This window comes from Lithobates pipiens, unplaced genomic scaffold, assembly GCF_037356315.1.
Source record: "Lithobates pipiens isolate NorthernLeopardFrog02 unplaced genomic scaffold, aLitPip1_a1.2 Scaffold_22, whole genome shotgun sequence".
In the NCBI taxonomy this organism is placed as follows: Eukaryota; Metazoa; Chordata; class Amphibia; order Anura; family Ranidae; genus Lithobates; species Lithobates pipiens.
In genome coordinates, this window is record NW_027507784.1 from 35,655,392 (window position 1) to 35,799,052 (window position 143,661).

Below are 143,661 nucleotides of genomic sequence, written 5' to 3' on the forward strand. Positions count from 1 at the left end.
GTATGGAATTTTTATGGAATTTCGTAATGATAACAAGAAAAATACTAAAATAGATCCCCTGCAGCCAGTAATAATAGAGCCCCCCTCCCCCGCCAGCAACAATAGATCCCTCCATCAACAATAGACCACCTGCAACAAAATTCCCCCCCAAGCAACAATAGGCTCTTGGCATCAACAACAGATCTCTCACAGCCAGAATCAATAGACTTTATGGCAGCCAACAGTAGATCCCTCCCCCTCAACAGTAGATCTCTCCCAGCAACAACCGACCCCCAGCAATATAAGACCCCCCCAAGCAACAACAGATCCCCCACCAGATACAGGAGACCTCCTCAGCAACAATAGACCCCTAGTACTGGAGGTGCCGGAACTACGTTCCCCCACATTCCCAGTGAAAAAAAACCCTGATATTTACTAAAATAATTGCATTACTGTGTTCTGTGTACTGTGGGAGGCCAGATATAGTGAATGCAGGGTCCTGGGTTTAGGAACACTTTAATGGGCTAAAAAACTGACATTTGCACTGGAGGATGTTGTCACCTTCTCCTTGGTGCTGTAGATGGCAATCCCACTTCACATAATAGTCTTTTCTTCATATCAGGAACACCCCTTCACATCTGAAGGCCCCCCCATCACATCAGAGGCCCCCCTTTTTTCACATCAGGAGTCCTCTTCATTACACACTCCGACTTAACCCCAGAAACCCACCTTGCTAGAAGGCAGTGTACCTGTTTGCTAGAATTCTCTGCAGCATTGTACTGTGAGTGCAGGGTTCCAGGATGCCACCTCCCGAGGGTGGGTGCTGGCCTAAAAGGCCTACAGGGGATGAGCATCATTCAACCTGAAAAGGACCAGAGATGAATCGTAGAGCGATAAGTCTACATTCACATTGGGCTTGAGTATAATTGGGGGATTTAGAGTAATTTTTTGCAAGTTTTTTTTTTTTTTTGCCTTTTTTTCTTTGCTCGTGCCTATTTCTATGAAGCCAGTCCTATTGGAGATGTCTTTGCATTGCAGGCAAAGCAGGTCAAAGGCAGCCCCTTGTGCTCAAATGCAGACAGCAGCGCGCAGGCGCACTGGGCAGGTCGCAGATCGCGGCGATATGCCGCTCGTGTCGGCTCCGGTGCGCATGAGCGGGAGTGACGTCATCGCGGCTCCTGCGAATCACAGCACCGGAGCAGCGAGACCCTGAAGTCACTCCGGGATACATAGCAGCGGCGAACATGAAGACGGAGGAGCGCTTCGGGGGCTTCGTTCTCAGGTAAGTTATTCATAATGAGCAAGTATGCTATGCATACTAGCTCATTATGCCTTTGCCTTGCAGGTTACATTTTTTTTATTTTTTTTTAACTGCCTTCACTTCCTCTTTAACCTAAGGTGACCAGATTTTTAATATGAAATCTAGGGATATATATATATATTTTTTTTATTGGCAAATGGTAAACTATTTTATATGCATATTTTTCTCAAATTATATATGCACTACTCACACCCCCCCCTACATGAACAGCGTAGATTGGTTGATTTTGCTCATCTCTCCATGGCCTCCGTGATAATCTATCAGAGCAGGGCTCTACCCAGCACCAGGTTTCACCCAGGGCGAGAGTAACAGATGCCACCCCTCCATACCACTGCAATCCGAGGGGTAAATCCAGGGACAGACTGGCTCCAGGGACAGTGTCCTCAATCCGGGGACTGTCCCCAGAAACCGGGGATGTCTGGTCACCCTATACTTTAACCTGGCCAATTGTTGTTCCCCCAGCAGCCGGCCAAGAGGGGAGCCCCCAGCACAAAGACAGACAGGTCACCTTATCTGGCTGAAAATCAACGGTCTTCACTCTTTAGTGGATCTCTTAAATGCATAAAATGAAGTACAGGCATACCCCACTTTTAAGTACACAATGGGGTTTATTTACTAAAGCTGGAAAGTGCAAAATCAGGCTCACTTCTGCATAAAAATGAATGAGCTTCTAACCCCAGCTTGTTCCATCAAGCTTTGGTAATAAAACCTGGAAACTCATTGGTTTCTATGCAGAAGTGAGTCTGATTTTGCACTTTCCAGCTTTAGTAAATAAACCCCATTATGTACTTAAAAGTGGGGTATGCCTGTAAACACTTTGATGACCGCATGTCTTAGTTGAACTGTTTAGCTCAGTCAGTGCAATCTCTGTACAATGAGAACTTCTCGCACACACCTGGAGAAATGGCTGCAGCATTATCATGTATGTACAGAGTGTGCTTGGCTCACAGAGGAAGAGGAACTGGTGAGTAATGAATGGTAAACCGCAAATACCAACATCTCTGTTCTTGGTAGAGAAGCAGGGATGTGGAGCGCTGGGTTCCCTGTTGTAGTTACAGTATGTTAACTGAGTGGGGTGATGTGGTAGGTGGCTCTAAGGCAATGGCTAGCTGCCTGCATTTGTATATCCAACATTATAAAAAGAAGCATGCCAAACTGATATCCAGATATATGTTATTGTTTGTAGCATTGCCATCTCCTTCTAGTGTAGGGTGACCAGACATCCCTGGTTTCCGGGGACAGTCCCCGGATTGAGGACACTGTCCCCGGACCAAGTCTGTCCCTGGTTTTGTCCCCGGATTGGATTTGAACAGGGACTGGGGCAATTTCAAAGACAGTCAGTGCAGAATAAAAAATAAAAAAAAAGAATTACACACCTCCACTCCACCACTCCTACTAACTTGGGGGGGGGGGTGTATTTTTTTTTCCATTATCTGTGCCCCTTTCTGATGATGATGTGCTGGTCGGAGCGGAGGGAATATTTCTTGAGTTTCGGGCGCATGCCCATTCAGCTCCGCTCACATGTTCTTCTGCCTTGGCTCAAGTCCCGGCCAGCCGCCTGCCTGATTATCTCCTTGCCTTCCCTGGCAGAGTAATCTTCTTCCGCTCCCCACCCAGTAGTAGCCGGGCCTGGAGAGTAAGACTTGACATGCTGTGAGCTGTGCGGCGGTCGCGATGGGCAGAGAGTCGCTGATTGGTGCCATTACCAGTAAAAAGAAAAAAAAAATGCCCCCGGATTTCATTTTAAAAATCTGGTCGCCTTATGCTAGTGGCACAGCTGTAGTAGTCACTTTGTTTTCACTAAATATCCACAGCATGAGTGAGACTTCTGTGGATATCAAAATCAACCACCACTACGACAAATGAATCCAAGGCTTACCAGAAGGTTGGACCTCAAAGCCAAAGGTCAATCTAAGCATGACTATTGTACAATCCCTATATAGGATTAATGAATGGATCACACTGCCTCATCTACTTCCGATGTCACATTTGCTAATCAACGTCCACAAAATGATAGAATGCTCCCATAGCGTGGACCTCCCAAGGCTTTCTTTATTATAGAAACTGCATATAAAACTGCATATATATAAATCCTTCATATACTATATGCCAGAAATGTGCAAAGTAAATTGCTACCTGTATACCAGCGGCATGTGCGATAATGTCAGTGTCAAAAAGCTTCTTCCTACACATTTCATTTGAATAGGATGTTCACCGGGGTTCTACTCCAGCTGATCCCAGTTTGATCCTTTATATACAGTAAGTGCTAGTGAGTGAATTAATACATTCATTCTACAAATGTACAACTTCCTTCAGTATGATTTATCCACAAATCTTATGTTAAGATAACCATCAATAGATATCATACCAGTGGTCTCCAAACTGCAGCCCTTTGCTTACGTTTTTCCGGCCCTTGGGGCATTATTCCTCCTACTCCTATGAGACCAATGATGGGGCACTATTCTTCCCAATGATGCCAACCATGGGGCACTATTCCTCCCCATTATACGAAACATGGTGATGTTTTCTCCCAACCATGCCAGGAAATTTCCCACTCCCGCTGGCCACAGTCCGGTCCGCCTAAAGTCTGAAGGACAATGAATTGGCCCTTTGTTTAGAAAGTTTGGAGAACACTGATATAGATAATACATAGCAGATATCAATAGATGACGAAAATGGTGCTTTGTATATAATATATGTGCTAGATTTACCCTAGTGGTCAAAACGAATATGTCAAACGACCTCATCATTGGAATGTGACCAGTGACCCAAGTAGCTCACTTAATCAAATTACAAAGAATGAAAAAGAACTCAAAATATCTATCTATCTATCTATCTATCTATCTATCTATCTATCTATCTATCCATCGTACAGTATCTGAAAAGGGTTGGGTCCTGAGGCGAGGTCTTGGATCACTGCATCTGAGGTCTTTGCACCTTGTCTGTTGAGGAGGTTTATCTGAAGTAATGGGCTTGGGCACAGTCTCTGGGAGGTTTTAATCTACATGTCTATCGAGTGTATCCTAATATCCATGTGGCTGGGTATGAGCAAATCTATTCCTAAACAGCTATTTGGATATATGGATTGTGATATCATTCTTGTCCACTAGAGGGCGATGAGTGTACTCGCAATGCCTGCCATATAATGCACTATAATTTTTCTTAGTTGATTTTATTTTATTTGTGTTGGTCATGGTAGTGGTGGCACCTCTTTTTCCCTCATGTTTATATATCATGAGGTTGTCTGTATAACGATCAGTAGGGAATATCTGCTTAGGCTGTATTCAGCTTGGAGCGGTTTTGTCATTATATTTTAATTGTGTGCTATAAGTATTTGTGATGTGCTTCTTTTAAGTGATTAAGGGTAAGCAGAATCCGTCTTTTAATTGGCTTTTTGCTGAGTCTAAAAATGTTTTACTTTTTTTATCTACGGAAAGCATTGTTAATGATCCTGACCAATCGCGGCCATTTTTGCTGCTATTTAGGCTCAGAGAAAATGGAGTCAGACCCAGCTCCTGATGATGTGCACTCTAGCGTGAAATGCATAGAGATGAGGCCTGATGCTTACAACTAGTAAGTCCTATACTATTGCATGCACAGCTGAGATGCACCACGCATATTGTGAGCTTTATACTGGCTTCGGACCGTTTTCTGCTCCCTCCTAAGCGGATTGTTTGTGATTTCATGCTGGACTATGTAAGTGATCTTTTTAACCACTTCCTGCCCGGTCAATAGCCAAACTGACGTCCGAGAAGTGGTTCTGTTATCCTGACTGGGCGTCATATGGCGTCCTTCAGGATAACATGCCGTGGCACACCTGTGGGGGCGCGCATCGCGGCGATCAGTGGAGCGGTGTGTCAGTTTGAAACACCGCTCCACTGATCTTGGTAAAGAGCCTCCGATGGAGGCTCTTTACCACGTGATCAGCCCTGTCTAATAACTGCTGATCACGATGTAAACAGGAAAAGCCGGTGATCGGCTTTTCTTCACTCACGTCTGAGAGATGCGAGTAGAGGAAAGCTGATCGGCGGCTCTCCTGACGGGGGGTTTGTGCTGTGTATTTATCAGCGCAGCCCCCCTCAGATGCCCACACTAGACCCCCAGGGAAGCCACCTGGACCACCAGGGAAGTGGGCAACATGTGGATGGCCAGGTACAGTATGTACCCCATGGCCATCCACATGTGCAAATGATGCACAAATGGGCACTGACTGGCACCATCATGCAGCAAAATAAAAACAGTGATGCCCAGCAATGCCACCCACCAGTGTCATCAGTGCCACCCATCAGTGTCCACAAGTGCCAACTATCAGTGCCCATCTGTGCCCATCAGTGCCCACCTATCAGTTCCCATCAGTGCCCATCCGTGCCATCTATCAGTGCACCAATAAGTACCCATCAGTGCCACCCATAAGTATCCATAAGTGTTGCCTATTAGTGCCCATCAGTGCCGCCTATGAGTGCCCATCAGTACCACCTATGAGTGCCCATCAGTGCTAAATATCAGTGCCCATCATCAGTGCCTGTCAGTGCGACCTCATCAGTACCACCTCATTGGTGCCACCTCATCGGTGCCCATCAGTGCCACCTTATCAGTGCCTGTCAGTGCAGCCATATCAGTGCCCATCATTGAAGAAGAAAACGTACTTATTTACAAAAAATTTTAACAGAAACAAAGAAAAACTCGTTTTTTTTTCAAAATTTTCGGTCTTTTTTTATTTGTTGTGCAAAACCGCAAAGGTGATCATAATACCACCAAAGGAAAGCTCTATTTGTGGGAACAAAATGATAAAAAATTTGTTTGGGTACAGTGTAGCATAACCATGCAATTGTCATTCAAATTACTACAGCGCTGAAAGATGAAAATTGGCCTGGGCAGGAAGGTGTACATGTGCCCTGTATTGAAGTGGTTAAGCAATAAAACATAAAGTGGTATTACACTATATCCGGCCTTCTGTGGCTCTTTGTTGGGGAGATATTTCACGGACCTGGATAAGGAATGGAAACACTCTGGACAGCCGCACTCCGGATTGGATAAAAAGTGAATCGTGCCTTTATTTTTTCAAGTTAAAACTTCACATCACACAAGTCACAGCAACAAAGGAGAAAAATAGAACAAAAATCGTTGACGCGTTTCACGCTAAAACTAGCGATTACTCATATTTTTCTCCTTTGTTGCCGTGACTTGTGTGATGTGAAGTTTTTACTTGAAAAAATAAAGGCACGATTCACTTTTTATTCAATCCGGAGTGCGGCTGTCCAGAGTGTTTCCATTCCTTATCCATTTGGTTTGTGCAGTCAGCCTGCACCTGGGACTTCTATTGCCTGGAGAATTAGCAGCTTTTTGGTGGACTGGGCTGGAGCGGTGGGTTCCTTCCTTCCTTGTCGATTTTCTGGATTTCTTTGCATATTTTACAGACCTACTTGATGCAGGCTTGATATATGCAGTGGAGAGATGTTATAAGGTGAAGACACCTACATTTGTATACCATGCAAAGTGGATTGGGATCCGGCTTCAACACATTGTTTTTTTGTATTGTGGCGCCAAGACCCAAAATTTCCACCCTTCACCCGAGACTTACCTCTAAGCCTGGGCCCAGGTGGGGGAGTGAGAGGCCTCATAAGAGGGGGTACTGTCATGGTTATGCAGTAATATTTGTCTGTCAGCTTACCTCTCCATGTATTCAGATTAAGAGGCCAGCCACTATCACCTGACTGCTTAAGTAATATCTACTCAAAGCATGGCTCCACCCTAGCCCCATAAGGGAACTCTATATTAACCTGTGCACTGCAAGCCAGCCTTGCTAAACAATATTATGTGTCCTAGCTCTGATCCTGTTTACCGACCTTGGCTTGTTCTTGACTGTCCTTGTCTACTTTATATCCCGACCTTTGGCATGTTCTTTGACTATCCCTATCTGCTTGTTGCCCTGAACTTTTGGCTTATCCCCTGACTATCCTTGTTGTTTCAGGCTGCTGCTTCCTTTCTATCCTGGGGGTCACAACCAGGAGCCAGACTGCAGCGAAGTCCATCCCCACCATCAGGGGCCCTGGTGAACCCCCGCTGGCTCTTAGATTCCGCCCTGGGAAATCTCATGCTCTAGCTCCCAGTGTGATCTGTGTTGGTGCTCCAGAGTACCTGCTTTTCTGAACCACCCAGAGCTCCATCCGCAGCAGTCAGCCGTAGGCTCCACTACCTTGTGGTGTACTCCAGACCCCAAACAGGGTGCATCTGTCACCTGGACTCAGGTGACCTGACAGATGACAACTATTGATTGAAATGAAACCATTTTGGTCAGTACTCTTAAGAAATGTTTTAGTCACTATACTGCCATTTTGAACCATGATGTAGAGATCCACAAAGTTTATACTAAATGAACTATATGAGTCCCCTTCTTCTATCATTATTATGGTTAATCACAAATCCATATGAGGATAACATCATCTATGTACCTTTTCCAAAGTACTGGGGTTAGCATAGATGACATCCTCCTCCCATAAATAAACAAATTAGGATATTTCTTTAAATAATACTATATGTGATATAATAATTTTAAGAAATATCCTAATTTGCCTGACATTCATAGAGATTTTATTTTACAAACTTTGAATTTTGCTATGTGACATTATTTTTGGTTTGGAGGCAAACATTACAAAAAGCTGGATGTGCGGACTATACAATTTTTGTCGGATGTGAACTTAACGTCTGATTTTTGTTTCATTAGTATGGTTTTCATACGAAAAAAAAAATGTAAGAGCAAGACTATGCATACTCAGAAACAAAAGAAGATTAAGAAATTAAAGCCAATTAATAATATAATGCCATAATAAAATAATACATATGATAACGTTGTGTCACACTCATCGACTATGCACCCTCACTGTGCCAATCTGCAGCCTCATCAGTGCCAACAATGCACCCTAATACAGGAAGTGCGTTACTGGCTAGATCACCAGAGGAGAAAAGAGGGGAATAGCCTAAAAAAAGAAAGTGAATGCAGCTGCCACATCTAAGGCTGCTTTCACACTGAAATTGCCGGCTAAAGCGCTTGCTCCCCCACATGCAAGTTTCCGACCAAAAATCATGCAGGTTAATAGATATTCATTAAGATCAAGTGGTTTTAATGTTAGAGCTCATGTAATTTCAGAGATATTTCACATAAAAATAGAGATATTAGGTGGTACATAAGGACGGGCTGCGCCCCCCCACATGCAATGTTATGGCCAAAAATCATTCAGGCTAATCCATATTCGTTAGATCCGATAAGATCAAGTAGTTTTAACATTAGATCTCACATAATTTCAGAGATCACTAGAGATCAGAGGCGTAACTAGAACCTTCGGGGCCCCCGGTGCAACAAATCTTAAAGGGCCCCCCTGACCCCCAGCTGGCCCCCCCCCCCACAATGGCGAAACACCAGGGCCTGATCACAAGTGCGACCTTTGTGACCCTGGTAGTTTCACCACTGGTGTCTGTAGTTTTATTTTTGTTATTTTATTTGTTTATTCGTTTTGACCATTTCATTTATTTATTTTTACAATGGTATTTTTTATTAATGCTTACATTTGTTTTAGGAGCCCTGTCGGGCTTTGGGGTGATATCAGGGGTCTATACAGACTTCTGATGTTGGCTGGGAAAGCTGAGACTTTTGGCACTCTGGCAGTGGTCTGTCCTCGCCCACCAGGGGCCAGTAGGGGTTCTCTCATCATAGGGACCAACATTAAAACCACTTGTTCTTCCTGACATATCCACTGAATCTACAATTAAGAGGTACAAGGCTCAGTTTGCATGTCATGGCCAACCAGCTACAAGTGATAATGGCCCTCAGTTTGCAAGCGTACAATTCAGAAAATTTGCCACTGAATGGGAGTTTGAGCATATTACTTCCTCACCACGTCATCCACAGGCTAATGGCAAAGCTAAATCAGCTGTAAAGATTGTTAAAATATTATGCATGAAAGCACAAAGTGATGGTAAAGACCCATGGAAGGCCATTTTACATTGGAGAAACACTCCGACCGAAGGCATGGATAGTAGTCCGGCACAAAGACTGATGTCAAGGAGATTAAAGACCTCCTTACCAGTAGCAAATAGACTTCTTGAACTCTCTGTCATACAAGGTGCTACAGAAAAAGTAAGGCGTAAAGAGGTTGTAATCCTCCATGCAGTATTTGTACCTATAAGCTTAGAATAAGGCTACAGGTACTGTAAATATCTCCTAAACTTGATATATGTAGATATTTACTGTATACTGGCCGACTGCGCTGTTTCTTCAGGAGCGAGTGCCATGACTGGCGGCTCCTGTGCCCATGTGCGGCAGTGTCGTTACACGGCTCTGGCCAGTCACAGTGTCAGAGTCCGCGGCCCTCGGAAAGAAGACCAGGAGAAGATGGATATGGGGGCAGTGGGGGGTGGTGCGGGCTTCGTTTGTAGGTAAGAGTCACCTAATGTGCTAATATGCCATGCATACTAGCACATTATGACTTTACTTTGCAGGGAAGGGGGGAATTTAATTTTTGGAAGAGTTTACTTCCTCTTTAAGAGACAAGTGTCAAAGGCACGCTATGACACATGAGCGAGAGATTTGCTGGAACTAAATATTGGGGAACGAATCCGTATAAAACCATTACCTGGAGATCAAACGTTGGAGTATGGGTACTTGTCTACAAAAAGGTTGCACCACGCTCCTATCTTGTGGAAATTGAAGGAACTCTCTACCGCCGCAATTGAGTGGATTTGAGAGTGGTAGAGCAGCCTGAATCACAATATCCCGTTGATAGATCAGACTCACCCAGTATCACAAGGACATACTCACCCACGGACAGCGAGGAATGTACTGAGGCAATGCCTCATACCAATGGTAATGACAGTTCTGAGCAAGCAAGTATACCTGAAAAATTTTGTATCACTAGCTTACACACACCAATTAAATTTCTCTTCACTTAACCATCACACATATTTTTCATCATTAGAATTGGATGTTCACGGCGGCATGTTTGCACATTCCCGAGCGATGGTACATTGTGGTGTTCCGGTGATCATATCTGCTTGTTTCCCCTGGTACGGGGGTTCCCCCATTTGGGGGATGTTCTCTACCTCAACCCCGGTTGAGACCAAATGTAATCCAGACCACCAACAAATTCCACCCTAGGAGTTCTGATTATTTTTGTTTTTTAGTGAGTATTATGGTAACGATAAATCTCTTTATATTTATCCTCTACTCACCTTGAGGATCCCTCAGATTAACAAATTTACGTTAAACTTTTTTTTTTATTCCAGTCTATATTTACATGCATCTGACGATTGGTATAAAACCATGAAACGCGTTGAGTTAACATCAAATGGATGCCCTAATCTTCTCATACAATTATCAAATTTTCTTTTTTGTTGAATTTTTATGTGTATATTGCTGTATTAATTATACTATATGCTTTTTGTATGATTTATTATTTTTATCAATTGTACCATTATGTCCAATGACCAATTATATTAAATATTTTATATGAATATTACTATGTAAATCTTGTGATTACGGTATTATTATATGTATTATTAATTTATTGATATAGTTGTGATATTTTGGAATATGTTACAATATGACCTTATTATTTAGGCATTAGAAACAGCCAAATACTTATGGACATGCCTCAACCCTGATGAGTTTACTTCCTCTTTCATTCCCTGCAAAGGTAAAGCATAATGGACTACTATGCATCGCATAGTAGTCCATTATGTGTCACTTACCTGACACAGGAGCCAGCGATGTCACCGCTGTCCCCTGTAGTCCGGCGCATCCATCTTCTTGGTGGGTCTCGCCGCTCCGCCGCTGTCATTCGGCGAAGCTGCAATAACGTCACTCCCGCGCATGCGCATGGGAGCCGCTACGCGCGGCATATCGCCGTTGACGGGTGCCGTGCTCAGTGCGCCTGTGCGCTGCCGTCTACAGCGCACGCGCCGTAGACAGCGGTGCATGTCTTGCGTCAAATATCTCCTAAACCGTGTAGGTTTAGGAGATATTTCTTGGACCTACAGGTAAGCCTTAATCTAGGCTTACCTGTAGGTCAAAGTGTGTTGTAAGGGTTTACAACCACTTTAAAGTCCCATTCCAACTTCTATTTTCTCCTTTATACCTGACAGCTGTCAAGGGCAGAGCATGCCAGTACATGATGAGAGGAAAAAATGACTGCACTCCTAATCTAAAAGATTAAAAAACAAAAACCCAGTTACAGCTGCAGCTACCAGGATGTGATACACATCCAAAATACAATGCATATAAAGACCAAAATTGGGGGTAGGTAGCACAGCTAATTTGAAGATGAGAAGAGCCCAGTACCTTCAGAGAGGGCTAAAGGAATCTTCGTACAAACAGCCAGTCTTCCCCCGTAGTGGTAGATGTTCAAACCTACCTATGAGACTTAACCTATATGCCCTGTACACACGGTCAGACACGGCCGGACTTTGCGATGGAAAATATGCGATCGGATCTTGGTGTCGGAAAATCCGATCGTGTGTGGGCTCAATTGGGCTTTTTCTGTCTGAATTTCCAACACACAAAGTTTGAGAGCAGGATCTAAAATTTTCCAACAACAAAATCCGATCGTTTAAATTCCGATCGTGTGTAGACAATTCCGACAGACAAATTCACACGCATGCTCAGAATAAATCACAAGACAAAAGCTACTGGCTACTGCCTACTTTATAGTCCCATCGTACGTGTTGTACGTCACCGCGTTCTGAACGATCAGATTTTCCGACAACTTTGTGCGCCCGTGTGTATGCAAGACAAGATTTTGGGCCAAAATCGGTCAGAATGTCCGATCGCGTGTACCGGGCAATAGAATGTGTTATAGCTGTTTCTCATCCAAATTCCACAATGTTAATTTATTAACACTAAAAGTGATGTTATGTTTTTTTATATGCAACTCTATGATGCATCTGTGTTGTACTGACTTCCTGTGTGGGGTTTCCTGTTCCTGCTGAGTATTATTCAATGAACATGGCTTTGTCCAGTAACGGCTTGCGCTGTCTTTACTTACATCACATGAAACAAATGATACCCGGATATTTATAAGAAAATTCTCTTTCAATCAATTTTTATTGAAAAGTTTAAGGAATACAATGTGTAACTTTGATCAGGTATACAAATAGAAGTGTAATAAGTGACTTGAAAGTCAGTAGCAATTGCACATCAAGTAGAGAAGTTATCCAGTTGAAGACCAGGCATTTTCTGGCACTTTTTGTTTACACGTAAAAATCTGTTATTTTTTTTGCTAGAAAATTAGTTAGAACCCCCAAACATTATATATTTGTTTAATGCAGAGGCCCTAGAGAATAAATTGGAGGGTTTTTCAATTTTTTATGCCACAGGGTATTTGCGCAGCGGTTTTTAAAATGCAGTTTTGGGGAAAAAAAATTAAAAAAATACACTTTTATAAATTTGAATGAAAAAATAAAACACAATACATAACCCAGTGTTTTTGTAAAAGTTAAAAGATGATGTCACGCCGAGTAAATAGATACCAAACATGTCACGCTTTAAAATTGTGCACGTAAATATTACTACCCATAGGTGACATTTTAAAAGCCTTTACAGGTTACCAATTTAGATGTACAGAGGGAGTCCAGTGCTAGAATTACTGCCCATGATCTGAAATTCGCAGTGATACCTCACATGTGTGGGTCGATCACGGTTTGCGTGCGTTCAGGGACTTTAAAAAAAAAAAATTTAATTATTCATTTATATATATATATATATATATATATATATATATATATTTTTTTTTTTTTTTTACACTGTTGCTTTAATTTATTTAAATGTTTTATCACTTTTATTGCTGTCACAAGAAATAAGTAAGTAAGGGGTAAATAAGCACTGATGGATTAGATGCATATGTACGGCGTTAATTATACAAAAAAATATATGTAAAGCAAAAGGATTGCACAAGCATCCCTATGGAGGAGCCTCCTGAAATAGGAAAGGGAGAAAAAAAATAGAAGGCGGAGGAAAAAGAGGAGCGTGGGAAAGAACAGGAGCACCTCAGCCGGAATCCCAGGGCCTCAGTGCTTATAGCAGTGTATAACTGACTATTGGTATAAAAGGGTGAGCGTATTGGATCCATGGATTCCATGTTTTTGGAAATTTCTCATGCGCATCTAGAAGAATAAAATAGCGCTGATTTCATAGGAGGTCTTCCCCCACTTTCTGCTTCTTCAGATGTTGGATGAGAGGAGCATTGTGCTTCTCCAGAGCATCATAGAGCTTGGCCTTATCAGACATACCCCAGCCCCTGCTGATCCTGTACAGCTCCCTCATCTTCTCCTGAGTGGTGGTCTTGCTACGGATGTTGTCATACGCTTCATCGGTCAGCAGCTCCTGGGCCACAAGACCATCCAGGATGGGATCCACGAGGGACACACATCTAATCAGAGCCTCCCGATTCTCATCCACAAATTGCTGCTTAGCACCACTGTGCCAAACCAATACATCTGCAAAAAAAAAAAAAAGAAATTCTCTATAATTATTAATATTATTATTAAATAGGCAAAAAGTTAACCTACCTTAAAGTAATATTTCAATTATAGGTGTAGCGTCCTCCGAATTAGGTGCTAGGATTAGGTGAATAGGTGTTAGGATTAGGTACATTTAGTTTTGGGCTGTATCCAGTGGAGCTGTAGTCCATTGTTAGGTAAATTTAGTTTGGCTCACTGTAATCAGTGTGGCTGTGTTTATTGCTCTGGTCTGTTCTATGTTTCAGTGGTTGCAGGATTGACTGCTTCTCACTGGTTGCCCAGAAAGCTCTGGACATTAGTGGGCAAGAAAAGTCTAATCAGCAGCTGACTATTCATACAGCCCTGGCCAATCCCTGGAAGTTGATGCCCAGATGGTGACTGGGAGTCTATATAAATACTCTGAGACTAAGGCTCTGTTTACACATATGCGTTTTGAATCGCTGGCGGATTGAATTCGAAACTTATTTTGAGCGACACGCGTCACGCAATTTGGTTTGTGTGATTGAGGCACAATTTGACGTGTGACTATGGTGGCAGAATCACACAGTTTTTTTTAGCTAGCATTGAAACAAATGTCACAAAAACACACTGATGTGCGATTTTACATTTTAAAAGCACGTTTTGAAATCGCAGGTAGAACCACAGCGATTCCACCATGATTTAAAATGCCTATGTGTGAATGGAGCCTGAGAGTAGTGGATTTTTTTTCCTGAGGAGGAGAACAAAGTCTAGGGGGGGCGTTTGCCCCCTAGGCCTTTCTGCCATGTGTGTGTGGGCAACCTGAAGGCCTGCTTTGATGAAAGTCGCTGAAAGCTGACTGAAGGGACCGTTGTGTGAGGATCTGGTCTGGTATCACATGGTGGAAGTGTCACGAAGATATTGGAAGGAGGAAACCATTATTTCCCATGGCATTTGTGAGTACAGACTGGAGAGAGAGAGATCCTAGAGGCTACATACTGAGGCCATCTCTTGCGTGCTAGAGTCAGCGGTTGTCCTGAAGAGCTTAGTCTATTAAAATTCCTAGTGAAAGGACTTTGCTTGGATTGTCCATAGGGAGATACATTTCCTCAAGTTGCTACTTCAAAGCCCAGTTCTCTCTTTATTTGTACAAGGCTCATAGCTCTGCAAGAGAAAGTTTAGCATCCTCAAATCGTTGCTAAGGGTTAATGGAGGAAGGTAGGTAGAGAGTTAGTCTCTGGATCTTTTTTTTATAACTTGGATATGTCAAAAGTAAAATCTAGTGGGAGCCCCTCTAAAGGGCACAGCAGATGTCCAGATCCAGAAACTTAGCACCGGGATGATTTGAACCCCTCAATGAGAACAGTAGGTCTGCAAGGCCAGGAACTCAGAAAAGGGAGGGTGGGAACCCCTCATAATGGGCACAGCAGTTGCACAGATTCATGAACTCAGCACAGGGATGGTGATATTTCCTCATAATGGGCACAGCAGGTGTAAAGACCTGGGAACTCAGCACAGGGATGGTGGGAACCCCTCATAATGGGCACAGCAGTTGCACAGATTCATGAACTCAGCACAGGGATGGTGATATTTCCTCATAATGGGCACAGCAGGTGTAAAGACCTGGGAACTCAGCACAGGGATGGTGGGAACCCCTCATAATGGGCACAGCAGGTGTACAGACCTGGGAACTCAGCATGGGGATGGTGGGAACCCCTCATAATGGGAACAGCAATTTACAGACTCAGGAACTCAGCCCAGGGATGGTAAGAACCCCTCAAAATGGGCAAAGCAGGTGTACAGACCCAGAAAATCAGCACAGGGATGGTGGTAGCCTCTCATATTGGGCACAAAAGGCATACAGATCCAGGAGCCCAGCACAGGAGTGGTGACTGAGACCACTCATAATGGGCACAGTAGATGTCCAGATCCAGAAACTCAGCACAGGGATGATTTGAACCCCTCAATGGGAACAGTAGGTCTGCAGGGCTGGGAACTCAGAACAGGGAGGGTGGGAACCCCTCATAATGGGCACAGTAGTTGCACAGATTCAAGATCTCTGCCCAGGGATGGTGATATTTCCTCATAATCGGCACAGCGGGTGTACAGACATGGGAACTCAACATAGGGATGGTGGGAGCCCCTCATAATGGGCACAGCAGGTGTACAGACCTGGGAACTCAGCATGGGGGTGGTGGGAACCCTCATAATGGGCACAGCAGGTGTACAGACCCAGGAACTCAGCACGGGGATGGTGGGAACCCCTCATAATGGGCACAGCAGGTGTACAGACATGGGGACTCAGCATAGGGATGCTGGAAACTCCCCATAATGGACACAGCAGGTGTACAGACCCAAGAACTCAGCACAGGGATGGTAAGAACCCTAATGGGCAAAGCAGGTGTACAGACCCAGCACAGGGATAGTGGGAGTCTCTCATATTGGGCACAAAATGCGTACAGACCCAGGAGCACAGCACAGGTGTGGTGAGACCACTCATAATGGGCACAGCATGTGTACAGACCCGGGAACTTATTGCAGGGATGGCGAAAGCCCCTCATAATAGGTGAAGCTGGGAACAGAACTATCAGGAGATTGCATCTCCCAGATGCTAAAATATTACTTTTTGATGGAACGACAGAGTCCCTGATCTCATCCTCAACTATCTTCTTGTAACAGATCTGGGAATTGATCCTGATTGCTTCTGGTCACTGCAGGAGGAGGTCAATAAATAGGCTCAGCTCACCATGAGAATGAGGTTTTTATGAATTTTGCTTGGCCCGGTAGACCTAACATAACATGCTGGCAGTCAGTTGTGTGTGGTGTGGTGTGGCATTGGTGACCTAAGACTCCTGTATAGAGCTTCAGCTATTGCAGTCAAGTTGCAGTCATGAGCTCTCCTTTGCTGCGATGTCGCTCATATGTCATTGGTCACCTAGTAGAGGAACAGCCATATACTATAGGATACATCATTTCAGTTACACAGTTAATGTTGTAGGGGTGGCCTGCCCAGCTGGCCCAAAAATCTTCATACAGGCCTTGATGTGAAAGGGATTCCAAGGTGTGCCTAGGCCACCCCTAGATAAATGCGCTTCTACAAATCCCGGTGAGAGCCTCCCAAGGGCCATCCATAAAGAATCCTTATCCACTTCAAATGACAGATTCAAAAGGATCCTGGATCTGCTCCAAGGTACCTACAGACCACCTCACTCCTCACCTTAGAAAAGGGAGTAGTCCCAGCAATCCTGCTGTCTAACCTCCTTGTAGCAACTAGCAGGACTGTATTCAGACATCCTGGTGCCTAGGTAACCTGACCAATGACATCCTTTTGTAAAAGCTCCTCCCCTTGCTCCATGCAATTATTTCTAGTAAAAACTACACAAAGGTTTTTTGTTTTTTTACAAAAGGCAAATCCACTTTGCACTACAAGTGCAAACTGCAAGTGCAAAGTGCACTTGGAAGTGCAGTTGCTGTAAATATGAGGGGTAGATCTGAAATGAGGGGAAGCTCTGCTGATTTTATCATGTACAAACTAAAATTCAGTTTTTTATTTTGCTTGCATGTCCCCCTCGGATCTACAGTGAGTGCACTTGTAGTGCAAAGAGTATTTGCCTTTAGTAAGTACCCCCCAGAATGTTCTATTGGAGTCAGAATTGGGTCTGTTTTACATATGTAGAACTACTTTTACACAACCCCCAACTTTCTGAGATGGGAATGAGGGACACCTATCAGTAAAAGTATGCAGGCATAAGACACACCCCTTGTCACGCCCCCTTAAAGGGGAACTGTAAAAAAAAAACAAGATTGGTGAAACCCACAACTGCTTTTTTTTTTACCACTACTATTCCTTTATATTGGCTTTTGGAATTTACAAATGCAGCAATTTCGAAATCAGATGAAAGGTTTAGTGCTGGAAAACACTTTTTTGATAGCTAAAAAGTGCATTTTATATACGTCTATATATATCAGACCAAAATGAGGGACACATGAGGAGGAATGAGGGACAGAGGGACATTGCTCCAAATCAGGGACAGTCCCTCAATATCAGGGACAGTTGGGACCTATGCTTTTACACTAAACAGGCCCCCAAACAAGAAAAGAGTATTATGAGTCCTCTGTATATACTCCTCAATACATTTCTCTTGCTGATTTATGCTACAGATGTCCAGAGGTGTATGGAAGATGGAAGCAAAATAAGAAAAAGGTTATCATTTTAATAATTTTGAGGTTTTGTGCATCCCCATCTCACCTTGCTGCCCAATGCACTGACCCTCAGATGTCATTCTGGTAAATAAAATACAGATCACTAATACTCCCGATGTCGTTCTGATCATTATTAATAACACACGGCCACAGATAATGGCAGGATGCAGGGTAAATGGCAAGTTTGTTCCAATATGTGAGAGCACAGTTCTGCGTCGCTAATCAGTAGAGACTACAAACTTCTCTCAATTATTTAGATACAATATATATATTACAATACATTCTATATGTAATACCTTTGGGCTTTGTACATTTTGGCACCTGTGCACTCAATTCTTCAACTTCTCCTACAAAAAAGAAACCTGTTACATTAGTGTTTGTTTTGCTTATCCATAAAAGTTTAATATTTAATATTTATAGAAACTTACAAGCAATGCCCAGCACTAGATACACAAAAATAGTACTGTATGTACTGGGACATGTACTGTACATCATACTGTATATCCTGTGCTATATACTGTATACAGTCGAACATCTATACTGGGACATATCTTGTATTATATATACTGGAACATATCTTGTACTATATATACTGGGACATATCTTGTATTATATATACTGGAACATATCTTGTACTATATATACTGGGACATATCTTGTACTATATATACTGGAACATATCTTGTAATATATATACTGGAACATATTTTGTACTATATATACTGGAACATATCTTGTACTATATATACTGGGACATATCTTGGAACATATCTTGTACTATATATACTGGAACATATCTTGTACTATATATACTAGGACATACCTTGTACTATATATATTGGGACATATCTTGTACTATATCTTGTATTATATATACTGTGGCATATCTTGTACTATATATACCGGGACATATCTTGTACTATATATACTGTCCCGCATGCGCGAGTCATGCAGTGCAATAGGAATGGTCCGCGCTGTCTGTGGGACCCCTGTGTGTCCCAGCAGACAGTGCGTAGGGACAGGAAGAGGCATAGACTCCCGTGGGAATCTATGCCCGGAAGTGGGTGCAAATACCTGTCTTAGACAGGTATCTGCACCCCCCTCCCCCCTGAAAGGTGGCAATTGTGACACCAGAGGGGGGAGGGTTCCGAGGAGCAGAAGTTCCACTTTAGGGTGGAACCCCAATTTAAGCCGTCCAGTCCAGATGATCTCTGCCTTCACCTTGGTCACATCTCTAGAGACGCTCTCCTGTTTACCCCGTTAAAGTCTTGCTTGGCTGACATTCCTTCTGGTTTAGGTTCCTGCTTGCTGTTCTACTATGATCATCTCTGGCTCCCTGACGTTTTGGCTTGTCTGACTATCCGTTCCAGTTCCTGAACTCTGTCTATGTTTTGACTACGTTTACTCTGTTTACCTTTTTTTTATTATTATTAACTAGATGCCGACCGCCGGCCGTCAAATGACGGCCAAGCGGCGCACCTATTGTGGCGGGAGGACGTCATATGACGTCCTCCCGTTTAAACAGGGAATGCGCGCACATCCCTGTTTCTTCGGTGGCGGCATGTCACGGAGACACCGCTCGCCACTGAAGGGGGTGAACAGCCATTCGTTATGGCTGTTTACCACGTGATTGGCCATGATGAAGTCACGGGCGATCACAGATGGTCACACCCCGAACGTGCACGGCGCATGCGCGCGATCGCGAGCGCGCTGCGCGTGCACGTCGGTGGCGGCGTGTTCCCCGGGAACACTGCTCGTCACCGACGCTGGTAAACAGCCATTGGCCGGCTGTTTACCCACGTGATTGGAGCCGATCACTAAAATGTAAACAAACCGCGGTAACGGGATGTTACTGGGCTCTCCTCCTCACACACCGATCGTGTGTGAGGAGGAGATTGCGGTAACATCTCCTTACCGCATACAGTGTACACCAATCATACTGATTGCCCCCCCCCAATAAAGAGGACCTGTCACCACCCCTCATAGTACCTGTCAATCACAGTCCATCAGAGTACCTGTCACAGTCCATCAGAGTATTTGAGTACCTGTCACAGTCCATCAGAGTATTTGAGTACCTGTCCCAGCCCATCAGAGTACCCGAGTACCTGTCCCAGCCCATCAGAGTACCCGAGTACCTGTCCCAGCCCATCAGAGTACCGGAGTACCTGTCCCAGCCCATCAGAGTACCCGAGTACCTGTCCCGGCCCATCAGAGTACCCGAGTACCTGTCCCGGCCGATCAGAGTCCCCGAGTACCTGTCCCGGCCGATCAGAGTACCCGAGTACCTGTCACGGCACATCAGAGTACCCGAGTACCTGTCACGGCACACCAGAGTACCCGAGTACCTGTCACGGCACACCAGAGTACCCGAGTACCTGTCACGGCACATCAGAGTACCCGAGTACCTTTCACAGCCCATCAGGATACCCGAGTACCTGTCACAGCCCATCAGGGTACCCGAGTACCTGTCACAGCCCATCAGGGTACCCGAATACCTGTCACGGCCCATCAGGGTACCCGAGTACCTGTTACAGCCCATCTGAGTACCCGAGTACCTGTCACAGTCCATCAGGGTACCCGAGTACCTGTCACAGTCCATTAGAGTACCGAGTACCTATCACAGTCCATTAGAGTACCGAGTACCTGTCACAGTCCATCAGGGTACCCGAGTACCTGTCACAGTCCATTAGAGTACCGAGTACCTGTCACAGTCCATTAGAGTACCGAGTACCTGTCACAGTCCATTAGAGTACCGAGTACCTGTCACAGTCCATTAGAGTACCGAGTACCTGTCACAGTCCATAAGGGTACCCGAGTACCTGTCACAGTTCATCTGAGTACCTGAGTACCTGTAACAGTCCATATGAGTACCTGTCACCGCCCTTCAGAGTACCCAAATACCAGTCACCAAACCATCAGAGTACCTGTCACCAGGCCATCAGAGTACCTGAGTACTTGTCACCAGGCCATCAGAGTACCCGAGTACCTGTCACCAGGCCATCAGAGTACCCGAGTACCTATCACCAGGCCATCAGAGTACCCGAGTACCTGTCACCAGGCCATCAGAGTACCCGAGTACCTGTCACCAGGCCATCAGAGTACCCGAGTACCTGTCACAGCCCATCAGGGTACCCGAGTACCTGTCACGGCCCATCAGGGTACCCGAGTACCTGTCACGGCCCATCAGGGTACCCGAGTACCTGTCACAGCCCATCTGAGTACCCGAGTACCTGTCACAGTCCATCAGGGTACCCGAGTACCTGTCCCGGCCCATCAGAGTACCCGAGTACCTGTCCCGGCCGATCAGAGTCCCCGAGTACCTGTCCCGGCCGATCAGAGTACCCGAGTACCTGTCACGGCACATCAGAGTACCCGAGTACCTGTCACGGCACACCAGAGTACCCGAGTACCTGTCACGGCACACCAGAGTACCCGAGTACCTGTCACGGCACATCAGAGTACCCGAGTACCTTTCACAGCCCATCAGGATACCCGAGTACCTGTCACAGCCCATCAAGGTACCCGAGTACCTGTCACAGCCCATCAGGGTACCCGAGTACCTGTCACGGCCCATCAGGGTACCCGAGTACCTGTTACAGCCCATCTGAGTACCCGAGTACCTGTCACAGTCCATCAGGGTACCCGAGTACCTGTCACAGTCCATTAGAGTACCGAGTACCTATCACAGTCCATTAGAGTACCGAGTACCTGTCACAGTCCATCAGGGTACCCGAGTACCTGTCACAGTCCATTAGAGTACCGAGTACCTGTCACAGTCCATTAGAGTACCGAGTACCTGTCACAGTCCATTAGAGTACCGAGTACCTGTCACAGTCCATAAGGGTACCCGAGTACCTGTCACAGTTCATCTGAGTACCTGAGTACCTGTAACAGTCCATATGAGTACCTGTCACCGCCCTTCAGAGTACCCAAATACCAGTCACCAAACCATCAGAGTACCTGTCACCAGGCCATCAGAGTACCTGAGTACTTGTCACCAGGCCATCAGAGTACCCGAGTACCTGTCACCAGGCCATCAGAGTACCCGAGTACCTATCACCAGGCCATCAGAGTACCCGAGTACCTGTCACCAGGCCATCAGAGTACCCGAGTACCTGTCACCAGGCCATCAGAGTACCCGAGTACCTGTCACAGCCCATCAGGGTACCCGAGTACCTGTCACAGCCCATCAGGGTACCCGAGTACCTGTCACGGCCCATCAGGGTACCCGAGTACCTGTCACAGCCCATCTGAGTACCCGAGTACCTGTCACAGTCCATCAGGGTACCCGAGTACCTGTCACAGTCCATTAGAGTACCGAGTACCTATCACAGTCCATTAGAGTACCGAGTACCTGTCACAGTCCATCAGGGTACCCGAGTACCTGTCACAGTCCATTAGAGTACCGAGTACCTGTCACAGTCCATTAGAGTACCGAGTACCTGTCACAGTCCATTAGAGTACCCGAGTACCTGTCACAGTCCATTAGATTACCGAGTACCTGTCACAGTCCATTAGAGTACCGAGTACCTGTCACAGTCCATCAGGGTACCCGAGTACCTGTCACAGTTCATCTGAGTACCTGAGTACCTGTAACAGTCCATATGAGTACCTGTCACTGCCCTTCAGAGTACCCAAATACCAGTCACCAAACCATCAGAGTACCTGTCACCAGGCCATCAGAGTACCTGAGTACTTGTCACCAGGCCATCAGAGTACCTGAGTACTTGTCACCAGGCCATCAGAGTACCCGAGTACCTATCACCAGGCCATCAGAGTACCCGAGTACCTGTCACCAGGCCATCAGAGTATCAGAGTACCTGTCACCAGGCCATCAGAGTACTCGAGTACCTGTCACCAGGCCATCAGAGTACCCGAGTACCTGTCACCAGGCCATCAGAGTACCCGAGTACCTGTCACCAGACCATCAGAGTACCCGAGTACCTGTCACCAGGCCATCAGAGTACCCGAGTACCTGTCACCAGGCCATCAGAGTACCCGAGTACCTGTCACCAGGCCATCAGAGTACCCGAGTACCTGTCACCAGGCCATCAGAGAACCCGAGTACCTGTCACCAGGCCATCAGAGTACCCGAGTACCTATCTCCAGCCCATCAGAGTACCCGAGTACCTATTTGCAGCCCATGTCTCATAGAATATACGTTGGGGTGTTTGCTTTCCAAAATGGGGTCATTTTGTGGGTAATTTCACTGTCCTGGTGGTCCAGGACCTTCAAAAGTGTGATGGGTAGGAATGAAATGAGATGTGTCATTTATGCTCCTAGAACGCCTGAACGTACTACTTCAATGTTTGGCCTCTCTATGTGGCCAGGCTGTGTAAAAGTCCTACACATGTGGTATCGCCATACTCGGGAGGAGTAGCAGAATGTATTTTGGGGTGTAATTTTTGCTATATACATGCTATGTGTTAGAAATATCTTATAAATTGACAATTTTGTGTAAAAAAAAAAAATGCGTTTTAATTTTTTCCACATATTCCAAAAACTTCTGGAAAAAAATTAACCATTCAAAAGACTTATTATGCCTCACAGATTATACGTTGGGGTGTTTGCTTTCCAAAATGGGGTCATTTTATGGGAAATTCCATTGTCCTGGTACTCCAGGGACTTCAAAAGTGTAATAGGTGGTTGAGAAATGAGATGCGTAATTTTTGCTCGTAGAACGTCTGAAGGTACTACATCAATGTTGGTGCTCTGTATGTGGCCAGGCTGTGTAAAAGTCTCACACATGTGGTATCGCCGTACTCGGGAAGAGTAGCAAAATGTATTTTGGGGTGTAATTTGCTGTATGCATATGCTGTGTGTGAGAAATAACCTGATAATATGACAATTTAGTAAAAAAAAAAAAAATCTTCATTTTGCAAAGAATTGTGGGAAAAAATGACAACTTAAAAAAACTCACCATGCTACTTACTTAATACCTTGGGATGTCTACTTTGTAAAAAGGGGTCATTTGGGGGGTATTTGTACTTTCCTGACTTGTTAGTGTCTCAAGAAATGAGATACACCTGATGTACTGAAGGCCTGATCAGAAGTGATCAATTTTCAGCGACTGGCACCATAGTTTGTAGACTCTATAACTTTCACAAAGACCAAATAATATATACTAATGTGGGTTATTTTTACCAAAGATATGTAGCAGTATAAATTTTAGCCAAAATTTATGAAGAAAAATTACTAATTAGCAAAAATGTATGACAGAAACAAAGAAAAAGGCATTTTTTTCACAAAATGTACGTTTTATTTTATTTATAGCACAAAAAATAAAAAACCCACTAGTGATTAAATACCACTAAAAGAAAGCTCTATTTGTGTGGAAAAAAGGACGCAAGTTTCATATGGATACTGTGTTGGATGACTGAGTAATTGTCATTCAATCTGTGAGAACGCTGAAAGCTGAAAATTGGTCTGGTCAGGAAGGGGGTGTAACTGCACTGTACTGAGGTGGTTAAACAAGTGTGATTTAACTGTACTTCTGTCTCAGTCTGATTCATGGTTTATAGTGGAACCTGAACTGAACTACTAATAGTCAGAGGTACCTCTCCTGGGTTATCTGGGATACACAGTATATTTATTAGTGACTATTGACTTCATAGGAACTACTGTGGGATTATTCATCACTGTTGATACTGCTCATTGCTGGTGCTCGTCATTACTGATGCTGATTATCCTGCTTTAGTAACACAATGGTTTAGACTAGACTCCTATAAACTAGTAATTACGTGATTTAGCTTACTGTGAGCAGTTTCTTCTACCTGCTCATTGATATGTGTGTGTTGCTATTGGCTCTTAATTTGTGACAATATACATACTTTACTGAGTGGTGCTTTTTTCCTGAAACTCCAATATAGCTCCATGTAGGATACTGAAACTAGTGCTCGCATACGTAGGTATTTGCCGTGATCCATACTTAACCAGGTGTGTCAGAGGGGACGAGGCTGTTTACAGAGTCAAGGCATAAGAACAGAGAACCTGATATATCAAGTGGCTCCTCCTGGGTAAGCGCTACATTACTACGGTATTAGTAACTGAGCTCTTAATCAAGTTAGATGTCATTGCTGAGCCATAAAAGCAGCAGGTCACATCCCAGAGTCAGTAGATCTTACCTCTGGACATACGACAACCCCAGATCTTGTCCTTGCCACCTTCTTGTACCAGACATAAGTCAATCAATTTCACTGCAGCATCCATGGTGATATCTGTGTAGCTCTCTAATGGGGAGACACACTGCACATCCAACCCCTAAATCATTTGTAAATAAAAATGTATATTATTATGTGTGCACTTCTTATCGCTAAAGGCAAATTAAAAATGAGCATTAGTCTATCTGTAACCTCATTGTAGCAAAGCATATGATGAGATATTAAGCATTTCAAAATGATTAGTAGGTCCATATATGCTGTATATACTGTACATATATATACTGTATATGTAGCTGAAGTTATATGCTAATCTCTTCCTTTCCCTTGAGCTTTTAGCTTACCCTCCCACCATCATTAAGCCTCTTAAAGCTTACCTTCGCCCTCTGCCCCCATTTTCACCCCTACCCCCCTCCTTTCATTTCACCCCTATCCCCCTCCTCTCTCAGACTTTTTTTTTATATTATTTTTTTTAAATGACCTTTTTCAGGGAGCCCTTACCTCCTGGACTCTTGCCTAAGCAAGAGGGACATATGCAACAACCAGGGCAGGACTTACCATTGGGCTTGACTGGGCTCAAGCCCATGAGCCCCACCCAATAGGAGGCCCCGCCGAGATACATAGCCGAGTGTACTCGGCTCGGCTCCGCTCACAGTCATGCCCAGTCCTGCCCAGACCCTATGATGGACATAACACAGGGACTGGGTGTGACTGTGAGCCAAGCCGAGTACACTCGGCTACTCTTGGCTCCGCTCGGGACTGCGAGAGGACCCGAGAGCCGTAGAGAGCTGCCAAGAGCCGCCAAGAGGACCCGAGAGCCGCCGCGATACATAGGACTCTATCTCGGCGGCGCCATTTTTAAATTTCAAGACTGCAATGACAAGGCTGCAAATGACACTGGGTAAGGCTGCAGATGGATGTGCAAGGCTGCAGATGGACCCTGATAAGGCTGCATTGATGGGCGTTTAAATGTACGTTTTTTTCCTTAAACTTCCTTCCTAAAAGTTTTTTTCCTTAAAATTCCCTCCTAAACTTGGGGTGCATGTTATACGCCGGCCCGTGTTATACGCCGATAAATACGGTAATGTATAGAAGGTAGGGCCCGAAAGTGACTCAAGCCCAGGGGCCCCCGCCACCCTAAGTCCTGCCCTGGCAACAACCCACAGGTGTACTCTACTGCACATGATCTGTGGTGCATCATCAGGGGGCAGCTGTCTCTTTCTGGTTCTTGCAGCTGGCCCCCTGATGAAGGGCCAAGACACAGGCGCTTCATCAATGGACCAGCTACATAACTCAGAAGAGACCACTGGCTTCCTGATGACGTCAGAAAAAAAGATAGCGGGACCAGATGTAAAACCACAGAGCATCAGATATCTAGAGAACAAAGCTGGATAGCTGCATGTGTATGTTTTTTTGTGGATGAACCAGCAAAAAAAGTAAGGGGAAGGGGCAGTATAGTATGTGGTAAAGTACCTTTTTTATATGGGAATAGTAGTCCCACTGATCAATAAGGTGGTTTGAGGGAATAGGAGGACAGGCTCAAGGTCACTGTATAGCTATATGTGTATGTATGTGTTTATTTATCCTACCGTGGGTTGCACATGGGCATTCTTTGGTCCTTTCACAATGTAGCTTTTCTTGGTGTAGATGGTTTTGGTTCTGGGGGGTTTATCAATCTTCACAAATCCATTACTAGTCTTTTCTTGTACAAAATCCTGGAAATGATAAAAGCACTTTTAGCACAATATCTGTACAGTACACGTGTTTTGTCTTTGAATATTTCTTTGACTTAATATTTTTTTTCACTAAAGTAAAGAAATAGCACAGCTATGTGGTGATAAATGGAGTGGACATGAGCTTAATTGCCTAGTGTCATTCAACCCGGAAGACTGGAGGACATTCTGTGAGTTCAGAGGGTCATGGACAGACCATCTAAGGAGGTCTCGCTGTGGCACATTGCCTTCACATACAATGATGCAGATGTCATCGCTGCATCATTGAGGACCTCCTACCAATGGGAGAGCATCTGAAGAAGACCCAGTGTATCACGCAACTGAAAACTTCTGATGAAGTAATGTAAGTATTTAAAAAAATAAAATAAAATACAAATCTGTGGCTTCCATGGGGGGGGGGGCACATGACCAAAGGCTTGGAGGATGAGTCCCAACTTCGGATTTAAGTTAAGGCCAAGTTTTAAGGCTTACTTAGTATTTCGGAAGTTAGGTTTACTTTTAGGGTTAAGTGTTAGGTTAAAACGTCAGGGTTAGGGTCAGGTTAAGTATAGAGTATTAGGAGGTTAAGGGCTAATTTTATGGATTTAGAATGCTTTCACGTAAGGAAGGGTCTGACTGAAGGTTAGGAGGATTAGTCACAAATTGGGCTTTAAGTCATAGCAGATCTTCACCCTCCAGCTCACAATCCTTCCTCTCCACCCCTCCTATCATCCACTTTAGGAATAAGGGCTGTTTTATTTTCTTTGTTTACCTGTTTTTAAATAAAAGGTCAACCCCCACCCCCTTTGCATGTCATTCACCTAGGCGAATGACATTCACTCTCCTCCCTTTGCCTTTTGGGATATACACGTCACATATCCCAGGAGGCATAGCCTTTCACTAGTGAAAGAAGGAGAGGGTGGGCCTGTCCTCTTGTCATCGGGAGGCACAGTGGCTACACCCGAAATGGCTGGCAGCTAATAGAGGACATCACAGGGAAATATGGTGGTGTGAGACCAAGCGTTGCCAGAAGAGAAGAGTTGCTCAGCTGGACAGTGCCAGATCCACTGAGTAGGTAAGTATCCAAGCTTAGGAGAACTTACCACCGGGTAAGAAGGAGTTTTGAACACAAAAAAAAAACAGGGAGTGGAGGGTGAAAATTCTCTTTAAGATTAAATTTTACCATAGTTTTTAGGGAGCTAGGTTAAGTTTTAGGGTTAAGTGTTGGGTTAAGAGGTCAGTGTTAGGGGCAAGTTAAAAGTAAAGTGTTAGAGAGAGGTTACAGATACATTTTTAGTTGTTTGGAATGTTTTAGAATTTAGACACTAGTCAATCTAAAGATGAGGTTAGGATTTTGGGATTAAGACAAGTGTGTGAGTTTGTTTTGGCTGAAATGCTGAAACATACAAACACCAGAACATGTCATGTGTTTCAGACTACAGTAGTTGCTTAGACCTCCAATGTACCTCCATTGCGAAACAAAGCTTGTCTGTGAGATTTGTTTTTCCCATATGTTCACTATAAAAATCAGTCCTGGCCCCCCATAGCGTTCCTTTGACTATTTTCATTTACCTTGTCCACTGGGGCAAATGCAGGCAATAGGTACAGGTGAATCTTATACTCTACACATTGCCTTCCAGCTTTTTTGAAGTACAGGTGCACTTTGCCATGTATTGGGATGTACTTGGCCACTGCTTTTGGTATTAAATTCCAGAAGAAAACCCCAAGTGAGGAAAATGAAGGATTTTCGAGAATGACATGGAATGGTAGAACTTGTGTTGGTGTTTCCACACTCAGGTTTCCATCTTTGAAATGAGCACATTTAATCCAAGACAGGTCTTCACTCAGTTCTGTAAAACAAGATGCCAAAGTATACACATATAAGTCATACAAACATGTATATATATATATATATATATATATATATATATATATATATATATATATATATATATATATATATATATATATATATATATATATATATATATATATATGAAAATAACATTTTGATCATAATCTTATTGTAAATGGAACAATATTAGTGTATTGCAACCTATTTGAAGCAGATCCCTAAAGCCCCGTACACACGAGCGGACTTTTCGACATCCAAACTCCGACGGACCGAGTCCGTCAGACTATCCGATCGTGTGTGGGCTGCAACGGACTTTAGCTTCGCCAAAGTCTGACGGACTTTAGAAATGAAGCATGCTTCAAATTTTCCCGACGGAACTCCGCCGGACCCGGTCCCCTTCGAAAAATTCGCTCGTGTGTGTGCTACTCCGACGGACTAAAACCGACGCTAGGGCAGCTATTGGCTACTGTCTATGAACTTCCTACGTCGAATCCAGTCGTACGTCATCACGTTCGACTCCGTCGGAGTTTGGTGTGATGGTGTGTGGTCAAGTCCGTTCGGTCGAAAAGTCCGCCAGAACTCCGTCGGAACTCCGGCGGAACTCCGGCGGAACTCCTTTGGAGGTCTGTCAGACTTAATCCCTCTCGTGTGTACGGGGCATAAGTTAATATTTTAAAGTAAAGTTGCCAAAGTACTTTTCATCGTTTCCACACTCCAACACTGCCCTCCATGGCCTCCTCAGCTGCTAGCCACCGCTGGTCTTCCAGGTGTCATGATGTCTAGCGTCATTCAACCCACTTCCTGGAAGCCCAGGTTGGCATTGAGATGCTCCTCCAAGCTCACAGAAAAGTGCTGCAGAGAACAACTGTTAGCAACATCATTCCGGCCATCAGGAAGATTGTGCCTGTGCAAATCACAGTGAACATGAACATATGGGCTTAACCAGCACAGAAACTGGTGCCTAGCAGGATAATTAAATCTAGTTTTACATAGAATCACTGCTGATTGTTTTTTCAGTCTTTATTCCTGATCCTGAACCTTATGCTTGACTGTGTTATTGACCCAGATTTCATCTGACTTGCCTTTGGATTATCCTTGTCTGCCTATCTTTGCTGTTCATCTCCATTACTGACCTTTAGCTGGACTTCTGATCAAGATTGTGCCTATAAACTTGGTAACTCGCTGCCTGCACTCCTTGTTCCTGACCTTGATTCTGCCTATGATTTGGTGCCTTCCCACTGGGCTGTTACCGAACGTAGCAGGGCTTGTGACCTGACTCTACTCCTAACTGAACTTGGTGTTTCCTTGGTGCTCTACTAACTGTACCTTTGCTTGTCTGATACCAGTACTCCCAAGTTCCAATCTTTATTTGCAGTCCCTTGGCACTTTTCCTTAAAGACTGGAATTGTGCAAGAGGCCACTCTTGACTTCTCATACATGTACTGTATAAGAGGTGCATAACAAGAAAGTTAAGCTGAAGTCATATGCCTGTCTATAGGAAACAAGACTGAAGCATCACACCTGAAATTTCAGTGTTCAGATACAACTTTATTTCAAAGGGGATTGTCATCTAGCCACTGCGTTTCGGCATTAAACACACTCTTTTTAGGACTTAAGATTGATTAAAATTGTTTACTGGGTGGCAAACTACACTTCTTATGGATGTAAGGTTTTAACCAGATTGTAAAAGGAGCACAAAGTCTCTCAGCAACTGGTTCAAAAGTCAGATCAAACCAACTGTTGATAGATTAAAGGGGGTGTTGTGTGACACCCAAAGCACATTGGCTTTGTGCGAATTCCTTTGTATTTGATACTGGAATAAAGCTGTATGTGGATGGTGAAGTGTCCAGTGTGGCACTTCAGTCCTGATTTCATTCCTTCAAGCAAGGGGGATAGAGCAGATCCTGTGTCATGGAGAAGCAGCATACCCACAATTCAGATAACCTGGCCGAGCAACCAATTTTGAACAATTCTAAGACCTTTGCACTTCCAGTCCATTTTCTCCTAATATGACCATCTGAAAAACTGTGGAGTATTGGTGCGAAGGCCAGCAGAAGAAATCAGTAAAGCCCCGTACACACGAGAGGACTTATGTCCGACAGACTTCCAAAGGAGTTCCGCCGGAGTTCCGCTGGAGTTCCGCCGGAGTTCTGACAGACTTTTCGGCCGAACGGACTTGGCCACACACGATCACACTAAACTCCGACGGATTCGAACGTGATGACGTACGACCCGACTCGAATAAGGAAGTTCATAGCCAGTAGCCAATAGCTGCCCTAGCGTCGGTTTTAGTCCGTCGGAGTAGCATACACACGAGCGGATTTTTCGAAGGGGACCGGGTCCGGCGGAGTTCCGTCGGGAAAATTTGAAGCATGCTTCATTTCTAAAGTCCGTCAGACTTTTGCGAAGCTAAAGTCCGTTGCAGCCCACACACGATCGGATAGTCTGACGGACTCGGTCTGACGGACTTTGGATGTTGAAAAGTCCGCTCGTGTGTACGGGGCTTAAGAGTTGCAGGGGACCCAGGAACACTCCTGGACATTTTGGTTTCCCTCTAGACTTCACATGAAGATTTCCCAGGGTCGTAGTGGTGTTTGGCAGTGTAGGCATCAGGAAGGGCGAGTGTTCATAGTTTCCTTTTACAGGTATGACTTGATTTAAAATATTTAGTTTAGAAACAGGGTCATTTTAATGTTAGGTTGTTCTGCTCTTGTAATGATGTGGGCTATATTCAAACTTCAGTGCAAATTCTGTGTAACTTTGACTTACCATTCAAGCACAGATAATGTGGAAGGTACACTGCAGACACTATATTTGGCTCTACCGGTGTCTTAATGTTGAAAAGAGGTCCCAGGACACCAGATTTTTGGAGCTGCAGAATGTTCATGTAGTTAGACCAGGAATCCAGTTCATACTCAATAGTTATCGGACGGGTCACCTGGAATTTAATCCCGGTCTCTAAACAGCAGAAGCGTCCGGCACATCTAAGTTCCAACCTGCAATAGTGAGAAATAGAAATTAGTAGCTGAAGTCCATCATGAAGAAGCCTCATAGAGCCGTTCAAAGTGGAGATTGTTTCAGCTATGGCATGAAAGAGTCTTACAGGGTCTGTAAAGTAGATGTAAAGCTTAACTGAATGACTTTTGGCTTACGAAAGCTCTAAGTATCATGAACCATTCCCATGTTATTGTTTTTAAATATGCAGTGCTGATGACCACCTTCGCCCTCTTCCTGTCTACATACACTCTAGAGATGGCTGCACAGCTATTCTCAGGGTAGGCAAGCTGATAGTGACAACAGTGGGCCATGTCTGCGCAATGTGTGTCATCGTGACCACTTGAAGTCTCCATTCGAAAATCATGTGACGAAGCAACAATGTAGAACAATACGGACATAGTTTTCACCCTATTACAGAAAGGGCCTGAACAAACTTTATGGCAGGGCCACCAAGTTTTATTTCAAAGAATTCTGTATATTTAAGTCACTTTAACATGTTAAAGCTTTTATGGGATTTTGATCATTGAGTTTGCATATACTTTAGGCTTCTTAAAATTCTAAATCTGGTGTTGTTCACCCTTTACTCCTTTGGAAGGAACTGCATTGGGAGTGGGGAAGCTAGATACTAAAAGCTCCTTAGGTAACCAAGTCAAAAAAAATTGTTACATATCTAAAAATAAATTGTCTATAGTAAATTCTATTCCAAATCAAGATTCTGTACGCCTCTTGAATATGTAGTATAAGTAGAATGATATTGTGCACGCTTCAAATAATTTAACGTATATGTGTTTAAATGAGTCTCCTGCAGGCAATTAATAGACAGAGAAATTTGTTTTAATGTAGTAGACATAGCTTGTCTCTTTACTGCCATTTTTTATAATAATGAAAAATGTTAATGCAACGTAAAAACAAAATGGATCCGAATCAATTTGGATCATTCGTTATGTTTTTACATTATTTTGGATGCTTCAGACATTATCAAAAGGCCCAAACTATTGCATTCTGTCATCCAAATTAAACAAATGATTCCATTGTTTTGTTATAATTTTTGGGGGATTAGTTGAATTTCATGACTTTTGTGATTTGTAGATACAGATCCAACCGAATCTCTGAATAACAAAAATTTCTTCCGAATTTCAATTCATAACAAAACGAATTGTCTACTAAATACTGACCTATTACTGTATCTGTTACTTTTAGGACACCAACCACCAGTGTTGGTCATCTTACTTTAAAAAAGTAATTAGTTAAGTTACAAATTACTTCTCCCAAAAGTAATTGCGTTAGTAACTCAATTACTACACTGGAAAAGTAATTAGTTACTCAGCAAAGTAACTGTGACTTTTTTTTTAATATTCTATAATGCAATTACGTTCTATAACATCTTTAATATCCAAGATGCTTATATTAACTGATTGAAGAATAAAAACACTATATACAGTATTTTAAAACATTTGGTATTTATTTGAACCCAAATGTTGAGGGGGGTGGCAGCAGTGGTACTTGAGGGGTGGCAGCACTGGTACTTGAAGCGGTGGTACTCGAGGGGGTGGCAGCGGTGGTGGTGTACTTGGGGGCTGGCAGCGGTGGTACTTGGAGGGGTGGCAGTGGTGGTGTACTTAGGTGGTGGCAGGCAGCGTGATACTTGGGGGGGGGGGGGGGTGGCAGTGGTGGTGGTGCCATCCTCTCCCACCACCAACACCTCTGCCTCTTACTGATCCCATCCCCCACCACCACTGATCTCATCCCTACCCTATCCCCCCCATCACCTCTGTTGTAGAAGTGATGGTGGGTGGATAGGGATGGGATCAGTAAGAAGCAGAGGTGGTGGATGACTTTGGATAGATCGATTGCACTGCAATTCGAATCATCAGTCACTTACTTGAATGCCTCCAGGGATGCCTTTCCTCATGGGGAGAGAGAGGGAGACCCTCCCCCTCACTCGATTGGTGTCAGCTGGTCAGCTGACTTAATTTTTCAGTGTCTCCCCGCCTCCCTACATTCTCTCTCTCTGGATAGGCGGGGCAGGATGGGGTAGTCCAGACAGTCTCTCTGAGTTTCAGCCTCTGCTCAGCTCAGCGGGCTAAAGCCCCCCTCCACGCGGCGGAATGAACGACCAGGCAGCGCGGCCACGGCGGAGCCTCCCGGGCGGTAGATGTAATTGTGGTAACGCCACCCAAGTAATGGGAACTGAGTTACCATGAGGGGAAGAGTAATCAGTTAGATCCGTTACCCTCTAAAGTAACTGCGTTACGTAACTCCGTTTATTTCAACTGAGTTACTTACATCACTGCCAATCACACAATATGGTCACAGTTTGTGGAACCTGACCTTCCCATCTTTATAAGCTTTATAAGCTTGTTGGACATTCCATTCCAAAATCATGGGCATTAGTATAAGGGTCTTGCCCTTTGTGGCTATACCAGCGTCAATTTGTCTGGAAAGGCTTTCCACATTTTGAGTAAGTCTGTGAGAGGCTGCGCTCATTCAGGAGATCAGGTATGGATGTGGGATGAGAAGACCTAGCTTAAAAACTCAGAGATATTTAATAGAGTTGAGGTCGATGCAGGTGTAACGACATATTCGGTGACCTATCACACTTTGCTAAGGAAGCGACGTTCCGTCGCCGCCATCTTGCTACACCCCATACTCCTCCATAGTAAGGATACACATAGCCCTTGTACACACGGTCGGATATTCCGATGGAAAATGCCCGATCGGACCGTGTTGTCGGATAATCCGACAGTGTGTGGGCTCCATCGGACTATTTCCGTCGGAATATCCGACGGACCAAGTTTTAGAGCTGGGATATAAAATTTTCCGACAACATGATCTGTTAGGACTTTGTCTGATCGTTTGTAGAAAATTCTGATCGGACAAAGTGCCACGCATGCTCAGATCAAATTCCTAGATGAAAGCTATTGGCTACTAGCCTGAACTTAGTCCCATCGTAACTAAATAACGTCATCACGTTCTGAACGATTGGATTTTCTGACAACTTTGTCCGACCGTGTGTATGCAACACCAGTTTCGGACAAAATCCGTCTGAAAAAAATCGGATGGATTTTGTTGTCAGAATGTCTGACCGTGTGTACAAGGGCTAAGAAGGGAAAAAGTGGACATGTTACACCCACCAGAGTTTTGCATTTTACACATATTTATAACAGTAAAGTGAGATTATATAGTGAAAAACAGGACTTAGAACTCCGTCTGACTACTTAGATGTTGAATTTTAAAAGCAGTGGCAGCCCTGCTCATTTCACAGGTTTGCTAACCTGACAGAAGTTCGCTGCTTTAAAAATTCAACATCTAAGCAGTCACACGGAAATTCTAAGTCCTGTATATCACTATATAAACTCACTTTACTCTTATAAATACGTGTAAAATGCTCCAGTGGGTGTAACAACATGTCCGCTTTCTTCCCTTCTTAGAGTATACTTACTGTGGACAAGTGTGGGGCGTAGCAAGATGGCAGCGACGGAACGTCACTTCCATAGCAAACTGCGATGGATCGCCAAATGTGTCGTTACACAGGCAAGTTGAATTCCTCCACACCAGACTCATCAAACCGTGTCTTTTTGGAGCTGTCTTTGGGAAACAGTCATCCTGGAACAGAAAATGGCCTTCACCATTAAAAAGGGCACATTTGTCAGTACCCTTCGCTGGAAATACCTGAAGTGAATCATTTGAAGAGCTGTCCACATACATTTGGCCATAAAATGCATAAAACAATAACGACTAGACTGCTACTCTTACCTGTATGTTTTTCCACTTATATTTGGCATAACTGGAATATCAGCGGGGTCAAGATTCTAAGATAAAGTAAAAAGTGTAACATGAAAAGCAAAATAGGTTTAAAAAAATTGGGACATTTCTTCTAGGAATTTATATTAATATTAGTTTGACGTGAAAGCAACAAATTCTTTTTTTTATATTAGCTGAATTAGTTATATAATTATCAGTTATTAGAAAATGCGAGTTACTGTATAATATGTAATACATAGCAAATGTTGGTACTGTTCATATGAATCAGGTTGTTACAGCTCTGGCGCTTGAGGGCTACCATCCTATGAAAGTTTAACCATTTCTGTAGCTAACAGCTAGTGGTGTATTAGATATCCCCAACACTAGACTTTATATGATCCCCAAAGTCAGGAAAATGTGCAACCTAGTCATTAGCACAGTCTGGAAAGAAAATAATCTTTTAAACTTCTTCTTAAGCTTGTAGATACTTTAATTTATCTTCATGGTATCTTCATAGGATTCTGTTGATGATGATGATGAGAGGTTATGAGATCATGAAAGGTTCCCACCATCCCTGCTGGATGATTTATTTTTTTATATTATGGCGATTTGTAAAAGTAAAAGATGAAACACACAAAGGTGAGCAGCAACACCAAAAACTCCCAAGTAGACATGAGTCTGAAGTTAGGAAAGGGAGATCTCAATGTTGGAGAATACAAGTGTAGTGCTCACCCCTAAAAGGCACATGGCTACAGTCGCTCTTTCTGACTTAATGAACAGTCTAGGGGTGTCTTTTTGATGTTTTATTGCAAATTGAACTTAGACAAGGTGCAGGGAGCTGTGGGATACTCCAGAAACATAGTGCAGTAACAAGAGGACACTCTTCACTTGGTCAAAGCTTCTTAGGGAAGGCACTAAGACACTATACAATATGTCCCAGTCCAAGCAAGCACTAGCTCTGATGCAGAAGAGATAGCAGCAGCAGACAGGCTTGAATCCTAGAAGTCTGCATTCACAATGTCCCTGGATACTTGGATGCTTCTTTTTAATACCAGCCAGACTTTCACCCGTGAGCTCTTTGGACCAGACTTCTAGTGGGGCCCCCTAATTAGCTCTAGATTCTCTCAGAAAATTAGGCCCTCCAGGTCTAGCTTAGTTGGGTGTCAGGGAACCTCTGCACCAAGCAGGTGAATACTGGATCCAATATGCGCATTTGCGCACCTTTTCCAAACATATGTGTGCATCGGCGCATCATATGTAATATGCGTATCGGTGCACGGATGTGCGCATTGGCACATTTTTGTGGAACGGACATGCGCAATGCGCACATTCTTGTGCGCATGCTCGCACGCCGGCGAATCACAGTGCACGGCTCCCTATTTAAACGAGCAGCCACTTAACATCAGTGCTGGATTGTCTCAGCTCGTTCCTGTATACCTGCTACTACTTTGTCTGACTTCCATGAATCTTGAACACCCGGCTCTTCCTGACCACTCTCTTGGAAAACCCTTGCAACCTTGTCTGCCTTGTTTACCTACACCAACCCCGGCTTGAACCTCTGACTTCAGCTTTGTCTCCTGATTCTGTGCTCCACTGCCTGTCCTGTTGCCGACCTCTGCCTGTCCTTGACCACGAGCCTGCCTGCCGCCTGTGTACCTCTCTGCCAGCCCGTTGCCGACTCCTGCTTGACCTTTGACCTGCTACCTGCAGGCACCTGCACCCTCCCACTGCCCTAGCAGTTCCTGTCTCCACCTCCAGGGGTGCTAGGACCGGGACTGTGCAAGAGGCCACCCTCGTCATTTCGGACTCCGCTGTAAGGTATGTGACACTGGGACCTCGATAAGCAACTGTAAGAACTTTATCAGAATTGCCAAGAAGGGCTGGGAACTTCTCCTCCTGGACAAGAACAGGGCTGTCTTAGGCCCCAGACTGTGTATTCACGCCCCAGCCACCTACTAAGCATTCTCCCCCAGGGATTGGCTGAGATAACAAATATTCAGGCTGTTGATTTGCATCTTCCAACTCACTACATTCTAGAATCCTCCAGAAGGCAGGGGAAACACTCAAACCTGCAGCCAGTGAAACATAGAAGAGCTCAAAGCAATGACACACTGCTTCACTGACTACAGAAGAACTGAATGTATCTAACCAACCTAGCAATCTATCTAGAAGGGTGCTACACCAGTAAGGTACTATGGGCTGAACTAGCCCACCAGGCGCCAACTTTAACTGAACCATCACCTTAGGTGGTCTGAACATTTAGCCTGATGAAGGGAAAGGCAAAACTTGAATGCTGGCCAAACACTTGGTACATTTTCTAGTGATTTCAACCAGTGTTCGATCTCAACCTAATGGATCATGGCAACCTTTTATCAAGAGTCACTGTAAAATGATCAAAACTGTTTGTGTTAGGTTGGAAAGGGATGTTATGGATGAGTCAGAGAATTTTTACTGCATTTTCAAAAATCTAAAAAAGAATAAAATATAATAAAGTCTTACCACCCCACAGAAGTCACAGTCCATCTCGTCTTCATAGGGAGAAGAAAAAGAGGATGAACTCGATGGTAATAAATAGTATTCCTCATATGGAGCTAGAAGAGAACATATATTCATATTACAACATTGTGAGTGAATTGTGGTGACTGTAGCGATTGTTTCTTTGTGTGATATGTATCTGTAAAAACTGGAAGTCCAGACAAAGGATTTTCTAGTTTTCTAGTCTACAGTAGAGGTTAGAACCTTTGTCAGGGTGAGGTCCACTCTGGGTAGGTTATTCCAGACTTCCTGGAGGGACAAATTGTCTCTCCAGTGAAGATGCTGGGAAAATATCTAAAGGGCCTGGTAATGGACTGGGTGGGGGGTTTAACCATGCCGTTTTTTTCAATCATTTTTTTATGTATATTGTTGGGACCCGATAATACATTACAGCCACGAGCAGTTTTAAATGAAATTTTTTCCTTTACAAATGTAATTTTGCTGTGGTACTGTTCTAAACACAGGAAAGATGCTCTAATTTACAGGCAGACTAAGGGGACCCCCAGGCACGGTACTTAACTGAATATTTCATTTTTATTGTTTCACTTTAAGCATTATTAGAATCACTGCTCCTGAGTAAAGTGATGTTTTTAAAACTTTTTTTGCACTGATACATGTCCCCTGGGGCAGGACCGGGGCCCCCAAACACTTTTTATGACAATAACTTGCATATAAGCCTTTAAAATAAGCACTTTTGATTTTTCATGTTTGTGTCCCATAGACTTTAATGGTGTTTGCATGTTCGCACAAATTGTTTGCCTGTTCGCAAGTTCTGGTGCGAACCGAACCAGGGGGTGTTCGGCTCATCCCTAGTGCCCATCAGTGCCACCTCATCAGTGTCCCCACAGTGCAGCCTATCAGTGTCTATGAGTGCCACCTCATCAGTGCCCACCAGTGCAGCCTATCAGTGTCCATCAGTGCCACCTCATCAGTGCCCTCCAGTGCAGCCTATAAGTGCCACCTCATCAGTGCCCACCAGTGCAGCATATCAGTGTTCATCAGTGCTATCTCATCAGTGGCCCCTAACTCAGCCTTTCAGTGCCACCTCATCAAATGCCTACCAGTGCAGTCTATCAGTGTCCATCAATGCAGCCTTGTCAGACAATCCACACAGGCATCAAATTGGGGAGAAGCTGAAGGACCTACCTGCCAGCAAGCTCGCTCCACATCCGATCAGTGCTCCGGGGATCACAGAGCTGCCGCTGCCACTCTCACTCCAAACCCCTTACTTAGCTGCACCTGCAGCCTCGGCCTTCTCCTGACCATGCATTGAATGGGGTCTGAGAGTCAGCGGCGCTCCCGGCCCAATAGCCTCCCCTGCTCCCTGTGGACATTTACAGCTGCCTCATTCAATGCTAGTGGCATTGTGGGGCATGAGGTGGCTCCCAATGTGCAGGCAGCACAAGCAGCATGACACTGCATGCTAGAGGGAGGGAGCCTCGGGTCCTTGGGCAGTCCAACCATGTTGCTGCCCCTCTTAAATTTCCGCCTGGGTCCCACGGACCCACGGTAGGGCCAGCCCTGGCGTCTGTTCTGTGTTTCCCACACTGCAGTACTGCAAGAGACTCTCTTATCTGTGTCCTATATTCCCAGCATCTCTGTGCTGCAAGACACTCCTTGTTTCTGTCCTGTGTTCCCAGCACCCCAGTGCTACAAAAGACTTTCATGCCAGTGTCATCTGCTCCCAGCACCCCAGTGCTACAAAAGACTTTCATGCCAGTGTCCTGCGCTCCCAGCACCCCAGTGTTATAAAATACTTTCATGCCAGTGTCCTGCGCTTCCAGCACCCCAGTGTTACAAAAGACTTTCATGCCAGTGTCCTGCGCTCCCAGCACCCCAGTGTTACAAAAGACTTTCATGCCAGTGTCCTGCGCTCCCAGCACCCCAGTGTTACAAAAGACTTTCATGCCTGTGCCCTGCGCTCCCAGCACCCCAGTGTTACAAAAGACTTTCATGCCTGTGCCCTGCGCTCCCAGCACCCCAGTGTTACAAAAGACTTTCATGCCTGTGCCCTGCGCTCCCAGCACCCCAGTGCTACAAAAGACTTTCATGCCAGTGTCCTGCGCTCCCAGCACCCCAGTGTTACAAAAGACTTTCATGCCAGTGTCCTGCGCTCCCAGCACCCCAGTGCTACAAAAGATTTTCATGCCAGTGTCCTGTGCTCTCAGCACTGCAGTTTTGCAAGAGGCTCTTAGATTTTTGTCCTGTGATCCCAGCACCCCGATGCTTCTAGATTCTCTCCTATGTTCCTGTGCTTCCTGCTTTGTAGCTGCCTGTTTGGGTGAGTGGTAAAGCGAGCAACAGGGACTCGATGGTGTCCCCTTTTTGAAGACAATGCCATTTTGTCCTAATTGGACAAGGTGACAGTGCCTCTTTAAATGTGAAGGCCTTGGGGTTGTAATCCTGGATTTTCATCAACCTGAAACAAGCATGCATTGTGGGGGGCACAAGCCTATTCCAGGTCAATGGCTCACTTGAAAGATATTTGATGCCTCCTCGGCTCTACCAAATTGTGTTTTTATTGCTGGCAGTATGGGGCCCCTCCCAAAATCCATACCAGACCCTTATTAAAGCATGCCCCATGGCTGGCCAGATGAGGGGGAGAGGAGCGTGTGGCCTTTTGCCTCTTGAGCCATACCAGGCCACATGCCCTTGACAAAGCACCATCTCCTTATGTTGATGGGCACAAGGCCCCCCACAACTCTGGCCTGGTGCTAATGGCTTCCTGAAAACTGGTTTTAGTGGGAATACTTCTGCTAAATATATCACTTCCTGCTGCAGCTGGAGGTTTGACATGGCCAGACACCAATTTATTTTTTATTTTTGTCGAATCTCTGATCAAACAAAATTTGGTCTGAACTGCCAGCTTATCACTAGTCCAGAGCTGTATCCCCTTCACTCACACCGCAGTACATGATTTCCGCCACTAGATGTCTTCAGTCTTCCAGGGTAAATGACAGCCAGCATCATTCAACCTGCTTCTTCAGAGCCCAGGTCATCCTGGACCCACCCCAAGCCTGTGACTGGACAGTGAAAGGAGAAGCAGCACAGTGATGTTCACACATCCCCCCGTCACTCTGCTCTCTCCACCTGTCAGGATGCTCATTGTCCATGTCTTAACTAAGTGGCACCTTGCGCTTCTTCCTCTCCAAGTCTAAGCTCTGCTGGACATCAAGAGGCTGATACCAGGTCAAATTATAATAGTTACACTGCTTGGAGGAATTTGAAAAAAGCCACCCTTGCAGTGGGCCCCCCCCCCCCCATACTACAAGGGATAAGTGTTTGTTATGTCTGCAATAAGGAGTAAACATTTACCTCAATATCCCTAAATTGTATGTGATGACACAGGGCTCCGCCAACAGAAGGAGGAGAGTGCCAGAGTGTGGGTTTAAGGTACATATTCCTACCTATACTATACCCTCTTGACATAGTGAGCATTTATAAAAGGTGTGGAGGTGGTGGGATTTAACCACTTCAATACCGGGCACTTTTACCCCCTTCCTGTCCAGGCCAATTTTCAGCTTTCCGCGCAGTTGCATTTTGAATGACAATTGTGCGGTCATGTAAGGCCGCGTACACACGGGCAGACTGTTCGCCCAACTTAGTTCGTCAAACAATCCGACAAACAGTCCGCTCAAAATTTGCATGAACGGACTTGACCACACACGATGAACGAACAGTCCGCTGAAAGCGTGCGCGATGACGTGAACGGCACGTACGACGGGACGAGAAATTCGACGTCCAATACACTGCAATGCAACCTTCGCCGTGTAAATCCTTTCTGAGCATGCGCGAAACTTAGTTTGTCGAACAAGCCTACACACGAGCGGACTGTCCGCTGAAACCAAGTTTCAGCGGACTGTCTTACGGAAATTCCGAAAAACTTTGTTCGTCAGACAGTCCGCTGAAACAGTCCGCTGAAGCCCACACACGAGCGGACTGTCCGCTGAAACACGGTTCAGCGGACTAAGTTGGGCGAACAGTCCGCCCGTGGGTACGCGGCCTAACACTGTACCCAAACTAAATTTTTATCTTTTTTTTCCCCCACAGAAATAGCGTTTTTTTCCACTGAGTTTTTTTATTGTTTGCGAAATAAACGTATAAAAATTTGCAAATAAATATTTTGTCTTCATACATTTAGGCCAAACTGTACTCTGCTACATTTCATTGGTGAAAATAACCCAAATCAGTGTATATTATTGTGTCTGTAGGAAAGTTATAGAGTCCACAAACTATGGGATATACAGTATCTGAAAATGTATCACACGTGATGTACTGACGGACGATCTCATTTCTTGAGGCCTGAAAATGCCAGTACGAATACCCCCCAAATCACCCCTTTTTTTGGAAACTAGACAGTCCAAGGTATTTAGTAAGAGGCATGGCTGTTTTTTTGAAGTTGTAATTTTTTTGTCACAATTTTTGGAAAAATTAAGAAATAATAAAAAATAAAAATTCACTATTTTAGTTTTTACATACTGTCACCAGTGCAGTACAGCGTCAAAATATAACTAGTGTGGCGGTAATCAGGGAAATGTTATTTACAAAAAAACATTCTTATATAACTTTTATTTTTTACAAATTTTTTTTGTATTTAACACGCTGTGACCAGAGCAATATAGTGTTACCATAGTAACAATGTACTACTCTGTGGAAGTGATCAGGATTTTATTTTATTATTTTTTCACATTATGTTTGATTATAGCGGTGCATTATAGACTTGTGCACAACAGAAAATTTTGTTTAGTTTCGGTTTGTTGTCATTCGTAAAATACATCATTTCGTTCTGTTATATTCGTTATGTTACGTTAATATGTTTTTGGATAATTCCTTATTATTCGTAGAGTGTCGAATTCATTCGTTCGTATTCGTTGAAATTCGCTATTTATGTATGTATAGACATTCGTGATAATGATTCGTAGTTTGGAAAGTCGTTTGTTTATTGAATCTTTTAACACACACAATGACAACGTCTCTTCTCCTTATACATCACCCTTCTAAGGCCTCTTTCACACGGGGCGGATCAGTAATGATCCGCCCCGTGATGATCCACTCACTCAGCGGGGATCGCTCCGTTGTCCCCGCTGAGCCGGCTGCGGACAGGGCGGTCTCCGCACACTGTGCGGGGGCCGCCCTGTCAGCTCTCCGCTCTCCTCTATGGGAATCGGATGAGCACGGACCGTGTGTCCGTCTTCATCCGATCCGCTCTGCAGACAGATAGAAAAATAGGATTTTCCTCCGTCTGCAGTATCGGACTGTTGCGGAGGCGGAGGAAATCGGGTGTCTGCGGATGTTCATCCGCAGACACCCGCTATCCCATAGGGATGAATGTATGCCCGTATTTCATCCACAAACGGATGGATGAAATACGGACATATCATCCGCATGTGTGAAAGGGGCCTAACTCAGTTCTCAGGAATGCACTTTGCCAGTAATCCATCTTCTGGCACAAAATTAATCGGCTGAGTGGACTATAAGATTTACTTTGAGCTGACCTTTTGTTTCATTAGATCTTTAAAGAATTACCGAATCATGTAGAATTCATTCAAATTCATTTGTTATATTTCTTACGTATTCGTTGTTATTTGTTATTTTTTTATTCGGATGCATCCGAATGTCCGAAAGATGCAAAATTCGGCCAAATTTCGATTCATTGCAAAACTAATTGCACAAGCCTAGTGCATTACATAGGCTGGGCGGGTAGTGGTTAATGATTACAGAATTGTATATTTTATATTTGCTTTCAGCCTCAGCTTTAGGAGCAATTTACCACATAGTCCATGTATCATTAACACAAATTTTTTGATGAACCGATTCGGGTTCTTGAATTTCATGTAAAATAGTGTGAAATTACCCCTCTAGTAAAAGACGCTGTAAGGGCCCCATACAAATTTGCTGCACACATTTTGATGGCAAATTCTAGATTAGATGAATTCCTATAATCACCATCGCCATCTAGTGGCCAAAATGCGGTATATCTTACTATTGGGGTATTTTAGAAAATGATGTCGCATTTTGGCCACTAGATGGCGCTGACGATCATAGAAATTAATCTATTACAGAAACTACGGGCACAATTTGTGCAGCCTACACAAGGGTGTGCGATTTTCATCTTGTGAATGTTTTATAAATAGAACCCTTAGGAAGGATCACACTGTTACACAACTGAGTTTAATGCAATGCTGACATAGTAGAAGTGTGGATTTAGGGTAATACCAGTTATTGGCTACCTAAATACATTGGCTACATAAAGATTGCTGTGCAAGTTTTTAAGATAATAAAACAATGCAATGAAGATAACACTCACTTCTCTGTGGTGCCTCCCTTTCCGTGTGGTTCATCAGGTAAATTGGAGATTCATCGAAGACTCTAAGATTGTCTGTAGAAAGAAGAAGAGAAGACAATGTCATAAAAACTGTGTTACGTTTTACATAATCTCTTTAGATGAGTGACTCTCAGCCACCAGGCTGTGATCCACTGCTGGACCATGTCCTCCCTTCTCCCAGGCCTACAGCCAGCTGCAGATCTCTTAATCTCTTACAGTGCCTCCCAACTCTCTATAGTGGCCGACAGTGCCCCCAGGCCCTCTGAGAGCCCTTAGAGTCCACAGTGACCCCCCCTCCAACCTCCCACAGTGCCTCCTGAGAGCCTTCAGCCTCTACAGTGCTACCCAGGCTCCCACAGTGCCCCCAGGCCCTTCTGAAAGTCCTTACATTTTGGCCCCCAACCTCCTATGGTGCTACCCATCCTTCCAGTTTATATATAGGGTCTCGGACTCGTGGTGGCACGGGGCGAAATACAGGCCCAAGCTGTCACCTTCTCCTCTTCTTCCCTCCCTCTCTCCACCCTCCCTCTGTATACATGTATGGTGGGTTGGGCTGGATCAGGGAAATGGAGGGGCAGTGAATGGCCATGACGGCACTTCCCGCCATTATCGCACATGCACGAATATTTGGCGAATGCGTGGTGCACAGCTGGCTGGCACATGCGTAGTAGCACATTCTGCCACCCAGGCAATGTATTATGATGCCACGGCAGGGGGCGATGTTGGGATATGGCGCTTTGAGAGTTTTACCACATTTAAAGTGAATATCACACATACTCCTCCAGGTGATCTACATGGAGGCATGTATCTATGGCCCTTGTGGTATTGCGAGAACCCCCCAGTGACTGTTCTCTTCAGCTGCAATTATTTTTGTGTCCAGCTCTGGGATGACCTACATGGCATAATTAGGGGGACCCCTATGGATGGGTATTGACCCCCCTGCCTGTGTCTTTGTAGACCTCACTCTGGGATTTCTGGGTGCCTACTGGGAGACTTGTGGATTAAATATGTGCTGTGTAAGCAGATAAGAGGTAGGTGTTAATGAAGGTTTGTATGTTTGCTTAGCAGAGCCTTCATAGCTGTTTCTCACTACCCATGTCCTGCTGGATCTTTTCAGTCTAAATTTCCTTTCTTGAGTTGTAATTTACTAATATACAGGATTAAAGAGACAGACATTTAGTTATGTTTTGCCCTTTGTTTTATTTTATTTCCAACTAGCATCACTCTCTGGCTCTGATTTAGCAACTCCACATTCTCCGGCATCCGCTCCCCATTCCTGGGGTTGATTTTTGTGGCCTGGGGGGGTAGTCTTTTGACTTGGTCCGTTTGTTCGTATCTACAAACTTTCTAGAATTCCTGACTGGGTCGGAGTGAATATTACATGCATCCCACTGATATTGATGAGTTCCCTGTTCTCATACTAATTATGAGTCAGTGGTTGAATAATCAAAATTAATTAAATATAAACTAAAATGTTTATTATTTATTGACTGTATATTATATATGTGTTTTTTGTATTTTTCTAGTTGTTTGAACCATATATTACCCCCGAACCCTTGAAGAAGCCGACAATGATGAAACACGTTGGATTTGCTATTTCCTGCTTTAATACATGTTGTATACAAAATTAACTATTACCTGAAATTTATGCTATAAATATATATACCGTATTTATCGACGTATAATATGCACTTTTTTCCCCTTAAAATCAGGGGGAAATCGTGGGTGCGTGTTATATGCCGACCCCCCGCCGATCCCCCTCTGACTGAAGGGAGAGGAGTGAGAGCCGCCGATATACACATAGCCGAGTGTACTTGGCTAGGCTCGGCTACTCTCTGCTCCGCTCACAGTCACGCCCAGTCCTGCCATTGGACCTGTGTTATGTCCTTCATAGGAGCTGGGCCAAGGGGTGGGACTGGGCGGGACTGTGAGAGGAGCCGAGCCTAGCCGAGTACATAGGACATCTGGCTCTGTATATCACGGCGGCGCTAATTTTAAACAAGCAAGGCTGCAATGACATAGGACAAGGCTGCAATGAGACTGGGCAAGGCTGCAGATGGACACTGATCATTCTGCAATGATGGGCAAGGCTGCATATGGACACTGATAAGGCTGCATTTATGGGCATTTAAATGTAAGTTTTTTTCCTTAAGCTTCCTTCCTAAAAGTTTTTTTTCCTTAAAATTCACTCCTAAACTTGGGGTGCGTGTTATACGCCAATAAATAGGGTATGTATGACACTATATGTGGGAAAGAAACTACCTTTCAGGGTGTTTTTCTTGGTTTGAACAATATGTGTAGGAACAAATCTATGCTTTTAAGAGGTATTACCCCCAATATATATTTTTTACTATTTTTGTAATAAAAACTTTTTTACACTTATATATGTAGTGATATGTACCGGAGGTTCCCAGCACTCCTAAAGTCCCATTCTTTGCATTGCATTTTCTTCAGTTACTATAGGGATGTGGTGCTTTCAGTCAGGCTCATTTTTGTTATATTTCTACTTTTTTGGGTGGAAAACACCCATTGATTGAGACCTGACTCAGAATTAAAGATAATTAAATTTTATTACTAAAGACTAGATTGGTTTAGTATATTTAGAAAAAGATTTATGGATTATTAGGTTCTAATGAAACATTTTTTCGGGACAGGATTGGGAGGGCTTCACCTGCAGGATAAGATCTGAAGCAATAGGCACAACTGAGGGCCAATGGGACTTAGACACATGGTTCCAAAGAATCAAACAGCTACTGATTAAAAAGTCATCCCTGTATTGGCACAAAAATAGTTTGATCTTTTTATAGAGCAAAAATGAATGCCTTTTGGTCTCCATATTCAAATTTTTCCCACTATACCTTCAGTGAACACTGAGATGAAAGGATTGTGGGAAGATAATCTCCAAACCTGCTTGATACGCATGATGGAGATTTTAAATTATCATTATGAAAGGGAGATCAGGGGAGATAGCTGATCAAATCCAAACACTAAGCTCTGACAACCAACAGTTATTGTGAAATGCAGCCTATGCAGAGAAACAAAAAGGGTTAAATGAATTCATGGAAAACGTTAATAATAAAAAGATAGTGTTGAATAAAAATATAAAATTCATGAGAGACATCCTGGCATACGATACAAACAAGGCCTACAAATGCCAGCAAACTCATAGGGGGAAGCCTACCGGCACCATCACGTTCTTCTGCACAACAGGATAAATCATGTGATGCACCTATTATTGATGATAATACCGATTTACCTTCCTCATTTTCTTCCTGTTCTCTTACTTCACACCAGGTTTTTTCAGCCTTATTTGATACTCCTGAACGAGTGAAAAACAAGAAATTCAAATTTGGTGGACGGGGCACTCATAATGCACCAACCAAAAGACAGAACATCAGCAAGAGTAACTTCTTTGCTACACAGAGAACCCAACCTTACCACCTCCTAACTTTTTCTTTTTCTCAATTCAAACCTTCTACCCTCACTCATCTGCCTCTTGGTGGTAGTACTACTACACAAACACATTCGGGTGGATTTGGCTCCTTGGGAAGAGAATACAAACCCAAGTAAGCAAATTAATAAAACCAACTCTAAACCTATAGTCCCTTCCCAATCTTGCCCATCCCCCTTGGTGAATTCCAAGCGGCTGGGCAATCTGGGACTATACCTAGTAAAACAGACCTAACTAGGGACGATCTACAAGTTATCAATTTATCCTCATACAAATTTACGGATGATGAAAAATCACTACTATGTTTGGGTCTTAGTTTTTGTCCCATCCAAGGCGTAGATAGATTTGAGATGGCAAAAGATGTTATATTATTTGCCAGAAAATTGACATTCCATATAATTCATTATAAAATTCTTGCCCTTTATGCCCAGAAAGCTTGTGATTTGGAGCTTTGGAAAGATTTTATCATAAATGATTTTCGGCCCTTGGGGACCTTATGTAATTATGGAAGGAAAGCAATCCAGGGGGCTCAGATAGCCTCTGGATGTCCCCCGGGGGAATCTCAGCATTAAATAAAGTACTGATAGCAGGATATAAAAAACAAATCGCAACCTTCCCCCCCCCCCTCTTCAGCGCAATTTACACATCTGGTCCTTTGTTCAAAAAAGTACTTAATGATATCAAATCCTTATCAAATATGTCTATGAATGGTGAAAATCTAACAGAATGCTTTACAAAACCTAAAGAAAAATTATAATATTATCATAAAACCTTCAGCTAAAAGGGAGAAATGTGGTGATTATGGATCAAGAAAAATACAATAAATTGTGTATGGCCATCCTGAACAATTCTGCTTGGTATAGACAGATTACAGAAACTCAAATCATTAAAGTGATTGTAAAGGCCCTTTTTTTGTTTTGTTTTTTAAAATAACAAACGTTATACTTCCCTACTCTGTGCAGTTGGTTTTGCACAGAGCAGCCCAGATCCTCCTCTTCCCGGGTCCCTCTTTGCTGATCCTAGCCCCCCCTCCTTTGAATGCCCCTCAGACAGCAGCTTGCTACAGGGGGCACCCAAGCCGAGTGAGAGCTCCATGCATTTATTCAGACATGGAGCCCTGACCTGGCCCCACCCCTCTCTCCCCTGATTGGCTGACTGACTTTAATTGACAGCCATGGAAGCTAATGGCGCTGCTGCTCTGTCTCAGCCAATCAGGAGGAGTGTACTTGATGGCTGAGGGTGATATACGCCACCGCTCAAAGGCAGGTCCTGGGAACTCAGAGATAATTGCTCCAGGTGAAGGGATCCAGGTGCGAGCCACAACATGCAGATAATGTGGATAATGACAGAATTCTGGACGGCCACACTCCAAAGCTAAAACAATGCTTTATTCAAATAATATTAGGAACACAGCAAATGACATCACAGAAAAAGATGCTAACACTGACGCGTTTCGCACTAAAGCTAGTGCTTGATGGCTGAGGGTATCGTGGACATCGCTGGAGAGAGAAGGAGCTCAGGTAGGTAATTGAGGGGTGCTGGGGAGGCTGCTACACGGAGAAGGTTTTTTATCTTAATGCATAGAATGCATTAAGATAAAAAACCTTCTGCCTTTACAACTCCTTTAAGTTTCATATGGAATTTAGGAATATCATTGCAAGAGCATTCACAGATATTATAAATAGAATCACTTTGGGGCCTATCCTAGCTGTTGGAAATGTGGTAATCTAGAGGCCAGTTTCTGTCATATGTTGTGGTACTGTCCCAAAGTACACTCTTTCTGGGTAGAGACGACGCAATTTATAGCCTCGCTGTTAACAATCCCAATTCCGCTGACTGTACCAGTCTGCTTACGTTACTGGGCCTGGTGGGCTCTTTATGCACCACACAGCAACTAAGACCCTCATAGGACTTCTGCTTTTTTATGCCCCTAAGGCAATATTGCTAAAATGGAAACAATCAGAAGCTCCCTCTCTGAACTCTTGGAAAGACCTGGTCAACTCTACAATACCATTATATAAAGCCACATATCACTCCCGTGGGTGTACTGCTAAATTTGACAAAGTGTGGAAACTATGGCTTGACTTTGCCTCCACTAACGCTACTCAAGAGTTTATCTTACCCCCATTAACTACTCCTTCCGTGCTAACACCTGCTAAGACCCCCATGACAACCCTTTAGTTGAAACCTTAGTATCCTAGGTCTAGTACTTGAGTTCCCTCTTGGGAAACCTCACCTCTATCGAAGACGAGTTGCACATTCTCCTTTCATAATTTCTCTAAATGGAGTGGCTGAGCAGTGATATTCTATTGTTTGTATTTTGTTGTTTCTTTTCTTTTTTTTCTGTTGCTAACAGCACTGTTTTTTAGGCAGATAACCTGTTAGGTACCGTTTCACGTGGTACTTTTTTTAAGCTGGGGAATGCCCTAAGGCTCTGTTTTTGTAACTCTTCTAAAAATCAATGAAGAGAATGAAAAAAATTAATAAAAAATAAATAGAAAAACTTATGAAGTTCTAAATTTACCAGTCACACCAACCTTCTATTCCTTGCTGAAAGTGCACAAAATGCTGGGACTCTCACGGGCTGCCCGATTATATTGGGAATTGGCTGCATTTCTGAAAAGGCTAGCCAGCTAATCAATGATTATTTAGGACCATCTGTAATATCCTTACCCTTATATGTACAAGATACCAGAGATCTATTAAAAATTTTCGAGAACATCACAGTACCAACCAATGCTTGGTTGTTGAGGTGCTATATTGCTCAATACCCCACAACAAGGTGGTAGCAATGATTGCAGAATTCTTGAGGGAACAAGATAGATCCCTGTGGAAATATAACACCTTTGTTTTGGAATTACTTGAATATATCAGGGAACGTATTCATTTTTAACGGCTCCCGCTACCTCCAGGTGTAGAGGGTTGCAATGGGGACAAAATGTGCCCCATCATATGAAAACCTGTACCTGGTGGGGTGGGAGCATTCCGTTTTCTTTGGTAAGGATTCATCTACATATCTAGCTGTAAATTATCATTTAACCCTTGTAGTACGAGGGCTACCCCACTGCACTGGTGGATTTTTACTTCTTCATTTTCCGAAGTCATAAATCAGAAATCATAGAAGTTTTCTGTAAGGCGGCTGCAGATCCTAGATGTGAACACTTCCAGTTATGTTCAAGAGATAAAATAAACATTGTATATAACAGAGGAGAAATGCAGAAGCAGCACATTCAAATAACACACACACACGTGTCAGACTCCGTGTACAGACGCACACACATACAAAAAGAAAAAAAGTTGTTATCTCTGAACTTACGATTACGAGCCATATTTGTGAAGACGGGCGAGATCAACTATGGTGGGATGTCGGAGAGGTGGGCAGATGTTGAAGAAACAAATTCTCAGAAAATGGACGTATAGTGCAGGAGCCGGCCTATTTGTCTCCCTCTCGCCGTCTCTGTGATCTCTCCCCACACACAAACTGTTGAAATAAGACAAAAATTATGACTGTGGAAATAAACATCTCAACCCACAAAGCTAACTCAGTAGGATAAGGGTCTGTTCACACTGGTATGACTTTGAAGCCGACCTGCACAGCACCACTTCATCGCGACTTGCATACGACTTCTTTAACAGAAGTCAATGCAAGTCATGCTGAAGTCACCCCTAAGGAGCGCAGGAACTTTTTTCTGAATGACTTGAGTTGCACCAATTCATTCTTGTGCTGCCCTAGGCAAGACTAAAATCAAGCTCCCCATCTAAATTTATTGGCTATTTGGGGTATCTGGTGGCTATGTGGGGGTCTACGGTGGACTGTGGGGTAGTAACATGCAGTCTCTGGTATTACTGGTGAGGGCGGGGTGAGAGAGAGAAAGAAAGAGCGAGAGGAGGATGAGAGAATGAGGAGGGGGAAAGGGGGTGAGAGAGAGGGCAGGGTGTTGAGAGAGAGGGGGGGGGGAGAGGGGGACTCCCCTCTCAAGCTATTACTAGACTTGACAAACTTCACAAGTTTTTTGCACAATTGCAGCAAGTGCGCATTGCATGACTCTGATTCAACTTTCTTTGAAAACATTCTGCAAGTCTGCTGCAAGTTCTGGTCCAGTTATGTTGTGCAATAGTCATCCCACCACAGGGGGTCACTGTGGCTGAATGTTCATGCTGTAGACTTGCAGAGCTCTTGCTATAGACTCACCACTGCAACTTTGCTCTTGCTAGAGACTTGCCACACAAATCTGCTACAAATTGGAAAAGTGTCAACTAGAACTTGTGCTTCAAGTGCTCTACAAGTGTACAACTTACCAGTAAAAATGTGCAACAAGTTAAGAAAACTTGCAATTCAACAATGCCACAAATTTGTGGCAACTTATCCTTGCTATCTGGGATATACTACCATACCCTGAAAAGCCACACTATGGGGTTGATTTACTAAAACCGGAGAGTGCAAAATCTGGTGGACTTGGCCATGGTAGCCAATTTTTTTTTTTTTTGGATAGAGTAACACCCCTTACTTACTATTAGATATTCTGCAGATTTTTGTCTTCGGGTTTACCAAAACCGTGTAGTGCAAGGGCCTGCCTGATTGCATACAAATTGAAACTCTTAAAGTCTGACCTCATATTATATGGTTTTGGTAAATCTGAAGACAAAAATCTGCAGAAAATCTAAATACTATGTATGGGGTCCAATTGAGGGCCACAACCCTTGTACGGTTAATTTTTGCCATCTTTGTCCCATTGGGGAGATTTCCCTTCACTTCCTGTCCCATTGGCAAACAGGAAGTGAAAGGAAATCCTTGCAAATTAAGGGAATTGCTAGGGCAGTGATTCTCAACCAGGGTTCTTCCAGAGGTTGCTAGGGGTTCCTTCAGCATTGGGCAATTTCTGCCTCTCAGATAAGTTCCCACTCACACCATTAATCTTTTTAGCTATCTGTAAGGAGGTAATTCTTCCCAATGACCACAAGTATAAGGACCATTCTTCCCACTGACCATCACACTAATGTATCATGAGTTCTAGACTTTAAATTTTTAGCAGGGGTTCCCTGAGACCGAAGAACTGTTTCAAGGGTTCCTCTGTGTTGAAAGGGTTGAGAAAGGCTGCTCTAGGGTAACCCAAGGTTACCAGGACTAATGTCCCCATTGGAAGATTTCCCCTCTATTACTTTTCTGGGGACAACCCAAAATTTGGTGATTTTCTTTTACTTTCACTTTCAATGATAATGGTAAACAGGACAAATAAGAGAGGGTGACGCCACCAATCGGGGACACAGACAGCAATAAAAACTGACAGGTGTTCTAACCCATCTCCACTCTAACCAAAACTACAAAAAAAAAAAAAAAATGTGCCTTTAGTTATACTTTAAGCTTTGACTAAAATCTGGAAGCTGATTGGTTTCTGTGCACAGCTGCACCAGATTTTGCACTCAACAGTTTTAGTAAATCAACCCTTGGGGTCCAATCACGATGCCCACAATGTGTGTGCACAGGTTAGCTATTGTTTTTCAATGGTGCTAGTTCACATTTGTGATGAGTTGATGTGGGATATCATACATAATACAGCCATAATGGCAGCATATGAAAATGCACGACTGTTGAAAATTAACATAAACATGTATGAAATCATGCACATACTAGTGTAAAGTCCAGCTCTTAGGCTGGATTCACACCTATGGCATTTTTAGTGCTTTATTGCATTTTGCAGATTTGCACTGCAGAACGTGTTCCATAGGAAACCATGTTAAATGGACTGTAGTGCAAAATGCAAAAAGCACTAAAACTGCATAGGTGTGAATCCAGCTTTAGTGTACAGTCACTGCTTCACTTACCTTATGGTATAATGAAAGGTCCTCTTTAGAAGTACTTCCATGTATGTGTTATGCTACATCACCCAAGAACATGTATGTCTCAACTATGGGCATTATATGGACTTGCCACTCCCATTCCTGTACATATATAGATAACTTACTTGTGTTGGGTCCCGACTGCGCACATATCAAAGTTCAGCTTCTGAGAGATATTAAGGGACAGCCTTCCTGTTTGTGTCTCTTTTACATATCGTAATTCTGCATGCTAAACAGATCCAGAGCAGAAGAGAAAGCGACAGTAATTCATTCTGTACATAGGGCCACACCTGTCTCATATGTCTCTCAAGCAGCTACCTCCTGTGATCCAGACCCAATCCAGCCATATCGTTTTTTGAGGCTTGGGTGGAATGATCTCTGGACCAAATTCTAATGGAATCTATAGACATTTATTAATGTATACAGTGCCTTACAAAAGTATTCACCCCCCTTGGCATTTTTCGTGTTTTGTTGCCTCACAACCTGGAATTAACATGAATTGTTTGAGGATTTGCATCATTTAATTTACAGAATATGCCCACAACTTTGAAGATGTTTTTTTTTATTGTGAAGCAAACAACAAATAGGACAAAATAACAGAAACAGTCAATGTGCATAACTATTCACCCTCCCTAAAGTCAATACTTTGTAGAGCAATCTTTTGCGGCTATCACAGCTCCAAGTTGCTTTAGATAAGTGAGCTTGCCACATTTTACCACTGGGATTTTTGCCCATTCCTCCAAGCAAAACTGTTCCAGCTCCTTCAAGTTGGATGGTTTGCGCTTGTGAACAGCAATCTTTAAGTCTTACCACAGATTTTCTATTGGATTGAGGTCTGAGCTTTGACTAGGCCATTCTAACACATTTACATGTTTCCCCTTAAACCACTCAAGTGTTGCTTTAGCAGTGTGTTTGGGGTCATTGTCCTGCTGGAAGGTGAACCTCCATCCTAGCCTCAAATCACACACAGAGTGGTACAGGTTTTGCTCAAGAATATCCCTGTATTTGGCACCATCCATCTTTCCCTCAACTCTGACCAGTTTCCCAGTCCTGACTGCTGAAAAACAGGGATGGTGTTCTTTGGGTGGTGTGATGTGTTGGGTTTGCGCCAGACACGTTTTCTTTGATAGCCAAAAAGTAAAATTTTAGTCTCATCAGACCAGAGCACCTTCCTCCATACATTTTTGGAGTCTCCCGCATGTCTGTTCACAAACTCAAAACGGGCCATTTTGTTTTTTGGCTAAAAGTAATGGCTTTCTTCTGGCCACTATGCCATAAAGCCCAACTCTATGGAGCGTACGGCTTATTGTCGTCCTATGTACAGATACTCCAGTCTCTGCTGTGGAACTCTGCAGCTCCTCCAGGGTTACCTTAGGTCTCTGGCAGGTTTGCTGTTGTGCCATTTTCTTTCCATTTGGTTATGATAGATTTGATGGTACTCCTAGGGATCATCAAAGATTTGGATATTTTTTATAACCAAACCCTGACTGTACTTCTCAACAGCATTGTCCTTTACTTGTTTGGAGAGTTCCTTGGTCTTCATGGCAGTGTTTGGTTAGTGGTGCCTCTTCAGAAAGGTGTGTATATGTAATGACAGATCACGTGACACTTAGATTGCACACAGGGGGACATCACTTCACTAATTTTGTGACTTTTGAAGGTAATTGGTTGCACCAGAGCTTTTTATGGGCTACATAACAAAGGGGGTAAATACATACGCACATGCCAATTATCAGTTTTTTATTTCTAAAAAATAGTTTTATGTATATATTTTTTTAATTTTATTTCACCAACTTAGACGATTGTGTTCTGATCCATTACATATAATTCAGATTAAAAAAACATTGAACTAAAGGCTGTAATGTAACAAAATAGGTAAAAAGCCAAGGGGGGTGAATACTTTTGCAAGGCACTGTACCCAATTCAACCTTTTATGGTAAGCGATTGTTTGCCTCTAGGCCTTCCTTGAGATCTCTCTCTCTCTCTGAGCCTTTCGAGGGGGCATTAAAAAGCCTGAATAGATTTTTCCTGGCCAGTTGCTATTGGATTTTCCTGATATAGGCCAGCAGTGGGATTGTCAGCAAAGTTCTTCTCCTTCCCTCTCCGTAGGAACAAGCATGTCACATAATGCAATTTCACATGCTGGTGTAGAATTCATTGAAACTTTTTTTCTTATTCTACAAAACAGTACAAAGAGCAAAGCACTGATGTATCAAAGTGTGCTTAAAGGGGTTGTAAACCCTCAAGGTTTTTTCACCTTAATGCATTCTATGCGTTAAAGGGGGTTCCACCCATTAAAACTTTTTTCATTGCTGTGTTACTGTTGTGTTGTTCTGTTTTACTTACCTTTTTAATGCCTGTTGCTATGTGGTCACTTCAAATATTCCTCTTCCTCACCGCGGCATCTGACATCACTTTCCTCGGTGCCTCTGCTCGCTACTGCTCCTGAGAGATGCGTGGCATAATTTCCCAGGAGTCAGTGGGCATCGCAAAGGCCTAGAATCGTGTTACTTCAAAACCGAAAGTGACGCGGGAATAGGCAGATTTTGGTGCCATTTTTTAAAATGTTAGGCCGCGTACACACGGGCGGACTGTTCGCCCAACTTTGTCCGCTGAACAGTGTTTCAGCGGACAGTCCGCTCGTGTGTGGGCTTCAGCGGACAGTTTCAGCGGACAGTCTGACGAACAAAGTTTTTCGGAATTTCCGTAAAACTGTCCGCTGAAACTTGGTTTGAGCGGACAGTCCGCTCGTGTGTAGGCTTGTTCGTCAAACTAAGTTCCGCGCATACTCAGAAAGGATTTACACGCCGAAGGTTGCATTGCAGTGTATAGGACGTCGTTTTCTAGTCCCGTCGTACGTGCCGTTCACGTCATCGCTCACGGTTTCAGCGGACTGTTCGTTCATCGTGTGTGGTCAAGTCCGTTCATGCTAATTTTGAGCGGACTGTTTGTCAAACTGTTTGACGAACAAGGTTGGGCGAACAGTCCGCGCGTGTGTACGCGGCCTCAGTGTTTTGATTATGTTTGTTGCCATCACAACGGGGCGGGTACTTCCAACAACGGCGCCCATTGTGATGGCAATGTGAGAAGTACTGTGCACAAGAACGGGTGGTGCATGCTGGTCACTCAGCCCAGCTCCCCAAAGGGACCGGACACCTAAATATGAGGGTGGCAGCGGTGGCCATGGATAGCTTCATGCTATGCTATGCATGAATCCATCCATTGGTCATAGAGGGAGTGGCTGGAGAGAGGGGGCGGCACCTGTGCGCCCTTTTGGATGCACCGCCACTGATAAACATGTGCACATTCACATACATACATATGCACACACACACATACATACATGCATGCACGCACAGACATACACATACATGCACACACACACACACACACACACACACACACAGACACAGACATATATGCATCATGCACACACACACAGACATACATCCATCATGTGCACACACACAGACATAAATGCATGCACACACACACATACATGCACAATGCACACACACAGACATACATGTTCACCCACACACAGACATGCACACACACAGACAGACATACATGTGCACCCACACATACAGACATACCTGTGCACCCACACACAGACATGCACACACACACACACACACTGACATACATGCATCATGCACACACACAGACATACATGCACACCCACATGCATGCACACACATATAAACACACATACAGTAGATAGATAGTCTTATAAAAAAAAAAAAAAAAAACGCAGTCTTTTACCTTGGCTCTCCCTGCCGGGTTGGGGGGAGACAAAGAGCACACACTGTGCTTTCACTTTAGGCTAATGTGAGGAGCTCCCTGCACAGTGCCGATTACAGTTCTGAATCGGCTGACGGTCGGGGAGCTCGTCTCAGCCGCCCCTCCTATTGAAGAGTACAGGGGGCCCCCTGCAGCAAGGGACCCGGTAGCCATGGCAATCTCAGTGACCCCTATAATTCCGCCACTGCCTCTGTGTAAATCCAGGAGGTGAACAGGCAGCAGCTTCAGCTGCCCCTGGTTGAAATGGCTGCAGCCAGACTCAGTGGAGGGAGATTTCTGCAGCATATTTGGCAAGTACAGAATCTCACTTTTTCCCCCAGGTGAATGGGTAGGGGTACCCCATACTTATTCACATAGGGGGCTCCCTGATTCCAATAAGCCCCCTGCCCGCAGACCCCGACTACCAACGGCCAGGGGTTGTTGGGAAGAGGCCCTTGTCCTCATCAACATGGGGACAAGGTGCTTTGGGGTGGGGGGGGCCGTGGGGTGCCCCCTTCCCCAAAACACCCACCCCCCATGTTGAGGGCATGCGGCCTGGTACAGTTCAGGAGGGGGGGCACTCGCTCGTCCCCACCCCCTTTCCTGACCGGCCGGGCTGCGTGCTCAGATAAACGTCTGGTATGGATTTTGGGGGGTCCCTGCGCCGCTTTTTTGGGCGTAGAAGGTTCCCCTTAAAATCCATACCAGACCTAAGGGCCTGGTATACAGTACCCTATAGCCGAGAACCAGCGGGATAGGATCCCGCTGGAAACATTCTCTCGGGCAGGTGCTGTAGCTGCCCTTGTGTTGTATTTGGTCCATCAGACCAGCATACAGACGAATGGGCTTCCCGATAGAAACTTGGTCGGGCGGACCAAGATTTAAAACATGTTCTATTTCTAGATCCGTCTGACTTAAGTCAGACGGAGCCCACACGCGATCAAATTGTCTGACGGATTCTGGTCTGCCGGACCAAGTCTGCCGGAAAGTCCGATCGTGTGTACGCGGCATAACAGACACTCTTGGCTTACAATGAATAAAGAAGGCTTGGACTAAATAAAAGTGAATATATCATTAATTTTAGGAGCAGCTCCCCTCAAAGTGCAATTAACTGACTTTGTGAAATTAAGATTATAAATGATAAGGGGGCGCTATACAATTAATAAAGACAAATGGTGAAATTTGTGAAAAATAAAGTGCTGAAGTGCTCAATATATGTAACAGTTGTAAGTTAATACATATTGCATATATTAAAGTGCAGACAAAAAATACAATGAAGAAGCAACAATAATATGTTGAGATATAAAATGCAAAAAATGATGACAGATGATCAAATATGTGAAATAGCAAGAATGTCCATATCACTGAAGGAAGTTGATTCTATACACCATCACCACTTAGGAAGAGTATTGCAAGGCAAAAAACGACACCCGGTGGATATATGGTAAGTAGCCTGCTCACCAAATCACCATGACCCCTTTAGTTAAAAAGACAGGCCAGGTGAAGCTTTGGCAGATTAAGGAACTGCCTCCTATGTTGGCGAAATCCAATGGGGCAAGCCGGGAAAGGTCTTGTGGGAAACTGAGAGCTGACCATGAGAGTAGGCTGTTTTGTTGAGCAGATAAAATGGCAAAAGGAGAATTGGGAAAAGGAATCATGCTGGTTCGAGGGAGGAGCCTGATGTGTGCGTCACGTAGGGCCCCGCAAAATCCCCTCTCGAGATGTAGCGCCGAGGAGATGAGCTCTCCCCGCCCTCTCCCAGTCCTCAGCCGGCTTACCTAACCCCACGTCCAGTGTGCAGCGGCGCGCAGCACGGAGTTCTAGGCGCCCGAGATGAGAGCGGTGCGGCCGAGCAGCAGATTATTTGACGCAGCACCCCCCCCCGGCTACGGGAGCAACGAATGGCCTGGGCCAGCGGAAATCCAGCGGAGGAGGAAGAGCTTGCAGAACGTTCCGACCGGGGGAGCCAGGCTGCACCCGGCAGAGACCTTGGAGAGGTCTATGTGGTGCGTCTGAGCGCCTGAGCACGTGAGTGATTTCGGCCACAGGATCCTGGAAATTTTTAGATTACCAGAGGACAGCCTCCCCTCCCTCTACTTTCTTTTACCTCCGCAGAGCGGAATCCACTGTGAAGTTGGCTGTTTAGCTGCCAAGGACTGAGGCGTCTATCCTGGAAATGTCGTAAAACATCTGAGGGGTGAGTCATGTTACAATAACAATATAACAATAACCAGGGCCGGACTGGGAATAAAATCCAGCCCTGGAAAAAAATTCATACCAGCCCCATAGCATTATTATACCAGCGCAACAGCATAACGTCAGTATTTTCTTGTTCATAACCATACATTTTAAAGTGGTTGTAAACCCTTACAACACACTTTGACCTTCAGGTAAGCCTAGATTAAGGCTTACCTGTAGGTCCAAGAAATATCTCCTAAACCTATACGGTTTAGGAGATATTTGCCCGAAGACAGGCACCGCTGTCTACGGCGCATGCACTGTAGACAGCGGCGCGCAGGCGCACTGAGCGCGGCATTTTCAACAGCATTTTCAACAGCTGCTGTGCATGTCATCTCCAGTGCGCATGCGCGGGAGTGACGTCATTGCGGCTTCACCGAATGACAGCGGCGGAGCTGCGAGACCCACCGAGAAGATGGATGCGCCGGACTACAGGGGACAGCGGTGACTTCGCTGGCTCCTGTGTCAGGTAAGTGACACATAATGGGCTACTATGCGATGCATAGTAGTCCATTATGCTTTGCCTTTGCAGGGAATCAAAGAGGAAGTAAACTCATCAGGGTTTACTTCCTCTTTTAAGCACATTTGAAGAGGTATAAGGCTGGGTTCACACTGCTGCGATGTCCATGATTGGATGTGATTCGCACCGCACTGCAGTGCAAATCACATGCGATCTCTGTGCGATGCGATTTCAGCCATACAGATAGTATAGCTGAATTCGCCATTCATCCGGCCCAAACTCGTACAGGACCCTTTTTTTGGTCTGCAGCAGAACGAGTTTGCAGATTGCACTGCGATCTGCAAACTTATTTGGAGGTGTCATTAACTTTTAATTGACACTCCCAGCAGTTCGCATAGGGCAGTGTGAATTGCCGCTAGGAGGCATGCGATGCGGGAATCCGCAGTAGATTTGCAGCGTTCCCGCATCGCAGCAGTGTGAACCTAGCCTTATATATAGATAAGACAGATATGAAATCACATAGGGCTTTATATTATATATATATATATATATATATATATATATATATATATATATATATATATATATATATATATATACATATATATGTATATATATATACATATAAAAGCAAATCCCAGTTAAACAGGAACTCAGAACATGGGGGGGAAACACCTTCCGCAGAAAGAATACACTAAGGTAAGGAAACCCTTTATATCAGTGCCATTATCGTATTCACTCCCCCCTTACATCAATGACACCCCTTTCAGACTGGCCTGGTGGAGCTGTCACTGACCTCCTCTCAGGTGCACCGTGCAGGGCTTAGTCAGTTGGCTCCAGCTTGGTGGCTCTGGTTTTATCTTATAGTCTCCTTTCCACGGTCCACACAAATCTGACTTCTCCCATGACCCCCATCCTGACGGCGCTCCCACTCTTGACTCCTCTACCAGACTCCCTCAGTGACTGCAGACATAATACAGGAGATGGTCAGAGACTGCAGACATGATACAAGAGCTCAATGCAGCCTCACCAGTGCCCAAATGTAGCCTCACTGTGCACATCAAATGCAGCCTCACTGTGCCCATCAATGCAGCCTCACTGTGCTCATAAAATGCAGCTTTACTCTGCCCATGAATGCAGTCTCACTGTGCCCACGAATGCAGCCTCATAGTGCCCATCATTGCAGCCCCTCCTGTGCCCCATGTCCCAGTCTGCGGTCCATGTCTGCGGGAAGGTGTGTTGTTAATGTTCAGTACGGTACTTTGCATGCCAGCAGGATATCCATGATGGCCAGCAGCAGGCAGAGTCTGTTCTTGTTTTGGATGGGGATGGTGCTCCTTCCAGAGGATCTGTTTGCTGTGAGATGGAATGGTCCCTGGCCACCTGCATCTTCAGCCGACCTCATTTTCCGGCCCCAGTCAGCCTGTCCTCTTGTCCCGGGGCAGTGCAGAGCACTGGGTGGGAGCTGGAGAGAATGGGGATCAGAGAGTACTGGCGGGGTTGGAGAGCACATGAGTGGGGGCAAAGAGCAGGGGGGAGTGAAGATCACAGGGGTGGGGAATGGAGAGTGCTGGGGGGGAACTTGAGAGCAGTGGTGGGGGCCAAAAAGAACAGGGGCGGAGAGCACGGCAGGCTGAGAGCAATGGGGGGGCTAAGAGTGTGGGGTGGCGAAGAGCACTGGGGGGAGCTTGAGAGTGCTGGGGGGGAACTTGAGAGCAGTGGTGGGGGCCAAAAATAACAGGGGTGGAGAGCACGGCAGGCTGAGAGCACTGGGGGGGGGGGGCTAAGAGTTTGGGGTGGTGAAGAGCACTGGGGGGAGCTTGAGAGCACTGGGGGGGGGAACTTGAGAGAACTGGGGGGCAGAAAAACAGGGCTGGAGAGCACTGAGGGGGTACAAAGAGCAGGGGGGAGTGGAGAGCAACGAGGGGAGCTTGAGAGCACCAGTGGGGGCCAGAAAGAACAGGGGTGAGAAGCACGGGGGACTGGAGAGCACTATGGGGGCAGAGAGCACTGGCAGGATTGGAGAGCACATGGGTGGGGGAAAAATGCAGGGGGGAGTGAAGAGTACAGGGGTGGGGAGTGGTGGGGGGAGCTTGAGAGAGCACTGGAGGGGGGCCAAAAAGAACAGAGGCAGAGTGCATGGGGGGGGGGGGGGCTGGAGAGCAATAGGTGGAGCTTGAGAGCACCGGAGGCAGAAAGAACAGGGGTGGGGAGCACGGGGGGGGGGGTGGAGAGCACTGGGGTGGGGGCTGGAGAGTGATGGGGTGAGCTGGAGAGCACTGGAGGAGAGAAAGAACAGGGGTGGGGGCTGGAGAGTGATGGGGTGAGCTGGAGAGCACTGGAGGGGAGAAAGAACAGGGGTGGAGAACACTGGGGGGGGGGGGGGTTGGAGAGCACTGGGATGGTGGCTAGAGAAGGATGTGGAGAGCACAGGGGTTTGGAAAATTGGGGTGTGGAGAGTGCGGTGGAGGTGGAGAGCACTGGAGGGGGGGAGCACAAGGAGAACTGGGGGGGAGTACAAGAAGTTGGATTGGACAGGAGGAGAAGCAGGGCATATAGAAGAAATGGGCTTTCTGTATTCCTACATGCAGCCGCTGACTGCTTGATTCTCCTCCTCTCCCTCCTGCAGACATTCAGCGGCTGCATGGAGGTATATAGAAAGCTCATTTCCTCTATATGCCGATCCCCCTATCCAGGCACACATGGTATCTCCTCCTGTGGATCACGGAGCTGGCTCTGTTTTCGGCGGCCACGCTGTAATGCGGCCCCATCCCCCTAGACCGGCTTGTGTGATAGGCGGAACACTGATTCTCTATAAGATACAGACTGTAAAGAGGCTATATCACAACGCAGCTGCAGGAGGTTTAAACATCTTTACACAGTATTTATATTAAGATACGGATATAATATTCTGATATATTCCGACATAATACTGACCATTTACTGTGAGTAACCTGCGAGTGAACTGTGAGATAAGATACAGCTGTCTTCAAGTTCCCCAAGGGTGTCCTCAACACTTGACGGTGCATTACGCTGCGCCTATCGAATAATAAGACTAATTAATTAAGTACCGAGCAGCAGTTTAAAGGTATATACTGAATACCTGGAATCCGCAATAGGACTGCTAACTGGCTAGAGCTTTTATTAAAAGGGCGCTGTGGTTTTGGAGGTACATACGGGACATTGATACTATGCTATACAACTGGTGTTATAAGGGAGAGGATTTTGAGAGAGACTATACTTCCCTATAAAGAGTGATCTGAGCTCGAATAGCGCATGCCAAGCTGTTTAGATGAATGGAACTGATGTACTGCTGAATATCGTTGAATAATATCCCGATACAAACACATCACAAAGTGGAAGAGTGGGGAGGGGGGGGGGGGAGAGAGGTGATAGAGAAGAGGAAAGAAAGAGGAAGGATAATTGTTTTTTTTGGCATCAAAGTAGAGGGTTCATTTTTGGAAAGGAACCCCCTTTTTTTTTTTCTCCCTCTCCCTTTCTTGGGAAGTTTTCTTGGGCAAAATCACTAACCCATAATACAAAATGAGGGGAGGTCGGTGAAGGGTGCAGGCGCGAATCCCCCTAAAGTAAGTACTAGCCCTGGCACAATTAAGAAATACATGACACAGATGAAACGGTTGAAGATAGTGAACACAAATTAAGACCGGACAAGCTCTTACCAACAAAAGATGAGATGGCCGAGATGTTCCCAAGGCTGGAAGAGTCTATACAGGGGAAACTGGTGACCATGCACGAGGACATGAATCAAGTTGAGTAAGTAGAAAAGAGTTTAGTAAGTAGAAAAAAAACTGGAATCCCAGTCAGCAGCCATGATAGAGCTCAAAGAACAGTTGGAAGGGTTGCAGAGAGAACAAAAGTACTTACGCTACAAAATGGAAGACCAGGAAAATCGCAGCAGGAGGAAAAACCTGAGGATCAGAGGGTTGCCAGAGCTGTCAGGTGAGGACTTACAAGAAATGATGGACAAAGTTTTTGGTCCGCTACTAGGGAACATAGAAACAGCAAAGATTAAATTTGAGAGAATACATAGGATCAGAAAACCAGCTGAGATGGCAGGCGAAACACCAAGAGACATGATCGCAAGATTTCCTAACTATAAAGATAAAGAGCAGATATGGACAAATCTTAAAACAACAGCTGCCAAATATGATGAGTCTTTAATACAGATCTATCTCGACCTGGCACCAGAAACACTCAGAAGGAGAAAGTTGCTGAAGCCCCTGTTGGAAGTGATAAGGACTAATAATATACAATACTTCTGGGGATTTCCAGCTTGCCTTATAGGTAAAAAAAAGGGCCGGTTGGCAACATTAAGATTCTCAAAAGATATGGAAGAATTCTGCAACATACTGGACATTCCGTGGAGATACCAGGTTGGTGGGAAGCACAGGAGAAAAAATCTAACGCTGCGGATCAACAACAGTGGCATCTGACTGAAAAAAAGAAGAAAACATCTAATAAGAAATCAGAGAAAAGATAAAAGGTAGAGGGTGGACTGGATGGGGGAAGGGGGTGGGGGGGCGGACTGGGCGATGGAGGAGGGAGGGCACTGCAGGGGGGGGCACCCCAATCTGGGGGCGGAGGCCTGCCGTGGGCACCATAGATGGAACTCAACCTTCGGGGGGGAACCGGTGAGCAGGAAGGACTGGTTAAGCCACGGATCCCAGGGTCTTGAGAAGGCTAAAGTCCCCCATAAGGCGTGGGGTTGGGGAGGGAAACAGGATGGGGGAAGGTGGGGAGGATGGGGAGCGGGTGGGAGGGGGGAGTGGGGTTTCTCTCCAATATACAGTAAAAGGAATATCAGATGTCCTAGTTTGCCAATGCCCAGAAATGTTGAAATATCAATGCTCCTGTGTAGTGATCACCGGCAAAGATAATTAACATGGAATATAGACACATTTTGGGGAATCTTAGGACAAGAAGGCTACATAAAGAAGATAGAAGATGGTATCCTATAACATACGCTGGCTTAATACCCCCATTAAAAGAGCTAACATCCTAAGAGAAATGAAGTACCTCAAATCCTATATTGTTTTATTCCAAGAGACACACATCTCTCAGGACTCTAATCTTAAAATTTGGTCAAGTGACTATCCACTATGGTTCTATGGGGACTCCCCAGCCAAATGAGCTAGGGGAGTCACTATAGGATTTTCTAGAGGAGTAAGGTTCACCCCAGAAGAAAGAATGGTGGACCAGGAAGGGCGCTACTTGTTTCTAAGGGGTAGAAATAAATTAAGTAGAATACTCCATAGCAAATATCTATTGACCCAATAGAAATCCATTAAAACATTTTTTAGGGGGTGGCAGAACAGTTTAGGGAGTTTAAGAGTGGTTGGGCAATAATGGCTGGAGACTTTAATTTTTGCATAGATTCTGAAGTGGACTGTACGTCCCGACACAGTGGACTGGGACGGCCCAGCGGAAGTTACTTAAAAATAAATTACATCAACATCAACTGATGGGCGTTTGGAGAATACAACATGCAAAAATACGGGACTACACGCTCCAGTCCGCTGTACACGGGACGTAATCGAGAACTGATTTATTCCTGGTAGAGCAGAGGATGCTGAACGCGGTGACAGGCTCAAATATAGAAATTGAGACCTTCTCAGATCATGCCCCAGTATCAATAAAACTATAGATAGAGGGCGAACGAAATAGGACCAATATGTGGAGACTGAACGAAGAACTGATACAGGACATAGAGGTTGTGGATAGGATAAAAAGAGCTAGCATGGTATTTTACAACAAACAGTTCTGACGCTACCTCAGAAGCCACAGTGTGGGAGGCCCATAAGGCCTATATCAGGGGGATCTTGATCACAATAGAAACAGCAAAAAAAAGGAGCGTAGGCAGAAAGGTGAAGAGTTACCCAAGGAAATACATGACCTTGAACAGAGTCATAAAAACAAAGGTGATCATGGTGTAGAATTGAAAATCATTAGAAAGAGAGAAGAATTAAAATATCTCATTGAACATGAAAACAGAGCTCTTTTTATCGGCTTAAGAAAGAGAGGTACCAATGGGGAGAGATGTCGAGCAAATATTTATCCAAAATGTTAAAAAAGAAAATTAGGGCTAACATTAGTGAAAGTATACATTCCGGTAACGGGGAAAATTCTTTAATCAACCCCAGATATTGCTCGGGCTTTTCAAGAGACTTACGGGAAATTATATTCGATAAATCAAAAAGATCCCCCAGATATGGTAAAAAAGAGGCTAGATAATACTAGAGCTCTATTAAATGATGGGCTGACGACCGCATACTATAAAAAGTTCAGTGACATTTTAGTGCCCAAAATGTGCTCGTACATGAATGGGATTAGCGCAGACTGAGAAATATGACGGGAAGCGCTAGAGGCCGTTATTACTATCATCCATAAGGAAGGAAAGGATCCCTCGTTGTGTTTTAGTTACTGGCCCATCTCCTTACTGAACGCCGACGTAAAGTTGTTTGCAAAGATATTAGCTAGCAGAATGAAGACAGTAATGAACGACCTGGTGCACACAGATCAAGTGGGCTTTATTCCAGGTAGGGAAAGTAGGGATAATGGCATTAGAACCCTTCTGGTAGTACAAAAATGAAAAGATACTAAATCCCCAGGGCTACTACTGTCTATAGACGCCGAAAAAGCATTTGACGGACTGAGGATTTATGCAGAACACTTTGGAGGCATTTGGAGTAGGCTCTAAGATGACTAGTTGCATAAACGCCTTATATAAGCATCCTACAGCGAGGGTCAAAATAAATGGGACAGTATCTGGGTCCTTTGAAATGTATAATGGGACTAGGCAGGGTTGCCACCTGTCCTCATTATTGTTGGTTTTATCAATAGAAACGCTGCTGGCCGGGGTAAGACTAAATCCCGATATTAAGGGGTTACAGATTTAAAATGAGGAATGTAAATAGCAGCTTATGCTGACCGTATTTTGTTTTACATTACCAATTCTAGGACAACACTCCCCAATCTACTGATAACTCTAAAAACTTACAGCAAGGTATCAAACTTTAAAATGAATCCTTCAAAGTCAGAAATGCATTATGCCACAAATTTATAAACTGGATTTCCAATTAATTTGGAGGGACACCGAGCTAAAGTACTTAGGAGTCAAAATAACACCTACATATGAAACTATGTATCAACAAAATGTTATTTCTATGTCGAACGACATTAAAACTGATTTAAATAATATAGCCTCCAGATGGAGCATAAACTGTTTCTTTCAAAATGATAATCCTACCCAAAATATTATACAAACTGCAAATGTTACCAATCTCAATCCCAAATATATACGTTAAAAAATAGGATTTTTATATACAGCTTACCTGTAAAATCCTTTTCTTGAGAGTACATCACGGGCCACAAGAGCTTCATTACAAAGTGGGTTATATAGGCACCTCTGGTGATTGGACACTGGTTAACCCACAATTAGGGAGAATTCCTCCCCTATATAACCTCGCCCATATGGGAGACCCCTCAGTTTTGTAGCAAAGCAATAAGAAACCACGTAAAACCCAAGAAGGACGGGAGATCTGTGTCCCGTGATGTACTCTCAAGAAAAGGATTTTACAGGTAAGCTTTATATAAAAATCCTATTTTCTTGATCATACATCACGGGACACAGGAGCTCATTACATAGTGGGATGTCCCAAAGCAATGCTCAGTTTGAGGGGAGGGAGACACAGATCAGAATTATAGACCGCCATGGCCCAGAGGATCTAAACTGCAGCCTGCAGTACACTGTGCCCAAAGGCGATATCCTCTTGCCCTCTGACATCCACCTGATAGAATCTGGTGAATGTGTGGACTGATGACCAAGTTGCAGCCTTACAGATCTGAGCCAGGGAGGCCTGGTGGTGCACTGCCCAAGAAGCGCTTACAGCCCTAGTTGAGTGCGCTTTCATTTGAAAAGGAGGAATCTTCCCCTTTACACTATAGGCCTGAAAAATAACCTGTCTAATCCACCTTGAGAGAGTGGATTTTGATGCCACCTGGCCCTTCCTAGGGCCTTCCGCCAAAAAAAAAAAAAAGCAATCAGTTTTTCTTATCTGAACAGTTGCCTGGAGATACAGTGGTGTGAAAAAGTGTTTGCCCCCTTCCTCATTTCCTGTTCCTTTGCATGTTTGTCACACTTAAGTGTTTCGGAACATCAAACCAATTTAAACAATAGTCAAGGACAACACAAGTAAACACAAAATGCAATTTGTAAATGAAGGTGTTTATTATTAAAGGTGAAAAAAAATCCAAACCATCATGGCCCTGTGTGAAAAAGTGATTGCCCCCCTTGTTAAAACATACTATAACTGTGGTTGTCCACACCCGAGTTCAATTTCTATAGCCACACCCAGGCCTGATTATTGCCACACCTGTTCACAATCAAGGCATCACTTAAATAGGAGCTGCTTGACACAGTAAGGTCCACCAGAAGATCCTTAAAAGCTACACATCATGCCGAGACCCAAAGAAATTCAGGAACAATTGAGAAAGAAAGTAATTGAGATCTATCAGTCTGGAAAGGGTTATAAAGCCATTTCCAAAGCTTTGGGAATCCAGCGAACCACAGTGAGAGCCATTATCAACAAATGGCGAAGACATGGAACAGTGGTGAACCTTCCCAGGAGTGGCCGGCCGCCCAAAATTACCCCAAGAGCGCAGTGACGACTCATCCAAGAGGTCACAAAAGACCCCACAACAACGTCCAAGGAACTGCAGGCCTCACTTGCCTCAGTTAAGGTCAGCGTTCATGCCTCCACCATCAGGAAAAGACTGGGCAAAAATGGCCTGCATGGCAGAGTTCCAAGGAGAAAACCACTGCTGAGCAAAAAGAACATCAAAGCTCGTCTCAATTTCTCCACAATACATCTTGATGATCCCCAAGACTTTTGGGACAACATTCTGTGGACCGATGAGACAAAAGTGGAACTCTTTGGAAGGTGTGTGTCCAAGTATATCTGGCGTAGAAGGAACACTGCATTTCATAAAAAGAACATTATACCAACAGTAAAATATGGTGGTGGTAGTGTGATGGTCTGGGGCTGTTTTGCTGCTTCAGGACCTGGAAGACTTGCCGTGATAAAAGGAACTATGAATTCTGCTCTCTACCAAGAGATCCTGAAGAAGAATGTCCAACCATCTGTTCGTGTACTCAAGCTGAAACGAACTTGGGTTCTGCAGCAGGACAATGATCCTAAACACACCAGCAAGTCCACCACCGAATGGCTGAAGAAAAACAAAATGAAGACTTTGGAGTGGCCTAGCCAAAGTCCTGACCTGAATCCTATTGAGATGTTGTGGTATGACTTTAAAAAGGCCGTTCATGCTCGAAAACCCTCTAATGTAACTGAATTAGGACAATTCTGCAAAGATGAGTGGGCCAAATTTACTCCAGGACGCTGTAAAAGCCTCATTGCACGTTATCGCAAACGCTTGGTTGCAGTTGTTGCTGCTAAGGGTGGCCCAACCAGTTATTAGGTTTAGGGGGCAATCACTTTTTCACACAGGGCCCTGATGGTTTGGATTTTTTTTCACCTTTAATAATAAACACCTTCATTTACAAATTGCATTTTGTGTTTACTTGTGTTGTCCTTGACTATTGTTTAAATTGGTTTGATGTTCCGAAACACTTAAGTGTGACAAACATGCAAAGGAACAGGAAATGAGGAAGGGGGCAAACACTTTTTCACACCACTGTAGATACTGATTGCCCTAACCACATCTAAAGTGTGCAAAGACTCTTCTTATGCGGACTGTGGATCCGGAAAAAAGGATGGTAGGATTAAATCTTGATTCAAATGGAATCCTGAAACCACCTTAGGCAGAAAGGACCTATTAGGACGCATTACTACCCGGTCCTTATGAATAATTAGATAAGGTTCCTTGCTGGAGAGAGCTGCTAGTTCTGACACTCTTCTAGCCGAGGATATGGCTATCAAGAAAACCAATTTTTTAGTCAAGAGTAGTAATGAAGCCTGATGCAAAGGTTCAAACTGTTGCCCCTGCAATGCAGAGAGAACCAAATTCAGATCCCATGGGCATACCGGAGGTTTGACTGGCGGCCTTATCCGCATAACCCCCTGGATGAAAGCCCGCACCAGGGAATGCGATGCAAGTGGCTTCTGGAAAAAACACTGACAAGGCCGAAATCTGCACCTTGATAGTGCTTACGGCCAAATTCATTTCTAGGCCTGACTGGAGGAAAGCCAAGATCCTGCTAATGACATACTTTCTAGGATGCCATTTCCTGAGTTCACACCAGGAAACACATGCCCTCCAGATTTTGTAGTAAATAAGCCTGGAGGCCGACTTTCTGGCATTGACCAGAGTAGAAAGGACTGGCTCCGAAAGTCCACGATCTCTCAGAATGTGGGTCTCAGCAGCCAAATCGTTAAAGACTGTGTAAAGCAGGATGGTAAATTGGACCCTGCGAGAGTAGATCTGGCCAGAGAGGGAGGATCCACGGCCTGCCTACTGCCAACTTCATGATCTCTGCGTACCATGGTCGCCTGGGCCAAGCCGGGGCTACCAAAAGAACCGACTTTGTTTCCCTCTTGACTCTTCCCAGGAACCGTGACAGAAGCGGGAATGGTGGGAAGGCATAAATTAGATTGTACTGATCCCAGGGAACTGTCAGAGCAAGTCCCCTGAGCAAGTATATCTCTTGTCCTTGACACAAATTTGTCCAGTTTCCTGTTGAATCTGGACGCAAACAGAACTACGTCCGGAGTGCCCCACTTGTGACATATGTTCCGAAATATGTCGGGGTGTAGAGCCCATTCTCCTGGGCATAACTGTTGGTGGCTTAGAAAGTCCGCTTGCCAATTTTCCACTCCTGGAATGAAGACAGCAGAAAGGCATGGAACATGCCTCTCTGCCCAAGCAAGTATGCGATTCACCTCTCTTTGTGCAACTAGACTCCTGGTGCCACCCTGGTGATTGATATAGGCCACAGCTGTGGCATTGTCGGACTGAACTCAAACAGGGAGACCCCGTAGTCTGTAAGACCAGTTTATGAGAGCCATATAAACTGCCCTAATTTCCAAAACATTTATGGGCAATAGCTTCTCGGCCGCAGACCATTTCCCCTGCGAGCACGTCTCCTCCAACACTGCTCCCCAGCCTGTCAGGCTGGCATCTGTAGTTATAATCTTCCATGGAAGAGGAAGAAAAGTTTTGCCTTTCAGCAGATTCTTGGTCTGTAACCACCAAATGAGATTCTTGCGTGTCCCTGGGGATAGACACATAGGAAGGTCCAAGGCGTGGGGCTTCCTGTTCCAAGCCGCAAGGATGCATCTTTGCAAAGGCCTTGAGTGAAACTGGGCGAATGGAACGGCCTCGAAGGAGGCAACCATTTTCCCTAACAGACTCATACACAACCGAATGGGGGAAGTTCTTCTGCCCAGAATTAGGCGCACCAGATCCCCTATAGCCATGGCCTTTTGCCTTGGTAGAAACACCCCGCCCTGATCGGTGTCGATGACCATGCCCAGATACTCCAACCTGGCAGCAGGCTGTAGGAACGACTTTTCTAGGTTTATAATCCAACCTAGGCGTTTCAGGTGTTCTAAAGTTTTGGTAACACTGTGGTTCAAGAGCGCTACTGTTTACTCTATGAGAAGTAAATAGTCTAGATAAGCCATGACAGTTATACCCTGAGCTCTTAGGTTTGCCAAGAAAGGGTCTAGAATCTTTGTGAAGACTCGAGGAGCCGTAGCGAGACCAAATGGCAAGGCCACAAAATGAAAATGACGCCGCTCTACCGCGAACCTTAGATACTTTTGGTGTGCGGAAAAAAATGGCACATGAAGATATGCATCCTTGATATCTATCGATGCCATAAACTCTCCCCCTTGTAGGGAGGAGACCATAGAGCGTATTGACTGCATTTCTAAAAGACCAGATGTGCAAAAACTGGTTCAGATCCTTCAGATCCAAGATAGGTCTGACACCTCCATTTGGCTTTGGAACGGTGAAGAGATTTGAGTAAAAGCCTGAACCCTGTTCCTTTGGGTCCACTTCCACTATCACCCCCTGGGATAGTAAGTGGTCTAAGGCCAGAAATAGCGTTTTTTGCTTTACTGGATCCTTGGGGATCCTTGACCTTAGGAAGCGAGAAGGTGGAATCCCCTGAAACTCTAGCTTGTAGCCCAGAGATATCGAGGAGGTTACCCACTTGTCCCGAATCTCTTCCCGCCAGGCTTCTGCAAACTGCAGGAGCCTTCCCCCCACTCGGCCGAGTGGGGGCGCCCCTTCATAAGGAAGCTTTTGGGCTCTGCTTGGCAGGCTTTCGCCCCCAAGTCTTTTTCTGCCCCTGGGCGTGACCTTGGGCCTTTCCTCTAGAGGGAGGTTGGGAAGGCCGTAGCCACCTGTCATGAACCAGATGTGACCAGAACTGTGTCACTGCGACAAGTGAACCAGACACAAATAAGTGAAGGTAAATTTATTAAGCAAACGCATATAAATGTGAACACACCACCAATACAAACTAAGTGAACAAACAACCAAACAGTGCAGATAAGCAAGTAAACCAGTATAATGTAACAAAAGGGAGAACCAGAATCGTAGTCAAGCCAGGCCAGGGTCATAAATAGGAGGTAAGCAGAATAGGGGGACAAGGAGAGAGGGAACAGGTACAAGAGGCAGGATACAGGAAACAGGGATCGGGGATCAGGTAACAGGTAACAGGTATCAAACAGGCTGCAGGTCAGGGCTCAAGGACAATACCAAGGCGAAGTGTATATGAACTTGCCGGGTATTTATAATGGCTGCTGTCAGTCATGTGACGCCTGACTGCAGAGGGCAATACCTGCTCCATACTGCCAGGATCCCTCCGCTGGTGGACACCAGTACTGCGGACCAAAGATGACATAATTCCAGCAGGAGACACCTGCTGGTGGGTCGCAGTACTGCATGCCAAATGATTGATATTACCAGCGGAGGGAACCTTTCCTGACAGTACCCCCCCTCAAAGGAGCGACCTCCGGACGCTCCAACTAGCAGTTGCTGGGGAAATTCCACTGCGTCAAGCTGGGCTATGGGCAAAGTCACATTAGGTTGGGTAACAGACACTTCAAGCAGGGCAGCAGACAGAACCACATCGGGCCGGGAAGCTGGCACGTCAGGCTGGAAGGCGGGCAGCGGCACGTCAGGCTGGAAGGCGGGCAGCGGCACGTCAGGCTGGAAGGCGGGCAGCGGCACGTCAGGCTGGAAGGCAGGCACATCAGACTGGAAGGCGTCGGACTGCGAGGCCGGGACATCAGACTGGAAGGCGTCGGACTGCGAGGCCGGGACATCAGACTGGAAGGCGTCGGACTGCGAGGCCGGGACATCAGACTGGAAGGCGTCGGACTGCGAGGCCGGGACATCAGACTGGAAGGAATCGGACTGCAAGGCCGGAACATCAGACTGGAAGGCATCAGACTGCAAGGCCGGAACATCAGACTGGAAGGCATCAGACTGCAAGGCCGGAACATCAGACTGGAAGGCATCAGACTGCAAGGCCGGAACATCAGACTGGAAGGCATCAGACTGCAAGGCCGGAACATCAGACTGGAAGGCATCAGACTGCAAGGCCGGAACATCAGACTGGAAGGCATCAGACTGCAAGGCCTGGACATCAGACTGGAAGGCATCAGACTGCAAGGCCGGAACATCAGACTGGAAGGCATCAGACTGGAAGGCCGGAACATCAGACTGGAAGGCATCAGACTGGAAGGCCGGGACATCAGACTGGAAGGCCGGGGCATCAGACTGGAAGGCATCAGACTGGAAGGCCGGGGCATCAGACTGGAAGGCATCAGACTGGAAGGCCGGGGCATCAGACTGGAAGGCATCAGACTGGAAGGCCGGGGCATCAGACTGGAAGGCATCAGACTGGAAGGCCGGGGCATCAGACTGGAAGGCATCAGACTGGAAGGCCGGGGCATCAGACTGGAAGGCATCAGACTGGAAGGCCGGGGTATCAGACTGGAAGGCCGGGGCATCAGACTGGAAGGCATCAGACTAGAAGGCCGGGGCATCAGACTGGAAGGCCGGGGCATCAGACTGGAAGGCGTCGGACTGCGAGGCCGGGACATCAGACTGGAAGGCGTCGGACTGCGAGGCCGGGACATCAGACTGGAAGGCGTCGGACTGCGAGGCCGGGACATCAGACTGGAAGGCGTCGGACTGCGAGGCCGGGACATCAGACTGGAAGGCGTCGGACTGCGAGGCCGGGACATCAGACTGGAAGGCGTCGGACTGCGAGGCCGGGACATCAGACTGGAAGGAATCGGACTGCAAGGCCGGAACATCAGACTGGAAGGCATCAGACTGCAAGGCCGGAACATCAGACTGGAAGGCATCAGACTGCAAGGCCGGAACATCAGACTGGAAGGCATCAGACTGCAAGGCCGGAACATCAGACTGGAAGGCATCAGACTGCAAGGCCGGAACATCAGACTGGAAGGCATCAGACTGGAAGGCCGGGACATCAGACTGGAAGGCATCAGACTGGAAGGCCAGGACATCAAACTGCAAGACATCAGACTGAAAGGCCGGGACATCAAACTGCAAGACATCAGACTGAAAGGCCGGGACATCAGGCTGCAAGACATCAGACTGAAAGGCCGGGACATCAGGCTGCAAGACATCAGACTGGAAGGCCGGGACATCAGACTGCAAGACATCAGACTGGAAGGCCGGGACATCAGACTGCAAGACATCAGACTGCAAGACATCAGACTGGAAGGCCGGGACATCAGACTGCAAGACGTCAGACTGGAAGGCCGGGACATCAGACTGCAAGACGTCAGACTGGAAGGCCGAGACATCAGACTGCAAGACTTCAGACTGGAAGGCCGAGACATCAGACTGCAAGACTTCAGACTGGAAGGCCGAGACATCAGACTGCAAGACGTCAGACTGGAAGGCCGGGACATCAGGCTGCAAGACATCAGACTGGAAGGCCGGGACATCAGACTGCAAGACATCAGACCGGAAAGCCGGGACATCAGACTGCAAGACATCAGACTGCAAGACGTCAGACTGGAAGGCCGAGACATCAGACTGCAAGACGTCAGACTGGAAGGCCGAGACATCAGACTGCAAGACGTCAGACTGGAAGGCCGAGACATCAGACTGCAAGATGTCAGACTGGAAGGCCGAGACATCAGACTGCAAGACGCCAGACTGGAAGGCCGAGACATCAGACTGCAAGACGCCAGACTGGAAGGCCGAGACATCAGACTGCAAGACGCCAGACTGGAAGGCCGAGACATCAGACTGCAAGACGCCAGACTGGAAGGCCGAGACATCAGACTGCAAGACGCCAGACTGGAAGGCCGAGACATCAGACTGCAAGACGCCAGACTGGAAGGCCGAGACATCAGACTGCAAGACGCCAGGCTGGAAGGCGTCTGGCTGGAAGGCGTCTGGCTGGAAGGCCGGGACATCAGGCTGGAAGGCGTCTGGCTGGAAGGCCGGGACATCAGGCTGGAAGGCGTCTGGCTGGAAGGCCGGGACATCAGGCTGGAAGGCGTCTGGCTGGAAGGCCGGGACATCAGGCTGGAAGGCGTCTGGCTGGAAGGCCGGGACATCAGGCTGGAAGGCGTCTGGCTGGAAGGCCGGGACATCAGGCTGGAAGGCGTCTGGCTGGAAGGCCGGGACATCAGGCTGGAAGGCGTCTGGCTGGAAGGCCGGGACATCAGGCTGGAAGGCGTCTGGCTGGAAGGCCGGGACATCAGGCTGGAAGGCGTCTGGCTGGAAGGCCGGGACACCAGGCAGGAAGGCGTCAGGCTGGAAGGCCGGGACACCAGGCTGGAAGGCGTCAGGCTGGAAGGCCGGGACACCAGGCTGGAAGGCGTCAGGCTGGAAGGCCGGGACACCAGGCTGGAAGGCGTCAGGCTGGAAGGCCGGGACACCAGGCTGGAAGGCGTCAGGCTGGAAGGCCGGGACACCAGGCTGGAAGGCGTCAGGCTGGAAGGCCGGGACACCAGGCTGGAAGGCGTCAGGCTGGAAGGCCGGGACACCAGGCTGGAAGGCGTCAGGCTGGAAGGCCGGGACACCAGGCTGGAAGGCGTCAGGCTGGAAGGCCGGGACACCAGGCTGGAAGACATCAGACTGCAAGACATCAGACTGGAAGGCCGGGACATCAGACTGCAAGACGTCAGACTGGAAGGCCGGGACATCAGACTGCAAGACGTCAGACTGGAAGGCCGGGACATCAGACTGCAAGACTTCAGACTGGAAGGCCGAGACATCAGACTGCAAGACGTCAGACTGGAAGGCCGGGACATCAGACTGCAAGACATCAGACTGCAAGGCCGGAACATCAGACTGGAAGGCATCAGACTGCAAGGCCGGAACATCAGACTGGAAGGCATCAGACTGCAAGGCCGGAACATCAGACTGGAAGGCATCAGACTGCAAGGCCGGAACATCAGACTGGAAGGCATCAGACTGCAAGGCCGGAACATCAGACTGGAAGGCATCAGACTGCAAGGCCGGAACATCAGACTGGAAGGCATCAGACTGCAAGGCCGGAACATCAGACTGGAAGGCATCAGACTGGAAGGCCGGAACATCAGACTGGAAGGCATCAGACTGGAAGGCCGGGACATCAGACTGGAAGGCATCAGACTGGAAGGCCAGGACATCAAACTGCAAGACATCAGACTGAAAGGCCGGGACATCAAACTGCAAGACATCAGACTGAAAGGCCGGGACATCAGGCTGCAAGACATCAGACTGAAAGGCCGGGACATCAGACTGCAAGACGCCAGACTGGAAGGCCGAGACATCAGACTGCAAGACTTCAGACTGGAAGGCCGAGACATCAGACTGCAAGACTTCAGACTGGAAGGCCGAGACATCAGACTGCAAGACGTCAGACTGGAAGGCCGGGACATCAGGCTGCAAGACATCAGACTGGAAGGCCGGGACATCAGACTGCAAGACATCAGACCGGAAAGCCGGGACATCAGACTGCAAGACATCAGACTGCAAGACGTCAGACTGGAAGGCCGAGACATCAGACTGCAAGACGTCAGACTGGAAGGCCGAGACATCAGACTGCAAGACGTCAGACTGGAAGGCCGAGACATCAGACTGCAAGATGTCAGACTGGAAGGCCGAGACATCAGACTGCAAGACGTCAGACTGGAAGGCCGAGACATCAGACTGCAAGACGCCAGACTGGAAGGCCGAGACATCAGACTGCAAGACGCCAGACTGGAAGGCCGAGACATCAGACTGCAAGACGCCAGACTGGAAGGCCGAGACATCAGACTGCAAGACGCCAGGCTGGAAGGCGTCTGGCTGGAAGGCGTCTGGCTGGAAGGCCGGGACATCAGGCTGGAAGGCGTCTGGCTGGAAGGCCGGGACATCAGGCTGGAAGGCGTCTGGCTGGAAGGCCGGGACATCAGGCTGGAAGGCGTCTGGCTGGAAGGCCGGGACATCAGGCTGGAAGGCGTCTGGCTGGAAGGCCGGGACATCAGGCTGGAAGGCGTCTGGCTGGAAGGCCGGGACATCAGGCTGGAAGGCGTCTGGCTGGAAGGCCGGGACATCAGGCTGGAAGGCGTCTGGCTGGAAGGCCGGGACATCAGGCTGGAAGGCGTCTGGCTGGAAGGCCGGGACATCAGGCTGGAAGGCGTCTGGCTGGAAGGCCGGGACATCAGGCTGGAAGGCGTCTGGCTGGAAGGCCGGGACACCAGGCAGGAAGGCGTCAGGCTGGAAGGCCGGGACACCAGGCAGGAAGGTGTCAGGCTGGAAGGCCGGGACACCAGGCTGGAAGGCGTCAGGCTGGGAGGCCGGGACACCAGGCTGGAAGGCGTCAGGCTGGAAGGCCGGGACACCAGGCTGGAAGGCGTCAGGCTGGAAGGCCGGGACACCAGGCTGGAAGGCGTCAGGCTGGAAGGCCGGGACACCAGGCTGGAAGGCGTCAGGCTGGAAGGCCGGGACACCAGGCTGGAAGGCGTCAGGCTGGAAGGCCGGGACACCAGGCTGGAAGGCGTCAGGCTGGAAGGCCGGGACACCAGGCTGGAAGGCGTCAGGCTGGAAGGCCGGGACACCAGGCTGGAAGGCGTCAGGCTGGAAGGCCGGGACACCAGGCTGGAAGACATCAGACTGCAAGACATCAGACTGGAAGGCCGGGACATCAGACTGCAAGACGTCAGACTGGAAGGCCGGGACATCAGACTGCAAGACGTCAGACTGGAAGGCCGGGACATCAGACTGCAAGACGTCAGACTGGAAGGCCGAGACATCAGACTGCAAGACGTCAGACTGGAAGGCCGGGACATCAGGCTGCAAGACGTCAGACTGGAAGGCCGGGACATCAGACTGCAAGACATCAGACTGCAAGACATCAGACCGGAAAGCCGGGACATCAGACTGCAAGACATCAGACTGGAAGGCCGGGACATCAGACTGCAAGACATCAGACTGCAAGACATCAGACTGGAAGGCCGGGACATCAGACTGCAAGACGTCAGACTGGAAGGCCGAGACATCAGACTGCAAGACGTCAGACTGGAAGGCCGAGACATCAGACTGCAAGACGTCAGACTGGAAGGCCGAGACATCAGACTGCAAGACGTCAGACTGGAAGGCCGAGACATCAGACTGCAAGACGTCAGACTGGAAGGCCGAGACATCAGACTGCAAGACGCCAGACTGGAAGGCCGAGACATCAGACTGCAAGACGCCAGACTGGAAGGCCGAGACATCAGACTGCAAGACGCCAGACTGGAAGGCCGAGACATCAGACTGCAAGACGCCAGACTGGAAGGCCGAGACATCAGACTGCAAGACGCCAGACTGGAAGGCCGAGACATCAGACTGCAAGACGCCAGACTGGAAGGCCGAGACATCAGACTGCAAGACGCCAGGCTGGAAGGCGTCTGGCTGGAAGGCGTCTGGCTGGAAGGCCGGGACATCAGGCAGGAAGGCGTCTGGCTGGAAGGCCGGGACATCAGGCAGGAAGGCGTCTGGCTGGAAGGCCGGGACATCAGGCAGGAAGGCGTCTGGCTGGAAGGCCGGGACATCAGGCAGGAAGGCGTCTGGCTGGAAGGCCGGGACATCAGGCAGGAAGGCGTCTGGCTGGAAGGCCGGGACATCAGGCTGGAAGGCGTCTGGCTGGAAGGCCGGGACATCAGGCTGGAAGGCGTCTGGCTGGAAGGCCGGGACATCAGGCTGGAAGGCGTCAGGCTGGAAGGCCGGGACACCAGGCTGGAAGGCGTCAGGCTGGAAGGCCGGGACACCAGGCTGGAAGGCGTCAGGCTGGAAGGCCGGGACACCAGGCTGGAAGGCGTCAGGCTGGAAGGCCGGGACACCAGGCTGGAAGGCGTCAGGCTGGAAGGCCGGGACACCAGGCTGGAAGGCGTCAGGCTGGAAGGCCGGGACACCAGGCTGGAAGGCGTCAGGCTGGAAGGCCGGGACACCAGGCTGGAAGGCGTCAGGCTGGAAGGCCTGGGACACCAGGCTGGAAGGCGTCAGGCTGGAAGGCCGGGACACCAGGCTGGAAGGCGTCAGGCTGGAAGGCCGGGACACCAGGCTGGAAGGCGTCAGGCTGGAAGGCCGGGACACCAGGCTGGAAGGCGTCAGGCTGGAAGGCCGGGACACCAGGCTGGAAGGCGTCAGGCTGGAAGGCCGGGACACCAGGCTGGAAGGCGTCAGGCTGGAAGGCCGGGGCACCAGGCTGGAAGGCGTCAGGCTGGAACTCTGGCTCTGGCACTCCGGGCTGGAGCTCTGGCTCTGGCACTCCGGGCTGGAGCTCTGGCTCTGGCACTCCGGGCTGGAGCTCTGGCTCTGGCACTCCGGGCTGGAGCTCTGGCTCTGGCACTCCGGGCTGGGACAGATTGGTAGGTGTGGAGGCAGGTTGGGTTAATGGTAAGACCATTTTGGTTGGGAAAAACTTTCGTTTTTTCTTTGGCTTAGCCACTGAAGCTCTGTAGGTGACTACAGGACTGTAAATAAGGGGTGCAGCAGACTGGAAAGGAGGATTGTGATATGGCAGAGAAGAGGTACCAGTAGCTGGGGAAAGAACTTGTGGGTTTGTAGACAGCGGAGAGGAAGCAGGTGGGTTGAATGCAGGATAAGTACAGGGAGTAGAGACTGGATATGAGTATTTGGTTGGGAGCAGCGTGTACTGGGCTGCAACTGAGGCTGACATGGCTGGTGGGGAAACATACTTTTGGGTAGGCTCATACCTGATGGCAGAGGTGGATTGTTTGGCTGGGGCTGATTGCACCATGTCAGACCATGCTGAAAGTATGGGTTGTACAAACTGAAGTTTTAAGCCTCCCTGTCTAACCAAAGACTGAGCAGATACAATGCACTCAGCAATCACCTGTGGGGAACAGGCTGAGTAGTGTTCACAAAAATCAGAAGGATCATCTTCAAAAAGCCATACTAAAGATACAACCTGATTCATATCAAAAGGAGGAGTGAAATCATCACGGCCATCTGGGATACAGGGCAGGGCTAGCTCAGTACAGATCTTTATCAAAGGCTGCACCTCCTCAAACAATGTATAACCCTGATCGACCAGGGAGTGAGCCAAACGCATAGCTGCAAACAACTGGTCACTAGACCATTCTTTCAAGACCTGGCGGCAATAATCACCACTCTCAGATGCCAGCAGAGAAAGATAAATGATCTCATCAGCATTCATGTTTGCAACCAAACTAAAGCAAATGGTTCCCCTGTGCAGCCACTTCTGGTCAGGAATGGCCTTGGTATTCTGTCATGAACCAGATGTGACCAGAACTGTGTGACTGCGACAAGTGAACCAGACACAAATAAGTGAAGGTAAATTTATTAAGCAAACGCATATAAATGTGAACACACCACCAATACAAACTAAGTGAACAAACTAACAACCAAACAGTGCAGATAAGCAAGTAAACCAGTATAATGTAACAAAAGGGAGAACCGGAATCGTAGTCAAGCCAGGCCGGGGTCATAAATAGGAGGTAAGCAGAATAGGGGGACAAGGAGAGAGGGAACAGGTACAAGAGGCAGGATACAGGAAACAGGGATCGGGGATCAGGTAACAGGGATCGGGGATCAGGTAACAGGGATCGGGGATCAGGTAACAGGGATCGGGGATCAGGTAACAGGGATCGGGGATCAGGTAACAGGGATCGGGGATCAGGTAACAGGGATCGGGGATCAGGTAACAGGTAACAGGGATCGGGTAACAGGGATCGGGTAACAGGTAACAGGGATCGGGTAACAGGGATCGGGTAACAGGGATCGGGTAACAGGGATCGGGTAACAGGGATCGGGTAACAGGGATCGGGTAACAGGTAACAGGTAACAGGTAACAGGTAACAGGTAACAGGTAACAGGTAACAGGTAACAGGTAACAGGTAACAGGTAACAGGTAACAGGTAACAGGTAACAGGTAACAGGTAACAGGTAACAGGTAACAGGTATCAAACAGGCTGCAGGTCAGGGCTCAAGGACAATACCAAGGCGAAGTGTATATGAACTTGCCGGGTATTTATAATGGCTGCTGTCAGTCATGTGACGCCTGACTGCAGAGGGCAATACCTGCTCCATACTGCCAGGATCCCTCCGCTGGTGGACACCAGTACTGCGGACCAAAGATGACATAATTCCAGCAGGAGACACCTGCTGGTGGGTTGCAGTACTGCATGCCAAATGATTGATATTACCAGCGGAGGGAACCTTTCCTGACACCACCACTTAGACACTGGCGAAAAAACTGAGGTGCCTCCCATATGGGAGGGGTTATATAGGGGAGGAATTCTCCTTAATTGGGGGTTAACCAGTGTCCAATCACCAGAGATGCCTATACAACCCACTATGTAATGAAGCTCCTGTGTCCCGTAATGTATGATCAAGAAAATGAAATACGCTACTACGTAGGTTTATTTGGAGGAACAAAAAGCCACATATAAGTCTGGCAGTACTTACAAGAGATAAGGCACAAGGGGGCTTGGAGGTGCTGGACATCAAAACTTATTACAATTCAATTCATTTGGCACGGGGGATGGAATGGGTAAAAAAAAAAAAACAAAGAAAAAAGGTGGGTTAAATTGGAAAGCATTATTAGTAAAGTTTCTTCAGGAAAAGTGATATGGATCCCGACACACATTAGAGATTTAGATGGACATACACACATGATTACACGGATAGCTATGGCAATGTGGGACAGGGTACACAAAAGGGAAAAGTGGGAGTATAATTCCCCACTGATTAATGTCGCGTACACGCGATTGGACTATCCGGTGGACTATCCATGTGTGGGCTCCAGCGGACTTTTTCTTCCCAAAAGTCCGGCGGACTTTGAAAGAAGACTTGACTTAAAATTGTCCGCCGGACTCGGCTTTCCGGCGGACAATCCGCTCGTCTGTGTGCTAGCCCACCGGACTTTCCAAATTAACGGACTTGCTCACACATGGACTAAAGTCCATTCATTTTGAACATGACTTCAGGTACGACGGGACTAGAGAAGGAAGTCAATCTCGCCGTCTCCATCGGTGATATTGACACCTTAGCCCCGTCGCCTGGTATGGATTTTAAGGCGAAGCTCCTACGCCGAAAAACGGCGCGGGGGTCCTCCAAAGTCCATACCAGACCCTTATTCGAGCATGCAACTCGGCAGGTCAGTAAAGGGGGTGGGGACGAGCGAGCGCCCCCCCCCCCCTCCTGAGCCATACCAGGCCGCATGCCTTCAACATGGGGGGGGTGGGTGCTTTGGGGAAGGGGGACACCCTGCGCAGTCACGATAAAATTCGCTGATCGCCACCATTACTAGTAAAAAAAAATTATTAATAAAAATGCCATAAAACTATCCCCTATTTTGTAAACGCTATAACTTTTGCGCAAACCAATCAATAAACCCTTATTCATGGTAAAAAAAAAAAACGCAATATGTGGAACAATACGTATCGACCTAAACTGAGGGAAAATTTTTTTCTTTTTTTATACATTTTTGGGGGAAATTTATTATAGTAAAATTAAAAAAATAATGCGCTTTTTTCTAAATTGAATCTCCGAATAACGAAAATTTTGCCTGAATTTCGATTTTTCATGAAATAAATTGCACATGTCTAGCCAGCACACTGATATATAACCATAGGCGCAGGGCCGGTGCTACCACTAGGCAAACTAGGCAGCTGCCTCGGGCGAACTGTTACCTAGGGGCACCCAGCCACTGGTGTTCCTACTCTTTTCTCTCTACAGCAAGCAACTAAGTCTCAGCATCAGCAGGCCGCCCCTGCTCCGTTCGCACATAGTGTCAGAGGAGCAGCGGCGGCAAAGGACTGTGTCTGTGTCCCAACTCCTGAATGAATGGAAGCAAGCAAACATTCATTGGTAGGCTGCATTTGATTGGCGCAGTTGAGGCTGCGTTTGATGGGCGCTGGTGAGGCTGCGTTTGATGGGCGCTGGTGAGGCTGCGTTTGATGGGCGCTGGTGAGGCTGCATTTGATGGGCGCTGGTGAAGCTGAATTTGATGGGCGCTGGTAAGGCTGAATTTGATGGTGAAGCTGAATTTGATGGGCGCTGGTGAGGCTGAATTTGATGGGCGCTGGTGAGGCTGCATTTGATGGGCGCTGGTGAAGTTGAATTTGATGTGCGCTGGTGAGGCTGAATTTGATGGGCGCTGGTGAGGCTGAATTTGATGGTGAGGTTGAATTTGATGGGCGCTGGTGAGGCTGCATTTGATGGTGAGGCTGCATTTGATGAGCCCTGGTGAGGTTGAATTTGATGGGCGCTGGTGAGGCTGCATTTGATGGGCGCTGGTAGGCTACATTTAATGGGAGTGCTGGTGAGGCTGTATTTGATGGGCGCTGGTGAGGCTGCAATTGATGGGTGCTTCATTAAAAAGGTGGGGTATACATGGGCTGTGTCTGTGTCCCAACTCCTGAATGAATGGAAGCAAACATTCATTGGTAGGCTGCATTTGATTGGCGCAGGTGAGGCTGCGTTTGATGGGCGCTGGTGAGGCTGTGTTTGATGGGCGCTGGTGAGGCTGCGTTTGATGGGCGCTGGTGAGGCTGCGTTTGATGGGCTCTGGTGAAGCTGAATTTGATGGGCGCTGGTAAGGCTGAATTTGATGGTGAAGCTGAATTTGATGGGCGCTGGTGAGGCTGAATTTGATGGGCGCTGGTGAGGCTGAATTTGATGGGCGCTGGTGAGGCTGCATTTGATGGGCGCTGGTGAGGCTGCATTTGATGGTGAGGCTGCATTTGATAAGCCCTGGTGAGGTTGAATTTGATGGGTGCTGGTGAGGCTGCATTTGATGGGCGCTGGTAGGCTACATTTAATGGGAGTGCTGGTGAGGCTGCATTTGATGGGCGCTGGTGAGGCTGCATTTGATGGGCGCTGGTGAGGCTGAAATTGATGGGTGCTTCATTAAAAAGGTGGGGTATACATGGGCAGGGCAAAGGGGGTGGAGTCAGGGGAGGAGCCAATGGGTGGATGGCAAAATGAGGTTTCGGCTAGGGTGTCAAAAATCCTTGCACTAGCCCTGCATAGGTGTGCGCAGCCTATTGCATTAGGGTGTGCACCCCAAAGCTCAAACAAAAAAGGCGTGCCTGCGTATGTGTATATACACACACGCTTTTATAAATAAATGTAAACAAACATTTTAAAATGTATTAAAACATGTCATATCAATGTAAAAAAAAAAAGAATTTTGCATTTTTAAAATATATTAAAACATTTAATTGTTCACAGTAGCAGTTGAGGTGCAGTAAAATCCGTTGAGGCATGCTTTTACCGCCCCTCAACCATCTTTTAGCATTAGAGGCAGCGGCAATATGTGTACTCCCTGTTGCTTTCAGCGGGTGTAGCACCCACTGATCGTGACCCATACAAGTGAAAGGCGGCACTCTGCAAGCAAGTGGAGTTCAAGGGGTTAAAGCAGGTTGTGTGGCGGCAATACAATGCCTCCTCGCCCCTTTTCAAATTCTCTGTGCATGTGCGGGAGTGACATCATTGTGGCTCCAGCCACTCACACAGCCGGAGCCTGCAAACCTGGAAGGAAGATCGGGGAAGATGTACTTTGCTGTAAGGTGAGTATTTCATAATGTGCCAGTATGTGATGCATACTAGCACATCTCCCTACATTCTGAGATGGGAATGAGGGACGCCTACTAGCAAACGTATGTAGGCATATGACACACCCCCTGCCACACCCCATGAAAGGAGAATTAACCAAAAAAAAGGTTAATTAAATCCACAAGGGCTTTTTTATTTTTACCACTACTATTCCTTTATATTGGCTTTTAAAATGTACAAATGCAGCAATTTAGAAATCGGATGGAAGGTTTAGAGCCGGGAAACACTTTTTGAAGGATAAAAAGTGCTTTTTATATACATCTATATAGATCCAGTAGAGTTGCTAGGTGGGGGCGGGGGGTGCGGGCCACTCCAGGGTGACACCGGTGGATTGCGGCCCCCGCTAACACCGCCCGCTGCCCTGATGATCTGCGCCTCGCTCTGTGTCAGTGGAGCAGACTAAAGCCTCCAGCGCTTCCTCCTCTCTGTTTACATCCAATGAGGAGGAGGAGCGCAAGGGACACACACCGCTGTGTGTATACGTCTGCGGCTACACTGTTCTGAGGTCTGTATTGTACACTTTATTATAAGTAGATGGACATGTGCGGGGGGGGGGGGCACTATGGGAGGGGAGAGGGGTGCCTATACTGCGGGAGTTTGCACTAAGGGTGGTGTATATACTGATGGGGGGTTCTGTATTAAGGGAGGATGTCTATACTGATGGGGGGGTCTGCACTAAGGGGGGTGTCTATACTGTGGGGGTCTGCACTAAGGGCGATTCTATACTGATATACTGATGGGGGGGTCTGCACTAAAGGGGGAGTGTCTGCACTAAGAGGGGGGATTCTACACTGAAGGGGTGTCTGTACTGAGAGAGGGGGTCAGTACTTAGTGGGGGGGTCTGTACTAAGGGGGGTCTATACTAATGCAGGATGTTCTGTACTGAGGAAGGGGGGTCTGTACTTAGTGTGGGGTCTATACTTACGGAAGGTGGTCTGAGGGAGGGGGTCTGTACTTAGTTGGGGATCTATACTGATGGAGGGTGGTCTGTACTGAGGAAGGGGGGTCTGTACTTAGTGGAGGGGGGTCTATACTGATGAAGGGGGGTCTGTTCTTAGTGGAGGGGGATCTATACTGTAGGAGGGGGTCTGTACTGAGGGGGGTCTATAGTTGGTGGAGGGGGGGGTGACACCAATGTTTTCCGCACCAGGTGACACCAGCCCTAGTGACGCCACTGTATAGATCAGACCAAAATGAGGGATAAATGAGGAGGAATGAGGGACAGAGGGACATTGCTCCGAATCAGGGACAGTCCCTCAAAATCAGGGACAGTTGGGAGCTATGTACTAGCACATTATGCAATTGCCTTACAGGGGAAAGTTTTTTTTTTTTTTTTTTTTTTTATTCTGCCCAGAATTATCTGCACCCCCCTCCCCCCTGAAACGTGCCAATTGTGGCCCCGGAGGGGGAAGGGTTCCAATGAGCGGAACTTCCACTTGAGGGTGGAGGTCCGCTTTAAAGTGATTGTAAAGCTTTGTTTATTTAAAAAAAATAAAAAATCACATACATATCATACTGCAAAGAAAAGACACAACGGGAGATGGAAGAATGCTGCTCACCCCGAAAATACAACACAAGGAAGAAAGGTTCCCCCAAAGTGGGGTTTTTAGGCAGCAAGGTGAAAAAAATAGTCAATATTGTATTAAAAAATAGTTATTTATTAGTAGTACCAAAGGGCATAACATGATGGTTAAAAAATGAGCTCCAGCAGGAAAATTGAAACTAAACCAAATATAGACTTGCAGACAGGAGTTTCATAGCAACATTAATAATAAAATGTCGACAGTATGAAAGATTGGTTGCGTTTCAACCCATATACCATGGGTCTTCTTCAGAGGACCGGTCTGCTAAGAAAAATATATATATGGTAGGTATACATGTCAAAATGATATACGCACAATGGAAGAACAATAAATATCATACAGTGCAGACATGTAATATAAGGGCTGATTTACGAACAGGTTGGCGCATTTGCGTGCGCAGGAATAGTTATTGCGGCATGACGAATACTTAAACAGACAGGAACAAGCTGGTGACTTGCGCCGGATGCGCGGAGTCGTTGTGCGCATTGGCGCAGACACATTCTTAAATACAGAACACACATCGGGCACTTGCTCATTGTAATGCTGATCATGTTAATGAGCTTTTCCTTATCACATGGAGAATGTTGCTTTCAGTTTTATTCCATTCATTCACTTTTTTTGAAACAACTCAATATTCATTCTAGAGATCCTCCTCCAATCAACAACTGTGCGGATGTTTCCTGGACTTATAATTGTGCATTTTATGGTGATAGTCTATAATCATTGGTGGAGACAAACTTCCATGAAAACATCTTCTTAATACATGTCTGTGTATTGTGCATTCTGGATAGTTCTTTCCCCATTGTGCAATCTGATTGGGTGAGGTTGAAATCCACTAATTTGTCTGAGCAATTCTTTCCCCATACACTGTGCAACCTAATTGGATGAGGTTGAAATCCACTCATTTGTCTGAGCATTTCTTTCCCCATATACTGTGGAATCTGATTGCTGACTAAATTTAAACGTCATCCAATCTGACCAGGTTCCACACCGTATGGCCAGTGTTACTTTGGTACAGTTTAGCTCAGTAAATATTAATTTTGTCATTACGACAATGTTAAGAAATCTGATTAACCAATGTTCCAGCCCTCAATAAATAATGAAGATGTGACCACGCCTCACTCAGGGCCAGATTAAGAACATCATGGGCCTGGTGCTGAGGATTTTGGTGGGGCCTTTTATAAACAATAAATAAATAAAAAATTTTTGTTATAACAAATTAAATTAAAGAGAGGAAGGATGAGAGAGAGAGAGAGAAAGAGAGAGAGAGAGAGAGAGAGAGAGAGAGAGAGAGAAAGGGGATGAAGGAGGTGTGAGGGGTAAGGGAGGGAGGATGAGAGAGAAAGGGGGGGGATGGAAGAGAGAGGATGCACATGAGCATGTGTGGGAATGACATCAACGCAGCCTGGCCAAGGCAAGTGACCGAAGGCACAGAACCCAGAAGGAAGAGCGGGTGAAGATGGAAGTGCCCCGCCGGATTGATCACAGCACAGCACTGGAGGGCTCAGTCTGACAATTTAAGTGTACCCTAATGTGCTAATATGCTGGGCATACTTGTACATTATGGCTTAACCTAACCCAGAGCCTCTAAAAAGTAGTAATGTTAGAAAACTTTACTACCGCTTTAATATCACAGGAGCCTCTCATGGGACCCCCTACTGTCCCTGTGGCCCTTGGGCAGTGCCTAAGTCCATAGTTGTCAACATTTAAAAAATATTTTCAGGGACGCTTTTTTACAAGTGCTATATTTAGAGTAGCTGACATCCCCCGTGTTCCTCTATATACATCACAATAGTAATTACAAAATTAAATAAGTACTAATAATGGGGCAGAACAAATATGAGGACTGTGAGATTTCCTTTAGTTGAACTGAAAAAAGTGCCCATTCTAGAGCTGGTAACATTGAGGATATTCAGTATAATTTTAAAGAAGATTTTTTGTGGGTAAGAGGCATAGGGGAGGAGTATGGATGGTATAAAAGTGGGAAGTATGTGCAGGTGAGGGAGAGGAATGTGGAGGGTCTAACAGTGGGCACTATGTACATGAGAGGAGTGCAGAGGGTATGGCAGAAGGCACTATGTACAGGAGAGAAGCGTGAAGGGTATGACAGTGGGCAGTATGCACAGCAGAGGACTATAGAGGGTATGACAGTGGGCAGTATGTTTAAGAGAAGAGTGTGGAGGGTATGACAGTGAGCAATATGTACAGGAGTGTGGAGGGTATGACAGTGGGCACTATGTACAGGAGAGAAGTGTGGAGAGTAGGACAGTAAGCAGTAATTACAGGAGAGGAGTGTGGAGGGAGGGTATGACGATGGGCACTATGTATAGGAGAGGAGTATGGAGGGTATGACAGTGGGCACTATGTATAGGAGAGAAGTGTGGAGGGTATGACAGTGGGCACTATGTATAGGAGAGAAGTGTGGAGGGTATGACAGTGGGCACTATGTATAGGAGAGGAGTATGGAGGGTATGACAGTGGGCACTATGTATAGGAGAGGAGTATGGAGGGTATGACAGTGAGTAGTATGTAAAGGAGAGGAGTGGGGGGTATGACAGTGGGCACTATGTATAGGAGAGAAGTGTTGGAGGTATGACAGTGGGCACTATGTATAGGAGAGGAGTATGGAGGGTATGACAGTGAGTAGTATGTACAGGAGAGGAGTGTGGAGGGTATGACAGTGGGCACTATGTATAGGAGAGAAGTGTTGGAGGTATGACAGTGGGCACTATGTATAGGAGAGGAGTGTGGAGGGTATGACAGTGAGTAGTATGTACAGGAGAGGAATGTGGAGGGTATGACGGGGGGCACTATGTATAGGAGAGGAGTGTATGACAGCGGGGCACTATGTACATGAGAGGAGTGTGTAGGATATGACAGCAGCATTATGTACAGGAGAGAAGTGTGGAGAGTATGACAATGGGCACTATGTATAGGAGAGAAGTGTGGAGAGTATGACAGTGGGCACTATGCATAGGAGAAGAGGATGAAGTAATCTGGGAAGGAAAAATTTAAAGGTTTGTGGAAGGATGTTTAGGGACTGCGTAGTGGTTAAGCGGGCCATACATGGATTGAAATTACATAATTTAAGCAGAGACCAGCCATAGTCAATCTATGTATGGGCTAGCTGGTTTTACACAAGTCAACCTATTAACTGACTTGAGTACAACCAGCCTGTCAGGTTTTCCCCAAAACAATCAGTGCTCCCAGCTATAGTTAGCAACACTAATCATTGTATTGACTGGCAGAACACAATAACACTGCGGGAGTGATTGCCCCATTCACAGGTCAGCAGGTAAGTGGGTGTGTGGGGACAGGCTGGGGAGAGATACTAGTCAGTCCCTGGGTAGGCACTGGTTAGTATCAGAGCCAGATACACACAGGTTACATACGCCACGATCGTTAGAGCGAGAGCAATAATTCTAGCACTAGACCTCCTCTGTAACTCTAAACATGTAACCTGTAAAAAAATTTAAAGCATCGCTTAGTACACAACAAAAAATCGTGCTAACTTTAGTGGGTTTTTTTTTTATGAATGAAACAGTTTCTTTCCAAAAAAAAGTTAAAAAAATTGCTGCACAGATTTTGTGTAACATAAAAAGTTGCAAAGACCACCATTTTATTCCATAGGGTCTCTGCTAAAACAATATATAATGCTTGAGGGTTCTGAGTAATTTTCTAGCATAAAAAAAAAATGATGATTTTTACATGTAGGAGAGAAGTCTCAGAATGGGCCTGGGTGGCAAGGGGTTAATTATCATAAGTAATATACAAATAATTATTATAAGCACTGTGAGTTCATCCTCTCAGTCTGCTGCAGAGTGTTCCAGCTTGTATTTATACTGCCGCTTTGTATGTAGCTTCTGACAGGCTGTGCAAGGAGCCCCGTATCTCCGGAACCATACATGATAGCAGCCCCATATTTTAACCAGTGCTGGAGTGGGTCTTTAGCTACCTACCCTAAATGTAGGGGTCACTGTGACGCCTGATCGCCGAGCTACAATCCTCAAAGTCGATCTTTTTTTTTTTTTTTTGATTTTTTTTTTTTGGGCAAATGGGCCTATCTTGAGAAAGGGGCCTGGAGCTGCAGCTCCAATAGCCCCTATGTTAATCCGGCCCTGGCCTCACTGGTTAGTAAAACTAAATTGTATGTATTAATTAAAGCAGAATTGAGAAGACAGGGAACGCACATGCTTAGAAAGTATGGGGACTCCAATATCCGTCACAGACTCTTGATGAAGAGAGAAATGACTATGCACCCCCACCAGCTTCATAGAGGACATGGATGGTGAGGTTGTTCTTTCACATCACCGCTGGCATTCCAGGGTCTTCATGCAGATCCTTGATGCCAGTTCCTGCCTTGTACCACAACGTATCCACTTTACAGAAATGCATCCAAGTGGAGGACCTGAAGATGGATTTCTCCTAGCTGGAGCCACAAGCTGTACTACGCCTGTTAAATGGACAGAAAAGATGAAGTTGAAGTAGGACTCCACTCAAAAGGTGAAGCCCTGCTCCACTCCGCTCCGCTCCCCATGCCACATTTTCCACCTCTCGGGAAGGAAGGGGGGAGCGGGTACCTTGATTTGATTGATTACCGCTCCCACTTGCGATAATCTCAGTCGGAACATTCCGCCCTTCTTCCTTCTCCTGCCACCGGGCCATTCACAAAGTGCACTCTGTGCATGTGCAGTAGGGAACTGGCTTTGAAGCTGAAAGGCTTCACGGCTTGTTTACCATAGCCAAGATCTCTGCAGCCACACATCGGGGCAACGTCTCACTGCCTGTGATTAGTGCAGCGCTGCGCCGACTTCCTGGAGGGCTCTGCACGTGGAGTGTGCGAACACGCCTGAGCTCATCATAGTGAAGACATTTCTGGATCCCTGGACAGGTAAGTGCCCTAATATTAAAAGTAAGCATGTGCAGTATTTGTAGCTGCTGATTGTAATTTTTTTATTGTCAGAACTCCGCTTTAAACACTTAAGCCCAGGACCAATTTGCAGCCAAAGGACCAAGCCCCTTTTTGCGATTCGGCACTCCGTCGCTTTAACTGACAATTGCGCGGTCACGCGACGTTGCACCCAAACAAAATTGGCGTCCTTTTTTCCCCACAAATAGAGCTTTCTTTTGGTGGTATTTGATTACCTCTGCGGTTTTTATTTTTTGCGCTATATACAAAAATAGAGCAAAAATGTGGAAAAAAAATACAATATTTTTTACTTTTTGCTATAATAAATATCCCCAAAAAATATATAAAAAAAAATGTTTTCCTCAGTTTAGGCGGATACACATTCTTCTACATATTTTTGTTTAAAAAAAAAATTGCAATTAGTGATTATTCATTGGTTTGCGCAAAAGTTATAGCGTTTACAAAATAGGGGATAGTTTTATAGCATTTTTATTAATATTGTTTTATAGTAATGGCACTGATCAGCGATTTTTATTGTGACTGCGACATTATGGCGGACACATCGGACATTTTTGACACATTTTTGGGACCATTGTCATTTATACAGCAATCAGTGCTATTTAAATGCACTGATTCCTGTGTAAATGACACTGGCAGTGAAGGAGTTAACCACTAGGGGGGCAGTGTAGGGGTTATGTGTGACGTTATGTGTTTTTTTTAATTGTAGGGGGGCGTGGCCTGGCATGTGCCATCACTGATCGTCCTTCCGTATATCAGGGAAGAGACGATCAGTGACAGGCTCAGTAGGAAGCACGGGGAGAGGTTTGTTTACACAGACCTCTCCTCGTTCTTCAGCTCTGTGACCCGATCGCGGGACACCAGCGGGGATCGGATCCACTGGTCCCGTGGCCACGGCCGCCTGCAGCTTGCTCCCAACCCACGGCTGGGCACTTAAAAAGCAACGTACAGGTACATGCTTGAGCGTTGCCATGCCATTCTGACGATGTATATCGGCGTGAGGCGGTCCTTAAGTGGTTAAGTGAAAAAGTAAAAATCCCTTGTAATAGAATTAAGCAGGACAGGGCCTCTTTAACATCAAAAAGACCTCAGATCTCACATTTACACTTAAAGCGGGAGTCCACCGGGACTCCGCGTTTTTTGTTTTTTTTTAAAAGCCAGCAGCTACAAATACTGCAGCTGCTGACTTTTAAAATAGTGACACTTACCTGTCCAGCGCGCCCGCGATGTCGGCACCCAAAGCCGATCTCTAGGTCGTCTGTCGGGTCCTGCCGCCGCCATCTTGGGTATGGGAATCAGGAAATGGAGCCTTTCGGCTTCATTTCCCGGTTCCCTACTGCGCATGCGCGAATCGCGCTGCGCAATAAGGACGCTCCCCGCTGCCTCTGGGATCTGTGTGTTTCCCAGCAGGCATTGGGGCACTTGCGGAAAGGGGCGTAAGTTACGCCCCTTTCCGCAGAGAGCTATCCCGGAAGTGGGTGCAGTTACCTGGATTATCCAGGTAACTGCACCCCCCTCCCCCCTGAAAGGTGCCGATTGTGGCACCGGAGGGGGGGAGGGTTCCGATGAGCGGAAGGTCCACTTTAGGGTGGACCTCCGCTTTAAAAGCAAGAAAAATAAAAAAATGATTCACAAAAACAAATGGGCCCTTTAAGGCTGGCAGGCAGCCGTTGCTCCAGTCCTCCAAGGACATAGAGTTGAATGGGGGCCATCTTGACCTCACTTGACTTCCTGCCCATCACTGCACCAAAACAGATTGTTTCTGCCGCTGCTGATCTCTCTGGTAAGTGAGAAAAATGACCGGGAAAAGGTGGGAGGGGTGGCATCTCTCCTGCTGCTTATAAAAGTGATCCTGTGGTGAATACACCGCTGGGACCATTTTTATGTGAAACAGGATCGGCCACTGTTTAAAAATATGCCAGGGTGATAGCGGGTAGGTGCTGCCATAACAGTATACCCTGTTTTCACAAAAATACGACCTAACATGATTGTCGGTGATGGCTGCAATATAAGCCCTACCCCCTCAAATAAGCCAGACCCTGAAAATAAGACCTACAAGGACTTTAACTAGGGCTTATTGGGGGGAGGGGGGTAGGGCTTATATTGCAGCCATCACCGACAATCACGCTAGGTCTTATTTTCAGAGAAACAGGGTATAATGTCAAAGTAGAAACATATATACATGGTGGCCAGTTCGGATGTGCCTAGAGTAAACCTTCTAAAAAAAAAATGACATTTATCAATAAGGAGAGAGAGACAGATATGTTGAGTTTATGTATGTACAGAAAAATGTGTATTTATATAATGCACCCACCCACCCACAACAAAATTTGCATGTACACACAGCTAAACATACGGTAGTAAAATCACCGCCGCCCCCCCTTGTAGAGATGCATGTCACACTCACACTGCATATAACAAAAAATCTACTTCCTGGAAAAATCTGATTGGACGAAAGCCTAACAATGAACCAGGAAGTAGTCATATTTCCAGGGGTCGTGCGTCAACTGCATAGAAATTGAGCATTCACCCACAAACATTCACATACTACATATTTTTGTGCATAAAAAGTTCTTGAATATTTTTCTAAATGTAAACTGGAGTTGCAGAATTAATAATCAAAAAAGTATTTTGCTTTTTTTTTTTTGGCTTTTTTCTTCCTCAAAACATTGGAGACTGCAACCAATACAAATGTACAATCTGTGGCATGTAAACTGCACTCAATGTAAAGCCAAGATTGGGGATGAGCTCAGGCGTGTTCACATGGTCCACGTGCTGAGCCTGCCAGGAAGTCGGCGCAGTGCTGCGCTAATCACAGGCAGTGAGACATTTCCCAATCTCTGCAGCCGCACATTGGGGCAATGTCTCACTGCCTGTGATTAGCACAGCGCTGCGCCAACTTCCTGGCGGGCTCTGCACGTGGAGCATGCGAACACGCCTGAGCTCATCCTTAGCCAAGATAACCAAAAGCAGGGAAAGCTTTCACACTGGGGCGTTGCGGGCGCTGGTGGTAAAGCGGCGCTATATTTAGCGTTGCGTTTTAGCGGCGCTATTCGGCCACTAGAGGAGCAGTTTTAACCCCCAGCTAGCTAAACCCAGATACATTACATCCCCCCATACACCCAGATACATTACATCCCCCCATACACCCAGATACATTACACCACCCAATACACCCAGATACATTACACCCCCCCATACACCCACATACATTACACCCCCCATACACCCACATACATTACACCCCCCCATACACCCAGATACATTACATCCCCCCATACATTACACCACCCCCATACACCCAGATACATTACACCCCATACACCCAGATACATTACATCCCCCCATACACCCAGATACATTACACCACCCAATACACCCAGATACATTACACCCCCCCCATACACCCACATACATTACACCCCCCATACACCCACATACATTACACCCCCCCATACATTACACCCCCCATACACCCAGATACATTACACCCCCCCAAACACACAGGTACATTACAGCCCCCCCATACACCCAGATACATTAACCCCCCCATACACCCAGATACATTAACCCCCCTACACCCAGATACATTACACCCCCCATACACCCAGATACATTACACCCCCCATACACCCAGATACATTACACCCCCCATACATTACACCCCCATACACCCAGATACATTAACCCCCCCATACACCCAGATACATTAACCCCCCCCCATACACCCAGATACATTACACCCCCCAATACACCCAGATACATTACATCCCCCAATACACACAGATACATTACACCCCCCAATACACCCAGATACATTACACCCCCCAATACACCCAGATACATTACACCCCCCCCATACACCCAGATACATTACACCCCCCAATACATACATACACAACACAAAGTGGCACATAATTGTAAAGTGGAAGGAAAATGATAAATGGTTTTAAAAAAAATTGTATTCAGCCCCCCTAAATCTATACTTATCCCAGCGCCCCCATCATTGGATGGACCTTTTTACTTTCCTGAAGTTGGGATGTATTATGGAATTCCATTCCTTGATGTTAAATCGGTGTTTCAGCCCTAAAAAAAAAAATGTTAAAGTCAGCAGCTGAAACAAAAGTAGCTGCTGACTTTTAATAAGGAGACTTACCTTTCCAGGGCGCCCGCGATGTCGGCCGCCGAGGCTGACATGTCCATCGGCTCTCGGGTCCCAGCGCTGCCATCCTCACTAAGGGAAACAGGCAGTGGAGCCTTGCGGCTTCACTGCCCGTTTCCTACTGCGCATGCGCGAGTCACGCTGTGCTCTGTGAATGGGACGCGCTGTGTGAAGCCGCGTACACACGGGCGGACTGTATGGCCTACTTAGTCCGTCATACAATCCGACGGACAGTTCGTCCTACTTTCGAATGAACGGACTTGACCACACACGGATGCACAAACAGTCCGTCGAAAGCTTGCGCGATGACGTGTACAGCACGTACGACGGGACTAAAAATAGGAAGTCCAATACACAGCAATGCAACCTTTCGCCGTGTAAATCCTTTCTGAGCATGCGCCATTCTTAGTCCGTCGAACTAGCCTACTGACGAGCGGATTGTCCGCTGAAACCAAAGTATGATGGACAGTATTTCGAAAAATCCGAAATACTTAGTACGCCAGACTGCACGCTGAAAAAGTCCGCTAAAGCCCACACACGAGCGGACTGTCCGCTGAAATGTGTTTCGACGGACTAAGTAGGCCATACAGTCCGCCCGTGTGTACGCGGCCTTAGGGAACACACAGTTCCCAGAACACAGCGCGCCCCATTACCCAGAAGACAACGCGGAGGAGGGGAGAATACGAAGATCACGAGGAGCAGGAAGAAGGCAGATTAGGAAGACTGCCCAGCAACAGGGATTTCTGACAAGGTAAAAAAAATTTTTTTTTTCAAATGTTTTTTTTTTTCGTTTTTTTTAAGAATATTAATGCTTTTTTTATTTTATTATTTTTTTTTTTTTTTAGGGTGGCCCTCCACTTTAATGCTCGGATTTTTTTGTTGGTTGTGAATTACTGGGACTTCTGAGGTGCTACATAGTTGTATTTAACATAAACATTATATCTTATTAAAAAAAGAATGATTTTAATAAGATATATTGTGTATGTTGAATACATCTACCGGTATGTAGGCCCAGTATTTCCTAACCTGTTCCAGAATGTCACTTTTCTTTCAGTAAACCTTCCCTGCAAGCCTGCCCCAGGGAGAGCTGTACTGGGCAGGAAACAGTGCTCTGGGGGTGCACTGTGATGATCTCTTCCTGCTCCGCCCAGGGGCGGAACTAGGGGGGCAACAGGGCAATTGCTCCCCCCAAGAAAATATTGCTGACTCTGAGGCTGAGCACGTTTCAGAGCCACAGTTGGGACAACTCACAGCCTTTCTCAGCATTAGGAATTACTGCTCACACCCTGGGGACTGCACTCTCCGCCCCCTGTACCTTCCCCAGCAGTTTTCCAGCCTCTCTCCTGCAGGCTGCTGCTTGAGTGGGAGGGAAGGGGATGTGCCTGACCCCCCAGACCACGCTCGCCTGGAAGAGGGAGGTGTGAGAAGCTGAGCAGAGGGAGCCGAGTGACTGTGAACTTCCTGGAGGTGAGCTCAGCTAGCAGTACATAGTGAATTCCTTTACAGACACCTCTATGCTGAATCTGCTGACTTACTGCAGCTTAGAATAGAGGAGCTGTTAGCTGACAAATGACATTGCATCTTTTCATGTGGAACAGTGAGGGATTGTGCTCATTAAAGCATTGTGACTGCCCCCTGCTGTGTGCCCTCATGATCCCCCCAGTGTATGTGCCCTCCTGACCTCCCTGATGTATGCCCTCCTGACCTCCCTTGTAAGTGCCCTCCTGACTCTGTACTGTGCTCTCCTAACCTAGCCGGTGTATGCCCCCCAGACCCTGTACTATGCTCTCTTGGCATCCCTGGTGTGTGCCCTCCTGACCCTGTACTGTGCTCTCCTGACCTCCCCATTGTGAGCCCTCCTGACCCTGTACTGTGCTCTCCTCCTGACCTCCCCATTGTGTGCCCTCCTGACCCTGTACTGTGCCCTCCTGACCTCCTTGGTGTATGCCCTCCATACCCTGTACTATGCTCTTTTGGCCTCCCTGGTGTATGCCCTCCTGACCCTGTACTGTGCTCTCATGGCCTCCCCATTGTGTGCCCTCCTAACTCCGCACTGTGCCCTCCTGACTTCCCTGGTGTGTGCCCTCTTGACCCCATACTGTGCTCTCCTGATCTCCCCAGTGTGTGCTCTCCTGACTTCCCTGGTGTGTGCCCTCCTGACCACGCACTGTGCCCTCCTGATCCCATACTGTGCTGTTCTGACCTCCTGACGGTGTGTGCTCTCCTGACCTCCCTGGTGTATGCTCTCCTGACCCCCCCCCCAGAATTATGTAAGCAACACCTTATTTTCTGGCAGTGCCCCTCCTGAGACTAGACTCTGGATCCGCCCCTGGCTCCACCCACCTTGCACTATGATGATCTATTCCTGCTCCGCCCACCTGTACTGGGCAGGAAGCAGTGCACTGTGATGCTCTCTTCCTGCTCCGCCCAACTTGCACTATGATGATCTCTTCCTGCTCCGCCCACCTGTACTGGGCAGGAAGCAGTGCACTGTGATGATTTCTTCCTGCTCTGCCTACCTTGCACTGTGATGATCTCTTCCTGCTCCGCCCACCTGTACTGGGCAGGAAGCAGTGCACTGTGATGATCTCTTCTTGCCCCGCCCACCTTGTACTGTGATGATCTCTTCCTGCTCCGCCCACCTGTACTGGGGCAGAAATCAGTGCACTGTGATGATCTCTTCCTGCTCCGCCCACCTTGCACTGTGATGATCTCTTCCTGCTCTGCCCACCTGTACTGGGCAGGAAGCAGTGCACTGTGAGGATCTCTTCCTGCTCCGCCCACCTTACACTGTGATGATCTCTTCCTGCTCCGCCCACCTGTTCTGGACAGGAAGCAGTGCACTGTGATGATCACTTCCTGCTCCGCCCACCTTGCACTGTGATGATCTCTTCCTGCTCCGCCCACCTGTCCAGGGAGCTGTGAAAGCCCCGACTCCACCAGTAAAATGATTACCAAGAAGAGAGACTGTTCTCCCATTGTATGCTGTTTTTTGTGGCAACAGGAAGCATAGGATGTTGGGCTCTGGTAACTACTAACTCCTGTGAGGACTGCAGCCACCAGCTGAAGAGTAAGCAGGCGGGAATTATCCAATGCTGCCTCTGTAGTCCTGGATACAGCATCCCTGATAGCAGGTGGCGGAGTGATATACGGCTGTCGGGGATGCTGTAGCCAGGACTACAGAGACAGTGTCGGAAAATGGGGCTGCCTGCTTGCTCACTCCGCTGCCTATTAGTTAGCAGGGGTGCCGAACTGGAATTGTCACACATTGTAACGGTGAAAAAACCCTGGGGTATGCCCGGGCATTAAGGTGTGCCCAGGCACACCCTGCCACACGCCTATGTACATAACCATGCTGGAAATACATCAGCCTTCCTCATGGTGAGGGCTCTCAGCTGCTGTGACACTTTCCCAGCATGCAAGGGAAGATAAATCTGTTATATCGGGCAAAGGGTAACATGGCATAGAAATGTGGCATTCTTAAAAAGCATTTGACTGTTTGGACTGGGCCAGATGATAATTTTTTACTTTTCTAGCTAGGCAGTAGCTGCATGGAGTTTGTAACTCTTCACCTTCCAGACACACCCTGCCAGACACACAGGATCCTCAGGAATACATACAGCTGTAAGAATGCTGCCCTAACAAGTCTGAGTTTTTTTGGCTGCAGAGTAAGGATAAGCTACGGCGTGTTCGCACTCTCCATGTGCTGAGCCCGCTAGGTAGTCGGCACGGCGCTGCGCTAATCACAGGCAGCGAGACATTTTCCCGATGTGCGGCTGCAGAGATCGAGAAATGTCTCACTGCCTGTGATTAGCGCAGCGCCGACATCCTGGTGGGCTCTGCACATGGAGTGTGCAAACACGCCTGAGCTCATCCCTACTGCAGAGCTCATCTGTAAGATCCGGTTCACACAGGGACGGCTTGTCAGGTGACTTAGCCACCTGACAAGTCACGTCCCGTTCTGTACTATGGAACCGTTCTAATAGGAGCGACTCAAGTCGCTTCGACTTAGAAAAAGGTTCCTGTACTGCTTTTGGGGCGACTTGCATTGATTTCTATACAGAAGTCATTTTGCAAGTCGCTGCTAAAGTCGTGTGCAGGTCGCCTGAGGCAGTCGCTCTGCAAGTCGCGCTGCCTCGGTGTGAACCGACTCTAACGATAAAAGACAGAAAGCAGCACCAGCCAATCATGTTTCGGTATTTTATTACTGAAAAAGAAGTAGATGCATGGAACGGACCTCCAGAAAGGGAAGTCGTGGGGTGATTCTCCCTGGAGCCCCCTATTTCTGTTTGAATTTTGGGTGGGTGTGGCTACCTTCTCCTGCAAAGCCATATCATCTATGTATGGGAAGACTACAACAGTGGTTCTCAAACCTCTGCTCAAGTACCCCCAACAGGACATGTTATGGGAATTAGATAAAACAGCTGTCCAAAATACCAAGCCATTGACTCTGATTTTAAAGCACCTGTGCAAGATAAAGGAAAACCTGCAAACATGGCCTGTTGGAGGTACTTAAAGGGGTTGTAAAGCTTTGTGGTTTTTCACCTCGATGCATTCTATGCATCGAGGGGAAAAACCTCTTGCAGTGCAGCAGCCCCCCCAGTGCCCCCATTTTACTTACCTGCACGCTCTTTTTCTCATGCTGCGGACATGCACACCAGCTCTAGCCAGTGTCTCGTGTCTTGATTGGCTAGATTGGTAGCAGCACAGCCATTGGCTCCCGATGCTGTCAGTCAAATCCAATGACACGGGCATCGGGGGCGATTCTGACATTGATGTCTGTGGACGCAAATGCTGGATTCGGGAGCGTGCCTGCAAGGTAACCCCCTTTAGGGAAGCACAGGGGCAGACTGACCATTTGGACACTTGGCACTGCCCGGGGGCCCCATCAGGGTTTCCAGCCTCGGTAAAACCAGGGACAGTATGTAAAAATATGTGTTTTTTTTTTTTTTACATTTGTCTCTGAAATGCCCCTTACTGACATCCTTTTGGTCTAAAAATCCTAAGATTATAGCTGCCCCACCTCTCCAGTACCTTCTCAGCCAATAGAAACATGTCTGTGTATACACGTATGTGTATACTGTGTGGCCCCATAATCTCTGATTGCCCGGGGGGGCTCCATAATCTCCTTTGCCCGGGGGCCCCATGAGTTGTCAGTCTGCCCCTGTGGAAGAACTTCCCCTAGGGGGTTATCTAATGTGGGGAGGAGCAGCAAGAGCCACCAGGGGGGACCCCAGAAGAGGAGGTTCGGGGCCACTCTGTGCAAAACGAGCTGCACAGTGGAGGCAAGTATGACATGTTTGTTATTTTAAATAAAAATAAAATAAAAAAAACGAACCCTACAGGGTTGAGAACCACTGGACTACAAGTCCCATTCACCACCAATGCAGAGGGCCTTAGATCATGCTCGGTACGACTACGATGATGCCTTGTAGTCCATTTTCTTTTTCCACCAGCCCCATGCCACAAACTTCTACTGAAGCGGGGCTTGGCTGTAAACGTGGCATGCACTAATCATGGTTGCAATGCTCTGCAGGCTTCAGAGCAAAAAATGCAATAAACCCAAATTTGTTTTTATTTTATTAGGTGCATTAATTTGATTTTTTTGCAAAAAGGTGGACTATGCCTTTAAACATACTTGGGCTCAACAAAGGCCTATAGTCACTAAACTGTTAAAAACTAAAACGCAGACTCCATGCACAGTCATCGGTCTCCTGTGTTTCCAGTCTAAACATGAGTCAATTGAGGACATCCTCTGACACCACCTTTCTCTGTACTCCGCCATTGCATGGCTGCTGCTTTCGTCACATTATATGCAGATCATACCAAGTGCAGACGGCGGGGGGAGAACAAAGCAGGGATCCTGAGTCTGCATTCATTACACACAATGTATACAGTCTAGTCTCTTCTCTTTTCAGAGGGATACAATTCTTTGTTGTTACATTGTATCACTCACTCTTTATTTTTAGCAGTGTGTGTTTCCTGTATTCTATTCTCCATGGAGAGGTGGATGAGTCCATCTCTGGGTTCCTGCATCTCACACTGGGCTGTATGTATGTATGTGTGTATATATATATATGCTGTGCATTCATGTGTAGGCAGGGAAGGGGTGAAGTATGATGAGTCGGTGGTGCTGACCGATAATTATTAATAATAATAATTGTACATTAATGGATTCTGCGATAAGCGATAACGGTGTTTGGAGAAGGCAGTGCCAGGTCTCTCATTAACTCTGTGCCAGCCTGCTCCAAAGTTCACCAAACTTCCATAGGTGGGGGAAAGGCAGAGGTGTGCCAGCATCAAGACTTAATACGTTTTCATTGTACCGTAGGCTGAGACGGCGAGTGAACTCTGAATACCAACTTCGTGGGGTGAGTTTACAGTAATTTGTCCAGTTCTATGTTCTGATTTGTATAAGTGAGTGGAGAACCTGTACTAGATGGAGTGGGAGAAGATTCAATAGCTTTTCCTTTGAAGTGTTGTCACCAGGACAGGAAGAGAGAGGAGATCTCTCTAAGGCTGGATTCACACCTATTGCATTTTTAGTGCTTTTTGCATTTTGCAGATTTGCACTACAGTCCATTTAACATGGTTTCCTATGGAACACGTTTTGTAAAGCAAATCTGAAAAATGCAAAAAGCACTAAAAATGCCATAGGTGTGAATCCAGCCTAATGGAGCCCTAGATAGCAGTAAAGAAATGATTGAGGTTCCAATCTGCTCTGAGTTCCCAGGTCTTTACCCCTGCTGTGCCCATTATGAGGGGTTCCCATCATCGCTGTGCTGAGTTCCTGGGTCTGTACACCTGCTGTGCCCATTATGAGGGGTTCCCACCATCCCTGTGCTGAGTTCCCGGGTCTGTACACCTGCTGTGCCCATTATGAGGGGTTCCCACCATCCTTGTGCTGAGTTCCCGGGTCTGTACACCTGCTGTGCCCATTATGAAGGGGTTCCCACCCCCCCTGTGCTGAGTTCCCAGGTCTGTACACCTGCTGTGCCCATTATGAAGGGGTTCTCACCATCCCTGTGCTGAGTTCCCAGGTCTGTACACCTGCTGTGCCTATAATGAGGGGCTGGTTTTTTGGTTCTCCAGACCTGCTATGCCCATTATGAGTGGTTCCCACCATCCCTGTGCTGAGTTCCCAGGTCTGTACACCTGCTGTGCCCATTATAAGAGGTTCCCACCATCCCTGTGCTGAGTTTCTGGGTCTTCAGACCTGCTATGCCCATTATGAGGGGTTCCCACCATCCCTGTGGTGATTTCCTGGGTCTGAACACCTGCTGTGCCCATTATGAGGTGTTCCCACCATCCATGTGCTGGGTTTTTGGGTCTCCAGACCTGCTATGCACATACTTAGGGGTTTCCACCATCCCTGTGCTGAGTTCCCAGGTCTGTACACCTGCTGTGCCCATTATGATGGGTTCCCACCATCCCTGTGCTGAGTTCCCAGGTCTGTACACCTGCTGTGCCCATTATGATGGGTTCTTACCGTCCAAGTGGGATTTCTTCCTTTCTTTTCTTTTTTTAAAAAAAATATATTATGGACAATGTAACATGAAGAGCTGAAACACACAAACATGGGCAGGAACCCCTTAAACTCCCCAGTGGACAGGAAAAGAACAGGGTTATGTTCAAGAGATCATTCTTGGTGTATTAAAGACATTCATTATGGTGACTTAGCTGGTCAGCTGGTTCTCTCCACACTGCTCAAAAATTGGGGGGGCGCAAAGAAAACTGAAAAATACTGAAACAAAAACCTCAAATGCAGCCTCTGTGCCCCATGAAATGTAGCCTCTGTGCCCCATAAATTGCAGCCACTGTGCCCATCATATACAGCAACTGTGAACCCCCACCTGCCTGCTCACTGTCTGACCGGCACTTACCCCATCTTGGTGACGGGTCAGGCAGCGGGTGACGGCAGCAATCTGTGGGATGAGTAGCGCGGATCAGGCGATGGCTCCTATGCCCTGTGTCTCTTTTTTGCTTCTGCTAGCTGGCCAATGGGATCAGCTGTGCCTTCAGCCAATCAGGTGACTGGCATTAGACCCGTGCCTCCTGATTGGCAGAGAGGCGGTTCAGTGTTAGAAATGCAAATATTAATTTTTTTTTTCCTAACACGTCTGGGTGGACTGCGAGCGCAATGCTCTGCGCTTCAATTCCATCTTTTTTGAAGCCTATTAGAGCCTTTGGATTTAATCAGGTACTTCAATAAAACCACCCCCGCTGGATTTCAGGGGCCTGGTGTCCGAAAAGGGGCCAAACGCCTAAAAAAGGAATGGCAGCGGCTGCCATGGATAGATTCAGACAATGCAATGCCTGAATCTATCCGTTTGTCATATAAGGGATGGCATGACAGAGGCCTGTGCGCCCCTAATGGATGGCTTCCCCTGGTTCTGTAGGGATCTGTCCTACTACTACGGCACACCAATCCCGCACCACCATCTTCTATGATGTCATCAGGAGGCTGGGTGCCTTTTCTGTGTTCTTGCAGCAAACTCCCTGATGATGCACTGTGGTGTGTCATCGGGGGACCACGTGCAAACGGAAGAGACAATCAGCCCCCTGATGATGCGGCATATGTGCAGTAGGGATGAGCTTGGGCGTGTTCGCACACTCCACGTGCAGAGCCCGCCAGGAAGTCGGCATGGCGCTGTGCTAATCACAGGCAGTGAGACATTTCCTGATCTCTACATCCGCACATCGGGGGTGGGGATGGTGAAGATCCACTTTAACCTCTTAAAGACGACCTGCCATACATAAACTGCAGCAAGGCGGCTCTGTTGCACAAAAATCACATACCTGTTATGTGATTTTGTTCAATAGCCACTAGGGGGCGCGTGCTGCCAATGGTGCGCTGATTGGCCACAGGGGGAGCCAATCAGCGAACCTAGTGGACACGATGTCCGCCGGCCACCCATGATCGCTCCCTACAGAGACAGAACGGTGGTCTGCTGATTTAAACAAGCAATTCACCATGCTGTGGACACTCTGATGTAGTGTTCCTGCTAATCAGTGTCCATGCAGTGAGCCCACCCCCCCCCCCCCTCCACAGTAAGAAAGCACAATTAGGGAATACACTTAACCTTTTGATCGCCCCCGATGTTAACCCCTCCCCTGCCAGTGTCATTATTACAAAGACGGTGCATATTTTTAGCACTGATCACTGTATTGGTGTCACTGGTTCCCAAAAAAGTGTCTCAGCTAGGTGTCTGATCTGCCTGCCGCAATGTCGCAGTCCTGATAGAAATCGCTGATCACCGCCATTACTAGTAAAAAAAAAAAAATGTAAATAAATAAAAATGCCATAAATCTATCCTCTATTTTGTAGACGCTATAACTTTTGCACAAACTAATCAATATACGCTTATTGGGATTTATTTTTAAACCAAAAATGTGTAGCAGAATACATATTTGCCTAAATTGATGAAGAAATTAGATTTTCTTTACATTTTTTTTTATTGATTATGTCTTATAGCAGAAAGTGAAAATTTATTTTTTTTTTTTTCAAAATTGTCGTCCTTTTTTTGTTTTATAGAGCAAAAAAAATAAACAGAGGTGATCAAATACCACCAAAAGAAAGCTCTATTTGTGGGGGAAAAAAGTACATCAATTTTATGTGGGTACAATGTCGCATGACCGCACAATTGTCAATTATAGCAAGGCAGTGTATCACGAAAAATGGCCTGGTCATTAAAGTGGAGGGCCACCCTGAAAAAAAAAATACATTAAAAACTAGAAAAAAATCTGAAAAAAAAAAATGAAAAAATATTTTTTTTTAACTTACCAGAAATGCCTGTTGCTAGGCACATCATCCTAATCTGCCTCTTCCTCCTCCGCCGAGATCTTCTTTCTCCTCTCTTCTGGGTAATGGGTCGTGCTGTGTAATATTGGAAAGAACACACTGCTAGCAAGAGCGGGGAGGGTGCTGCTCACCCCTATAAATCGAAAAAATAAAACAAATTCCACCACCCACGGGGTTTTTAGGCAGCAATAAACAATGAACATAGCATGTCGGGAATGATATAAAAAATATATTTTATTGTATGGTAAAAATATGAGCTTCACCTGGGTATTTAAAACAGAAAATAGAGCCAGGCTCTTATGTACAAAAAATACAATGATATCAATGGGCATACACTAAACAGACTTAACTATAAATATACTGTATAAGGTTAGTAACAGCAAAAAATTGTTCTAACGCGTTTCAACCACTAGGGTCTTCTTCAGAGATAGTCTGTTGGTAAAGAGACAAAATAAAGCTTAATAAATCTATCAAGAAATATTTTTATTAAAAATATTCTAAGTTTATTAATATAGTTTACCCAATGGTGTATTTCCGAAAGGTTCACGTAAATTATAATGCTTAATGGTGGAGTTTACCCAGGTTCATGCTTCAATGTCCCTCACATATTAGAGATGGTACGTGGTCCATACGTCTCGCCACAGAATGAAGCAGAGGGGCTGGGGTCGGAGGCCCAGAGACGCGGCTCACGAGCGGTCACACGAAAGCCCTACGCCCCATAAAGATTATAGGAAGTAGGTGCAAATGTAGGCAGCCCGCCCGTGTGGTAAGCCACGCCTGTGATAAAAATCCCAACATAAACAAAATTAGACACATATGTTTCATATGTGAGCACACATGTGTGGTATGAAAATATCATACACATGATTTATATGTATATAAAGGGAATATCCCCAGATATCTTCATCTACATCAGAAAAAAAAAAAAAAAAAAGAGGGGAAAAAAAAAACTCAAAACCCCCACACAGCAAAAAATAAAAAAAGGAAAAAAGCCAAAACAAACAAACCACAACTCAAGTAGGAAAGAAAAAAGGCGTGAAATGAGATGTAAATTAGAATAGTGTATATGATAACATCCAAATAGTGGATGACTGAAGTGAATGGGTGAGTGAATGGCGTGCATAGAAGGTAAGATATAAAGGAAAAAAAAAAAAAAAAAGTGTGTAAGTGTGTATGTGGACGAAGGAATTTGAAAGGTGACGGCTACAATAAGGGGGTAATGGTAAGATAAGTGCATTGATATACTAATGACGAGTAAAAATGAAAATACATAAAGTGCTAATGAGGGACTCGTGAGAAAGTGACATAGGGGATGAAAAAAGAAGGGAAGGGTAAAGAAAATAAAAATAAAACAACTAACAACAACTAACGAACTGTGTGTCCCAGAACACAGCGCGCCCCATTCACAAAGCGTTGCACGACTCGCGCATGCGCAGTAGGAAACGGGCAGTGAAGTTGCAAGGCTCCACTGCCTGTTTCCCTTAGCCAAAATGGCGGCGCCGGGACCGAGGGACGGGTCAGCCTCGGGTAGCCGACATCGCGGGCGCCCTGGACAGGTAAGTGTGCTTATTAAAAGTCAGCAGCTACAGTGTTTGCAGCTGCTGACTTTTACATTTTTATTTTTTTTTAAACTGACCCTGCTCTTTAAGGGGGTGAAACCTTCCGGGGCTGAAGTGGTTAAAAGCCTGATTGAAAAAAAAAAAAAAGTGCAGATCCATCAGTTTCATAGTTTCATAGTTAGTAAGGTTGAATAAAGACACCAGTCCATCCAGTTCAACCTGAGTGAGTGTCTACAATTGTCCCTTTTCCCTGTACAATTCTACACCCACATTGGTCCCTATCCTCAAGGAGCCCACAGTCCAAGGTCCCCATTCACATACTAGGGCCAATTTTGGACAGAAGCCAGAAGCCAATTAACCTACCTGCATGTCTTTGGTCAGTTCTCATAGTAATGCCTCGTACACACAATCGGACATTCCGACAACAAAATCCTGGATTTTTTTCCGAAGGATGTTGGCTCAAACTTGTCTTGCATACACCCGGTCACACAAATAATGTCGGAAATTCCGAACGTCAAGAACGCGGTGACGTACAACACGTACGACGAGCCGAAAAATTTAAGTTCAATAGTCAGTGCGGCTCTTCTGCTTGATTCCGAGCATGCGTGGCACTTTGTGCGGCGGAATTGTGTACAAACGATCGGAATTTCCATGAACGGATTTTGTTGTTGGAAAATTTGTGTGACGGAAATTTCCGATGGAAAATGTCTGATGGAGCCTAGACATGGTCGGAATTTCCGTCAACAAGCTCCCATCGAACATTTTCCGTTGGAAAATCCGACCGTGTGTACAGGGCATAAGGCTGTTATAGATCTGGCCGATTTAGTCTGGAAGGTGATGAGAAATATACATAAGCCTAATGCCGGCCATACACGGTTCGAATTTCGAAAGAATTTTCTTTTGAAAATCGTATCTAAGAATTTTCGTATGAATTTCGCAACATTAGTGGGCTGCAGCAACAGCCGATTTTCCTGCAGAAATAAAATTTGAGGAATCGGACATGTTGGAAATTTTTTGAAAAACGAACGATTTTCTAATCAATGATAGGAGAATCATGCGAGAAATGTAATAAGAAAAGAAAATTTACGGAGAGAAAAGAAAATTTACGGAGAGAAAAGAAGATTCCCGGCCAAGAACAACATGAGGTGAAATTGAAGGCTTGGTCGGCCGAATTTTCGAAAATCAATGCTGGCATCATCAGATCACAAAAAAAACGAATTTTCTGATTTTGAAAAGAAAATTTGTTCGAAATTCGACCATGTATGGCCTGCATTAGTCACATGGCAAGATAATTAATAGATCTACATATACAGGCAGCTAAAGTCACATGCAAATCTTACATTTTTTCTGTTAAAGTCAAGCTTGGCTGTGGCCCCTCCCAGGCTTTCCTATACTAATGTAAAGAACAGCCTCACTAACCAATAGGGAGGCTCTGGAGCCTTGAGGGGTGGAGCCAGAAAAATATTTGCTTTGAACTTCAGCTTTCTACAACTCGCAGTCTATCAATCGCTTTTCTACATAGGAACTTCTGCTTATGCATTTTTTTTTCCATTATGCTCAGTCTGAATTATTGAAGTTTGGTACAGGTCCACTTTAAAGACAGACAATTTCATATAGGTTAAAGTGAATGTTTATCTACAAAGAGCCCCGCACCCCCAGACGGTGGTATGTATTTTTTTTTAAATATTTTTAATTGTTTTATCATTATAGGTGATAATCTGCGTCCAAAATGGCGACACAGCTGTTTGAAGGAAAGGAGCATGCATCCTATTATCAGAAATTCAGATTTGAACCATCACAAGAAATAATAGACCTCATCTTCAGTTATGTGGGTGAAAAGGTGAGTGACGGCTTCCGTCTGGGATAAGGATGAGCTCAGGCGTGTTCGCATGGAACACGAGCAGAGCCCGCCAGGAAGTCGGTGCTGCGCTAATCACAGGCAGTGAGACATTGCCCCGATGCACGGCTGCAGAGATTGGGAAATGTCTCACTGCCTGTGATTAGCGCAGCACTGCGCCGAGTTCCGGGCGGGCTCTGCACGTGTTCCATGCGAACACGCCTGAGCTCATCCCTAGTCTGGTATATGCCCAGCTAAAAACAATAGGCCACTTGTAACAGAATTGCTTTGCTTAGATTAGCAAAGCCCCTCAAATTTTATGTTTTTAAAGGGGTTGTCCAGCCAACACTTTTTTTTTTTTTTTTTTTTTTTTCTTTTAGGCTGGATTCACACCTATGGCATTTTTTGTGCTTTATGCATTTTGCAGATTTGCACTGCAGAACCTGTTCCATAGGAAACCATGCTAAATTGACTGTGGACATGGAGGGGGGGATCTATTTAACCACTTAAGGACAGGAAGTATTTGCCCCTTTAATGACCAGGCCATTTTTTGCCATACAGCACTGCGTCGCTTTAACTGATAATTGCTCAGTCGTGCGACGTTGTACCAAAACAAAATTGACGTCCTTTTTTTCCCCCCCACAAATAGAGCTCTGCAGTTTTTATTTTTGGTGCTATAAAACAACAAAACGCGTTAATTTTGAAGAAATTATTATTATTTTTTTTACTTTTTGCTATAATATCCCCCAAAAATAAAAATGTCTTCATTAGTTTAGGCCGATGTGTATTCTACAAATTTTTGGTATAAAAATAAAAAATCACAATAAGCATATATTGATTGGTTTGCGCAAAAGTTATAGCGTCTAAAAAAATAGGGGATAGATTTATGGCATTTTTATTACTTCTGGTAGGGAAGGGGTTAACACTACGGGGTGATCAAGCGGTTAAATGTGTTCTGTGGGGGGGATGGGACTGACTGGAGGAGGAAAGAGATCGCTGTTCCTAATCTCAGAACTCCCCGGTCAGATCAGGGATCTGTCTGTGTACATTGACAGATCTCCATTCTGGATCTCTGTGGAGTGATCGCAGCCACCAGCCATGTGCTCCGGTGTCATGCGCAACCCCTATCACTCTTAAAGTGGCCAACCTACAGTGATTCGCCCAGGAGAGCCAACCTGCTGCAGTATAATGGCAGCTGGTCCTTAAAGCGGAGGTCCACCCTAAAATGGACCTCTGCTCATCGGAATCCCCCCCCCTCCGGCGCCACAATCGGCACCTTTCAGGGGGGAGGGGGGTGCAGTTACCTGGATAATCCAGGTAACTGCACCCACTTCTGGGCTAGCTCTCTGCGGAAAGGGGCGTACGTTATGCCCCTTTCCGCAAGCGCCCGCCCCCTTCAGCAAGTGCCCCGCTGCCTGCTGGGAAACACACAGCTCCCAGAGGCAGCGGGGACCGTCCGGATTGCGCCGCGCGGCTCGCGCATGCGCAGTAGGGAACCGGGAAATGAAGCCGAAAGGCTCCATTTCCTGATTCCCATACCCAAGATGGCGGCGGCAGGACCCGGCAGACGAGCGAGCGATCGGCTTCGGGTGCCGACATCGCGGGCGCGCTGGACAGGTAAGTGTCACTATTTAAAAGTCAGCAGCTGCAGTATTTGTAGCTGCTGGCTTTAAAAAAAAAAAAAAAAAAAAACCCGGAGTCCCGGTGGACTCCCGCTTTAAGCATTTAATAAACTTTCTTTCATTTGTTCATGGTGCATGAATTCCCTATGATTGTCAGCTCCATCTAGTGGCTAAAACGCAGTATAGTTTTCTGAAATGCCTCAATGAGAAAATATACCTCATTTTGGTCAGTAGATGGTGTGCACTAATGTGTTTGACATTCAGCCAGTGACAGTTTTATAAATACAGTAGACCCCTTAGTGAGCTACACACACCCCAAAAAATGTCATTAAAATATATGGGGGTTTTCCTACCTCACTGTTGGGCCTCCTCTTGCAGTTTCCCACAGTTCCTAGCTGTGAAAATTACTTTTGCTGTGTAAATACAGCAGATGTAGTAGCTTCTGCTGCCAAAAAATGGACCAAGGTGTAGAGAGATACAAAGAGATACAAAGTAACATTGTTTATAAACATTGATCAGACAGGAGATAGAAAGATGCAAAGTAACATTGTTTATAAACCTGGATCAGACAGGAGATAGAAAGATACAAAGTAACATTGTTTATAAACTTTGATCAGAGGAGATAGAAAGTAACATTGTGACTTTTATATCTGATCTGTTTCATTATCTTCAGATGAAATGGATGACTTTCTATTGATACCCTTTCAATGTTTTTTTTGTTTTGTTTTATTAAAGTTTGTTCCTATTTAACCCCTATTACCACAGATTACCCTAACCGTTCATAATACACTCCTTCTCCCTTTCCCCTTAAAAGAGAATTATGGTTTGGGCTTTTTTCCCCCCATTATACTTACTTAGGTGGATGCTGCATCTCTCCCCTGCCACCTCTACACTGAGAACCGAGCGATTGAACATCACCGATGGTTTGGTTCTCTCACCTCACCGAACAGAAGCCTGTCCCACCAGCTTCTATTCTGGACTAGAGACTTGGAGCTAGCTATGATAGTTTGATCCCTGTGCTGGGGGAATGCACTGAGCGTGCTCTCTGCACAGAAATCTTGGCCGTCCATGGACTCATATGTGCAGCCTAGGGGCTTTAAAGCCCACCCTCTTTGCAACCATATATATGCATGACATGGGCAGAAACTGATATATTTTGAAGATGTTTTTGTCCTTCTAGTTACCCAAACCATATGGATTTGCTGTGGACGTTGGCTGTGGAACGGGGCAGAGCACAAGAATTCTCTCTCCATACTTCAAGAAAGTTCTTGGAACTGACATCAGTGCGGCTCAGATAGAAGAGGCCAAGAAAGCATTGGGGTCACCCAATGTCACATACAGGTGGGGACATTCTAAAAGTTTTTCATTAGTTAGGTTCAGGGGAGGACCAGGAATATTTTTGCCTGGGTGAGAACACCATACCGTGTAGTTCCTTTCCTGGTATGAACAGATCTATTTGGGTTAAAGGAAGTTTACCATCTAAAGTGTGCCATGGTGCAGCAGTGATTTGTGGGTATTCCTAAAGGATATTGTTGGGCGATGTTGGGGGGGATTGGTGGGAATTCCTAAATGATGATGTTTGGGTGATTAGTGGTTATTCTTAAAGGATATTGTTGGATTTTAGGGTGATTGGTGGGTATTCCTAAAGGACATTGTTGGGGCCACCCAATGTCACATGCAGGTGGGGACATTCTAAATGTTTTACATTAGTTACCTTTTGGCCTGGGGGAAGAACACCCAACCAAGTAGTCCCTAACCTGGTATGAACAGACCTCTTTGGGGTAAAGAAAGCTTACCATGTAAAGTGTGCCATGGTGTTACAGTGATTGGTGGGTATTCCTAAAGGATATTGTTGGGGGATGTTGGGGTGATTGGTGGGTATTCCTAAAAGACATTGTTTAGGGATGTTGGGATGAATGGTGGGTATTACTAAATAACCATTGTTGGAGGATGTTGGGAGGATTGGGGGGGGGGGGGGAATCCTATAGGACATTTTTGGAGGAGGTTGGGGTAATTGGTGAGAAATTCCTAAAGAACATTGTTGGGGAGATTGGTGGGTATTCCTAAAGGATGTTGTTGGGGGATTTTGGGGTTATTGGTGGGTATTCCTAAAGCACATTGTTGGGGAGATTGGTGGGTATTCCTAAAGGACAGTGTTGAGGTGATTGGTGGGTGTTCCTAAAGGATATTTTTGGGTGATGTTGGGGGGATTCGTGGGTATTCCTAAGGACATTGTTGGGGGGGATTGGTGGGTGTTCCTAAAGGATATTTTTGGGTGGTGTTGGGGTGATTGGTGGGTATTCGTAAAGGATTTTGTTGGGGGGATTGGTGAGTATTCCTAAAGACATTGATGGGGATGTTGGGGTGATTGGTGCATATTGTTAATGGACATTGTCGGGGAACGTTGGGGTGACTGCTGAATATTTCTAATGGACATTATCAGGGGATGTTGGAGTGATTGGTGGGTATTCCTAAAGGATATTGTCAGGGGATGTTGAGGTGATTGGGTATTCCTAAAGGATATTGTTAGGGGATGTTGGGATGATTGGTGGGTATTTATAAAGGACATTGTTTTGAGACGTTGCAGTGAATTTCCCAGTGAATCCTTTAGAAATATACCAAACCCTTTGTGTCATCTGGGAAGGGATGAGGCAGACAAGTCAGACTCACAGAACCCAGGGTTGGGCTTTAAATTTAACCAGATGGTTTCACTACTTATATAATCGAATCTATAATTCCTGCAGTGCCTGTCCAGCTGAAGAGGTGCCGGTTGGTGACGCCTCTGTTGATCTACTAACAGCATGCGCTGCTGTCCATTGGTTTGACATTGAGAAGTTTCTAAAAGAGGTAAAAACAAACTGAGTCTTCACATTGCATTATTTTCTGATTGCTGCACCTTGTAAAATGTGTTCTACATTACATATGTCTGCATTCTGTACACTGTGCTGCATGTTAACATAAATTGGACCCCTAAACCTTGTGCTGCATGTTGCATACTGCAGACAGCTGTACAATGCATGCATTTTGATTTAACTCGCTTAGCCTAAACTGCTATATGTATGCTGTGCTGTATACTGCATACAGTGGATCACTGCAATCTGTTCACTGTGCTGTGCAATACATAAACCAAAATGAAAATCCAATAAAACAGGCTGCACACCCACAGCCTCTGCTACACTGCTGTTTAATCCATTGAAAGCACACATTGAAAACTCCTGCTGGAAGCCATGCTCTAATGTCTTTCACCAAATCACTGGACTTAACTCTAAAGTCCTGTCATGGGTGAAACTCTTCAGGGAAAGATTTCTATGATTGCAGGGCCCTCGGGTGGCAATCAAATCACCCTAAACATTTATATATATATATATATATATATATATATATATATATATATATATATATATATATATATATATATATATACACGTGTCTAAAAAGTCAAATTTTCTCCTCTATCTTTAAATGAAACACTTCAGGGACGAGGCTTCTGGCAGGAGAATTCAGTGTGTGAAGTCAGTGGATTACACAATAGTGGAGCAAGAAGGCTTTTTATGTGCAGCCAGTCTTATTGGAATTTAGAGAGGAATGGAATGCGAGTTGACTCCTGGGATTGAGCACCCGGCTGGTGTATAGGAGGTGAAGGAGGATATGTGATGTGAGTCAGGATCACTGAACATATAAATGAATGGCTGGACTGGATGGATAATTTATAGCACAGTGTACAATATTATACTTTATATACACTGGACTGCTACACTGTACACACTGTGCTATATATTACATACACTGAACTGCTACACTCTATGCTATATAATACTGTATATTCCCCAAATCACTGAACTCTATATGCTAGATTGTACACTTTTTAAAAAAATTTTTTTAAATAAATTCAGTATTTCACACTTTTTTTTAGTGAAGGGGCACACTTTTGCTGATATATTAATGTAGATGTCATTATTCCAGGTCGATCGGATCTTAAAGCCCCGAGGCTGCCTTGCTTTCTTCTCCTATCTCCCCCATATGGAAGTTCACTACAAGGACCGCTCAGAGCAGATGTCTGCGGTCTTTACAGAGGTAAGTACTGAATATCTTTGTGTTTTCAGTGTCCCTTGTCTTCAGGGCAGGACTTAGGGTGGTGGGGGCCCCTGGGCTTGAGTCACTTTTGAGCCCTACCTTCTATACATTACCTTATTTATCGGCGTATAACACACGCTGGCGTATAACACGCACCCCAAGTTTAGGAGGGAATTTTAAGGAAAAATTTCTTTAGGAGGGAAGTTTAAGGAAAAAAACTTACATTTAAATGCCCATCAATGCAGCCTCATCAGTGTCTATCTGCAGCCTTGCCCATCCATCTGCAGCCTTGTCCAGTGTCATTGCAGCCTTGTTATTGCAATCTTGAAGTTTAAAAATGGCTCTCGCGTCCTCTTGGCAGCTCTCGGGTCCTCTCAGCGGCTCTCAGGTCCTCTTGGCAGCTCTCGATGGCTCTCGGGTTTTCTCAACGGCTCTCGGGTCCTCTCGCCGTCCCGAGCGGAGCCGAGAGTAGCCGAGTGTACTCGGCTTGGCTCACAGTCACACCCGGTCCCTGTGTTATGTTCATCACAGGGCGGGGCTGAGCGTGACTGTGAGCGGAGCGGAGTACACTCAGCTATGTATCTCGGCGGGGCCCCCTATTGGGCGGGGCCCATGGGCTTGAGCCCAGTCAAGCCCAATGGTAAGTCCAGCCCTGCTTGTCTTACATACTGCCTTGTCTGAGATATCGCTGTTGTCTTTGTGAGCATGGGCGTAGCATAAGGGGTTGCAGGGGTCACAAGCGCAACCCCACCCCTAGCTCCAGGGGGCCCTTGCAGCCTCCGTGTCATATCATATCCTCCACAAAATTCAGCTCCGATCTGCCATAGGGCCCCACAGCCACGCTCCAGTACTGGGCTTCTACTTTGCCTTTCAAAGTCCACACCCCTCTGTTCTCATTGGCTGGGGAGAAGCTGTGAGCCAGTTCCTGAATGGAGAGGAGCACGAGGTGAGAACAGCCCAGGATGGGGAAGTGTCTGTGCTGGCAACATGGAATGGTAACCGAGCTCAGAGAGGCAAAAGGTGGAGAGTGCCGTCCTGAAGCCACGATGGGACCGATGTCACTGGTGAGGTATGACACTGCTCAGCGTCTCCTAGTCACCACCTGGGATTCTCTGTACACCCAACATGGGGATGTCTACTTACCCCACTTCCCTGACAACTGGGGAAAAGACACACACCTCCTGGGAGGTGACCTTCCCCCCAATACCTGTCAACACTGAAAATTGCTAAAACAAATCCCTTAACACCTCCTGGGGGGGGGGGGGGGCTTGAAGGGCTGCAGGCTCCAAATTTTGTGTGACATGGCTTTGCCCACTCTAAGTTGCCCCCCCAAAGCCCCCTGACCACCCCCTCCACCCTGCATGCTATGCCCGGCTGCTGAGCTCCTTTCCCATTACTCTATACTGTTCCTCATCTGCAGGGCTGGAATCACATTCCTTTACAACACAACCAGTCACCCATGATCTGCACAGGGTGTATCTGCCGACTGCAACTACACTGCCTATCCAACCGGAGAATTTCACAGGTCAGAAGGGAAACATAAAAGCCAGATACACCCTGAGAAGACTTATAGACTGTGTGGGGGGGGGGGGAGCTGTATACAGTGCTGGGATGAGAAAGGAGCTCTGCCAAGTGACCTACCAGGGGTCCCTGTCTTCTGATTCTCCAGTGGTGATCCCTGTCCCCTGATGTAAGGAGGAACTCTGGGGACTCAAAACTCTTGATCCACTTTGAGTATCTTGGTGTGCGGTGGATGTATCTGTACGCACGTTGGAAGATGTGAGGGGGCCCCAGGTCAACTTTTGCATCGGAGCCCACAAGTTTCAAGCTACGCCTCTGTTTGTGAGTGATAAGTAAGCCTGGCACGATATAAAGTCAGGTATAAGAGTTTGGAAGCAGTCGTCTGCACTCCCCTTTCGTCACTGTGCCGAGCACTCTGGGGTCTTCCAAACCTGGGACGCTCAATATGCAAATACTGACTGATTCCAAAGTCAAAACTTTGCCCCTCCCACTCCATGTACAATACTCTTGATTCTATTGGGCAAAACGTGGCAGTACATTGTACTGGGGGATTTGGTGGAAGCCTTCATATGAATTCCAAGCTCCTGGGGGTTTCGGGGTCCCTCAGCATGAATCTAAGATAGGTTGGTTCCTTCTGTGATTGGATTTTAAAACCTTTGGTCATCTTCAGTCATTCTGTACTTTAGAATATGTGCTTTAAATAATAAAAAAAAAATGATCTGATTAATATTGTATCACTAACTGAGAGTCCACTTGACTCTAGAATGGTCACTCAGCGCACAATATGCATTAATTAAATTAATAATTTTTAATTTACAGACCCATTAGGGTTGATTTATTAACACCGATAGGCTGCGCACAGAGAGCGCCAGAGCTTAGTAAATGAGTAAATGAGGGGGAAGCTCTGCTGACTTCCACCATCCAGTTATGTGCATGTGATTGGGTATTCTTTGTAAAGTGAAGCTACGTATGATTTACTAAGCTCTGGAGCAACTCCACGGTTTGTTTGCCTTTAGTAAATCAACCCCACTGATGCTTAACCCTTTAACTCCAGCACCCACCCACTGAGAGGCTGCATATTTGCATACTGTTGAAAGCACACAGTGAGAACATGCTCTCAATCTTTTGCTGGCCGAAATTTCGCCAGCAAAAGTCCAATGGAGCGTACACACGGTCGCATTTTCCAATGAAAAGCTCTCATCTGTCTTTTGCTGGCCGAATTTCCAATCTTTTGTACATTAGATTGCCAACTCTTCGTTGATGTACCCTGCAGTAATTTAATTCTACCACTAGATGTCCTCAGTCTTCTGGACTGAAAGTAATGCCGGTGAATTAAAATAAATGGCACAATAAATGGCACATACTGTACTGTACCAAATAGTTTTTGTTTATTTAAAAGCAAAAATAAAGTGTGTATGTATGTATATATAATTTTACAGTGACTTGAAAAAGTATAAAAGTATTCATACCCCTTGAAATGTTCCACATTTTGTCATGTTACAACCCAAAACGTAAATTTTATGATATAAACCAACACAAAGCGGCACATAAGTGTGAAGTGGAGGGAAAATGATAAATGGTTTTAAATTTTTTTTTTACAAATAAATATTTGAAATGTGTGGCGTGCATTTGTATTCAGCCCCCTTTACTCTGATACCCCTAACTAAAATCTAGTGGAACCAATTGCCTTCAGAAGTCACCTAATTATTAAAAAGAGTCCACCTGTGTGTAATTTAATCTCAGTATATGTACAGCTGTTCTGTGAAGCCCTCAGAAGTTTTTGTTTAGAGAACCTTAGTGAATAAACAGCATCATGAAGGCCAAGGAACACACCAGACAAGTCAGGGATAAAGTTGTAGAGAAGTATAAAGCAGGGTTAGGATATAAAAAAAAACATCTCAAGCTTTGAACATCTCACGGAGCTCTGTTCAATCCATCATCCGAACATGGAAAGAGTATGGCACAAGTGCAAACCTACCAAGACATGTCCGTCCACCTAAACTGACCGGCTGGGCAAGGAGAGCATTCATCTGAGAAGCAGCCAAGAGGTCCATGGTAACTCTGGGGGAGCTGCAGAGATCCACAGCTCAGGTGGGAGAATCTGTCCACAGGACAACTATTAGTCGTGCTCTCCACAAATCTGACCTTTATGGAAGAATGGCAAGAAGAAAGACATTGAAAGAAAGTCATAAGAAGTCCCATTTTCAGTTTGCAAGAAGCCATGTGGGGGACACAGCAAACATGTGGAAGAATGAGATGAGACCAAAATAAATTTTTTGGCCTAAAATCAAAATGCTATGTGTGGTGGAAAACTAACACTGCATATTACCCTGAACACACCATCCCCACCGTGAAACATGGTGGTGGCTGCATTATGTTGTGGGGATGCTTTTATTCAGCAGGGACAGGGAAGCTGGTCAGAGTTGATGGGAAGATGGATGGAGCTAAATACAGGGCAATCTTAGAAGAAAACCTGTTAGAGTCTGCAAAAGACTTGAGACTGGGGCGGAGATTCACCTTCCATCAGGACAATGACCCGAAACATCCAGCCAGAGCTACAATGGAGTGGTTTACATCAAAGCATATTCATGTGTTAGAATGGCCCAGTCAAAGTCCAGACCTAAATCCAATTGAGAATCTGTGGCAAGACATGAAAATTGCTGTTCACAGATGTTTTCCATCCAATCTGACAGAGCTTGAGATATTTTGCCAAGAAAAATGGGCAAAAATGTCCCTCTCTAGATGGGCAAAGCTGGTAGAGACATCCCCAAAAAGACTTGTAGCTGTAATTGCAGTGAAAGGCGGTTCTACAAAGTATTGACTCAGGGGGGCGCCATACAAATGTACCCCACACTTTTCACATATTTATGTGTAAAAAAAATTTGAAAAACCATTTATCATTTTCCTTCCACTTCACAATTATGTGCCACTATGTGTTGGTCTATCACATAAAATACATTTACGTATTTGGTTGTAACATGACAAAATGTGGAATTTCAAGGGGTATGAATATTTTTTCAAGGCACTGTGTGTGTGTATATGTATGTGTGTATATGTATGTGTGTGTGTGTGTGTGTGTGTGTGTGTGTGTGTGTGTATATATATATATATATATATATATATATATATATATATATATATATATATATATACACATACATACATACATACATACATACATACATACATACAATATAAATATATATATGTATGTATTTCTATCTCTATCTCCACAAATCCATTTCAGTGTGAGGAATCATGGTTGGGGTTGGATTAGTAGGACAACTACATTCTTTTAGCTCATCTCCAGAAAAAAAAAAAGTACTCCCTTGTAGAGGGCTGCCCTCACATTTTTCAAGGGTAAAATGCTTGTTTAGGTCTAGAGGGGCCACAGAATGAAGTTTTATCCCTGGTTCACAATGACTGTGGGAATGAGAAATGGTGCCAGTTCAGCTGAACTGGCACCATTTCATTCCCGCATGCCATTTCCAATTTCAGTAGTGATTTCAGTAGACCTCTGTGCATGTTTCCACACAGATGTCAATGGAGATCACACCAGAAATTGCCAAAAGTAGTACAGAAACTACTTTTGAAAGACGGTGCCATGGCCAGCAATTGCTGCTGATTTGGCATGTCAATTCGCACCAATGTGAAGCAGGGCTTACTCCCTTGATCCTCCACAGCTTTCCTGTACTCTCCTATCCTCTCCTACCTGCCAATGGACTGTCCCTTGCAAGGGTCCCTCTTTTCAGCTTCTGGCAAGGAACAGGTTTTTCTACTCAGGCTGTGGCTGCTTTCTAAAGAAAATTAACTGTTATGCCCCGTACATGCGGTCAGACATTCTGACCACAAAATCCGTAAAAAAATTTCAGATGGATTTTGGCCGAAACTTGTGTTGCATACACGCGGTCACACAAAGTTGTCGAATATCCAATCGTTCTGAACGAGGTGACATGAAACACGTACATCGGGACTATAAACGGCCCAGTAGCCAATAGCTTTCGCCTCTTAGTTTATTCTGAGCATGCGTGGCACTTTGTCCGTCGGAATTGTCTACACACGATCGGAATTTATGCGATTTTTGTTGTCGGAAAATTGTAAATCCTGCTCTCAAACTTTGTGCGTCGGAAAATCCGAAGGAAAAAGTCAAATGGAGCCCACACATGGTCGGATTTTCCGACAACAAGATCCGATCACACATTTTCTGTCTGAAATTCCAATCGTGTGTACACGGAATAAGACTTTGCACACCTTTTATTTTGATGCAACTGGGAAGTAGTCAATTTAAACTGAAAGTTCAATTGGGTTTTAAAGTGCACCCTCCTTTGTAAATGACGGTTTTTATAAAATAATTATTGAAAAATACCTCCATTGTCTCCATGTGTAAAGACAAAGATTTCACTTATTTTCCAGGTAGAAGATATTCTGTCTCCATATCAGCATGAGAAGGTTCACCATGTGAAGACTGGATACAAGGAAATATTTGAAGCCATCCCTTACACTGACAAAAAAAGGTATGACTACTTTGTATAGACCAGTGATGGTGAACCTTGGCACCCCAGATGTTTTGGAACTACATTTCCCATGATGCTCCTGCACTCTGCAGTGTGGTTGAGCATCATGGGAAATGTAGTTCTAAAACATCTGGGGTGCCAAGGTTCCCCATCACTGGTCTAGACCAGCCATCAAGTTGTGGGGAACCCTAACAGTAAAATGATTTTCGTAGCGTGGGCTGTCAGCACCCAAGGAAAATAATTTGTGCCCCTAACCCACGGATATTTAGTGCTCCCTGAATCCCTTCCACTTGAACAGTATTAAAACCCCTTATGGTACATTTTAGGATGTACCACTCTCTCTCTTTGTTCTCCTTTCTTTCCCTTTTATCTCTCTCTATCCTAATTTCTTGTTTTTGTTTTCTCCATCTTTCTATCTAGCCACATTTCTTGTTTTTTCTCTTATTCTCTCTCCTTTTTCTTTGTTCCTCCCTCTCTTTTCCGCTACCTTCCATGTATTCTCTATTTTTATTCCTTCTCTTACTACTTGGGTGGGGGATGGGATGAGTGGCAGTGCTGGTGGGGGATGGGATGAGTGGCAGTGCTGGTGGGGGATGGGATGAGTGGCAGTGCTGGTGGGGGGATGGGATGAGTGGCAGTGCTGGGGGGCACTTCTGATCATCCAACTTGGGTGTTCTTGATGAAGGTCATCTGCTGATCTTAGAACTGTAGTGGGGACCTTTAATGGCAACTCTAATCTCAGGTAGTGTTACTCACCCTGTCTCCGGCTTTGTGGTGTCTCGTAGTATTGACACCTATGCCCAAATTAGGAGATAGGGTCTCCTCCAGCCCCTCCCACGTCCCATTCCTCACCAATCAGCTGACCTCTAGTCTCCGCCCCCCAGTCATGCTGTGAACTGAATGGGCGGCTGCAAAGAGGCTGAGTGGGCGGCCGCAGGCTCCAGGGACAGCCCTGCTGGGCGGCAACGAAAAGGCTGAGAGAGCGGTGCAGGCTTCAGGAAACGCTCAGATTTCGGGGAGCCATGGCAAATCGTCACTTGACCCCCAGGTTGAGAACCACTGCTTTAAAGTGTTCTTGGCATTGGGAATTTACATCGTCATACTGCCGGATCTTTTCATGAAAATGATTTAAAGCTTTTCTGTTAAGAGAAGATTCTAACCTGATCCAGTGGCAGCCGGTGATAATTTTCTTTGGGGGGGGGGGGGTGGCAAACAATAACCCCCCCCCCCCAGTCCGTCCGGGTCTGGTGCACTTGCCCAATCTATGCAGAACTTCTCCCAGGCTCTCTGCAGCGGCTCCCTTTTTCCCCCTGCTTTCTACGGGTGACGACTCTGGCTTCCGTTTCCTCCCTCCTTCTCGTGGCCAATCGGAGTCTTCTCTTTTCGGCCATTCAGAAAATGGGTTGGCCGGTTTGAGGATCAATGTTCATTCACTGTTGTAACACCTGGGTGGGCGCATGGCACAATGCTGCTCATATGCACATACAGTATTTTAAAGCCTATTAGAGCCTATGGCCGCTGTAATCTAGGTGGCTGGGAACCTGAATGGGAGGGGGCTGGCAAGGATAGAGGGGGTGGCGCCCAGGTGCCCGTAATGGACGGGCAGCCACTGATCTGATCATGTACAGATTTTTTTTTCACTATTTATGTAAAATATTTTTTTAAACATGTACAGTAAAACCTTGGATTACAAGCATAATTTGTTCCGGAAACATGCTTGTAATCCAAAGCACTCGTATATCAAATTTCCCCATAAGAAATAATGGAAACTCACAACCATTTATTCATAAGTCCTTTGGTTTATAGTCCATATAAAAAGATTATAGCAATGTAAAAATGTCCATCCACAAATGGAAGCCTCCACAAGGGGATTAGAAGCAAAATCCAGCAGGAGCTACAGAGAAGAAAAGAGAAGAGAGGTGCCTCTAAGTGTAGCAATATGGTTACATTTAGCAACTCGCGTGCTTCATGATTCCTGATGACTTCATGATGACTCACGTGCTTCCTTACTGTTCTGAGCCCCCTGGTGGTCTGGTTTCCTATAATAGTGGTCTCTGTGGCAGATTCACCTCAAAATCACTTTTATCAGTGGCGGGAGAAGGGCTCCCGCCACGCTCAGGCGCCCTCCGCCTCTGCCGACGACTCCGGTAAGCGGGGTTTGGATCCTTTCTCCTCTGTGGTATGGAGACAAGTGAGGGGAAGATGGCCACCACCCTTCTCCATATCATTGCAGGGCAGAAGCGACATCAAAATGTCACTTCTGCCCTTAGCTCTTAAAAGGAATATATTTTTTTTTTTTGGAATTATTTTTAAATTACTTTTTTTCCAGTGTAAATATGAGATGTGAGGTCTTTTTGACCCCAGATCTCACATTTAAGAGGTCCTGTCAGGCTTTTTATTGAATTACAAGGGATGTTTACATTCCTTGTAATAGGAATAAAAGTGATTTTTTTTTTTTTTTTTTTTTTTTAAATAACAGTGTAAAAATAAAAAATTTAAATAAATAATAATAAAAAAGAAACAACATTTTTAAATGCGCCCCATCCCACCAAGCTTGTGTGCAGAAGCGAACGCATACTTGAGCAGCGCCCGCATATGAAAACTGTGTTCAAACCACCTCGATCGGTAGAGAGAGAGCAATAATTCTAGCCCTAGACCTCCTCTGTAACTCAAAACATGCAACCTGTAGAATTTTTTTAAACGTTGCCTATGGAGATTTTTAAGGATAAAAGTTTGTCGCCATTCCACGAGCGATTTTGAAGAGTGACATGTTGGGTATCAATTTACTCAGTGTAACATTATCTTTCACAATATAAAAAACAAAGGGGGCTAACTTTACTGTTGTCTTATTTTTTTTTATTAAAAAAAAGTGCATTTTTCCAAAAAAAAGTGCACTTGTAAGACCACTGCGCAAATACGGTGTGACAGAAGGCATTGCAACCACCGCCATTTTATTCTCTAGGGTGTTAGAAAAAATGTATAATGTTTGGGGGTTCTAAGTAATTTTCTAGCACAAAAAAAAATTTTTTTTTACTTGTAAACAACAAATTTCAAAAAGAGGTTTGGGGGTGAAGTGGTTAATTATCTTGTTTATCAAAATATATGTGTATATATATATATATATATATGTACAGCGCCACAACATATGATCCTATTATATAAATGACCGATAACAGGAATGTAAAGATTGCATTTGTTTTCTTTAACTTCTTTATTAACTCACAGTGCTGTTTGACTTTGCAGAATAGAAAGTGTTGTGACCAAGATCCGCGTGCCATTGACAGGTCTGATGGGTCTAATTCAGACCTTCTCCATGTTCCAGACATATCTTAGGACTGAGCCTGAGAAAGCAAAGGAAATGATAAGAACAGTAGAGCAAAAGTGAGTATGTAGGTGTACGGGACAGGAAATAGCGGGGAACAGAGGACTATAAAAGGTATAAAAAGTCCAGCAACATTGTCCTCCGGTGGACAGAGTGATCTTAGGACATGAACGTTTACATGTGGCCTTTAAATAAGCAACAAATAAAAGCCCAAATTCAGCTGGCACTTTTTTAAAGGGTAGTAAACCCGCTGAATTTTTAAAAAAATTTTCAGACCTGTAAGGGAAAAGGCACCGCATACTAGCTCATTATGAAATACTTACCTTAGAACAAGGCCCCAACATCTCACCCGATACACGCAGAGGGAGCTGACATGTTCCCTCATGCGTGTCTTCCCAGATATATTGCGGCTGCGGTGCTGTGAGTGGCTGTAGCAGTGATTTCTTTTTGGCAGGGTCCGGCATCTGCCGGGCTTCCAGCCGAGAATCCCCTGTACGCATGTGCCGCTGAGTCAGCGGCTCATTGCAAGGGGAATATCTCCTAAACCATATAGGTTTAGGAGATATTTTTTTACCTACAGATAAGCCTTATTATAGGCTTACCTGTAGGTAAAAGTAAAAAAAAAAAAAAAAAAAAAAGACCATACAACCGCTTTAAAGCACAGTTTTGTTTTTATTATTATTATTATTATTATTATTATTATTATTATTATTATTAATGATTTTTTTTTTTTTTTTTTAAAGGAAAGATTCATGCCTCTGTACAGACTTGTGGTCGGTCATTGAACGGGTTCTTGCGAGTTCCAGACCTCTGTACAGCCTTGGGGTTGGTCAGTGGACAGGCTCTTGCAAGGTCCAGACCTGTGTACAGGCTAGGGGCTGGTCAATGCAGGTCCATATCACTGTACAGACTTGGGGTTGGTCAATGCCCAGGCTCTTGCAAGTTTCAGACCTCTATACAGATGTGAGGCTGGTCCATGCTTAGGCTGTTGCAAGGTCCAGACCTCTGTACAGTCTTGGAGCTGGTCAATGCATGTTTTCTTGCAAGGTCCATATAACTTTACAGACTTGGGGTTGGTCAATGCATAGGATCTTGCAAGGTCCAGCTCTTAGTGCAGACTTGGGGTTGTTCAATGCAGCAATGTCGGCAGCCGAGGCCGATCGATCGCTTGGCTCTCGGCTGCTGCCACCGCCATTCTGGGTGAGGGAATTGGGAAGTGAAGCATTGCGGCTTCACTTCCTGGTTCCCTACTGCGCATGCGTGAGTCGCGCAGCGCAATAGGAATTGTCCACGCTGTCTCTGGGACCTGTGTGTGTCCCAGCAGACAGCGTGCGGGGACAGGAAGAGGCATAGACTCCCGTGGGAGTCTATGCTCGGAAGTGGGTGCAAATACCTGTCTTAGACAGGTATCTGCACCCCCCTCCCCCCTGAAAGGTGCCAACTGTGACACCGGAGGGGGGGGAGGGTTCCGATGAGCTGAAGTTCCACTTTAGAGTGAAACCCCGCTTTAATGATGCAGCCATTTGAGCAGAGCCACATACAATCTCCCTGAATTAAAAAATAAATAACAAGACTTCCAAAGAGGATGGAGCATGAATCAATATTTCATGTTACACCCTAAATATGAGTGTAATATAATCATGGTCCAAACACTGGACTAAGCCTTTAATTTCACTAGAAGCCACCAAACTACATATTTTGAGTAGAACAAGTGTTAAAGTAGATGTAAACCCAATGTCATCCTTTCTAATCTACTGCCATAGGGGTTATCTACAAGGGCATACATGCCTCCTGCATGTATAATTACTTGTCAAATGCCTCCCCTCTGTCTGTTATGAGACACGAAAAGCTGCATATTCTGTGGGTGGGTCTGTTGTCTGGAGCTCGGTGGGTGGAGTCGTGATGTCAGTAGACTCCCCGCCCACCTCTACAATCCCCTTGTCCATATAAATTTTCTCCTGTGTATTTCTTACACTGAACTTCTGCTATGATCTCTAACATCCAGTCAAAACCCAGAAAAGTCCCCACATGACTTCAGCATGCCAAATCATGCCGAGGTGTGGAACAGTCAATCCTTGCAGAGCTGCTGAAGAAAGCACTGGGGGTGGGAATTAAAAAATAATGCATGTCTCTTAGGCTAGTGCACGAGATATGTAAATCACCTGTCACTCACAGCAAGGGGGAGGATTTGACAAAGTTTTTCTCTGTTTGTCGAGATTTATCTCACCGATCAATAAAAGAGGATTGCTCAGAGATGGAATAACTCTTTGTGGCACGACTGGGCTCAAATGATAGGAAATATTATACTCTACATTATGACATCAAAAAAAAAAAAAAAAAAATCGGGTTTACATCCACTTTAAGTTTGGATGGGTTCAGGGTATTAATCTTTGGGAATGTTCTCAGGCTATACATGAATCCTGTTTCAGGTTCCTTCAGATCATGGGAACGTCCTCCACTGAAACCGAGGTTGAACTTTGGCTAGGAAACATCCTCGTATTGGCTTCGAAACCACAGTGAAGCAAGCATTTGGAAAACCAACGCTGAGACATGGCTGGAGACCCCACCGATCAGTATTTTATCATATCAGAATTCAGAGACCCCACTGATCAGTATTTACATTATAAGAGTTCTGTTAACAGTTTCAATATGTCAGATTTTCAAATGGAAAAATCTAGTGTAATCTGCTTTGTATAAAATCAAACTAAGAAAATAAATGTATACACCAACTGTGACAATGTAGCAAATAGTCCCCCTAAAGAAAAATATTTCTAAACTGTATCTTCTGTGATCATTTTATCTTCAACTATTTCTGTTTAGGAATCTCTCCAAATAGCTCAGTCCCATGCACCAGTGGGTATTGGATATTATGATCTACAGTGTTCGATTAACCTCCTTATGGCAGCTTTAGGCATATAAGCAGCAGTAAAGCAGGTAGTTCTTCACACCCAACCTCTGCATATATGCATTGCTGTGTTGTTCTGGGGGGGCATTCCATCAGCACCACAAGAACTGTGAATGAACTGTCAATCGACTGCTTATGGTCAACTACTGACGTCATGAAGCTGGTAGGATGATCTCCAGATGACTTCATCACTGCACGGCCAATTGCAATGCTCAGGATGATCAGGAGCTTTCCTACCAGCCTCAGGAGTCACAGCAAGAGCAGGGTAGCTCAACATTGGGGGCTGGCTACAAGAACCCAAAAAAAGATAGCTGGCTTCTGATAAATAGAGAAAGGAATATGGCGGCACAGGTCCCGGTTTGTGGTAGCAGAGCAGCAGGACATGGCTAGATTTGGTGGATAGACCAGTATGTTTTCTGGAGTCAACCCTACATAACAGGTAAGATAGGGAAAAAAATAAATAAATCAGTGAGAGCCTGGTATGATACCATCTCCTGGCATTTCATAGCCACCTATTCCAACAATGATGATGTAGCCTCCAGCTTTCTTATTTGGAGGTATTCTATGCAAGTGCATGCTCAGGGCCTTCCTTCTAAAGTGTCAAGGGTTCCCTCTTATTCATAAAAAAAAAGTACTTATTGCCCCTCTAGTAAGCTCTTTGTGAACACTGGTCTATGGGGCTGCTCTATTTGTAAGCAATCATACACAGGGGTGGTTGAAGACAAATGACCACAGACAATACATGGTTATATATTTAGAAACATTTTCCTTTATTTGAACATTTTGCTATATTATCTCATCTAATCATTTGTCATGGTAATTATTGGGTGCATATGTTCACTTGATGGTTGGATTTTATACATTGAGGATTGATTTTCTCTATTCATTGTTGATTACATATGATCTATTGTTTATGATATATGATATATTCAATGTCCATTCATCGAAATCCAAAACCACTCCGCCTTATCCTTCTACAATGAAAAATTATTAAAGAAAACATTAAAACATCGCACATTTCTCTCATTTTTACTTATGAACTCATTGCATCCATTGATATCATCTACTATTATCCAAGGAGACTCTGTGATCAATCACTAGCTGACCAACGTATTTATAAAAATGTCCCATCAGCAAGTAGTTCTACAAGGATCATGGCTACAGCTGTATTGTTTTTTCAGCCGGCAATTGGCAGTCTTGTAAAAGTGACCCGGGTGGTTTTATAGCTGCCTAATAGATTTTACAGAACTCAAAAGGCCCCCCCTCCTGGCTGGGGAGCCGGGACCATGGCAAACAGTTAGGGCAGCTTCCCAGAGGGGATGGAGGAACATGTGTTCCCCCATCTCCTCTGTGATGAATAAAGCCAGAAGCAACAATTTGTTTTGTCACTTGGGTTTCAGAGCCGTCATTTCCTGGCTGTTTCTAATGTATGTTTATTCTGTTCTGGGAAGTGGTTGCCACCATCCCTATTTCTGTACTTGAAATAGGAAAAAGAACCTCTTGTGGGATTTTGAAGGCAACCAAATTTTTTTCACTTTTTGGTTTCCTTCAAAATCACATAAGAGGATATTTTTCCTATTTCATCACCTGGCTGCTACAACCAGGGAAGCAGCTAATCAAGCACGATCTATGCTTGGTTAGTATCTTTGGAGGGCAGGGAAGAAATCAGGGGTGTGATGGGTATAAAAAAGTATGTCTAGCATACATATGTAAATGGTAATTGTACCACACATGTGAGATATTGTCGCAAACGGAGTAAGAGCAAAAATTCTAGCACCATAGCTCACGTTCAACTGTTAAATGGTAAAATATAAAAGTTTTTTAAATGATCGCCTATGGATAATTTTAGGCACTGTAGTTTGTGCAGAGCTGGCAACACTGCTCTGCATGCCACCCATGATGTAAAATTTGCTTTCCAGGCTCCCAAAATAAAAAAATAGTAATCAAAAAAGCAAAAACACAAAAGGAATTAATCATTTGTAGCACCTACCCCCGGAGGAGCTGCTGTTTCTTGGGTCCCCTGTGCTGATGAGTCTCAGAGAGGCACCACACTCTGACACTCCCGAGCTGAAGAGAACATATTTATTGCAATGACACACAATAATACAAAAAAATTGAAAACTGCAATAAAACACGTCAAGTATGTGAAAACATTTTCAAAATGGCATATACACTTCTTTATGAACATGCAAATAAGCGACTAACCCCTAATCCCTATACTATGGTATATACTGTTTAAGGGGCAATGCAAGGGCAATTGCCCAACCAGTCTCTGGTAAGGATGAGCCAAACACCCCCCGGTTCGGTTCACGCCAGAACCTGCGAACAGACCTAAACTTTGCGTGAACTTTAGAACCCTATTAAAGTCTATGGGACTCGAACGTTCAAAATCTAAAGTGCTAATTTTAAAGGCTAATATGCAAGTTACTGTCCTAAAAAGTGTTTGGGGACCCGGTTTCTGCCCCAGGGGACATGGATCAATGCAAAAAAAAGTTTTAAAAACGGATGTTTTTTCAGGAGCAGTGATTTTTTTAATGATTAAAGTGAAACAATAAAAGTGTAATATTCCTTTAAATTTCGTACCTGGGGGGTGTCTATAGTATGCCTGTGACTTTCAATGAGTGTTCTCTGTATTACGGGAGCCGTCAATTCATTATAGCCATGAGTGATTTTAAATGACTTTTTTTCCTGCAGAAATTACACTTTGTGCAGGGACAGTGCTAAGCACGGGAAACATGCGCCCCTTCACAGACATACTATAGACACCCCAAAATTTAAAGGAATATTACACTTTTATTGTTTCACTTTAATCATCATTAAAATCACTGCTCCTGAAAAAAGTCAGTTTTTAAAACTTTTTTTTTTTAATTGATCCATGTCCCCTGGGGAAGGACCCAGGTCCCCAAACACTTTTTAGGACAGTAACTTGCATATTAGCCTTTAAAATTAGCAATTTAGATAGATCCCATAGACTTGTACAGGGTATTCCGTGGCTTTTCGAATTTGCCGCGAATACCCCAAAATGTTTACTGTTCGCCAAACAGGCGAACAGGCAATGTTCGAGTCGAACATGAGTTTGACTCAAACTCGAAGCTCATCCCTAGTCTCTGGCAAACACTCTCCAACTGGCAAGTGCTTTGGGGCCCAAATCTGGGGTTGGCACACTCAAACATAAGTCCTTCCCAACCCTGTTATGGATGGTGTCCTAAGTGAGCAATAGAGGCCTCAAAAAATCCTAGGGTGGTGACTTGTCTCCTCCCACTCTGTCCAGGGCTCAGTGATGTCAGCCACAGTAAAGTCCTCTCCACAATCAGGTGGGGACAACAGGCCTCACAGTGGTGGTCCCACAGATCAGGGGATGTCCACAATTCAGCCTCTCTGCATCTTTAACACCCCAGCAAATCATCCTGTCACCAGCCTGCTGCACTGTGTCCTCCCATAATGTTCTCCCAACGAGGGCCCCAAGTCTATGAACAGTCCTTTCCCACAGATCAGGGGATGTCCACAATTCCACCTCTTTGCATCTCCAATACTCCAGCAAATCATTGTGTCAGCAGTCTGCTGCAATGTGTCCTCCACTATGTTCTCCCAACGAGGGCCCCAGGAACGGTCATTCCTCCTCCCCCCCCCCCTGCATAGCTTTGATAATGTTGGGATATGTAGTCTCCCTGGGAGCGGGGGACTACATTCCCCACAAGTCATAGCTCCTCACAGCAGGTTTTTTCTTCCCAGGGTTTACAGCAGTTCAGTTTTCTCTTTCTCTCTGTGTTCCCAGGTGGTGGGAGGGGCTTACTCAGTCTACATTCACAGCCCTGCAGTATTATTTTAAATATTACAAGGATTCTACCCAATAACTTTCAAGTTTTTATATATTCTTTATTTTGTGCAACTCTCCAGCAGCCCTGGTCATTTGCCGTCTTTTTCTGCCAGCACCATGTTATGGCAGGAGATGCATCAAAATATCATATTTTTTAACTTTAACTTTAAACTGAGTCAGCGCTCCCAAAAGAACACTTCCCCCTCCCAATAGAAATAGGTGACCAAGATATACGATCCTTAGGCTAAAATAAAGAAGCAGGATCCTGTATTGAAGCTGAATAAACATGGACACTAATGTCATCTTACCCAAAACCAGCTGGCAAAGAAAAACATATTATGCTTCTAAATCCAAGTTACAAAGCTTCCAATTAACCGCTTAAGCCCTGGACCATTTGGCTGCCCAAAGACCAGAGCACTTTTTTGTAATTCGAAACTGCGTCACTTTGACAATTGCGTGGTGGGTCCCAAACAAAATTGACGTCCTTTTTTCCCCAAAAATAGAGCTTTCTTTTGGTGGTATGTGATCACCTCTGCAGTTTTTATTTTTTGAGGTATAAACAACAAAAAGTGACAATTTAAAAAAAAAAAAAAACACGCATTCTTTTTTACTTTTTGCTATAATAAATATCCCTCCAAAAAATATAAAAAACTATTTTTTTCTTCAGATTAGGCCGATACGTATTCTTCTACATATTTTTTGGCAAAAAATAAATAAATAATTGCAATAAGTGTTTATTGATGGGTTTGCGAAAAAGTTATAGCATCTACAAAATAGGGGTTAGTTTTATGGCATTTTTATTAATAATTTTTTTTTTTTTTACTAGTAATGTTGGCGATCAGCAATTTTTTATTACGGCGGACACATCGGACACTTTTGGCACTATTCACATTTATACAGCGATCAGTGCAATTAAAAGTGCACTGATTACTGTGTAAATGGGACTGGCAGTGAAGGGGTTACGTGTGTCCATGGAGGGATTCTAACTGTGGGGGGGAGGGGCTATTTGTGATACGACACTGATCACCGCTCCCGATCACAGGGAGCTCTGATGAGTGTCCTGTCACTAGACAGAATGGGAAGATGTTTGTTTACATCAGCTTTTCCACGTTCTTCCTCTCTGTGAGATGATCGCGGGTATCTCTGCTCACGGAGGTCGCCGTCAGCGGCACACACGTGCATGCTAACCACGTCTATACAGGGCATCCCCCCCCACCCAAGCCAATTTTCAGCACTTTGAATGACAATTGCGCGGTCGTGCAACACTCTACTCAAATTAAGTATTTATTATTGTTTCCCTACAAATAGAGCTTTCTTTTGGCGGTAATTGATCACCTCTGCGGTTTTTATTTTTTGCACTATAAACAAAAGAAGAACGACAAGTTTGAAAAAAAATAAATAAATATATATATATATATATTACACTTGAGTTAATTAGTAAAGAACTTTGCAATGCTTTGTGCCAGAATAATAATTTTTGTGTCATTTTAAACAGGACAAATTACAGAATGAAATGTACACTTTTATGTGCAGTAACATTATTTTTAATAAATTTTTCTCATTTAGTTACAGTTTGTCTAAGGATTTATTGTAAAAAAAAAAAAAAAAAAAAATAAAGTTCCAAGACAATATCATGAAAAAGGAAGTCTTGTTTCTCCTTATATACAGTGCTTTGCGAAAGTATTCGGCCCCCTTGAACTTTTCAACCTTTTGCCACATTTCAGGCTTCAAACATAAAGATATAAAATTTTTATTTTTTGTGAAGAATCACCAACAAGTGGGACACAATTGTGAAGTGGAACGAAATCTATTGGATATTTTAAACTTTTTTAGCAAATAAAAAACTGAAAAGTGGGGCGTGCAAAATTATTCGGCCCCTTTACTTTCAGTGCAGCAAACTCACTCCAGAAGTTCAGCGAGGATCTCTGAATGATCCAATGTTGTCCTAAATGACTGATGGTGATAAATAGAATCCACCTGTGTGTAATCAAGTCTCTGTATAAATGCACCTGCTCTGTGATAGTCTCAGGGTTCTGTTGAAAGCGCAGAGAGCATCATGAAGACCAAGGAACACACCAGGCAGGTCCGTAATACTGTTGTGGAGAAGTTTAAAGCCGGATTTGGATACAAAAAGATTTCTCAAGCTTTAAACATCCCAAGGAGCACTGTGCAAGCGATCATTTTGAAATGGAAGGAGAATCAGACCACTGCAAATCTACCAAGACCTGGCCGTCCCTCTAAACTTTCAGCTCAGACAAGGAGAAGACTGATTAGAGATGCAGCTAAGAGGCCCATGATCACTCTGGATGAACTGCAGAGAACTACAGCAGAGGTGGGAGAGTCTGTCCATAGGACAACAATCAGTCGTACACTGCACAAATCTGGCCTTTATGGAAGAGTGGCAAGAAGGAAGCCATTTCTCAAAGATATCCATAAAAAGTCTCCTCTAAAGTTTGTCACAAGCCACCTGGGAGACACACCAAACATGTGGAAGAAGGTGCTCTGGTCAGATGAAACCAAAATCCAACTTTTTGCCCACAATGCAAAACGATATGTTTGGCGTAAAAGCAACACAGCTTATCACCCTCAACACACCATCCCCACTGTCACACATGGTGGTGTCAGCATCATGGTTTGGGCCTGCTTTTCTTCAGCAGGGACAGGGAAGATGGTTAAAATTGAGGGGAAGATGGATGCAGCCAAATACAGGACCATTCTGGATGAAAACCTGTTGGAGTCTGCAAAAGACCTGAAACTGGGATGGAGATTTATCTTCCAACAAGACAATGATCCCAAACATACAGCAAAATCTACAAAGGAATGGTTCACAAATAAACGTATCCAGGTGTTAGAATGTCCAAGTCAAAGTCCAGACCTGAATCCAATCGAGAATCTGTGGAAAGAGCTGAAAACTGCTGTTCACAAACGCTCTCCATCCAACCTCACTGAGCTCGAGCTGTTTTGCAAGGAAGAATGGGCAAGAATTTCAGTCTCTCGATGTGCAAAACTGATAGAGACATACCCTAAGCGACTTGCAGCTGTAATCGCAGCAAAAGGTGGCTCTACAAAGTATTAACGCAAGGGGGCCAAATCATTTTGCACGCCCCACTTTTCATTTTTTTATTAGTTAAAAAAGTTTCAAATATCCAATAGATTTCGTTACAATTCACAATTGTGTCCCACTTGTTGGTGATTCTTCACAAAAAATAAAAATGTTATATCTTTATGTTTGAAGCCTGAAATGTGGCAAAAGGTTGAAAAGTTCAAGGGGGCCGAATACTTTCGCAAGGCACTGTAATTTTATATATATATATACATATATTTTATTTTTTTTACCTTTTGTTATAATAAATATCCCAATTAAAAAAAATTAAAATAATGTTTTCCTCAGTTTAGGCCGATATGTATTATTCTACATATTTTTGTTAAAAAATAAATAAAAAATTATAATAAAAAAAAAAATCGCAATAAGGGTGGAGATCCCTCCTGCGGACATCATATGTACATGGGCGGGATATGAAGTGGTTAAAGGGCAATGTACAGGTACGTTAATCTGCCTGTATGTACCCTTCTGCTGAGGTATATCGACATGCGCCGGTCGGCAAGCGGTTAAAGAAAAGACGTGGATAAATGAACCTATTGTGCCAAAAGATGAATTTATATCTTTAGTCAACCCCAATATTGACTCAAACTGTATTACAAGACAATGAATAAGATGCAAAGTTAATGTTTTACCCAGTGGTGTAACTAGAACCTTCAGGGCCCCGATACCATGAAGGCCCCCCCTGAACCCCAGCCAGGGCCCTTCCTTCGGAGTTCGGCGGTGGAACTCCAGGGCGTGGTCACAGGTATGACCTTTGTGAGCCCTGTAGTTCCACCACTGGTATCAGTAGTTTTTTTTTATTCGTTTTTTTTATTTTTAGGTGCCCCATTGGGGGACTGTCCCTAGGCAGGATGGGGTCCCCGTCCCCAGAAGAGATGAGGTCCTTTTCTCCAGGGCAGATTAAGTTACTACCCCCAGGGGAGGTGGGGGTCCCTGTCCCCAGGGGAGGTGGCGGTCCCTGTCCCCACATGAAAAGGGGCCCCTGTCCCCAGGGGGAGATGGAGGGGGTATGTAATGGTTTGTGGGGGATGGGGTCCTCTCACTCACCATGACCAAGCTGCAGGCCGCTCACTCATCCATGTTGTCCTGGGCTCCATCCAGTGTGCTGGACGGGCGATCAGCATATCTCCCAGAAAGACCTTTCATCATCTGTGTATGACGGGGGAGGAGGGGGGCTGGCAGACAAGCCTGCAGTGTCCTCCAGGGGGTTCTCATAGGGCTGCACTGCATCTGTGTGCTTAAAGTTTGTTTACGCGGGAGAAGTATGCAGTGCAATGTGGGCTCGGGGGGGGGGGGGGCGTGACTCTGGCTGGGGAGAACAGACATTGGACTGAGCGGCAATGCATGGAGCAGGAGAGGGGTACACTGAGGAGCCGGCTGAGGACACAGGTCATGCGGGGAATGCACAACTAAAGAGCAGCCAGTGCGATAGTCGAGCATGAAGCTCTGCTAGTCACCCTCCACCTCCAGCCACCCGTGTGCATGGTGCACTGGTACCCCTAGCTGCCTATGCTGCTGCCGGCCATATGTAGAGGGGGCTGCATGGGCCCCCTGCAGCACAGGGCCCAGTTGCGGTCGCAACTGCTGCACACCCTATAGTTACGCCCCTGGTTTTACCCCAAAAAGGACAAATAAGACACCAATATCAGAATAGTAAATAATGGGAATGTGTCTGAAATGTTCAAGGTTCATTTTAGACACTGTGAGAAAGCTGTGAAAACCTGTATCCCTATGGCATTGTAAATATATGTGATCCTAAAAGTAGAAATATATCATTTAATATAGTACAAATGAAAAATTGTGTTTAGATACCCATCATGGCGGTAAAGACATAGAAACCGTGACCGCATCTATAGGAAAATATCCATATTACACGTGTTGTCGCAAGACAAATAGGTTTGCATAGGAGATACAGGAGTTCATATAAATTATCCATTGTGTGTGATATTAATTAATGATATTTATACTAAATGATTATATTATGTACCAATTACTGGGGATCCCTAAACAGTATAGACATATATTCATATCCCCAAAAATATAGATAAATACTCATTCTAAAAGAAAACATATTCCTTCTTTTAACCACTTCCGGAACGCCCACCGCCGTTACCCGTCGGCTGTTTGAAGAGGAATATCGTTGTTATGGCAGCAGCAAGCTTAAATAATAAAAAATTTAATTTTTAAACGCGCCTTGCGTGCAGAAGCAAACGCATACGCGAGTAGCGCCCGCATTTGAAAACGGCGTTAAAACCCCACATGTGAGGTATCGCTGCGATCAGTAGAACAAGAGCAATAATTTTAGCCCTAGACCTTCTCTGTAACTCAAAAAATGCAACCTGTAGATTTTTTGTCGCCTATGGAGATTTTCAAGGGTAAATGTTTGTCGCCATTCCTCGAGCGGGTGCGATTTTGAAGCGTGACATGTTGGGTATCAATTTACTCGGCGTAACATTATCTTTCACAATATAAAAAATAATCTAATAATAAAAATAAATAGTCTTAATTCAAAAAAGTGTATTTTTTCCCCCAAAAAAAGTGCACTTGTAAGACCGCTGCGCAAATACGGTGTGACAGAAAGTATGCAGTATTGCAAGAACCTAACAATCACAGGCATGACTCCTAGAGGCAGAGGCATGATGGGATTTGTAGCTGGAGAGCTAAGGTTCCCTACCCTTGCTCTAGGGTGTTAGAAAAAAAAAAAAGTATAATGTTTGGAGTAATTTTCTTGCAAAAAAAAAAAAAAACAGTTTTTAACTTGTAGACAACAAATCTCAGAAACAGGCTCGGTCCTTAAAGTGGAGTTCCACCCTAAAAACAAAAATGTCATTTATGTGCATGAAAAAAAAAAAATTTGGAGACATTTTTTTTTTTACTCACCTCTAAATGCCTGTTGCTAGGGGGGTCCCTCGTAGTCTGCCTCCTTCAGTGCCTGGGCTCTTGACGTCACTTCCCTCGGCGCAGGAAGGGAGATCAGCTCTGCCCACTCTCTCTTGTCAATCATCTGGGACATGTGACAGGTCCCAGATGATTGCGCTGCCACTCAAGGCGCCACAGTTACAATGTCGGCACCGCCGAGCGGAGGAGGAGACGGGCGGAGCTTCTATCCCCTGCAACGCTGGACCATGAGACAGGTAAATGTCCGATTATTAAAAGTCAGCAGCTGCAGTATTTGTAGCTGACTTTTAAGTGGAACACCACGTTAAAGGGGTTGTAAAGCTTTGTTTTTTATTTTCTAAATAGGTTCTTTTAACCACTTGACAACCGCCCATTGCCGATTAACGGCTTCAGGGCGGTTGTTTAACTCTGAGAGGCCGTTAATTAACGGCCTCCCAGAATTCTGCTCTCGCGCGCCCCCTGGGGCGCGCACACGAGAGCATCCGTGACCGCTGGGTCCAGTGGACCCGGCGCATCACGAATCACGGTAAACGGCCGCTCATCGCGGCCGTTTACCACGTGATCGCTCCGTCAAATGACGGAGTGATCACTTGTAAACACGCCGGCGTCATGTTATGACGCCGGTTCCTCCCTCCCCCTCTCTGTACCGATCGGTACAGCGGAGGGGGAAGAGATCGGTGTCAGCAGCGATGTGGGCTGCATCTGCAGTGCCCACATCGCTGCTCACCGAAAATTAACCCCTCGATTCCCTGCATTACTCTGCAATACCCTGCCATTACTCTGCAATGCCCTGCAACACTCTGCAATGTCCTGCAACACTCTGCAATGCCCTGCAACACTCTGCAATGCCCTGCAACACTCTGCAATGCCCTGCAACACTCCGCAATGCCCTGCAACACTCCGCAATGCCCTGCAACACTCCGCAACACCTTGCAACACTCCGCAACACCCTGCAACACCCTGCAACACTCTGCAATGCCCTGCAACACTCCGCAATGCCCTGCAACACTCCGCAACGCCTTGCAACACTCCGCAACACCCTGCAACACCCTGCAACACTCTGCAACACTCTGCAACACTCTGCAACACCTTGCAACACTCTGCAACACTCTGCAACACTCTGAAACACTCTGCAACACCCGCCAATACCCTGCAACACTCTGCAATGCTCTGCAACACCCGCCAATACCCTGCAACACTCTGCAATGCTCTGCAACACCCGCCAATACCCTGCAATGCTCTGCAACGCAGTACTCTGCAACGCCATACTCTGAGATACCCAGCCATACTCTGAGATACCCAGCCATAGTCGGTGATACCCTGCAATACCCAGCCATAGACATCCCCCCCCTCCCGCCGCCCTCTGCCCTCCGGTGCTTCTACCGAATCGCTAATACGATCAAAGCCAGAATCTTTTTTTTTTTTTCAGGCTTCCCAGCTTAGAGGTGAGATGCGGGGTCTTATTGACCCCACATCTCACTGTAAAGAGGACCTGTCATGCCATATTCCTATTACAAGGGATGTTTACATTCCTTGTAATAGGAATAAAAGTGATCAAAAAAATTATTTTTGGGGAAAAAAATGTCAAACTAAAATAAATAAAGTAAAATGAACAATAAAAAAAAATGTTTTTTTTTAAAGCGCCCCTGTCCCCATGTGCTCGCATGCAGAAGCGAACGCATACGTAAGTCCCACCCACATATGAAAACGGTGTTCAAACCACACATGTGAGGTATCGCTGCGAACGTTAGAGCGAGAGCAATAATTCTAGCCCTAGACCTCCTCTGTAACTCAAAACATATAACCAGTAAAAAAAATTTAAATCGTCGCCTATGGGGATTTTTAAGTAGCGACGTTTGGCGCCATTCCACGAGCGTGTGCAATTTTGAAGAGTGACATATTAGGTATCTATTTACTCAGCGTAACTTCATCTTTCACATTATGCAAAAATTGGGCTAACTTTACTGTGTTTTTTTTTTTTAAGCACAAAACTGTTTTTTTTCCAAAAAAAAGCATTCGAAAAATTACTGCGCAAATACCGTGCGAGATAAAAAGTTGCAAAGACCACCATTGTATTCTCCAGGGTGTTTGCTAAAAAAACATATATAATGTTTTGGAGTTCTATGTAATTTTCTAGCAAATAAATGATGATTTTTACATGTAGGAGAGAAATGTCAGAATTGTCCTGGGTGCTCCAGAACACCTGATGGCGCTCCATGCATGTTGGGCCTCTGTATGTGGCCACACTGTGTAAAAGTCTCACACATGTGGTATCGCCATACTCGGGAGTAATAGCAGAATGTGTTTTGGGGTGTAATTTGTGGTATGCATATGCTGTGTGTGAGAAATAACCTGATAATATGACAATTTTGTTAAAAAAAATAAAAAAGTAAAAAGAATCTTGATTTTGCAAAGAATTGTGGGAAAAAATGACAACTTCAAAAAACTCATCATGCCTCTTACTAAATACCTTGGAATGTCTTCTTTCCAAAAAGGGGTCATTTGGGGGGTATTTGTACTTTTCTGGCATGTTAGGGTCTCAAGAATTGAAATAGGCCGTCAGTACTTCAGGTGTGATCAATTTTCAGATATTGGCACCATAGCTTGTGGACTCTATAACTTTCACAAAGACCAAATAATATCCACCAATTTGTACTTATTTTTACCAAAGATATGTAGTAGTATAAATTTTGGCCAAAATTTATGAAGAAAAAATTACTAATCTGCTAAATTTTCTAACAGAAACAAAGAAAAATTAATTTTTTTACAGAATTTTCGGTATTTTTTCTTTTATAGCACAAAAAATAAAAAAACCAGCGGTGATTAAATACCACCAAAAGAAAGCTCTATTTGTGTGAAAAAAAGGACAAAAATTTCATATAGGTCCAGTGTTGCATGACTGAGTAATTGTCATTCAAAATGCGAGAGCACCGAAAGCTGAAAATTGGTCTGGTTATTAAGGGTGTTTAAGTGCCCAGTGGTCAAGTGGTCAAGCTAGTGCATTGTTGGTTCACTTACCTTTTCCTTAAGCCGCGTACACACGGGCGGACTGTCTGGCCAACTTAGTCCGCCGAAACACATTTCAGCGGACAGTCCGCTCGTGTGTGGGCTTCAGCGGACTTTTTCAGCGGAAATTCCGTAATATTGTCCGTCAGACTTTGGTTTCAGCGGACAATCCGCTCGTGAGTAGGCTAGTTGGACGGACTAAGTATGGCGCATGCTCAGAGAGGATTTACACGGCGAAAGGTTGCATTGCTGTGTATTGGACTTCCTATTTCTAGTCCCGTGCTGTACACGTCATCGCGCAAACTTTCGACGGACTGTTTTGTATCCGTGTGTGGTCAAGTCCGTTCATTCAAAAGTAGGACAGACTGTCTGTCGGATTGTCTGACGGACTAAGTTGGCCATACAGTCCGCCCGTGTGTACGCGGCTTTAGATTTCTCGCTTCCTGTTTCTCCTCAGTAAACTTCACACCACCATCCGAGCGGTGTTTAGTCAGCCAGAACAGTTTACTGAGGAGGAACAGGAAGTGAGAAATTCAGACAAAGAAAAAAAAACATTTAGAAGGGAAATCTAAGGAAAAGGTAAGCGAACCAACAATGCACTAGCTTAACCACTTCCCGACCAGCGCACGCTGATGTACATCCGCAGAATGGCACGGGCAGGCAAATGGGCGTACCTGTAAGTCCCTTTAAATTTGCTGCCCTGCCATCACGAGCGTGCCGCCGGTCGGGACCCCTGTGAGTCCGGTCGCGGGTCCCGCAAACTCGATCGCTGCGGGCATACCCGCGATTGTCTCACGGGGCGGCTGAACTGGGAGATGCCATTGTAAACAGCATCTCCCCGTTCTGCCTAGCAACAAGTGACTCTGATCTCTGCTCCATGTGATTGGAGCAAAGATCAGTGTTCACTAAAAGAAAGCCCAGCCCCCAACAGTTAGTAACACACCCCTAGGAACACTTAACCCCTACACTGCCACCCGCTGGTTAACCCCTTCACTGCCAGTGTCATTTACACAGGAATCACTGCATTTATATAGCAGTGATTGCTGTATAAATGACAATGGTCCCAAAAATGTGTCAAAAATGTCCGATGTGTCTGCCATAATGTCGCAGTCACAATAAAAATCGCTGATCGCCGCCATTACTAGTAAAAAAAAAAATATTAATAAAAATGCCATAAAACTATCCCCTATTTTGTAAACGCTATAACTTTTGCGCAAACCAATCAATAATCGCTTATTGCAATTTTTTTACCAAAAATATGTTGAAGAATACGTATCGGCCTAAACTGAGGGAAAAAAATGTTTTTTTTATACATTTTTGGGGGATATTTATTATAACAAAAAGTAAAAAATAATGCGTCTTTTGTAAAATTGTCGCTCTATTTTTGTTTATAGCGCAAAAAATAAAAACCGCAGGGGTGATCAAATACAACCAAAAGAAAGCTCTATTTGTGGAAAAAAAAGGACGTCAATTTTGTTTGGGAGCCACGTCGCACGACCGCGCAATTGTCAGTTAAAGCGACGCAGTGCCGAATTGCAAAAAGCGGTCTGGTCTTAAGCCAGCAAAATGGTCCGGGGCTGAAGTGGTTAAAGGAACCTATTTAGAAAATGAAAAACCGAACCTTTACAACCCCTTTAAGAGGTTAACAAAAAAAGTTTAGAACACATGTTCTGTCCTTAGACACTCCCAGTGGCTGAAGATGATATTACCTAACATTTTTCAGGTAAATCATTAGAATTCTCCAACCAATGGAGAATGAGCCAAACCTTCTGGGCTGAGTTTATGATAATTTTATGAGTTTATTGTCCCAAAATGCTATAAAGGTAGACGATCAAGACCCCATCCCATCACACCCCATCTTGCTGGACCTTGTGACTGAAACCACTTGATGTACTGTGCTGTTGGTAAGATACAGATCACACAAATCCTAATTATCTTTTCTCTCACAATTGTAGGGATTATATTTTACAGTTTATGTATTGACATTTATTGATTGTTGTCTTGTGTGAGTATTGTGTTCTTGAATATAAAGCCCGATTACCGCACATATTTTTCCAATAGACTAATTTGGGCTTCGCTGAGTAAATTGTAATATTTAGATATATCGTTTCATTGCCGTGTTGATCGTTCTGATAACATATGTGTGAAATATCATTTACCAGAAAATCTAGTTTTGTATGAAATTGTATGTACAGGAGAGGAGTGTGGAGGGTATGATGGGGCAGTATGTACAGGAGAGGAGTGTGGAGGGTATGATGGGGCAGTATATACAGGAGAGGGTTGTGGAGGGTATGATGGGACAGTATATATATATACAGGAGAGGAGTGTGGAGAGTATGAGGGGGCAGTATGTACAGGAGAGGAGTGTGGAGGGTATGATGGGGCAGTATGTACAGGAGAGGAGTGTGGAGGGTATGATGGGGGCAGCATGTACAGGAGAGGACTGTGGAGGGTATGGTGGGGGCAGTATGTACAGGAGAGGACTGTGGAGGGTATGATGGGGGCAGTATGTACAGGAGAGGAGTGTGGAGGGTATGATGGGGGCAGTATATACAGGAGAGGAGTGTGGAGGGTATAATGGGACAATAAGCAGGGAATGATGTTGGAAGAGAAGGGAAGAGTGGGGAAGTGACCATGGAATGATGTCTCTCATCTGGGGGGTAGGAAGCAGCTCGGAATGATGTCTGCCAGCTGGATTTGTGAAGTGGCCCGGGGGAGAAATAGTGATGTACAGTATACAGTATAATTAAAGAAAAGCTATTGTACTAATCCACTAAAATTGACTAATATTTACAACTAGGATTGACGCCTGTCCGGGTTCTGACTCATGTGCCCGGTTTTCAGACTGCCTGAAACCCGGACAGACCATTCAGGCAGGGGGAGCCCCATTAGCATACTTGCCACTGTGGAGACAGCAGCAGTGGAATTGCTTCTCAATAAATACATTGTGCTGGTGTTTGTGTTGGAATCTGAAGCTCCTTTGTTTCCCCCTCCAGGCTCCTGCAGGGTCTCTGTTATCTTTGCCTTAACCCCCTCCCCCCCCTCCAATCACTAGTGCTGTGTGCTGGGGAGCTCACTGTAGATACTGTTGGGCTGGCTGCTGCTCACACTACATGCAGGGAGGAGGCGAGCTGAGATTTTTTTTATTCTGAGGAGTCTCCTAGAGGGGGGAAAGCTGACAAAGTTTCAGGGGGATTTGTTTTTGCAGGTGTTGCAGCAAAGGGTTAAAGTGACCCTGATAGAAATCACAAGACTGCTATATACAGGTATTTAGTGGTTTATATTTACTAAAACGATTGCATTTCCATGCACTGTGTACTGTGGGAGACCAGATATAGTGAATGCAGAGTCCTGGGTTTAGTAACACTTGACTGATGACATCATCTCAGCCTAGGCAAATACAATGACTGGAATTCCAAGACAACATTTTATTAATGAAAGGTGGAGGATTCTTTAATGATGACATTTCTGTATACTGCGATGTGTCAGGTACTGAAGAGGCATTAAACCCAAAAGCAAACATTTATAAATATGCAGCTTACCAATTCTTAGATGTGATGGTTGCATTTGTTTTCTTTTTTGGCTTTTTTTCTTTTCACCTGGTGACCTGGCTAATACATCTTTCGTTTTTCAATAAGCTGTCCTGCAGATGTAGCAGTTATTTTTTAAAGTTTTTAGCCTGCCCACCTGCTGTCTGCCCGCCCACCAGCTGTCTGCCCGCCCACCAGCTGTCTGCCTACCCACCTGCTGTCTGCCCGCCCACTAGCTTTCTGCCTGCCCACCTGCTGTCTGCCCGCCCACCAGCTGTCTGCCCGCCCACCAGCTGTCTGCCTGCCCACCTGCTG

General features: G+C 45.5%; 2 protein-coding genes across 8 annotated transcripts; one reads left to right on the forward strand and one right to left on the reverse strand.

Annotated features, from left to right (window-relative positions):
• Window positions 1–13,079: 13,079 nt before the first annotated feature.
• Window positions 13,080–53,825, reverse strand: LOC143923549 (NACHT, LRR and PYD domains-containing protein 1a allele 5-like). Of its 2 annotated transcripts, none has more exons than XM_077447312.1 (12): window positions 53,711–53,825; window positions 51,064–51,228; window positions 47,553–47,615; window positions 44,279–44,350; window positions 37,936–38,027; window positions 35,449–35,504; window positions 31,465–31,691; window positions 28,413–28,690; window positions 26,718–26,843; window positions 25,096–25,231; window positions 18,268–18,318; window positions 13,080–13,786 (listed from the first exon to the last, which is right to left on the reverse strand). In XM_077447312.1, the coding sequence occupies exons 2-12, from the start codon at window positions 51,074–51,076 to the stop codon at window positions 13,479–13,481; spliced, it is 1,422 nt and encodes a 473-aa protein (XP_077303438.1). In that variant the 5' UTR covers window positions 51,077–51,228; window positions 53,711–53,825; the 3' UTR covers window positions 13,080–13,478. The 2 variants fall into 2 exon arrangements, with proteins under 2 accessions (XP_077303438.1, XP_077303437.1); XM_077447311.1 differs by lacking the exon at window positions 53,711–53,825 and adding an exon at window positions 53,571–53,695.
• Window positions 53,826–97,180: 43,355 nt separating this feature from the next.
• LOC143923550 (uncharacterized) lies at window positions 97,181–128,004 on the forward strand. Of its 6 annotated transcripts, none has more exons than XM_077447314.1 (9): window positions 97,223–97,303; window positions 102,168–102,207; window positions 108,908–109,037; window positions 111,837–111,997; window positions 113,401–113,503; window positions 114,620–114,730; window positions 120,665–120,765; window positions 124,009–124,146; window positions 126,517–128,004. In XM_077447314.1, the coding sequence occupies exons 3-9, from the start codon at window positions 108,927–108,929 to the stop codon at window positions 126,605–126,607; spliced, it is 816 nt and encodes a 271-aa protein (XP_077303440.1). In that variant the 5' UTR covers window positions 97,223–97,303; window positions 102,168–102,207; window positions 108,908–108,926; the 3' UTR covers window positions 126,608–128,004. The 6 variants fall into 6 exon arrangements, with proteins under 6 accessions (XP_077303444.1, XP_077303440.1, XP_077303445.1 ...); XM_077447316.1 differs by lacking the exon at window positions 97,223–97,303 and adding an exon at window positions 101,867–101,885; XM_077447317.1 differs by lacking the exon at window positions 97,223–97,303 and adding an exon at window positions 101,872–101,889.
• The last annotated feature ends 15,657 nt before the right edge of the window (window positions 128,005–143,661 follow it).

What these genes read in the sequence shown, in the direction of transcription:
- LOC143923549 (XM_077447312.1), bottom strand. An exon ending in AAGGGAGGCACCACAGAGAA is followed by an intron (nt 38,028 to 44,278) that starts GTGAGTGTTATC and finishes GTTCTCTTCTAG; the next exon opens with CTCCATATGAGGAATACTAT. An exon ending in GGGTTGTCGTATGTCCAGAG is followed by an intron (nt 18,319 to 25,095) that starts GTAAGATCTACT and finishes TCTTTTTTGTAG; the next exon opens with GAGAAGTTGAAGAATTGAGT.
- LOC143923550 (XM_077447318.1), top strand. Translation starts at nt 108,927, where the DNA reads ATGGCGACACAGCTGTTTGAAGGAAAGGAGCATGCATCCTATTATCAG. An exon ending in CCTTACACTGACAAAAAAAG is followed by an intron (nt 120,766 to 124,008) that starts GTATGACTACTT and finishes TTGACTTTGCAG; the next exon opens with AATAGAAAGTGTTGTGACCA. An exon ending in ATAAGAACAGTAGAGCAAAA is followed by an intron (nt 124,147 to 126,516) that starts GTGAGTATGTAG and finishes ATCCTGTTTCAG; the next exon opens with GTTCCTTCAGATCATGGGAA.